The sequence below is a fragment of the Cavia porcellus genome, unplaced genomic scaffold (assembly GCF_034190915.1).
Source record: "Cavia porcellus strain 051 isolate PalLab524CR breed Dunkin Hartley unplaced genomic scaffold, mCavPor4.1 scaffold_30, whole genome shotgun sequence".
Classification (NCBI taxonomy): Eukaryota; Metazoa; Chordata; class Mammalia; order Rodentia; family Caviidae; genus Cavia; species Cavia porcellus.
Genome location: NW_026947513.1, coordinates 33332883 through 33477061, shown reverse-complemented (window position 1 = coordinate 33477061; position 144179 = coordinate 33332883). Strand labels below are relative to the sequence as shown.

The window sequence follows — 144179 nt, the reverse complement described above, 5'->3', positions numbered from 1 at the left end:
GTATGATACACCTGTCTACTCTTTCTCTCTGTCATCCTTCTGATTATTAGGAATCTATCAGAAGACCTTCCCCGAGTTCTTTCTCTGGATCTTCCCATTTCTATCAATTCCCAAGATCTACTTTTGTTTCATTTCTTTCTTGGAGATAGTTTGCAATGTTCTCAAGATCATGAATGCCACTCAAAGCTGTTTTTGTTAGACAGAATAAGAAGCCCACAGTTTTCTGTTTGAGAAAGCTTAGCTTTTTAAAGGTCTTTTGGAGCTTATAAATAATTACAGATCTATGTTCTTATTGAATCACTGCTACAGATCAGCTTGCATGCATGGTAGGCAAAGTCATTATTTCTTTACCATAAGCAACAAAGACTTTGCACTAAAAAGAAGAGAAAGAAACATTCTTTCTTCCATTGCCATCCAAGAGAAAATGAAAGACATGACAGCTAGTTGTCAACTTTGTACTCATTGCTTTATGGAACAGAATTGGTTAACACAATAGCACATTCTCAAGAAGCTTAGTCCAGTACCAAGGACAGACACAAGTAACTAGCCACAGTATGAGTGTTCTCTTAAAAATGCACACCATGGTAAAAGCACAGACTGGATGTGGTTATTATTGTCTGAAGATTTCTGAAAGACTTCATAGGTGACTGACGTTTCAACCAAGCCTCCAAGTGTGGGCTGGAGACACACACATGAAAAACAAGTGTGAGGGAGAAGCACACATTCAAAGCAAAAGGCTTGAAATCACAGGTGTGGAGAATCCTGTGCTGTCCCAAGTATGGGTCAGGGAGGACAACAACAGTATGCAAAGATGGCTGGGGCCAGGTGCCCCATAAAGCAAAGACATAATCATGACTCTATGCATAAACTTCTGATCTACTGCTACCCTATTAAAAACACACTGTGTCTTAATTGCTCTTCATTTTGTGTTTTTCTTATAAAAACCTATGGGCTTTTTCTTGCTGAACTGAAGAATATCTTCCCACCCTACTCTTTGTCTAACCCCCCTTAATCGGTGAATTTAAATTCCACATCCACATCCTTGTAAGAGGAGGTAGAAACAGGGCCTCTTGTTTTTTATTTTTTCCCCTCAATTTGCTAGTGATGAGATTGGCAGACACTGCACTGCGATAGGTATTGATGCCTCCTCTTCCTTTATATTCAGTTTCCAACAACTGCAGCCAAAAGCCAATCACCGAAGAGCAAGGACAGGAATAGACAAGCATCCAGGTGCATCAATGTTTACGCTGGTTCAATGTCTGATATCCTTCCTTTTCTTCCTGAAATAATGGTATTTTTGCCAAAATCAATAGGCTCTGGTGAAAGGAAACGGCTAAACACTACAGTTAGGTACCAATTGGAGGAGGCAAACTGATGTTGATTGCAAGGTTCTGTCCATAAAACAGACTGCTGTTCTTAGGAGATCTAATTACGGCTGTCTTCTTGAATGAGTATTTTAAATTTAGGATTAGAGAAATGATTTTTTTTCATTATTTTGTGTATCTCTTTTTGTTTTTTTCATTGTGTATCTCTTTCTTCAGGCATTCAATACTTCTCCATTGTGTCCTAATCTCTCTTTGAACTTCTGGAGGCGTTGTTAGGGAGTGAACCCCAGGAGAACCTGGTGAGGGTTATGGTACAGTACGTTGCTTTGGTAACTTGACCTTCCTGTTATTTCCATAGTGGATTTAACGTTGGACCAGTGGCATTGCAGCTGGCTTCTGTTTTAAACAGAATTCACTTAAGCAGGTTAGGAAGCACACTTTTTTTCCTTACACAGTAAGGAAAACCATTCACATAATAATGGAAATCATTTTCATCACGGAAACTAAGAAGCTCTGAGGAAAAGTAAATTAGAAGGTAGCATTCAAAAACTAAGATTTTAGGAGCTGTTGTTCTAATGTTAGCAAATAGCTACTAAACATCTCTTGGAATAAAGAGTTGGGGGAAAATTGGAGATGGCAAGAAAAAAAAAAAGCTTAAAAATGTGAAAGACTTTACCTGCTATAAAAATTACTGAACACAGAGTCTCCCTCTCTTGGCCCAGCTCAGCTAAATACATTTCCATTTTATCTATGAATGTTCCTTAAATGAATGTAAAAGTTTTCTGGGTTCCACTTTTTTTCTTGGTAGTTTGCTTTTGTATGAAATATCTCTCTGCCTATCTAAATACAAAATAACAATAGTAACAACAAAGAAGACACAGTTCCTCTCAACATGCTGGCTTTCTAAAATAGCAATGGACATAGCGGACTGTCAGCCAGCTCTCTGGACACATTAAGTTCCAACAGTGCTAAAATAGGCTGGAAACTGCTACCTTTCCAGCAATAATGCAGGACGCATTAGAGTGATGTAAAGTAAAAATCTTTGAGATGCAGAAAACAGTCTGTTTAATCATGAGCGATCCCTGTAAAACTGGGCAATTCTGAAGTCTCAAAATAGTCCATCATAAAAGGCTCGCTTGATCCAACAGTAGATGTATTGAGCTAAGAAGTAGCCTGGAACCACAAGATCTGCACTGCCTCCTCAGTCCTCACTGACAGTCTGAGCCTCGCTTGTATAATAAAATAATCACAAAATATTTCAACTCTGGAAACCACCAGGGAGATGATAATCCAAGCTCTCAATTTACAGGTGAGAAAACTGAGTCCCAGGGAGACTAGAAGCTTATCCCAAAACACAAGGAGCTAAATCCCCATTTATTCAGCTCCCTTTAATTAGTTACAGAGAAGACAGTCAGAAAGAATGCTGACATACTCCTGGTCCCTATTTATTCATTCAAGAAGTATTTATACTCTGCTATGTGCCAAATACAATGGTAAAAATTTATGTCTAACTGGAGAAAATAGATAATACAATAAATATCAATCTTCTTCATCTCCTTTGAAATAAAATGCTGAGAGGTTTGCTGTCAACATAATATATGCCATTGATAGAAATTTTTAAAAATGCCAAAAAGTTGAAGTGAGAAAAAACAATTATCAGCGACCAAAAGAAAACCATTTTCTACATTTGATGCCATTTCTTGCCTTTTTCTTTTTTTATTTTAGAGGGAATAAAACAAAAGAAAACAAAGCAAGACAGAACAAAGCAAATCAGAACAGAGCAATACAAGCAACATAGGACTTCACAAGACAACAAGACATCAACAGTAGCTACCATAATGTCTTTTTTTTCTTTGAAATAGTTGTCCATATCTTCACACACAATAATAGCAAACATAACAAAATAATATAAAATATTATAAAAAAATATATAATATTTTTATAATATAAAATATTATAAAATATTGAATATAAAAATATTCAAAAGAATGAAAACATTATAGGACTTCAAAACCAGATAACAGGAAATGAACAGTATCTACTATAACATCTTATTTTCCTCAAAAAAAATTGTCCACACTATCACACATAATAAAATCAAACAAAACAGAATAAAACCAATTAAATGAAAGTATTATAAGACTTCAAAACAACATAATAGGAAACCATAGCTACCATAACATAACCCATTATATTCAAAATAGCTGCCCCTACCATCTGACATAGTAAAATCTAACAAAACAAGACAGAACAAAGCTAAACCTAACAAAACTGTGAAAACAACACAAGAGCTCAAGACAACACAATAAGAAATTAACAGTAGTTTCTACCTTTCCCTCCCAGAGGTTTCCTCCTCTATCACTCTTATAATAACTATTTTGCTTTTGGATCCCATTAACTCCTTCTGTTTCTTATGCTAAAGTTCACATATATGAGTTCAAACTGTTTCACCCGTGAACATGATCTCCAGTTGCATCCATTTACCTACAAGAGCCTCGAAATTATTCTCCTTTATAGCTGGGTAACTTGCATTGAATGGAACTGTCATATCTTTCTTATCCATTCTGAAGTTGATGAGCAAGTACTCTTGCTTTTTTTCTGGTCGTCTGTCACATGGAGCAACTGTTTTCTCTCCTTTGATTTTCAGTCTATGAATTTCCTTTGAGTTAAATATGTTTCTTGTATACAGTATATCGATGGATCTTGTTTCTTGATCCACTTCCCCTGTGTTTCTTTTTATTGCTGAATTGAGGCCATCTACATTAATGGTTAAATCAGCATACATTGGGTCCTCTCTGCCATTTATCCTCCTGCTGTTGGCTCTCCATTTTTCCCCCTTCATTCAGTGGCCTGTCTTGTTCGGCAGTCCTCCTCTGCTGCTGTTCCTGGAACCATGGTCATCTTTATCTCTCTAGAATAACCTTTAGCATTCTCTGTAGGATTAGTTTGGTAGTCATGAATTCCTTTAGTTGTTCTTTATCATGGAAGTATCTTGCTTTTCCATCAATCATGAAAGATAATTTTGCAGGGTGCATCAGTCTGGGTTGGAACACTTCATTCCAAACTCTTCTTGACTTCATGGTTTGTGTTTATAAGTCTGTTGTGATTCTGATTAGTTTTCCTTTATAGGTGATCTGGTTTTTTTCTCTAATAGCTTTTAATATTCTGTTCTTATGCTGAATTTTTGGGATTTTGATTATTATATGTCTGGGTATAGATTTACTTTGGTTATGGCTATATGGAGTCTTATATGCCTCACTTATCTGCATGCCAGATCCATTTCCCATGTTTGAAAAGTTTCTGCTATTACTTCCATAAATAACCTTCTAATTTCATTTGGGCTAACCCCTGCTTCTTTACCAATACCTATCACTCTTAAATTATGCCTCTTTGTATCATCTTGCAGCCATTGATTTGTTGTTTCCTGATTCCTTGTTATTTTTAAGAGATCTTTCGTTTCACAATCACTAGCTGCAATCCTGTCTTCAAGGTTTGAAAGTCTATCTTCAGTGTCTTTCAAGGAGTTTTGCCAGCTTTCAATTGAATTTTTAACTTCCTAGATCTCTCTTTGAATCTGTTTCATGCATTATAATTCCTTTCTATATTCATTCAAGGTTTCCATCATTTTCCTATGTTTCTCTATTTTATCTATGTCTACTTTAGACATGCTGAGCAATTCTTTCAGGATGTTTGTGATTTCTTCTTTTACCTGAGACATTTTTTCTGATTTGATTACTTTTACAATCTCATGAAGTTGTTATTTACTTCAGTTCTTTACTTCAGTTTTTCTTTACTTCAGTTGCTATTCTCTTGAAAATTTCAGGTATATAACTTCCATTTTCTTCCATGACTGTATCTCCCAGACTTGCTCTGTGTGGACTGGAGGTCTGAGATTGCCTTTTTCTCCTTCATCTTGACATTCTCCTGGGTTCCTCCCAACAAGCTGGTTGTGGGGTCCCAGGTACTTCCCACGTTGGCTGCCCCTCCACAGGGTAGGCAAATGGGACAAGTACCTGGGTTCCTCTAATCCCACATTACAGGGAGGTAGTAGGGTGTAGAGCAGCTTCTCCAGACCTGTGAAGCTACACTGGGTCTTCCCTGATGATCAGGAGTACATGGAGGTGGGGAAGCTTCTCTCAGCCTGTGTGTCTACACTGGGACTCCTGAGATAGTGGCAGGTGCACAGGGATGTGTTTGCCTGAATCCAGTGGGTGTGTTGATGGCCTGAAGGAATCAAGGGCCTTCAATGGTGGCGTACAGGTGCACAGAGCTTACTGTGCTGTGTGTCCCTGCTTCTGCTGGCCACCCACAGGAAAGGGCCTTCTGGTGGCAGCAACCAGCGGGTGGAGGCAGATTTGCTGGCTCTCTCTACTTGTTCTGGCTGCCCGCTATCTGCCCTACTCAGTGAGCCGCTTCTGCCACTGTTTGGCTCACTAGTGGCTGTTGGAGTACACACAGGGGGAGGGCTGCCCTCTGCCTCCCTGTGGGAATCTACAATGATCATTGCCAGGGTGCACACGGTGGGCAGGACCGGAGCCCCCATCATGGCTGGCCACCACCTCCAGACCAAGCTGGTTCCTAGTGGGGAACCTCGGCAATGGCTCTTGGAATACACACAGGGACAGGGCTCAGTTCAAGCAGTTTCCACCAGACTGCTCCCAGCTAGGAGCTGCTGGAGGGAGCCCGCTCAGTTCTGGTTCTGGGCTTACCAGCCCGACTCCAAAATGACTCCTATCCAATTGTTCTCTCTCATGGGAGAGCTGAGCCCTCTGCACTCACCTCCAGCCCGTGCAGTCCTCTGTGTCTGCACTTCCCTCCACCGCTGCATCTCTTTGCAGGGGATTCTGGGCTTGTCAGCCACCACAGTCACCACAGTCACCGTGACCAAGAGTCCCGGTTCCAACAGCTCCTCTCACACAGCGGGGCCAGCTCCAGGTGAAGGCGCTACCAGCTACCACCTTCTTTACTCTTTCTGTGGCCTTCAGTTCTCACTTTATGTTCTTCCTGGGCCCAGAGGACCCGCTTCCTTCTTTCTTGTCTTCCCCACAATGCTATATTCTAGCACCTGGCGTGTTTCTCTCAGAGAGGCTGTTTACTCTGCTGCTTACTGCTCCACCATCTTTCTGAAAATCCCACCTATATTTTTCTTAAAAAGCATTCACTCATTCTTTGTCTTTATCCTTTCAAACAGTGGTGATTGCCCTGCGTATACAATTATCTATTCTACTGTGTAGTATACACATTTCTTCACATTATCAAAGAGTCTTTGCCATCACCATCCATCATACTTGCAAAATATTCAATGAAATGGATATAATTAACTATCTATTGTTATTTCCATCTTGGAGAGGGTACACATTTATACATTATGAGCATCTTTTTGAAACACATTTTAGGCCAGGGATTTAGCTCAGTGGCATAAGTGCCAGCCTAGCAAGTATGAGCTTGTGAATTCTATCCCCAGTATGAAAAAAAATTTTTTTAAACAGTTTATAATATTTTAATTGATGAATAATTGTTACTTCATATTATCCAAGGGGATTTAAGGTAACTATTTCCTAAATTTCTCAAAATGAAAGTACAAATTAGAGGCCCAACTCTTCTGGAAATACAGTATCTGACCTCTTGGCTTTTATTGCCATAAGAATATAAGAATTGTAAATTTTCATAGTCACGTTGACACACTGGCCTGCTGACTGACATTTCTTCTTTAATATTCTCAACTACTGATTAGAGCAGAGTGTTTTGTCCTACTTATGAAATCATTTATCTTTTATGTAGTAGAAAGTGCCCGCCTAGGATTACTCAACAAAATACCAGACACCCAGTTTAATTTGGAACTTCAGATAAACCATGGATAATTGGGGCATATCCATACTCAAATATTGTGGTGGTATTAAGAGGTGGGGCATTTTAGGAGTTGGTTAGCTCACACCAGCTTCTCCCTCAGGAATAAGGTGAAGGCCTTTACAGGAAAGAGTTTGTCTCTCTTGCTCTTCAGCTCTTCTCACACATGAGTACAGAATCCCTCCCCTTTGGCAGATGTGGCAGCAAGCACCATCTTGGAAGTAGAGAGAAACCCTCATCAGCCACCAACTTGTTCTTAGGCTTCTTGGTCTTCAGAACCATGAGAAATAAATGTCTCCTATTTAAGAATTACCATGTCTGTGGTATTCTGTTACGGCAGCACAAATAGACCAAGGCAGTCGTTTATTGAAAGTCAAACTTTAAACAAGTGTCTGGAATCCCGTTTCCCTAAATCTGACAGCCCTACCAACTCTGCCTCATGCTAATTATTGGAGCTGGTTAACTGTTCACATTTCTCAATCCAACAAATGAAAATGAAAGGATCTTGTTAATTTCATATGAGCAACGTTATCTCACAAAGAGATGCGGAAACACACCTACCACACAGTGTCCTTCCTTCCTCCTTCCTCCCTAACTTCATATTTGCTCCTCTTCCCTTCAGCCCTCGGGGTCACTCAGTCCATCCCCTCCTCCCTGCACTAGATGCAGAACTTTCAGCCCAGCCATCCAGCCACCACCACCCCTGCACCTTCTGAGTTTGAGCCTTGACTCTAGGAAGTGGTTTACTTCAAAATTTCCCTTCAGAGCAGCTGGAATATCACAACAATTCAGTGTGACAATGACTGCTCAGCAAGCACAGTATGGGGTACACATGGGAAAAGGGCGTGGAATTAGGGACAGCCTTCTAAAGAAAGCGGCACCTGAGTTAAGACTCCAAGGACTAAGATGAGTTGGCTGCGTAAGAGGAGACTGGGGTGTGTCAGCCACAAGGCAGAAAGGACAGCATGGGCAAAGAGTCAAAGGAACCAAAATTGTCATGGAACTGACAGAAGCTGGAGTAGACTGGAGCAAAGAATGGAAACAGACCCAATCTCCCCAGGTCTGTGGCGTTGTTGGACAGCTGGGTTTTATCCCAGGAACAATAGCATGCCACAAAAAATGAGCACAGATTAAAATTCCAGAAATGGTATGATCTATTTTCTAAATCCAAATAGTCCTTCTGGTTCGTGGGAAAGGAAAGATTGGAATAACTTGTCTACGATAGAGAAATTTTGAAGAAGTTACCACAGTCCAGTCAAAAGATGACAGTAGTTACAGATAACTTGCACTGCCCTCCTACTTTAATAAAGGGATGGAAGAGAGATTAAGAGGATCTTGGGCACCTGAAATGAAGTGAAACCCAAAGAGGACGTGAGGATATTTTGGACCATTTAAAATCCTGTTTCAGAATATTGTTAGAATCCTTTATTTACTTGTAATGTGAAATCCAACCTAAAATGGCTCGAGAAAAGAGCGAGGTTAGGTATAACAACTCCAGGAGAGCTGTGTGCCCACAAAATCCTAACCATGGGTAGTTACAGCAGACCTATTCACAGTTGCCAAAGCTTGGAAGCAGCTCAAATGTCCTCCAGTGGGTAACAGGATTCATAAACTGTGGTACATTCAACCAATGGAACATTATCTAGTGTAAAAAATGAGCCATTGAGTCTTGAAAAGACATGAAGGACTCTTAAATGCATACTGCTAAGTGAAAGAAGTCAATCTTGGTCACATAGTCTATGGTTCCAATTATGTAGCATTATGGAAAAGGCAGAACTATTATGGAGGTGGTAAAAAAATCAGTGGGTTCAGGGGTGACAATGGTGTGTAGTGTTATTTCCAGGCTGTAACAGAAATACGACCCTTTGTGATGGTTAGGTTGTGTATGAGCAGGGTCAGGGCATCTTTGGGAAATATTTGTTCTTTCTGTACAGTTTTTCTGTGAATATGTCACTGGTCTAAAAACAACCTGTTAATTAAATAAAAATCCTGGAGTAGAACTTTCTTAAATAAAGTTGAACACAAGGGTCCAGCTGACACCATAAGGGCCAGGCTTTTGCTCTGCACCTTCTGATTCTACTGCCTCTCTGTCCTGAGTGCACATTTAACATGGTGCCTACAGCAGCCTGGTCTCTCCACGCTCCTACCAGTAAAACCAATGGAAGTGAACATCTATGTTGAAGCCAGAGGTCCTAGGAAATAACTCAGGGTATCCTATGCATGACAATGACCCAGGATTAACAAAAATAGTTCTGGAACACAGGTCATGGGTCAAATCAGCTCTCCTGAAGAGATGATCGCCCAGCAAGATATGGGGACTACTGCAAAACTTAGCATCAACAGCCAATGGACAGCAAAAATAGCAACAGCCTACTACATCTTGTTCATCTTCTAACTTGGAAACCCAAAGTAGAACTAAAGAGAAAGTTTCAACAAGCACACTTGGATAGAAAAAAATTCAAATATGCAGTCAGCTCATATCACAAATGGCAAGGGAAGGATGGTAGTCAAATTTTTAACAACCCAGTACATACAGAGACTGACAATTCCAAATGGTTGTCAGCCGATATGTCTGTCAGAGCATATCAGCCCTGCCAAAGGAGGCTGCACAATTTGTCAGGCTAGGTGAATGAATCTGATACTTAGGAGTCTCCAAACCAAACAAAACAGAAAACTTTAGAGAAAAGGCTCGAAGAAGGAAAGAGGAAAGGACAGAAATCATCTTGCATAACTGATCCTTTTAAATGACTTTAAAATAATTCAAACTAAAGCTGAACACAGTCGCAATAATTTATTCTTATCATCCATTGGTAAATTCCATTCCTTTTTCCGTTCTTTCCTTTTCCTTACCAATCTGGAAATCATATAGGCCAGATGCAATTAATTAAATAAGAAACAAGATGAGAATTGACAAAGAGTGATGCCACCCTACACAATTCTAGTTTCTCAAGCAGACATTCATAGGAAACAAAGAGTGCAGAAATGGTCCCTTGTAGTATGTATTCCACATACCAACTCTGCCAAATGTTTACACAGGAAATAGTGTCAAAATTGAATTTTGCTAAGCCATATTTCAAAAGCAGCCCAAACACAGATCTCCTCTGTAAAGGCAAAATTTCACTTTGTAAAACAAATTGAAATCCTATGTTTTGGCCACCTAATTTACAGAGGGTCAGAGTCATGTATAAGGGTACAATAACTTCTTAAACAGGGCTAACCACATGCCTCCCGGTGTGTTAGTAAAGAGAAAGGACACCAAAAGAAGAAGAAAACCTGTTTCCTGCTCTATCAGGGACTGAAGTTCTTTAACCAGATGGAAGATTCGAAGAAGAAAAGAGAAACCTATGAGTAAGGTGGAGGCTAAGTGATGTGATAGAGCCCAGGAGGAAAAGGATTTCTGTTCATGCAATGCTTCAGCAGCCTTGATGAAAGCAGGTGATGAAGGCCTGGCCAGCATCCACTCAGAGGTCTGGGCTCTAAATTACCACCTGCGACTGGGGCTTTAATTTCAGGCCTGCCAGTGTCTCATCCATCCACCTTTGGCAAATCACTTCCTCTCACTGCTGCCCTACAAAATGGGAGTAGCAATCAAGCCCTGTTCTTCAGAGCTGGTAAAGAATAAATAATAAAGATATTGAAGACTCAGTACAGGATGAAGACCTAATAAATCCCGACTAGTTGGTAGCCAGCCCTGAAAGGAATCCTACGCGGAGCATATGGTGTATGAGGGTGGAGACGGTTATGTATCACCAGTTTGGGTGAATTTGTCAGGGAAGTGAAAGAGTCCACTTACACAGTGTGTTATTAATTACTGTGAAGGATCTGTGTGACATTGAAATGCAGATAATTTCTCAGATTAAGAGCAGACATCTGCCTCCTTTGTAATATGAGAGCATAATTGTGTCATCAGCAAAACCATGTTTCCCTTACACTGAAATGGAATAAGAAAGTACTGAAATTAAATATTTTGACCAACACAGTGATTAAAGTGATATTTATGCTGCAGGATGGATGATTATTCAATCAACCTCAGTGCTTTCATCTTATCATGTGAGTCATATGGAGGAGAGGTGAGTTGCTTTTTTAGACCAATTAATTTAGTTTTTTAAAAACAAGGACTTACTTCTTTGTTTTCTGGAAGCTATGTTCATATTGCTCTGATGCTCAGCCTTTCCTTTATTTTGTTGTTGCTGGTGATGATATCAAATATGTGTAACAGAGTGTTTTCCATGTGAAAGGACTGAAGAATGACAAAGCCATCCTCGGGAGCCGTCACCCAGCTTAAAGGACCTGAACTCGTCTCATGCTCTCTGAGTGCTTCTTAATCCCAATCTGCTCACCACTCTGTAGTACCCAGTAGTCAGTGTCTTGCTTGTCTTCATGGTTTCACATATATGTGCGTATTTCTAAGAAATACTATATGATTTTCCATGTTTTAGGACTTTGTACAAAGGAATTATATGCATTCTTCTGCAACTTGAATTTGTTTGGGATTTAGGGGTATCATTTTGTGTGTGTGTGTGTGTGTGTGTGTGTGTGTGTATTTCACTCAACTTCACATATTTGAGATGCATCCTTGTCTAAACAAACACCAGTAGTTTGTTCATTGTCATTGTTCATTGCCATTCATTGTCACTGATGTGCAGAATCTAGGCTGTGAGTATTCAATGGTACATACATTGCTGTGGATGGCATCTTTTCTGTGCCTCCCAAAGAAGGTATATTAGAGTTTCTTTACAATGTTGCTTTTTAGACAAGACCCAACCAACAGTGGGGCTGGTTTAATGAATCTCCACAACAGTTTAAACTTGAATACAAACTATCAGAATGTAATGCAAGTCACCTAGTAGATACTGTTTCATTAAACCTTTGTGTTGTGTTTCACCTTGCTACTACATTACATCATTAAATGTATTTCTCTGGCCTTCTAGCATGTCTGTGTCAAGAACACCTAAGAAACAGAGCCCGAGAGCCAGCCTGGGTTGTGCACAGGACTCACCTGCACATCCTGGTCAGTGCTCACTGCATTTCTAGCAAATATCCAGGTACTACCCCATCTCCTGGTGAGCAAAAGTGTCTAGGTTAAGGAATATATTTTCTGTGCACTTCTCTTGTACACGCTTACACTAATTTAATGCCTTGTGCATCTTTACTAAGCACTCACCATGCGCTGTGGATGTAACTTTTGCAGTTTAAGTTATTACAGCAAAACTAGCAAGATATTTTTTCTCCTTCACAACTTCATGAACAGAAGACTCATTCTTACCATACAAAGTAGCAACCTCTTGCCATGATTCCCTTCTTTCCTTAAACAGAGAACTGTCACCTCTTCACTTAAAGGGAGCACTTAACAGCTTCTTTTTGGTATCTCCAAATGGCCCACATTGCTACTTTTTGCTTGTTAGGGTCATTATTAAGGAAAACAGAGTTACTTACAGATGAACACTGTGATACCGCAGCTGTGAGTCTGATAACCAGCTGCAGTGGTTACTAATCTCTGTGCCATAGATGGTATCACTGACAATGTAAATACACTACACAGTGAGATGAAGCTGGCTTTATCATCATATGCAAAACAGCATGTGATATAAATCCTAGGAACTGGTGATTTCTGTCATTTTTCATGTAATACTTTGAGGTGATGGCTGGCCACTGGTAACTGAAGTAATAGAAAACAAACCACGGAAAAACAGAGACTTTGTCTCTTGACAAAGCTCAACTTGCTGACCTCATAAATGCAAAAGGGTATCTCTTTTTAATTCTAATTTACCTTTCCCACATCACTCTTGGGGCAGAACATAATTTTGTAAGATTATTAGATGTTCATGATTTTTTTTGAATAAATGCTTAGTCAAATCTTTTGCTGATTTTTCTATTTGACTTGCCTTTTTTGTATTGACTTAGAGGGGTTTTATAGCTTCTGGACACATCCTGTGACAGTTGTGTATACTGGAGATATATTTTCTTTACATGCTTTTGTCATTTTCTTAAAACAAAAAGAGCACCAAGCTATGGTCCCTTCCTTTCGACAGTAGCCTTACTGTGCACCCAGAGGTCACAAGGCAGAGGCAAGACAGTTTCTGACTGAGACGGGCAGCTTGCCTTCCAAGGGAAGGAACAAGCCATTTACTGCAATGTCCTGCGTAAGGAGGAAACTGAGAAAGACCCCAAAGCGAGGCGCCCCCAAGGAGCTGATGAAGCATTTTGCATACACAAGTGCCACCAACAGAGGCATCTGCAGAACCAAACACTCCGGACAATGCTTTTGGAAAGCTGCAGAGCTAAGTGTCCAGTGTTCTCTGTGGTGGGTGACCTGTACAGTCACACCGGGTCCCTCCCAAAGTTTCATGTCATGCTGTTACCACCTTCACTCGGACTGTATGGGCAAGGACCTGGGTTCAATTCCCAGCATTATTTTTTTTCTTAAAAAAACACAAAGAATATCAAAAACACACACTAAAAATGTTTTCACTACTTTTTTAAAAAAGAAGTCCTGTATTTCTATAGTACCAAGAGCCCCATAAATTACATAGTCAGCCCTGGTTTCAGTGGTCTGAGGAGTGGGATGCATACCATTGATTACAGGAAATGAAACAAGGTGGCCCAAAGAGAGACTTCAGAGAATAGACGCACTCCCAACACCACCGGATATGACATGTATCTTTTTTAAAAGAAATGATATCTATGATGAATAATTCATTCACAAGCCATGAAGAGTGACTCCCACTCTAATCAAGAATATGTGTATTCCCAAAGCTACCCATGTTTTCACTGATTGAAAGTGCTGGTTGATACACACTCTGCAAGTGAGCTGGAGAGATGCTAAATTCTGTATTGATCCAAAGCTTCTTCTGAATCCAGGAAAATGCTTTCCTCTCTCAATACCTTCTTAGGTGTGGATCAAACAGAGAGGTGACAATGGCGAGCAGGGGCTGCAGGAGTAACCAACTGGGTTCACAGCCTCTCTGTAATTGGCCAGTTTCAAGATCCTGGCTGAGCCCTAGTTTTTCTGTTCTTTGGGGGTTTTTTAATCTGTAAAGTGAAGCACAGCTGACCCCTTGAACCTGCCTTCAAGATCCCCTCTCTGGCTCACCGGAAGGTCTCTGTCCTTGTAATTGGCTCGTTCCTTGCGGACCTTACTGCCATCCCGCCTCCTCCGCCTCCCCCATATGCCCACCTAGATGTCTGTATCTTTAATGAAAGGGAAAGCACTTCACGCGGGGACAGGGACATCCCCACCTGGGCCTTTAACTGAAAGACTCAGAAACTGCAATGCAGAGGGTTGAGTCTCGGTACCTGAGTCTGCTCGTCTGTGTAATAAGCGTAATAAAAGAACCCCTTCCACACAGTTATTATGGGGTAAATGGGTGTTACGTTTTGCACATGGAAAATGGCATTCAAATATGTACTATCATTTTATATCCACAAGGGATAAGAATTAAAACAAACTTTGTTTTGTTTTTTAATTTGACCTCAGACTGTCAAAAAGCCTCTCAATTCACCTTTTAGCTAGTGTTCTGATACTAGCGTTTTGTTCTTATAGTCACAGTGGGATACAGATAAAATGTAACTTTGATTCATTAAATCCCCTAATTGAAACCTTGTCACTTAGGATGAATTCTTAGCTCCTTGTGCCTCATCCAATGCTCTTGCTGACCGGCCTCATCTTCCTCCGCAACGCATCTCTCCTCACTGCCAGCCTGGACCTTGACGCAGGGTACCAAACTTCCTGTAGGTCTTGGGAAATGCCATTATGTTTGTCACTGTTCTGAGTTCTTCCCATTTCTTCTACTGGAATTCTTCCCACCCCACGCTGGGTAATTCCAACTTAGCCATTATACCTCAGTTCTGGGATCACCAAGTGTAGAAAGCCCACAGCCAGGCTGCCCTTCTCTGAGTTTCCCCAAAGCCCTGCACTGTTCCCCAGCATTGTGTGGTAATGTGACATTAAGTGCCAGCACTCTGGAGATGAGACTACCTAGGTTTGGCTGTCACTTATCTGTGACGCGGCTCCAAGTAAGTCCCTTAGACTGCTATACCATTTCCTACCTACAAAAAGAAATGAAAAAGTGCCTACCTTATCCAGCTGGGATAAAGAGTAAATTAACTGAAGAGCATAGCACACAGTGTATGGAGGAGAGTGAACACTCAGTAACTGCTAATCCTATATTATATTTAATTTTGTTTACGTGTTCCCTGGACTCCTGACCCTAAGAAGTATTTCTTTTTCATTTTTGCTTATTGTCCAGTGCTTAACAAAATGTCTAGCGTTGTTTTTCCTGTTCTTTCTGAATATGCAACTAAAATACTTTTACATCCTCTATTGCATCTATTTGCTTGCTCTCAGTCTGGAAAATGGAAACAACAGAACTGGCTTCTATTCAGTGAAATGTGAGTGTGACACATCATACTATCGGGCCCAGCATACAACACCTCAAGGTTCCAAAGGCTTTCTCTGTGCATGTGGCTAAAGGCAAGGAACTGCTATCCTTGCATATGGATGTGTCACATAATAAAAACACCAAATTCTTGGATTGCCTATGGGGGGGAGGGTAAGCTGCCACATCAGCCACATTTGCACTGAGCTTAGGAGAGCAAGAAATAAGCCTTTGTTGTGCTAAACTACTGAGATTGTTATCATTATCATCTTGACTAATCTACATGTTAGCAATATATGTGTACCTATGTTTATAGCAGCAGAATTTGTAATAGCCTGATCTTGAAAACAACCTAAATGTACTTCCACTGAAGAACAGATTAAAAAGTCACGATATTTTTATGCAATGGAGTACTACTTAGCCATAAAGAAGGATAAACTAGAGACTTTTATAGGCAAATGGATGCAACTTGAAACCAAACTCATTAATGAAATAAGTAAGACACACATATGCAAACATCATATTGTCTCATTAGTGTGAGAAGCTGAAAAAACAACATACATATATGTATGTGTATATATGTGTATAAAAAATATAGTTAAGATAGTTATACTACTGATTTCTCTGAGTTCACTGAAGGGAAAGATTTGGGCCAGTATTGTTCAAATAATTGAAGGCAAGTGTCTTGTGCTCTGGGTGAACGATTTGAGGATGACAATGCACAGTGTATGTACCATTATTGCTCCCTGATTGACATGTTTTGAAATTTTGTTGTAGTTTTATTTTCTTCTTTCTTTCTTTTTCTTTTTCTATTTTAAATAAGATGGACTTGAAAAAAATAATATTCTGGATGTTCAATTAAATTCTTCTGGAGTAGTGATTGATTGAATAAGTGATTAGATTCAAGAAATAAATAAGAAATACTTAAATAAATTAGAACCCATGAGCAAGAAAGGTAAAGTTAGAAATTTTTAAAAAGATAGTTTTAAGAGGTAGGGAAGCCTAGAGACAAAGATGAAGAGGAAAACAAAAACTGTGAAACTTCCCCACTGCTTCTGCCTCTGCCCCACTCAGAAACAGAGTTTGCCTACTGTTCCCTGGCTTCTTTTTGTCCAACAGCCATTAAAAAATTATAAACACAGAGTTCAAGATGAAGCCTTTGCTGCTGATAGACAAGTTTCTGACTCCTGAGCTCGATCAATATAGCACTGAGGATACCAGGGTGAAATGATTGAGGGCCTGTAATAAAAATACATAGGCAGCTTCTCAAGGGGAAAAAATGCAGGCCTGGAGGTCCATCTCTCCTATTTTTGGACAATATTGGAGCCCAGCTAACTGGTAATGGACCATGACCACCTACTGTTCTCAAACGATAATATTAACTTACCTGTTTGCCATAAGGCAAGAAAAATCCAGAAAGGAAAAAAAAGACTTCTTCAGAAGGGAAATGAATCTCCACAGGGTGGGAGAGCATTGTTGAGTGTAACAGTCTATGAATGAATGAAATTCTAAGCTTGTCAAGGACTCATGGGAGAAAGGGAAGAGAGGAAGTCAGAATGGTAACTCAGCAGGGCCCCAGGGGGTCATTCCACACAAGCTGACATCAAAATGCCAACCCAGCTTGCTTTCTTATGCTTCTCCAGCCTCGCCTTTGTGGATTGTGCCAGAACAGTGGGCACCGTGCTGCAGGAAGTCCAGCCCACAAGGACTCCACGTGCTGGCCAGTGCTACCAAAGCCATGCTGGACTGATAAGAAGGGTTGGAAACAAAAAAGAAAGCAAAACATTTCTTAATCCTTCCCCGCTCTCTTTTGAGCTGTTTCAATAAAGAAAGAACATAGCGTCTATATCAGTAATAATTCAATTCATCTCAATGAAAACTCACATTAAAAGTTTGTCGTGGGCCTTGCATTGTGCTACATGGTGGAAATAATATTGGCAAATTCTGGCCTTCAGAGAGCTCATAATGCAGCAGTAAAAATAGGACTGTATAATTAATTGCAGTGAAATGCAACGTGGCTTTGATTCTTACATGGCTGGGGGTTTTGGGGCAGTACAGCAAGGAATAGGGCATCAAAAAGTACTAGGAGAAAACATTTGAACTGATGTTTAAAGCATACCATGATGGAGCTCAAGCCAGAAGAGGGTTGTCTCCTAGGCAACAGAAGCGAATGGAAAGAATCAGCAGACTGCCCCAGGTGCATGTGCAACCTGAGGTGTCTGTTGTGTGGCTGGAGCAGGATAAGTCAGAAGGGACTGACTGCGAAGACAGGCTGGGCCAGCTTGGTGAGCAGAAAACCTTAAATTCACGTTAACATTTGGGCTGTGTCTCGACTTGGTTTTCAAAGGGCAAGATCACTCTGACATGGTTCAGACAGACTTGAACAGAGTTGAAAAGGTGATAGATCAAAGGCAGAGAGCTGAGTTATGGACTCTTGCCTGGATTCTGGGAGTGAGAATGGGAATGAGCAGGAAGGGAACAGTATAAAAACTTGTTTTGTCTGTAGTATTTGAATTATTTGCTTATCCAAGTGGATACAAGAGGAGCCATTTCCAAGCCTGGGCAACTGAGTCAATTCTAATACTGTATTGTTTCTTGATACCAAATGATTTTACCTCTAGACTAGTAGTTAAGGGGCCACACGTTAATTTATTCTTCTTTCATGGGAAGAGAATTGCACCCGTGTTCTACCCTTTGCCATAGAAACTCAAGTGAATACAACAGTTATAAAAGTCCATCTGTAACTATTTTCCCATGAGTTTGTAAACCAAAGGGTTAAAGAAAAAAAAAAAAACAGCAAAGAAATTCAACAACAAAATCTCAGTTTTAAAGCTCTGGGATTCATTTAAACCAACAGTTGCCATGGTTTCAAGAGTCTGAAATCAACATTTCAAGGTAATCCTGAGATCCTAGGTATTGCTACCACGTTCAGGTATCAAGGAACAATCAAAGCACTGTGTGCCATTAGTGACAGAACTCTCTTCAGGCTATGCAAAGGCTTCAAATTGGTATTCAGTTAATCACTGGTGCCGTATTCCTAATTATAGCATGACACCATGCAAAAGTGAGACTTTTTAAAAGGCTGGCAAATGGCATTATTTTAATAAGTCATTAGGAAATTGCTTTTTGAGGATGCAATGAAAGTACAAGTTTCTCAATTAGGGGAATTATGTGGAATTGATGAGATATTTGAGCATGCATGATCTGCAACTAGCAGTCCATTTGAAGCCGACCAGGCCATTGGGAGGGCTGGCTAATGAGATCCAGGGTGATCTGATTCATCGCAGAAGAAAAATGATGATGGAGGCCATAAAGGGGAGACATTACAAAACTGCTCCTCTCCCAGCTGCACCCATCAAAGTCTAGTTGACCTTCACCTTGTGTTCGAGCTAAGATAAAGCCATCGAGACAGAGCGATCTTCAGAGGATTGAGCAACCTTACTTAATGATATATGCTAGCACAAAACATAAGTGGTTATTAATTGGGCAATCCAATAATACTGATACTGTGTTTGAAAATATTTGTAATTTGGAGACATTTGTAAGTTTGAAACAGAAGCGATCTGAGAGATGATTTAAAAAAATCTATGAATAAAATATCTTATAGTCCTTCCCATGCACTGATGAAAATGTTTTTGTTTAAAACTCCCACCCACAAGTAACTCATGCATACGTTTTGGAGAGCGCTGAGTAACTCTACATTCATGTGCATCATTCTGTGTGCAGGTAGTAGTGTGTGGGTGAAGGGACAGGGGAGAAAAAGAACATACATTTCTTACTTTATTTTCAGATTTGTTAGAGTGTTGATACCTCATCTGAGATTTCTAACACTACACTGTAGGAAAGGCTGAGGAATGTCTCTTAACCATTTTGGAAACTTCCTATGAGAAACTGCATTTCTCTAAGGTTCCAGTCATTTACCATTCTCAGAAATGGATCTGTACATTTAAGAGGCCAGTGCAGCCCTCTCGCATGAAAGTTTACAGGGAAATTGGTAGCCCTACTTGAGCTCTTCAAGGGAAAAGAGGCCCAGGATTTGCAATGACTCAGCAGGTCTGGAGACGCTCGCTCAACCCTAATGTTCAAATACTTCTTCCAAATCTCTTCATAGATCTTTGCTTTTGACTCCTGAAAGACCTTGAGTTTGACAGATGTGTTCTAAAGATTCCCAGTTTATCTGCTGTGGCCAAGATTAATTGAAGTCAAGCAGGAACAACAGTCAGTAACAAACCAGGGTCAGATAAACAGCTCAAAGTAAAAAGAATTTTATTCAGTACATGCCTATTAATAAATATATACACATGGATATACATACACAAAAAGCATTATTCTGAGGATTACCTATAAAGAAAAAGTCTGGTGACATGAATGGAAAATTATAAATGGTTCAGGGCCTGGAGACAAAACTTTCACTCCCTGAAATTTCAGGACAAATTTTATATTATCTACTTGAGTTGCCAAAGACATCAAGATTGACTCTATTCTATAGAGAATTAAACTATGAAATAAGATTCATAAAAGTAAAAAGACATTAATGCTGCCTAGCCGCTCTATAACATGTTTGACACAATTTGTTGTCTGCAAACATCATGACTTTGGTCTTATATCTGAGCAAAATTCCTGGAATGACTCAGTTTTTCCCAGCATGAGGGAGAACAGACACATTTTTCAAAAGAAGCAATTGACATGTTAAAGTTTTGACATATCACAAACACCTTGATTTTGTGGTCAGACTGGATGATGATTTTCTTATCCCCTGACTTAACTGTCAGGTAATTTCTAACTTTGCTTCTCAGCCAAGAACTGTTTTAACTCTTCAGAGCAATAGAGAATACAAAGAGAAAGGAAACTCAAAGATATTATAAAGCTGTTGTGCGGTTAAAACAACAGGAAAAACAAATGGGAATCATTTGATTTATATTGTACCTGTGAGAGAAGAAACCACAGCCCCTTTTTATACCCAAATCTCACAAGTCTATTTTGAGAGTTCAAAGATTTCCATGACATACCTCATGCCCGCCTCTCAAAGTTTTTACTTTCAGAGAATTCGGCTGTGAAATTTATAAAAATTATTAAAGACACTAAGAGGCAAGTTTAAACCTGTTTTATTCTTAACTGTTTCCTTACAGTCTTCTGGAATCCAGAGGCCCAGAGTGGTGCAGTATGACAAAGATATGCCAGCGCCTGGGTTGCTACAGTGCTTACAACCCTGGATTTAAAATGCATTTGTGTCTGAGAAGCAGAATCCTTTACCTGCCTCATGCTATTAACCTTCCCAAGAAGCAGAGCAGTGCGGCGATTGCTTTAGCTCCTTGGAACATTCTAAGATCTGAGGCACTAAGAAATGAAGTACTGTATTTGACTGAGGGATCCAGTTAGGAAAACAGCAGCAGGATCAGTTCTGATGGCTCCTGACCGGGCCTGTCAGGGTCTCATCAGAGGCCGTCTGCATCCTCCAAGGTGAGGCACTATTAGTTTATATCATACTATCAAAAAAGTTACCCCAAAACAACAGTTATACCTTATCTGCCATGTAGTGTTATGCTCTCCAGTAATAGTAATACATGCAATTGACTCATTTAACAAGTATCTCTTAAATATTATCTACATGTCAGTCACCATATTAGACACTGGGAACCCCAAACAGAGACCAAGGAGCTCAGTCTTGTTTAGGAAACAGAAAAAAAAACCACAATCCTTGAAAGGGCAGGAAGAGAAGCAGAAGAGTTTAGGGGCCTAGTAAAAGATACAGTAAATGTGCATTAACCACGACTTCATTCTTATATTCCCCTGCTCCTTTTCCCAGTGCAGTACTGGGTACATGAAAGCACGTGAAGAATATGTTTAGTTAGATGTTTAGACAGAGGGATGGATGATGGATGGGTGGATAGATGGGTGGAAGAATGAATGAGTTAATAAATTTAAAATGAATTAACAACTCAAGGGAAAAAAAATTTTTGATAGGTTGTATGTTCTTACTTCAGATAGAGGATATCTGACCAAGGGAACTAGAAAGTACAAATGAACTCATTCCCATGTCTGAATATTCAGAAAAGCTGAATAGAATGCTACAGATGATCAGACAAAAAGAAGACCAATCAGTTCCTTCCCTGTGTGTATAAAGATCCTGTTAACTTCAATTCATTTATTTATCTATTTGTTCTCAACCCCACTCCAGCCATACCTTTCTCAGGCATAACTTTTCAGGCTCCAAATCCCATATACAATTTAAGCCCAGGCCTCTGTTAGGCTCACAGAATCACATACTGATGCTTCATCACACTTGTATCAGCTTATTATACACACAAGAATTGCTGTGATTTATTTTTATACTCATGCCTGTCTCCCCTAGTAGGATATAAGGCCAATAGGAAGAGTAGGGGGCCCCATCTGCTTCTGCTTCCCAGAGACAGCTCCAACACCTAAGATGGTGCTTGGCACACAGAAGGTGCTAAATAAATATTTGCTGAGAGAGTGATGAGAAACACACCTGTCCCAGCTTCTGAAATACTGTGAATATGCAAGAAGCAAGATTTTTAAGAGTCCTGTAAATGTTTGCTTTTCAGAAAAAAAGAAGTCTTTTAATATTCATATTCAGACAATGAAGCAATGAGTATTTCTTTTAAGAAATATGTACATGACCTCACTTGAGTCATATGGATCTTGATCACACAGAGAGCTCCAGCTTAGGGTGGTGACTGGTGTCATGGATGGGATTCTAGGGAACCAATAAACAGCACCTCATTGTGCTTTCTCCTGGTTCAGCACCATAGATAAGTAAAGGTGAAGCATGAATAATTATGGCTTCAGGTGCTTCTCAATCTGTTACCCAGATAATTTGTGACCTTTCCTGCCCCTCACACCCATAAAGACCTTGGGAAAGATCATCTATATGAAGGTGGGATCTGTGGGACACATACATTTGCAACAAGGATTCCCCTCCTTTTACCTAGAATAATGCATTTAGCAAAGAAATGTACCCAAGAGCTAGGGGCCTTTTTCCCTTTGCAAATCATGGATCAGTTGCATAAACCTATGGTAATACCTCAGTTTACAAATTAAATTGATAGTGCCTCAGTTTACAAACCAAATTCTTTCCATGATTCTCATTGCAAACTGAACTGGACAAGAACTGAATCAAATTCAATGATTAGGCTCAGTGTTGGCCTAGTAGGAAAATTTGATTTGGTTCTTGTCTAATCCAGTTTGTGACCAGAGTCATAGAAAGAATTAAGTTCATGAGCCAAGAGACAACCATATAGTGAGGGACCTCAATACTCCACTACCACAAATGGATCAACTAGACAAAAAAAATCAATGAAGAATGTCAGAACCAAATGTTGAAACAAATGGACTCAATAGATATCTACAGAATATTTCACCAAATAATAAAAGAATACACATTCTTCACAGCAGCATGTGAAAATGTCTAGCTATTTATTAGCCAATAAGTATGTCTAAGGTAATTCAAAAAAAATTATATTACCCCTAGTATACTGTGAAATCATAGCACAGTGAAACTAGAAATCAGTGCCAAAGTCATTATTGACTTCCCCAGTGTCGGGTCTTGAAGACCTAAAAAGCCTTCATCATCCTTTAATGATTTGATTAGTTCTATAATGTTAGGTATATATTCAATGTGTGTAAAGATGGGGACAACTATTTGGAAGAAAACTAGAGACAATAAGATAGACAGTGAAGATCTCCAGTGGACTTGCTTTGAAATCTGTGTTTCTTTAAATTTTTTCCTTATGATCTGTTTTGTTATGTTTAATCTTACTCTCCTTAAAATATAAAATAAAGAAAAGAAATCAGTGCCAAAAGAAATTATGCAAATGCATGGAAATTAAATAATACATTTTTGAATAATCAGTAAGTCACAAAAGAAATCAAGAAAGGAATAAATGATAGGCATGGTGGTGCATTCCTATAATCCCAGCACTTAGAATGCTGAGGCAGGAGGATCACTGCAAGTTCAAGGTCAGCCTGGGCTATATAGTGAGTTTACATTAGCCTGAAGTAACAGTGAGACCCTGTCTCAAAAACAGAAAACTTAGAATCAAATGATATTGCCAGTACAATATATCAGAATTTATGCCTACATCAGAAAAACAGAGAGAGCCAAATGAATAGCTTAATGATGCACATCAAGGTCCTGGAAAAACAAGAATAATCCATCCAAAGGTAGCATAAGGAAGGAAATTATGTAGACAGAGAATAAATTAATGAAATTGAGACCAAAAAGAAAAGAATCAATGCATCTGTCTTTGAAAGAACAAACAAAATATACAACCCTTAGCCAATCTTACTCAAAAAAAATAAATAATAAAAAGAGTGGGCCCAAATCAATGAAGTTAGAAGTGAAAAAGGTACAATCACAGATTATTAACAACTACTTTGAAAATATGTACTACACTAAATTGAAGATTTTAGAAGAAATTAATAAATTCCTAGATATACATGAATTACCAAAACTGAACCAGAAGCTTTTAAAACCCTGAATAACTCAGTAACAGTCAATGGAATTGAAGTGGTAACTAAAAAAACAAACAAACAAACAAAACTACTAACCTGGAAAATCCCAGGCTCCATGGATTCACTACTAAATTTTACAAGAATTTCAGGGAAGATTTAATGCCAGCAATCCTCAAACTATTTAATGAAATATAAAGGGAAGGAATACTTCCAAAGTTATTTCTGGAAGCTACCATTACCCTGATTCCAAAACCAAGCAAAGATCCATCCAAAAACTAGGACAGGTCAATCTCTTTCATGAATATAGACACAAAAATTCTCAAAAGATACTGGAAAACAGAATGCAACAAATCATTAAAAAGTTCATACATCATCATGATCATCTGAGAAATGCAAGGATGACTGAATATACACAAATCAATAAATGTAATACATCAGATGAACAGAAACAAAGGATAAAAAATACATGACCATCTCAACAGATGCAGGAAAAGCCTTTGACAAAACTCAACATCCATTCATGGTAAAAATTCTGAAGACAATAGGCATAGAAGGATCTTATTTTCATCTGAAAAAAGCCATTTTTAATAAACCTACTGCCAATATCATATTATGGATGAAAACATGATAGGAGAAAAACTGAAAATTTTCCCTCTAAAAGACAAGGATATCTGCTCCTGTTGAATATAGTACTTGAACAAAAGAAAGAAGAAAAGGGATATGTCCAGGAAAGGAAGTCGAGTTATTATTCGCAGATGATGTGACCCTCTACATAGAAGACACAAAAAATTGCAACAAAAGACTCCTAGAGTTGGGCTTCCAGGAGAACATGGTGGATAGATAGCAGCAGCTACAGAGGCTCTCTGAGATACCCTGCTTAGAGTCCAGGAATGGTGCAGTGTGAGGAGTCCTAAGCAGGGGGAGATGTACCCTGCCGACGCAGGAATGAACTAAGCTAAGAGAAAACAACTGGAAACGCAATCCCAGTGCTATAACAGGGACTGATAAGGTCTCATCACAGAAGCTGGAGCCCGCACTGCCGGAAGCCATGATTTGAATTTCCTACTGCCACTGCTGCATCTGAATAGGCACAGCAGGGAGAGAGATGCGCAAAAACTCTGAGAGTGGGAACCGGTGAACGGGGAGTTGAGAGCAGGACTGGCAGGGAGCCCTGCATCAACCTGCAGTGAGTGAGTGGAACTGGGACCCTTCCACAGAGTAGGAGGCTTCAGCAAAGGACATATTGGGACCAGGCAGACTACCCGGAACAGGATGCTCCAGTGACTTCAGTCTCATATTCCCCTCTCAAGCAGGGTTGGTGGGGAGTGCCTTGCCTGGGTGAAGCCACTGACTAAGACCCAGTAAGCTAGCCCAAAGCAGGTCCCACAGCCTGGAGGTGTACCCTAGCAGTGAAGCCTTGGGTAGGTTGACCGGGAGGGGCAGGCCCAGCATAGGCTGCCCAGGTCTGTGTCTCCTTAGTACACTTCAGTGGGAAGGAACACCCAGCCAGCACAATTCAAACAAACTGTAACAGACAAAGAGAAAAAAAAACTGGGCCTCCTATACTCGCTTGTATGGAAGGAACAAAAAGTATGGAAAGAGGAAGCAACAAGAAAGGGTCCTCAGTCCCCAATCCTGAGAACACTGATCCAGGAAAAGTTAATGCAAAGGAGAATGAGGAAAGAAAACATGCAATATCAGACACGGCACCAATAGACATAAAGCGATATCTCCAGAGCCTCATAGACGAGTTCAAAAGAGAAGTATTTAATGAAATATAGCAAGATATAAGTAGAATAGTTAGATAAATGCTAAGCACCTCCCAAGAAAAAACTGATGGTGGAATGGAAGAACAGAAAAAAAGGGGAGAATTCTTTGATACAGAAAATATAGAATATGTGAAGCAGGTTCAAAGAGATTACCAGGAAACTAAAAACTATCAAAAGCTGGCATAACAGTTTGAAAGAAACTAAGTATAGATTATCTGAACTGGAGGGCAGATATATAATGTGGGAGCATGAAATGAAAAACTTCTTAAAAATAACAAGAAAACAAACAGCAATAACACAAAGGCTAGAAGATGATAAGAAGATCTATAACTTAGGAATTAAGAATATAAAAGAAGTAAGGACACAAACAAATGGACTACAAAAGCTATTCACAGAAATAATCCAAGAGAATTTCCCTAATTTAGCAAAAGGTAAAGATACTCAGATGTATGAGGCATACAGGACCCCAGCCACCTACAGCCCAAACAGAGCTACACCCAGGCATATAATAATCAAAATTATCAGAAATCCAATATAAGAACAGAATATTAAAAGCCATCAGAGACAAGAAACAGATCACTTACAAGGGAACACCCATCAGAATTACAGCAGATTTCTCAGCACAAACCATCAAATCACAAAGAGCGTGGGGGGAAATAATTCAAGCTTTGAAAGATAATAACCTCCAGCCAAGATTGATATATCCTGAACAACTATCCCTGGAAATTGATGGAAAACCAAGGTGCTTCCAGGATAAAGGGGAACTAGGGGAATTTGCAACCACCAATTCAACTCTACAGAGAATACTGCAGGATATTCTAAAAAAGGAAAATACCAAGATTCCAGAAACAGTGGCAGAGAGGCCACAATGAATGGAGCAGAAAGAAAAATAAAGAAGACAAACTAACAACAAATGACAGAAAAAGATCTCAACAGAAATGAGGCAGAGAAGATTGGATGGTAGGAACAGCTATTTGGGAGAAAACAAGACATCAAAATAGCTAATGCTGATTTAGTATCATCTTGTTTTGAAGTTCCATCAAGCTTTTATTCTTCTGTCTCCATCGGTCTTAACAGGTTGTATCTTATTGGATTTTATTATATGCGATGATATAAGCAAAAACTTTTATAGACAAGGAGATTATACAAAAACCATTGTTCATTTTCTGATAGTTGGTTCTAAACACCCTGTAATACTCTGTCATTCTCTTAAATGGTTTTACATTGTCTTGATATGTTTGATGCTATGATATACAAAGTTATACTCAAAGATTTCAAGGAAAGAGACACTATGGTAACTACTTTCACGTCAGGATATCTTGTGGTGAAACACTATTTTGCTTAAACGGTTATGCTTTGACCTGTGCTGTTTTGATGTTATGCCCTCTTTTATCTCAATCTCCTTTCTTTAATTATTTACTTTTTATTTGTATCTTTTTAATTAAGGGAAAAATAAAAAATAGCAGTATATATTATAGTAACCCACTTTGGTTTCATATTAACTTGATTTGAAAGCCTGCACTGCCCTCATCATCTTGTTTTGACTGATTTTCCCCTATTCTGCTTTGCGTTATAGTACCAAGTTCAAAAGTATAGGCAACAACTGTGAAGACAATTAAGATTCATTGTGACTCCCATTCTGGTTGACTATTATCTTCTTTTAAAGTCCTGTAATGTCTCCAATGCTTCGGTTTTATTCTTTACTGTTTTGTTCAATTTTATTATAACCGATGATATAGGCAATTCTTTTTAAGATAGCAAGAGGCAGTATGGTAACCATTGTTGATCACCTAGTATTTTGCTTTTACATTATCTATTATATCCATCCTTTTGATTTGACTGACTCTGTTCTGTTACGTCATATTTGATTTTACTCTCTTCAAAAAAAGTAGTAAGAACTGTGGGAGTAATAAAACCCAAAATGTGTAATTGTCATTGTACAAAAGAGAGGAAAAGAAAGTGCTCTAAAGGACATAACTGCACATATATTTAAGTGTATAAGACAGATAACCATATTACTGAGTTTTGTTGGATCATTGAACAAAACTGTTTCCAGTCTCACTGTTTGAAAGTCCACTTTATATGCTTTAATTTTGTAACTTGAACAACTATTTCTAAGATAACAATATGTAATCTATTAACCAGTGATTCCCTACTGTTTATTCTTTCTGAAATTCTGTGTAACTTGCACCCTTTTTCTGTTTTTTTTTTATTTTTCTCCTTAAGTAAAATTTAAAAAAAAAAAGACTCCTAGAGTTAAGAATCCAATTCATCAGTTTAGTAGGATACAAAATCAACACACAAGAATCAATAGCATTCCTGTACACCAACAATGAACTCACTGAGAAGGAAATGAAGAAAACATCAGAAAAATGAAATACTTAGGAATTAACCTAGCCAAAGTTAATTCCTTTACAATGAAAAAAAAGAGAACTCTGAAAAGGAGATCAAATAGGACATCAGTAATGGAAAGATATCCACGGTTCCTGGATAGGCATAACCAATATTGGCAAAATGGCCATATTCCCAAAACTGTTATACAGATTTAATGTAATTCCAATCAAAATTCCAACACTATTCCTCACAGAAATAGAAAAAATGATCCTAAAAGTCATATTGAACCAACAGAGATCCCGAACATCAAAAGCAATCCTAGGCAACAAAAGCAAAGTAGGAGGCATCATGGTCCCAGATTTCAAGTTATATTACAAAGCTACCATGTTAAAATCAGTATGGTATTGGCATAAAAACAGATATATGGTCAGTGGAACAGAACAGAGAATGTAAAAGCAACTAAATGTACATTCAATTTTCCAATCTTTGGCAAAAGGGCCAAAAACATACACTGGAGGGAAAGACAGCCTCTACTAAATGATGCTGAGAAAACTAGTTATCTACATGCAGAAGATTGAATCTAGACCCATATCTCTCAATATGTACTATGCTGAAATAAGCATGGATCAAGTGTCTAAATGTTAAAACAGAAACAATCTACCAAAAGATAAAATAACTAAAACACTTGAAGAAATAGGTTCAGGCAAAGATTTTCTGAAGAGACTTAAAATTGCACAAGATATAACACCAAGAATCAACAAATGAGATCATATAAAGTTAATAGGCTTTCCCACGGCAAAGCAACCAACCAACAGAGTGAAGAGACAACCTACAGAATGGTAAAAATCCTTACCAGTTATTCCCCAGAAAGGGGACTAATACTCAGAATATGTAAATAACTCCAAAAATGGGGCCCTCCAAAATAAAAGACAAAATCAAAAGTCAAGCAATTTCTTTTTTTTTTTTTATTTAAGAGGAAAAAGAGGAAAAACACAAAACAAAACAAAGCAGTGTAAGGTTACACATAATACAGAACTACAAAAAAAAATAACAGTAAGAAATCACCTGTTAATAGATTACATATTATCATCTTGGAAATAGTTGCTCAAATCACAGTATCAAAGAATACAAAGTAGACATTCAAACAGAGAGACTGCAAACAGCTGTGTTCAATGATCCAAAAACATTAATATAGTCAGCTATTTAACACCCCTAAACACACTTGCTGTTATATCCGTTAGAGCTTTTTTTTTTTTCCTTCCTTTCTTTTTTACAACAAAATTGACAAATCTTTTTAAGGAAACAAGAGACAACGTTGATAACCATTGTTGATAACCTTGTACTCTGTTTTACATCATGTGCTATGTCTATCCTTGATTTTGACTGACAGCTTTGTTTTGCCATATTTGACTTTATTCTCTCCCCCCCCCAAAAAGTAATAAGAACTAAGGAGTAATAAAATCCAAAATGTGTAAATTTTGTTGTAAAAAAAGCCAAGCAATTTCAATGAATAGGCACTTCTCAGAAAACCAAAAATGGTCAATGAATATAAGAAAAAACATACTCTATTTCTACCCATTTGAGAAATACAAATTAGAACAACACTGAGATTCTATCTTTCTCATTAAAGAATGGCTATCATTAAGAAATCAAATAATAACAAATGCTAGAGAGGCCATGGGGAAAGTGTAACCCTTACATGGTTGGTGGGAATCTAAGCTAGAATACCTATCATGGAAATCAGTATAGAGATTCCTCAAAAAACTAAAACTAGAAATTCCATTTTACTTCTCTTCAGAATTAACTTCCCTAAAAATAGAAGACATCATATAACAGTGATACATGCATACCCATGTTTATATCAACACAATTTATAATAGCTAAATCTTGGGAATGGTCTATATATACTTCAACATATGAACAGCTCAATAAAATGTGGTATTGAAGTGCTACTCTGCCATAAAGAAGGATAAATTTGAGTCATTTTTAGGAAAACGAATGCACCTTGAGACCATAATGTTAAGTAAAATAAATCAGAAACACAATCTTAAATACAGCATGGTTTCTCTTATGTAAGAAAAATAGGGTGCCTGCCTGGCAAGCTCAAGATCCTGAGTTTGAGTCCCAGTGACCAAAAAAAAAAAGAAAAAAAAAATCTGCAGTACAAGAAAAACATAATATAAATAATGAGAAAAATAAAGCGATAGCTAATAGGAAATAAGGAGGCAGACCTTTTGCAAGTGGGAAGGAGACCAAGAGATGGAGATAGTGGGCAAGGGAAGGGAAAGAAAAAAGAATTAAGATGTGTTATGTACACATGCCAGTTCCCCACAAGGAATGCAACCATATGTACTACAAATGTACCCGTTAAAAATAAAAATTAAATAGAAAGAGAATCATGGGTGGAACAAGAGGCCAATGAGTTTGTCTAAGGCTCTGCACATAGAAACAATGAGGCTGGAGAAAATAAGAAACCCTCATAGCACTGAGACACAGTACAGCCTGTGTCCAGTGATTGTTAAGAGACAAGAGACCATGAAGCACCCAAGTTTGCCTCTCCAGGTGACACAATTCACTAATATACTACTCTGCATTCCTAATAAGTACACAATAGCTAAGACCCAGTATTTTCTTTGCAGGACCTATGAAATTATTTAGAAGAATTCAAAGAGAACAAACACATATTCAAGAAGTTCTGATGTCATAATGTCCTGATGGAGACCAGAATCTGGCTATTTGTGTCCTTAGCTTGGTACCACCCACTCTCTTCAGGCTTCAGCCCCTTTCAGTACCTGAAGCAAACCTCACTGCATGGACATGAAATGGAGCAATAGTACCAGAGAAAGAAATGGAAGGCCATGTATTACAATGACATTTGCTTCTCATTGACAGACGATTAGTGTAGGAGATGTCCTACTGGCTGATTGTGACCTGCCAACATCCTATGACTGCTCAGCTCCTGATGTCTTCCTAGGACAGGGCAGCAGTGACCCCCAGCTTCTAATCACTCTTTACCAGCCATGCACTGGGCTGAGTACTTGGTGTGCATTATCTCACCTCTCATGATCCGCGTGCTAGGTTGGATGCTCCATCATGAAGAAAGGGAAACAAAGGTGTATAAGGACCGATCTCTCGCCCAGATTCACACAGCTGGTAAGGGAAAGAGCTGTAATCCCCACCCAAGACACTTGGCTCCAGAAATTTCCACCAGCTATCATAAACTGGGAGGAACATCTAGGAAAACCTTCCTAGGGAGAGTACAGCTGTTCACCTGTTGGTTCTGATTAACACAAAGGAAAACTGCTTGTTCTTGGAATAGCTTTCATCTCTAATCTGTTCCAAAGAGGCAACCCAGAACACTTAGCCCTCATTCCAACTGGTCACTCTTAGCACCAGGGAAGAAGGTCACAGAGAAAGACAGGCAGAGTTTTCCCAAGCACTTTAAATGTTTTTGGTCCCCAATCACCAAAAGTGGTGTAGCTCTTTGCATGCTTCCTGATGAAACCATGCTGATCCAGGGCTGCCCAGGGAAGCACTATGATTGCTACATTACGACAGGGGTGGTGGAATGGAATTGTTCCTCATCTCACTCTGCAGAACACTTTCTCCTGTACCCAGATAACATGCTCTAAGCACCCCAAAGCCCAGGTATGGTGGTGCATGCCTATAATCCCAATACTCTTGGAAGCCAGGGAAGCAGGATCACAAATTCAAGCCCAGCCTAGATAAGTTAGGGACTTGGAGAGACAGAAATAAAAATATTTAAAAGGGCTGAGGAGGTAGCTCAGTGCAGAGCCTCTGGGAATCCTCAATGCCAAAAAAAAAAAGAGGGGCTCCAGTGGGAAAACCAGCACCTCCAGAGAGCTCCCTGCAGATGGCCAGTTCCTGCTGCCCCCTGTATGTGCGCCAGCTTGGACTTTGCCACCCTGCCAGGCTCCCAGATGTCACAGCCCTGAGGACATTAAATGGAACAGGGGGAAAAAAACCCTGGCTGGGCTCAGCCAACCCACAAAGTTGTTACAGATAACAAAATGCTGGTTGCTTTGCACCATTAGGTTTGGCGCAGTTTGTCAGAGTGATGACTGGATCACAAGACTTTTCTGGTCCCTGGGTTTCTGGAACAGAATTGTCATTATTTACCATCCAGTGTGGAAGGTTTCACTTGCGGCATCCCCCAGCTTCAGTGAAGATTTAATTAAGCAATGTTTCCTTTGATCTGTCTTCTTGGCTGAAAAGACAAAACGGAAAAATTCTAAAACAAAACACAATTGTCATGTTGACTGACCATTATGCAAACAGCTTCTAGAGGAAGCTTATGTTTCACATAGAAGCTGTTCACAATTAGCCTCAACTGTTAGAGACCCTGAGCCTCCAAGGACTGGTGAATGGCAAGACTGGGAGGGTGACAGGTAATCAGGAATTTAGGGAAAGAAAATGTTTATCTTGTGGCCCTTGTCACAGCTTAACACCAATTTGGGCTAATGTCTGTAAGTGGAAAATAGCTATTAGCAAATCAATTAATTAGAGCCTTGTTGGCTTTTCTAATGTCAACTCTAATTATTTGTTTTATCTGAGGTATCCTTAAATTATTTATAATCACTCTTGCTTACTGGACCAACCAAAGATAATAAAGTTGAATGTCACAACTATGTGGGAATTAGAGGAAACCTTTTATCCTAACTGGGCCATCTCAGGCAGGATTTTCAAAGCTTGGGCCTTTCTTCCAGATGAAGTCTCTTATTGAAGTTAATAAATGACTAACAAAGAGTGATAATTAATTAATTTGCTTGGGGAAAAAATTTCTAGGTTCAAGGATACTTATTCAGAAAAAAGGGACAAACTGTTTCTTTATTGTTTTATTTTCTCTTTCCAGAAATTGTTTCCTTGCACAATATGGCTTTGGGATCCATCCTGGGAACTGAGGGAGCACACTTCTGTGTGTGTCTGTGTTCTGGGCGGGTCACGGGTGCCGTGGCCTTGGGGCTGTGTTTGGTCCCTCACTCTTTCTCTCTAACACTGTTCTCCTATCCTGCTTCCCAGCTGCCACGAACTAGGTGAGTTTCACTCATCACACACTTCTGTCATGGTGGTGTTGCCCTGAAGCCAGCCAACCATGGACTGAACCCCCTTAAAACATGAGCTGAATTAAACTTCTCTTCCTTTAAATTGGGAGTGTCCCAGCAGTGGGAAAGCTAGCTAATCTACACAGGGCCTGAGAAAAGTGCACACCTCTGCAGTAACCTGAGGCAGGCAACCACTCTGCTCAACAGCATGGATATACCTGGCAGTCACAATCTGTGGAAAAAATTAATTCTATCTTCATTGCTCAAAAAAACATAGTTGACCCTTATCAATATACAAGTCAAACTGATTTTTCTTGGTTCTACAGCTCAATCTCTGCCTAATTCTTTAGGTGTTCATTTCTATTCCACTTTATTATAAAAGAAAAGAATTCAGGTTCCATTTTCAGCTTGAGGAAAATGGACATCTCCCTTTCTCTAGCATGTGGGAAAGTGGCTCTTATAACAAAATAATTACCTAATTAAAGTGTTCAGTTGAATCAGTTACCACAAGCCCAATTAAATCAGGCTGCCAACAGGAATATATTATACCTGATAAGGAGAGTTATTGAATAGATGGACACAGAGCATGAAGATCACATTCTCCGCTAAGCTCCGGGCAGAGGCTATTTATTCCTCTTTAAAGGGTGCTCATCTTCCCAGTGAAATATTGTTTCCTAATATGCCAGTGAAGCAACATCTCTGGTAGTAAAAATACTAAATACCTATGCACTAATTCAGGAGCCCTAAGTCAGCTGTTTACCGTGTGAATGAACCCCTAGCTGTGACTTTATGACCATAAATGTAACGAATGACTAGTTTGTCATAAAATCTCCTTGTTCTTTTCCTTTGCGTGGGGTTGGAGGAATGCTGGTCACTTAGTGCAACTAAACATATTAACAATGAAACTTAACTGGGACAGAAATGATGATTCTCTTTGATCAGTGAACAATATCAGTCCATTTCCTAGCCGGCAGATCGCATTTCTTTGAGTTCTGAGACGTTTCCTCATCATGCTAGCAGAGTGAGTGTTTTATTCTCACCTCTTCCTTTTCATAAGGTAGAATCCAGGGGTCTTCTCCTCTTTTCTACGTTTGATTTCATCTATTGATATTTGTCTGAACACCAAGACATGCTGTATCCAAGACACCCACAATTACAGTCTTGTTCTATCATGGTTACTGTAAAAATGGAGGAAAAAGAAAAAAGAATACAAGTAATATAAATACAAGGAAACAATACAAGCAGTCCCCAACTTGTGATAGTTCACCTGATGATATTTTTTGGTGTTATATTATTGCAAACTTTGATCTTTCTTTGAGGTATCGATAAGCAGCCTAGTACTCCCTCATGATGCTGGGAGCCATAGCTCTCATGAGGGTGGGCAACTGTCTCTCCATAATGTAATGTGTTGCTACACTATTGTGTTCAGTAGGTTGAGTATAAGAAAGGCATTTTCACTCTACCTGTGTTTTAGTATCCATTAACGGACTCAATGTCCCTTCCCCAACCATCCTTTCCAGGCTCCAGTAATCGCTATTCTACATTCAGATTGACTAAGTTTCTACATGTGAGAGAGAACATGTATGCATTGGTTCTCATTCTGTGTCTGACTTATTTCAGTTAACATAATGTCCTCCATTTAAGGACAAGATTGTTTTCGTAACTTATTGTGGCTTACATCTAGGCATACCCTCAAAAGCCTCCTGCACTCATAGGTAGGGTTTTTTGGAGGTGACTGGATCCAGGGTGCATGAATTTGGATTAAGGGCATATGATAACTAAACTAGTCCACTGATTGGTTTAGTATAGTTCTGGATGTGGCTAATGGAGAGACCCACCCTGTATATAGGTGGCACCACCCAAAAGCCTTATAGTCTGAATGGGATAAAGGAAAGGAAGACTTGCTGCTTTGATGCATTATGACTCCTGCTTACCTTGCCATAGACTGTTTCTTCTCTGCAAGGCCCCTCTGCCATGCCACCCTGTCCTGGAGCCAGCCAACTATGGACTGAAATGGCTACAAACTGTGAACTAAAATAAAGCTTTCCTCTTGCAGGTATTTTAACTCAACAATGAGGAAAGTAACCAAGATATGGCTCAATATATATTTTCAAACATATATATATATACATATATATGTCCTTACTTTTCGATATCCTTTCATCATTTATGAACTTCTAGGTTGATTCCACATCTTAGCTATTTTGAAAAATGCAGAAATAAATATGAGTATGCAGGCATCTCTTTGATATGTTGATAACATTTCCTTTGGGCATACACAAAGTGGGATACCTGAATCATACAACAGATTTATTTTTTACTACTTTGAGGAAATTCCATACTATTCTCCATAATAGCTACACTAATTTATATTCCAACCAATCATGTGTAAATGTTTTCTTTCTTCCTCATCAGCATTTGTTCTTTGTCTTTTTGATAACAGCCATTCTAACTGGGGTAAGATAACAATTCATTCTGTCAATGTACCTTTGATTTTCATTTCACTGATGGCTAATGATCAACTACTGTGTCCTGTAGCGCAGTGAGCGACTAAAGTTCGTAACAACCTATTACATATCTTGTAAATAACCAGACAAGAAGAAATTTTGATCTTCTCAAAGTATCAGAAACAAAGTAATGGGGCCAGGGATATAGCTCAGTGGCACAACACCTGCCTGGCAAGTTCAAAGTCATGAGTTTGATTCCCGATATCAAAAATAAAAATAAAAGTAATGGCAAGGAGGTAGAAACACTAATAACACCTATGTGATCAGTGTATGAGGTATACATGTATTGAAATGCCACCCTGTATTTCATAAACATGTATAAATATTATGTTAATCATAAAGCTGCCTTCTAAAGTCAAAAAATTATGTGAATCACACTGATTTTAAAAATGTTTAAAGAGATGGAAAGGTTAACCATCTGATTAGCTCTTTACCCATTACAAAGATGTATTTCTATATCACCCAAAATACATTCAATAAAATTCATAACTCATAATGTTTATTGCTTTTAAACTAGAAGTTCAGCTTTTAGTGTTTTTAGTGTGACCAAGTTTACTAGGATGCATCCCCATCATAAGCCATCGAACGTGTATATTAAACTGTACATGTCAGGCATGGAGCCTATAACTGACCAGTTTGGATAATGGAGCAATAAATTGGAGAAAAGAGGCAAAAAATCGCTGAAGTTTTCACGGTCAATTAAAAATAAAAAAGCTACCTAGAATTCATTTCCAGAGTTTTGTTATTTCTATTTTCTGTTCCTGTCCCCCAGAAGGGAACCTGTTGTTCATTAAGAGTGTGATTAAAGGTGGGTAATTTCCTCAGTCTGTGAAACGACCTGAAATGCATCACTACTGTTCCTGAGATATTTGGGGGATTCCTAGAAAATGTCAGCCTTAAATCATAGGTACCATATATCTCTCTTAAATAACTTACAGTTTTGATATTCATGTTATAAAGATAATGTGATGCACACTTGCCTTCATCAAACAGGGATTTGGATTAACAGACTCCACCCTTTGGAAATCACAAAAGGGCCTAAAAATTTCTCCCCAGGACTGCATCCTAAGTATTACTGATTCAAGAGCTTTTATCTATTATCTAGAAAGTCTTTCTTGACTGACTGAATGATATCCCTAATATTCATTTTCAAGGATTACTATTACCTTTTAAAAATATTATCAGTGCTTTTTCATAGTTTTAAAATATCTTTAGGAAATTTCCGTGAGTCTACTGTCCATTTCCCCTCTGAGCCCTTTGAATCCCCTGCCCAAGCCAGCCTCGTGGAGTGAGGAGCCAGAGAAGCAGGGCTGATGGGAGAATGACCACACAGAGAGAGCGAGGCTTTTCTACCAGTGACGGGGGCCCAGAGGACTGAGCTCAGAAACTATTCTAATGAGAGAATTCTTTAAGGAAAAAAGAAAACAGTTGCAAAAAGCAGCTAAGAGCTAGTGAAAACAGAAGGGGAAAATCAGCAATTTCACATGAATGTTAATGTACACTAAATCCACATAAAGTTTATTGCAAAGAGACAGACTTAGCTCTGATTATAGTTAAAACACAAAGTTGCCCAGGAAGCATGGATTTTAAACTTCATAGGTCCTCTCATTTTTCTTCCCAAATCTCCATTTCCAACCTTGTCCCTGAACCTCCTTCCTACTAAGATTTTGCCATGTGCTGTCTCTTGCCCTGAGCTAGCCCACTCTCGGGACCTTCCTAGAAACCAAGTGTTGGGTTCTTGAGGAGCTCAGTGGTGTTGAGAAGAAGGAATAAAATGGAAGGAGAAGCATCCTACAGAGCAGACTGTGAGGAGCACAACAGAGTAACACACCCAACAGAGGCCGGAGGCCTATGCAGGTATTGTCACTCTCCCAAGGACAGACTGTCCTCCTCCTCCGGTCTTCCTCTGGGCACAGAGACACCATGGCGTAAGTCTACATGGGCACATTACCTCCTCTTCTTTGAGAACTACCAGAGTCCACTAATACCATAGCCTTGAGCCATGTGGCACCCTCCCTGGCCACTGACTAGGCCAGGAGTAGACAACTAACTGGCCCAAGCTAGACCAAGTTTTCTCCCAGAACTTGAGAAACAGATCTCTAATGGGTCCCTAAGTGATTGCAAACACCAAACAAACTTTGTTGGTCTTGTGAGCAAAGGACAGCAGACCCAGCGCTGGGAAGACCCAGCGCTGGGAAGACCCTGCTCCCAACCTCTGAACGTGGCAGCAGAAGAAAAATTAATCTATGGACAGAAATTAATAAAACAAACTCACCGAGAAACCTGAGACCCTGTGAGAGGGGTCATACGGCTGATGGCCTTAGATCCTGCCAGGGTCCGCTTCTGGCTTCACGTTCTTCTGACACTGTTTGCAGTTCTGGCCTTGAATTTCCTCAGCTCCCTTGTAATCAATCTCTTCTCTTCATTTAAACTTGAAAGGGTTATTTACTGCCTTTAAAACAAAGATGATTAGTACAGTAGTGACTTTGATGATGATGCTAACACTTACCGTTCCCTAAGCTCCACACACCTTAGAACACTGATGCGCATGTTCTTGTTAAAGTAGGAATTGCTGTTGTCCAAGTTTTCATGATTATAGAACACATAATAGCCAAGAACACACAGCTCATTTCAAGTGAAATATCTGACTTGGTGGGTCTTATGACTACCTTGGTCAAGAATCCAGTACATGCATTAAATGAGTGCAAGCCAACAATAATACATTTTACTAAATTATCTTAGTAAGATTTATCAAATACCATCCACTCTGAAATGGTTTACATGATAAGAATTCACTATAATGTTTTCATTTATTTCCTCAACTTTTTATTTTTAAAATTTCCAACATAAAGAAAAGTTGAAATTATAGTAAGATACACATTCTTATCCTTCATTTAAATTCATTTTAGGCCATTTCAATTATTAAAATGCTACCACATCTGTATGTACATATATATGTGTATGTTAGTATATATACAAATATACTTCTTTTGCTAAACTGAAAATAAGTTGCAGGTTGATGTCTTGATATCACTCCCAAATTGTAATAAAACACCAAAAAACAAAAACAAGTTCCTGCAGAAATATAATATATAGCTGAGTGGTACAGCACCTGCCTGGCAAGCATGAGGTCATGAGTTTGATTCCTGGTACCAAAAAAACAACAACCAAAAAGAAATATAATATCACTACTACACCTGAGAAATTCAATATTATATTACAGTTGCATTTAATGCTTAGTTTGCTATGAGCTAACTCATGTGTTTTCCTCCTTAAAACCATGATTTCCCGTGTTACTATCTTTGTAGGCTGGGCTTTTAGAAGGTAGTTAAGGTTAAATGGCATCCTGATCTGGTAGCATTTGTATTCTTTCATAGCAGACACCAGAGCTTTCTCCAGCTGCGTCTTTCTTGCTGACAACACTGCACACACACACACACACGCGCGCGCGCGCGTGCATACGAAGACGTTAGCTCAGTGGAGAGGCCATGGGAGGACACAGCAAAGAGGTAGCAGTGTGCAAGCCAAAGAAAGACCCCAACTCAAAACCAAACCTTGCAGAACCTTGAAGTTGGGCTTTGCAGCCTCCAGGACTACGACAATAGACTTCCATGGTCTAAGCCACAGGTCTGCAGTACAGTATTTTATTTTGGCAATGAGCCAGCCTGAACAGACTAATGCAGAGTTAGACTATATTCATGGTCCCTCCTAGTTACTAAAAAAAAAATGCTTTTTTCTTTTATTGCTATTGTTTGCTTTTCTTTTTTTCCCAATTCTGGGATCTCATCCAAAAAAAAAGAAAGAAAACCACATATTGCATTTGGTGGTTGTCTTTTAGTCTCCTTTATTCTGATTCTTCCTGCCTTTCTGATCATTTAATAGATATCTTCACTTTGATGACTACTTTTTTTAAAAAGTGCTGCCACTGATAATGGTAAGATGTTATCAATTGTGAGGTGAATTCTGCTAAGTGTTGAAATGTAGTGTGTTAAAATATGAGAGGAAAAAGTGAACCTCAAAATTGATAGAATATGGTAAATCTAGCTGGGTTTGTTAGAGAAAGTTGGAGACTATAGAAAAAGTTAGAAAATACATCCACTAGGAACATAATTTTTTTTAAAAGTAGTTGACTTAGGAAGTAGATAACAGGCTTCAAGTTTATAAAGCTCTCATCATTACGTGAAAAATGATGACAGCCTTTCTAACATAGCTAACAAAACAGAAGAAGAAAAGAGAAAAAAAGCAAGTGGGTTGAAACTTTAAAGTTGTTTTTCATTTTAAAATAAAGATTTTTTTCAGCTAGAAATATTTTTTAAAATTATTAACAATGTTTTGTGTTTCTCTTTCCCCAGAGATGTGATCAGAATATCTAAACAGAGGCTGGAGGAGTAGCTTAGCAGTAGAATCCATAGTGTTCAATCCTCAGCACTGACTGCTCCAAAAATAAACAAATAAGTAAAAATTTAAACAAAATTTTATTGAGCAAAGGCCCATGGCCTGTGATGGGACAGGGAACAGAAAGTATTTTGGAAGTGAGAAATCATCATAAGCTAGTCTGAGATGGGGCAACAATTTGACTGTAAAGTCCTGGGGATTATGAGAAATATGATCCTCAGAAATAAAGCTGAAGTTATCAGAAGATGCTGATAGACTAACAGAGAATTCAGGTGTGGGTAGAGGACTATAGCAGAGAAATGTGACAGTACGTAAGGGGAACTACATCCTTGATTAGGGAATTGTGACAAAACCATAGTAAATGAAGGTTTTGTTGCTTTGTTTGCTTGGTCTATTGGTTGGTGCAGAGTTGGTTGTTGTTTTGTTTTGTTTTGTTTTTCTTAGCATAACTTGCAACAAGAAAAGACAATGGTAAGACCAGCTAGAGTCACAGCAGTGAATCAGTCTGACCCCAGACGGTGTGTCACCCAGATGATGTGTCACCATCTACCTCCCAAATCCTCACATACATAGAAGAAGCCTAAAATTCACTTACAGTTCTCTCCAAATTCCTGTAAATCCATTATATTATTTCTCTCAATCTATTTCAAAGTGAAATAACATAGACCGTGTGGCTTAAACAACAGAAATTGATTCTCCTCCCATTCCAGAGACTGGAACATCCAAGATCAAAGACCCACCTACTTGGCTTGAGGGTGACTGTCTTCTCCTGAGTCCTCATGTGGGCTTCCCTCTGGGTGTGTCTATGTCTTCTAATCCCATTTTCATGAAACACTAGGCACTTTGGATTAGAGCTCACTCTAACTTAATCTGCTTTAGCCGTTTGAGATGCTGCCTCCAAACACACAATCACATTTTGAGGTGCTGGGGGGTTAGAATTTTAGGAAAAGATTATACGTATGTTGGTAAATATATGTGTGTGTGTGTGTGTGTGTGTTTGTATGCAAGACAGAAAACTATAACATCAACCTCTGTTAGTTCATAAAAAGAAAAGCTTGTGCTATCATTGATTGATTATTTTTGTGCCTACATCTTGTAACCTGAACAACTACTTCTAAGATAACAATATGCAATATGTTAACTAGTGTTAATTTCCTTTTTTTGAAATTCTGTATCATTTCTATCCTTTTTTTCTGTTTTACTTTTTAAAATAAAAAAAGAATGTGAGGGGACATAATTGAATCCATAAAACTTCTATTAGTCACCTTTTCATCACTAGGACAAAATACTTGACACCTACAGCTTACGGAGAGATTCATTTCGGCTCACCATCACAGAGGTTGCAGTCCATGGGCAGTGAAGAAATGTCATGGCAGAGAGCCTGGCAGAGGCAAGCTGTTCACTGTGTAGCAGCAGAAAGCACAGAGAAAGCAAGAGAGACAGAGACACGGGAAGGGGACTCAGCCATGAACTCGCCAAAGGATGAGTTCACTGAACGGCCCCATGATCCGGTCACCTCCCTGAGGTCCCACCTCTGAACACTTGTGGGACATTTTAGATCTAAACCATAACAACATCCATTAAAGTACTGTCAGTTCTTTGAACTAGTGATGAAAAAGCACATACAGACATACGGAGTCCAAGGAGCCTGGAGGCTGTGGACTCTAAGCCTTGCTTTGCCTCCATAACAGATTTGGCTGCCCCCACAATGGAAATAAAAACACAGAAGGATTTTCTTGCTTTCCGGAGACAAGGTATTACAACTAGGATTCCATGCCCACTAGAAGCTTTATTAATTATAAGCTCAGGCCAACCTTAACAATAGGAAGCATGTTCCAAAATCTATTATGTAAAACATAATTCAAATCACGGCTCCACGCTCCTTTAATTTTTGATAATGAACATTTAGTGTTCAAGAGTATATAACATTGGAAATTGAGGCAGCTAATAATTAGCTCTTTTCAAATCAGTGACAAGAGTAATTCGTGGGAGTTTTTCCCCCCTCCTGACTTTGACCTTCCACAACTGCAAATATTGCTGAGACATTTACTTTCCTAGATGATAGTTCTCCTTTAAGTGATTCCAAGAACAAATGTCTGTCTCAAGAAACTGCCTCTTGAATTCACAGTTTCATGAATTCCCTAGATTCACTGGAATCTTTCTACCCCTGACCCCAGAACCTAGATTTGCCCACAGAGTGATAGTGAAGGGGGCAGCGCAGGGAGCCTCCATCCTGCAGTTAAATGTGTCTTACAGAAGTTCCCTATCCGGAAGTCCTTTCATTGGTCAGCTCTTTCCAGGCAAACTGGAGCTTTCTGGGCTTTTTACTTGTGGGGCCCTTCCCCTCCTGGAGTCACTCAGTGATATGTAGTGGCTTGAAGATAATCTGCTCAGTAACGAGGGATGTCACTGCAGAGTCCTGAGAAAGTATAATCTAAAGCAAAGTCAGTGCCCACAGCCGCTTCTCACTGATGGAGCCGGAAGAGGCTGCCAAGGGCCCCTGGAGGTCTACTCCAGTGCAGAGAGGGCCTGCCATGCCCCAGCACATTGGAAGCCCTGAAGACCACCTGCAGAGCTCCTTGGAGTTCTTCTCCAGGGAACAGCATGTCATCTGCTGATGGAAAACACACTAGCTTCATTCCAAATAGGCAAGTGAAATGCATCCTCCAGGTTCACTCTTTGGGTCCCTCCTTATGCCCCTGAAGTAATTTTGAAGCATTCTATTTAATTTCCATGATAGCAGATTTATGAATATTTACTGAAATTACTGATAGAAAGCAATGGCTATAGGGTAGCCCCGGGAGAGAGCTCAACTGCACTGCATTAGTTTTAACAATAATGAAAGTTTCACAGGAGCCCATGTGCCTTGCTTAGCTCATTACGAATAGCAAGCCACAGCTTGAAGACCTCAAAGCGAATGGCTAAAACAATAAAATGGAATAAAACAGAAAACGGGGATGTCGTCTTCCCCTAGAAAAAAAAAAAAATAATGAGTCCCAGCCGTTATCAAATTGCCTGTAGGTCAGAAAGTGACTTGGGAGAGAAGCTGAGATTGCCCGCTGCTTGCTTTCTCCTCCAAGGCCCCCTTTCCTCCTTTGATCTGGGTCTTTAATGTGTTTTTCATTTATATGTAGATTTCTTTTGGTATGTAGATTTCCACTTTCCATTGGCTTTACAGCAAGCCCCAAATTTTGGAATCCCAAGTAGACTTTTGCTGCTCTCTGGATATTTTAAAACTTGCTTTTCAATAACTGATGCAAAAAAAGTGTCTGAGATACTTAAGTCCTCCAGGATATTATTTTTGTTGTTCTATCTAAACACCCGAGTGGAACTTAACAAACTAAAAACTAAATAACCCGGCCATGATCACACGCAATTCAGCGCATGAGCTCTGGGTGCCCAGTGCATGCCAAGCACGTTTCCAGGCCCTGAAGGTTCAGCGGTGAACAACTTGGAGAACAATTTGTGCTCTCAAAGAGCTTACCTTGACCGAAGAAAGGAGAGAAATGTAAAATCTGATTAAGCCAGAAAAGAATGAGCTGGCCAGGAGTACAAAAAATGACGAAGACAGGAAGGCGTTGAGGAACACCGTAATTGGGCAGGGGGACAGGAAGGGAGAGACCACCAGCCAGCAGAGGCTCTGAGAGGACCCTGTCCAGAGCACCTCCTCACGGTAGGGGCAGCAGAGGTCTCTGAGCAGGCATCAGCACTGACCCAGGCAACACACCCGACTTTCAGAGCCCTCTCCCACCTCTTAACCCTGGGATGCTGATGTCACTACAGAAGGTGGCACTATTAGAAGAAGGTGGGCGTGAACCGGCCCTCTTCCTAACTTCTAAGGACTCTGCATCATTTTGAAACACAAAGTTTGCAGCGAACTTGCAATTCTAGCTTTCATGTAGCTGTTCTGATCCCTCTGTATTTTCCTGCTAATAACTCAGACCATCCTAAAGCAGTTACTATTAGTAACTATTCAGCTTTGTGAATTCTTAAAAAAACAAAAAACAACCAAAAAAAACACTAGTCCCTTAAAAACAGGACTGTTTCAAGTCCTTTTCACTCTTTTCTGCAGAGAGAGTGGTTTTTATTACGTTTCAGAGGACACACCAGGGAAAACCAGTTCTACAATTTGATTTTCAAACAGGTTTAGCTGCAATGGAAAAGAGGGTATCTCAGGCCTACTGCACATATACTCTTTTCTGGCTGGAAGGTAGATGGATGAGATGCTCCATAAATGCTGATAGAAAACACATTAGTTGAATCACATTCGATTAGCCAAGTCGTGTTATCAAGGGCATGAGAAAAACCTCAAGTGCGAACGTCTGTGGACTATGCATTAAATAGAGGTAAGATACTAAGACCAGGAAGGACAGGTGGAGTTTTTTTCATTATTTAAAATAAATTTATCGTATTTCTGAACAACCACCCATTCTTTTGATCATAGACAGGAAACTTCTTATCTGCCAGTAGGAAGCAGTGACCACAGGTGAAGACGCAGGTAGGTATTTGATGATCTGTTGCACAAGCCCCTGGCTGAAATGAGCCTCACTTGAGTATATCATGTGCTGAGAATTAGGAATTGCTTGGGGCTGAGTCATTATCTCTCCAAGAGGCCTCTGCAAGGCTAATGGCTCAGCTTAGCACATTAAGTGCCTGGGCCTCTGCCTGCACACGAGCCAGCTGAAACCTTGGCCAAGGAGTCCAACAGGGAAGCAATGAAAGCAGGCTCTGGCCCAGCAACAAGACTCTTTGTAATTTTATTAACAATACCATGCATTGAGCTCTTACTTTGTGCCAGTTCCTAATCTTAGAACAGCCCAGAGGTAGCTATTATTCTTCTCATTAAAGAGGTTGAATAAATCCCCCAAGATCCAGAGCTCTAAGCAGTGAGTCTGGAATTCAAACCCAGCATTTAGCACAGTGCTTGGCAAAGTAAGTGCTCAGTAAACAATCCACAAATGAATGCCTGCTTCCAGGCTCAGTTTCACAACCGCGTGCATTACACAGTTCTTTATAGATTTAAAGCACTTTCCCATCCGCTGTGGTGACTTCAGACTAGAAATAGCTATTTATCCACATGAAGGTCACTCTTGTAGGGCCCAGTTTCTTCCTTCCCCAACTTCTTCTGTGTGACACAAAGCAACCTGGAGAGAATGTGAAAGGCATGGCATTCCAAGATGGGCACTGCCTGTGGGACAGAGAAAGGAGATGGAAGAGGGGCCAGGAGGCCACACCAGGAAATGGCAGGAGGGCTCTGCAGACCAAGGATAAGGGGGCGCAGAGGGGTCCCCAGAGCTAGCGGCTCAGTCATTCAGAGCCAGTGCATAGCTCAGTGCTAAACTCAAGCTTAGTATGTGCAAGGCCCTGGTTCACTGATCATCAGTACCTTTTAAAAAAAGAGTCATTCAGACATGGATAGGTATGCCAGTCCTTCTCTACTCCTGCCTATGTTCCCTTTCTTGCCTTACGTTCTGTACCCACAAAGAAGAGATCACTGTGCCTAACTACTTCATCAGGCAGACGTGTTGGTCCATTTCTGTTACTATACTTAAAGCTGGGTGACTTTGTAAAGAAAAGAGGTCCTCTCTAAACAACCTCACCATTCTAGAGGTTTGAGGACATGTCTGGCATTTGCCCAGAGTGGATGAGATCCTTTCAGTGGGTAGCATCACAATGATGAGCTGTGTGTGACCGGGAGAGGCCAAACTGAGGTGCCATGGGACCAATTTCCTACAAACCAATGACCCACAGACCTCCCACTAGACCTGCCCCCTTAAAAGTCTCACCATGTCAACACAATCACCTTGATGACCAAGCCTGCAATAAGCCAGCCACGCATGTGAGGGACTACACATGTAAACAATAGCAGTATTTACCAAAATATGTGAAATCTGAATAAATCACAGTTGCCTGGCACATAGTAGGCGTTCAGTAAAATTCAGTTGCTGTCAGTATTAAAGTGTGAGATGGCTGCTCTCATGGTCTTCGGTGAAAGCATAACCATTAGCGTTCTCAACCTTGATCTTCTCCACAAAATAAGAAAACCTGTAATCCCAGGACTTGGGAGGCTGAGGCAAAAGGATCACCATAAGTTCAGGGCTAAGCTGAGGATCGATAGTGAGTCAAGGCCAGCCTGGAATATGTACCAAGACCTTGTCTCAAAAAGAGAAAAGGAAAGAAAAGAAAATCTATTTGACTTAAAGGATTTGAAAACGTTCACAGTGCTATAAGCCAGAGCCAGAGCAGGTGACCGAGACCTTCCTCCACCCTCCCGTGCTGAGATGTCCCGGTCTCCAGGTCCTGCAGAAGGGAAGCGGAAAGGAGCCTTCCTTCAGCACTTTCTCCTTTTAGAAATTCTGTTTCGTGCCAGCGTTAATTTCACATGCTTAGTGTTCTTTCTATTATTCATGAGTTCTCTGCAATTCAATTTTACAAAGCAAAGGAGGGAAACCACGGATATGTTTTCCCCTTTGGAAGCAAAACAGTTTTAGCCCCCATGGAACCGAATGCCTGCGGATCAGATGCATCTCATGTAGCCGTAGCAATTGGATTTCAGTGCATTTCTTGAAGACAGCCCAAAGACAAACGCCACGCTCTGCGTTTACATTTGGGGGCCATTTTACATTGCATGTCTCTTTGTGCGAGTACAACACTTCCCTGAAACTTACTCCACCTTTCTTGGTAAAGTGGTTTCCTGGCTTCAGGAGGCAACCAGAAGATTTGCATACAAAAGAAAGGGCAGAGCAGAGCAGTGCCAGGTCTGTGTCTGTGTCGCTGAGCCCTCCTGGGTGCAGTCACATTCCTTCACCTGCCAGCTTGTCAAATTCCATGGTGCTAATGCAATGAGCTGACCACAGGGACTGCCATGAACCTTCCCTGCAGCCTCAAGCCAGCCAACACAATGTGCAGAGGGACTCATGGCGTGCTGGGTACACAAAGATCTCGACATACCCAGCATGTGTGGACAAAAAGGAAAAAGGCATCCCTGGCAGAGTTGGGCAGAGCATCATTTTTCAAATTAAAAATAGATAGGGGAAAAGGGGAAAAGGCACCCTGTCCTCACGGTTGGCACCACCTTCAGGCATAGGCTGGCATTCAACCCCCACTCTTTCCTCTGGAGCTGTGCAGTGACCCTATGCTCCCACCCAGGAGATGACAACTGCATTCTGCCACCTTTCTGAAGCATCTGCTCACCTAGAGCTGATCTCAGAACCCACACGCTGGTCCTCATCTCATTCTGGAAATGACACACCTATTAAGCCTACTTCGTTTGGATAGAAGTTGATTAGCTCAAGCTAAAAGATACATACAGGGTGTGAGTTAGGCCCGAGCATCACTACACTATGGCAGGTGTATGCTGCTGCAACACAATGTGTAACCATTCAGTCCCTTGTCCTGTTTCTTGGGGTACAGGTGGTAAAGAGATGCTGAGAATTTAACTGTCCCAATCAAATACATATGTAGGTCAGGGGGGTCTGATGGCGTCACCTGGGATCCACTGCATCCAGTTGATCACGTCTCACTTTAGAATCCAGACCAGCCATCAGGGATGATCTTCACAGAGAAAGCTGGTAGTAGTAAAAGAAGCTTCTGTGTTCCTTCATCATAGTGAAAAGCTTCAAAAATCAAAGAACTAGCCGTGGTGAACACACATGTAATGAGTCTTTACAAGATGTGGTGAACACACCTGCCGCATGCCATGTAATGGAAAGACAGCTCACAAAAACACCACAGGGAGTCCTCGTCCACCTCATTCACCAGATCTGGCACCACGTGACTCCTGCCTCTTCCCCAAAGTCAAAATGGTGATGAAAGGTAAACATTTTGATCAGATCGGGACACTGAGACAGCCACAACAGTACAACTAAAAATATCCATGAAAGAGGACGTCAAGAACTGCTTAAGCAAGTGGCGAGAATGGTCGGGTAACTGTATTCAAAGAGGGAGAGTATCCTGAGGGAGATTAATGCACTGTGTCTTTTACTATAATCATTTTTTTAACTTAAACATTCAACGTTATGTTTTGATCACACAGCGTACACTCAGTCGGCCAGTGAACACGAAAGTGGTATTCAAGTTCTTTGTCTCCCAGTCAGGGAAAACGGGTTACTAACACAAAATGCATTTGCAGATCTAGTCCTGTCCTAGAGAAACAAATGCTCCTGCCAGAAATATACCCTGTAATTCCCGCAGCATTACCATTGGATAAATGAGAGGTTGTGATTTCACTTCTCCCTCTGATTGTTCCATAAAGTGGTTCCCTACTGCTGATCTGCTACCCTGTTATTCTCCAACTGTTCACACCACCCCCCTTGTGCCCCTTCTTTGGAAATGGCCATTGAGATGCAAACAAAATAACTGTAAAACTTGACATTCCAAAATACGGTTGTTGTGCTTTGTGGAAATTAACTGCCTCTTCATGTGGGGAAAAACAAAACAAACAGAACCAAAAAAGCATGTGTAATTAAGACATCCATTTCCACTTGGATCTGAAAGGCTTCCACAAAATCTCTCAAGCTCTTTGTCCCCCCTGCTCACTCACTCTCCACTGGGAGCCCCCAACAGCACCTTCCAGGTCAGCAGCACTCACACACCTCTCAGAGGGAGGAAATGAGCCTGACTTCCTCACCTTCTGCCCAGCAGGAAAGCACAAGCTGTTCCTAGAGCTGACATCACTCTGCTGGAATCACTAACCGGTCAAGCCAGGACACGGTTATGACGGGGGCCCCAAATCACATCCAAGACCAACTTGGGAATTGAAATGTAGCTGCGAGAAGATAAGGAAGCTAACAATGGCTCCTGAGGACAGACAATTCAGGGACCCTAGAATCAGGACAGAGGGTGCACAGGGTGAAAAGCAAAAGCACGGCTCTGAAACGCGGGTGGCATTGCTTCCCACTATGCTGGAGCCCTGCCAACCCTTCCTCCTGGAGACCCAGTGCCCTGGATCCTGCAAGCTGAGCTCTGGACCATGGAAACCCCAGAAGTTCTCTGTGTCAACTGTCACATACAGTGTGCTCCGTTAATTGCCTTGTTGAAGTCTGAAAACAACCACCACCTTTCATTCTCACAGCAACACTGTCCACTAGTAGACTATGAAGGTCTTATAACCCAGAAGCTCCAGCCCTAGGGAAGGCTGCTCTGGGACCCTTTCAGCCCACTTCCTGTGCGGGGTGCATGTGAAGCTAGACACGTCTCTGAGGCCAGGTGCCCCTGCCCCTCCACGCCCCCTGGGCCAGGCGGCATCACAGGAGCCATGAAGCCGGCAGTGAAGGAGTTCTGTGATCACAGTGCAAATTCCCAGGTTCAGCCTGGGTCCCTGCCGAGAAGAGAAAAGCCACGCACCTTCTATTCCTTGCTCTCCTCCACCAACTGCTCTCTAACGGGAAGTCAGTCCTCTAATCATCCTCAGAAGACACAAAACAGGCAAGCGAGTGACAAAATGCATTCTCTTGTTTAGACAGGAGCACACGGAGAATCTAGACCTGTGGTTGGTGTCCCCAGCCCCTGAGCCCCTCGAACTGTTACTGGTTCTTTCAAGCTCATGCAGAGAGAGGTTTCAGCGCCCAGAGGTAATTTTCAGATATCTTATGAATCCCAAAAAGAAATTTAAAAACATTGGGGGAAATTAAGCCCAGATTCCCAAGTTCTTTTCCTGCACAATTGAGATACAGAACTAAAGTGTTGGGGAGAAAGAGCTGAGGAGAAGAGAAAAACTGTGGAAATTAAAGCTGTTCTTCTGCCAAGATAAGAAATCTTTTTAAGTTGCCCCCCGGCTTAGGTTTAAACAGTATGGCTTGCTCAAAAATGTGCTCGAACCCCATCACCTTCTTTCAGGCTCTGACTAAAACTTTAAATGAGTTATTATACACATTAAATTGCCATTTAATCGTACCCAAGCACTGTCATAAAAGCAAATGAAGCAAGCCAAGCAGCACTGAAATAAAAAATACTACACTGGTTACATTTTGAAAGCACAAGCTGAAAAATGCTTACTGTCACCTCCTACCCGGGGAGGGAAGCCTCCTGTCAGCACAAGGGACAAATGGCCGAGAAGCACTGGCTCCTCAGTGCTTGGGAGCTGACATCTGCCAGCCAGTCCCAAGGCCAGTTTTCCTCTACCTGACCATGCTGCACCTTCCTCACTTTGAGACTGTTTGAGGGGCCCCACTCCCGGGGGAGACTGCAAGCCACCAACCCAGAGCAAGCATCACTCACATGTGCCTTTTCCGTGAAGAAGTGATGGCAGTCTTGTCTCAGAAATCTGTCATTAAACCCCATTTGGGGCTGGTCTGATGGTGAGCGTAGCAGCCTCTGTCTGTGAGGAAGGGGGCCGCCTGCAGACTCCCAGCTCGCGCCCACCCTGAGGAATCCTGGCTTACCAGGCTCCATCAGCTCTTGCGCTTTGGTGAAGCTGATAGGGAGAGGATGAGAGGGAAACTGAGGAAGCTGGGATCCTGGCTCCACTCGTGTTGGCAAGAACAGAGAGAAGGAGCTGGGGCCCTGGGGCCCGCGAGACTCCGGAACCAGCCGGGATCAGGGTGCTCAGGGTGCTCAGAGATCAGGGTGCACTGGGTGCCCAGTGTGGGCAGAGAAGGCCTAGGAGGCATTTGTAGAGAGGAAGATGAGAAAAGATGGTTTTAAGAAACTGTCTACACATTATGAATGTAGATTCTTTTTTGTTTAATTTTGTCTTTGCATTTCATTTGATGTCTTTGATATATTTTTCAGAGACTGCTTCCTTAAAAATTAAATTTGCTTTTTTCCAGTGTTTTTGGAATTCCAAACAGGTAAGTTTCGGTGGGTTTTTTTTTTTTCTTTTCTAATGTTATAGTCTGTTGAAATGAGCCTATCCAGTGACTCCATTTTTCATGAGCATGTTTAGATGTTTGTATCTAGTATTTCTTGAGAGCAATTTATTCTATTTATTTAATACCCATTGAATTCAAAACACTCAGCCTCGCCTGTGGATAATTCAAAAAGATAACAGACAAGGACACTGTTTCCAAGGAGCTTAGCCCGATGTAATTACCATTTAATGGCTATGATAATTATATTCGATTTAAAAGCAGACACCGGCTGAAAGAGAAGCACAAATCAAGTTCTATAGAAGCTTAAAGGAGGGAGAGAGTAGCTCCAGCTGGGAGGACATGGGAGCTGGAGAGCCACCCTGAATTAAGGAATGCTTCCCAGAGGAGGCAGCTATAGGTGGAGCTTAATGATGGTGAAGCCATGGCTACAGTCAGCTGGGAGTAAAGAGTCTTCTAGGAAAAGAGAAGGGAATTCCAAAATAAGGGAAAACCTAAGCAAAGACAAAAAGAAGAAAATACAGGCAGTGTGCAAGCAAATATCGAGAGGTTTCGTTTGACCAAAGAAAGCATCTATGAACAGAGGATGTAATAATAAACTGCATAGAGTTAGTTCCATTGTGGGAGCTGCTGGTGGAGGCTGGAAAAGTTGAACAGAATATTCCTGACTGTTCAGGCCCAGGCTAATCCCACCCATGCTCATGTTTTTCTTTAATTCTTTTTTCAAAACACTAAGTTTTCCATCAGGTACATGCAGAAGCTTTGGACAAAAGTTGGACTACCTCTGTTAATTGGACAAGCAAATTGCCTGGATTCACCCTGGTTTCCCACAATCCTTCCAGTACGTAGGAGACACTCCGGGAATATTTGTGAAATGAATGCCTGGGTGTATTAGTTGGTGCAGCTGGTGAACATCTTTCCCTAGATCATATTGGGAGGACTTCTGCCAAAGCAGAGCACTAAGATTCCCAGCACTCATTCCCAGCACTAAGATTCCCAGCATTCTACATACTGAAATTCATTCAAAGTTTATCAAACACTTATGCATACCACACAGTGCACTAAGCACTCAAAAAGCCCAGATGAATGAAGAAGAGCCCTTTCCTTAGGAGGATCATGGCTAACATGATAGTGGGTGCCTTAGCAATACCCTTCCCCAGAGGGATGAGAAAGTCCAGAGACCTCTGAATTATCCACCGGGTTGCTTCCTGAACCTTTTAAGTGTTAATATGTGTATTTAGCAGTCACCACTTCCCGGGACAATAAGATTCTGAAATTCCCATCCTACAGAGAAGGTGAGCAAGGATGTTAAAGCTCAGTTTCAAAACTGCTTCCCCGAGATTGCCCTGCACAGTGGCATTTTAATCCAGTGGCTTATCTTCCTCTGCCTCCTGTGTATTCTTTTATTGAAGTTCATGAAAGAATCATAGGATTCTGAGGCTGGAGGGGAACTGAGAGCTCATCTAGTACAACACCCGTAGGAAACTGAAGCCCGTGGAGCCAAATAGCTTCCAGTTAGTGACACAAGACTTAAACTGTGTCCCTGCCCTCGCAGCCAGCATTCTCTACACCGTGCCAAATCGGCATGCTTTTTAACCATGGCAAACTGACGATATGCTCTGTGTATCTGTCTTATAGCTTATAAGGCCTTATTTCCATAATCCAAAAAGATGTAATGAAATGCTTGCCTTGCTTTAATTCACTGAAGGAAATTTACAGAGGCTGCTCAGTGTAATGGAAAAAATCTTCGGGACTAGATCCATAAAACTCAGGTTCTAGACTGATCTCAACAAACAATTTTATGGAAACCTTCCAACTTCAATTCCCTTAGTTCTCTAAATTCAGCTGCACCTTAGTTGAACAAGAAACTGGTGTCATAAAGTCCAGCGCCTAATAAAATCCAGAAGGCCAACCCAAGAATCCAGGCAGGGATAGACAACTGTGCAGCTCACGTTCCTTTAAAGTCATTTATTTGAATATGGCTTTAAATAATAAACTTTGTAGATCCCAGAAAGACAGGTTTGGAGTCAAATGTAACCCACAATTATGACATTATATTTCTGAAATAAATGCTTCTTTGATGATATCTTAAATACAGAAATATCATGATAAGAATTCAATGTTTTCTTCAAAGTTGGATGTATTCTGATTGTTTTCAAGTAAATCCAAAAGTAGCTAATAATTCCCCCTCTAAGTTGCTGCGCATCTTTCAAAGGCTTGCATGACTTCTCTGTGCCACAGTTTGTCATTAACCAAATGAAAAATAAATTTGCTGACCATTTTTCTCGGGTATGGTATGAATTAATTAGTAAATGCTTTAGCATAAATATTGAGTCTTCATTAATAAAATATATCTGGTGGGCATATATTCTTCATGATCACTTGCTTCAATAGTTCTTTTGTTGGCATGAACTTTTATTGACTGTTCTACATAATTAAAAACCCAGGAAATTGATTTAAAAAGACCAGGAAGGGTGTGTAATACAGGACTGCCAACACTAATGAAATAATTTAAGTCGGAATCAGACAAAGGGACAAATTAAACTCTGCAAATTACTCAAGGACTAAGAAAGGCTGATTGTTCAAGTGTAATTAAAATATACAGCTGGAATAGTAACTGCTAACATAGTGATCTGATCAATGAACACAGGAGCTATAAAAATTTAATGCAGTGTGAGCAGCCTATTTTTCAAAATGCAAATAATCAACCCAAAATGCAGCTGTTATGAGACAAACATGCAAAAACTAACAAGCCCAGGGAAACTGTACTGATGACTCAGGAGAAACAGGCAAGAGCAAGATATTAAGAACATTGCTCTCGATATCAACACTACCATTTAATCATAAAGATTAATTTCTCTAAAAGGGGGGGTAGAGCTCCTCTCCAGAAGCATAAGAATATTTATTTCCTGCAGCTGATTCTGTGTTTAGTGGCCAGGCTCGTGGTGATGAATGTCACATCTGCTAGCTCCCCCACACTCCTCCTTGTCACATCCTGCTGTCTAGTCTGTCAGATTTAACTCTCTGAGTTAGTCTGCCCACAGGATACAGCTAGACTTGCTCAAAGTTGTAGGCACATCTGAGAAAAACCCAGAAGGAAGCAAGTGACTAGAAGGGATAGAATTTTAGGGTCTTTTTTTTTTTTTTACTATTTCTATTATTTTTATTCTAAATTGTCTAATCAATATGCAAAACTCAGCTGTCGCCAGCCCTCACCAGGGTGTGGGCATGCACAAGGTCACATTGATGTTAACTGCATGCATTTGATCAACTCCCAAACCCAGCCTGCTAATGCAGGAACATCAGACAGCAGTGAGCTCCTGCCCCACCATCCTCAGAATCCCCTGTGGCTCTAGGAGCTGTGGTGGACACAGAGATGTGCCACCCACGTGTCCTTCGGGGAGGATTTGTCTCAGTATTGGTCCCTCCAGAGTCTTCCCGGAGTCACTACATCACCCAAGACACCCTTTCCTAGCATGGCCCACCCAAGTCTGGAAAAGCCCTGCATTCCAGCCTGCTCAGGACATCCTGTGGCCACATGACATACCGAGCTCCAAAGAGGCTGGCTTAAGCTGGGCAGGGCTGGCACCAACACTTAGCTTCTCTGTCTGCCCCTACTTTACTTCCTGCTCCTTCCACAGTGTCAGTTCCTAAGAAATATCCTAAAAACCATTTCCATCTTGGCATCTGCTTCGAACAGCCCTAACAGGGTCTTCTGCCCATGCCGCCTCAGACCCGTGCCTCGCCAGTCACTCCACAAGCCAGCTGCTCTGTGCTCAGTGCTCTGGGGTCCTCAGCAGTCCCTGTGATGCATGAGGGGCCTTCCCTCCTCTGTGTGCTCCATCTAGGATGGTAACACAGGACTTCGCAGACTCTGAGGTGTCTCTGTCTTGGGTCACTGTTTCTCCCTAAACAGGAAGATATTGCCACAATAGTGGACAGGACAGGCTTGCTCACCAGCCACCACCCTGCACCTGGATGTCCTCCTCTCTACACCTAAGAAATCTGTTTTCCTGGTGAAGCTGGACTCTGGCTTCTTTGTGGTGAATTCTCTCCACCTCTGCACCCAGCCACAAAGCCTTTTCTTTTTTTTTTTTTTTTTTTTTTTTTTGTCTTTTTGAGACAGGATCTCACTATGTGGTTCAGGCTGGACTTGGGCTCACTTTGTGGCCCAAACTGGCCTCAGACTCACAGCAATCCTCTTGCCTCAGCCTCCCAAGTGCTGGAATTACAGGCATGCACTACCACGCCTGGTTTAGCACAAAGCCCTTCTTTGAGATCTGGCTTTGATCCAAACACAGAAACACATCCAACCCACCAACCTGGTAGTTATGGTCCCGGCTGTGGTAACTGCTGAGAAATATCTCCATTGGTGTAGTAAGTCTTCCCCTCGAGCACAGCAAGGAGATAAGGGAAAGGTTTCCTCAGGACCATATATGTGAATATTACTAACACACACTTGATCACCATTAGTACAAGTTCCACAGAAGGAAACTAAAGCACAGAGCAAGTTGCTAATGTGAAGCTATGCAATGTGTAAGTTATGAATCTGCAACCAACTGCATAGGAGAAACTTGTGTAATCCGTGTGTGCAGTGAGGGGTTCAGATCAAAATATAGAAGAAACTCATATGATTTTAAAATGGTCTAACCACCTGAATAAGTCTTTTTCCAAAGAAGAGATACAAACAGTCAATAAGTACATGGGAAGAGTTCAACATTACTAATTATCTGGGATTTGCAACTCTAAACCATCATAAGATATCCCCTCACACCTGTTAAAATGGTTATTACCAAAAAGACAAATGTTGGCAAGGATATGGAGGAGAGCGGACCCTGGTCCACCTCTGGTAGGGAGGTAAATTAGTACATAAATATGCAAAACCATGTGGAACAACCAAAAGTTTAAGCTGGAACCACCATGTGATCTAATCATTCTAGTTCTGGGTGTATATAGCTGGAAAAAGGAAATCTATGTCAGAAACACTTCCACTCCCAAATTTACTGTCACACTAGGGACAAAAAACAAAACATAGAAACAACCTAAGTGTCTTCTGATGGACAGAAAGATAAGGAAAATTTGACATATCCGTACAGTGGGATATGACTGAATCTTGAAAAAGAAGGAAATCTTGGAGTCATGTTCAACAACATTAATGAAACAAGATATTATATTATTAGCCAAACAGAAAGATAAACACTGTATGATCTCAACATGTGAAATCTTTGAAAAGTCAAATTCACAGAAAGGAAGACTAGACTGGTGGCTACCAGGAGCAGAGCACAAGGGGAATGGAAACAAGTTATGGAACAAACCTTCAGTCAGTGTGAATAAATTATAGACACCTAACATACTGCATAGTTGCCATAGTTAACTGCAATATACTACACGCTTGCAATGTATTAAGAAAATAGATTGTAGCTAGGTGTGGTAGCACATGCCTGAAATCTCAGCTGCATAAGAGAGTAGATTTTAGGTGTACACACACACACACACACACACACACAAAAGTAACTATATGAAGTGATGGACTTGTCAACTAGCTTGACTGTGGTAACCATTTCACAATGTATACACATTTATCTAAACATCACATGGTGCATTTAAATACAAATTTTTTTGTCAATTACACCTCAAAACTAAACAAATGGTTATGAGGATGCCATTCACACCATGTAGTCTGACTCCAAAGTCCCACACAGCTCTTACCCCAGGTCATATCCCCTGTAACTGGGGGGACTTGGAAATGTAAGGTCTTCTCCCCCGCCCCTTCTCCCAGCAGGTGGTCATGGCCAGCATGCTACCTTCCAGTGTGCCAGGTGCAGGTAGCAGAATAAATCTAGATGAGGTGGAATCCTCTGTGACATTTTCAGCCACATTTGAGGCCAGTCTCGTGGAACTCAGGCTCCCCAACTGTCGATGTCCGCTCCCGGCCGGCAGGAAGGACACACGACAAAGTCTGGTAGTGGACAACCTTTTCTTTTTATTTTCCTTCTCCGTACAGCCTGCCCTGGGTTCTCCCAGCTGAAGCCTCCTCTGGTCCGCTCCCCGCGGCTCCTTTTGTGCTTCAGTCTGCCCCAAAGCCTCTACCGGTCCGCTCTCCGCGGCTCCTTTTGGGCTTCTACTTCCGGGCTTCTATCTGGCTTCTACTTCCGCCCAGGGGTGGCACCGGTATATATACGGGTACAGTGTCCAATCATGTTAAAGTAAGCAAGGCAAGCTGATTGGCTAACATCATCAGTTGCCAGGCAGACTATATTGTTGAGCGGGTTGTTTACGCGGTAAGCAGGAAACTAACATATTCGATGGGAGGGGTAATCTACCTCAGGCCTCACTCTTTACTACAGGCCTCACGTCCGCCAAGTGAGGCGACCGGGCTCGGGGCTGCGGCTCCCAACATCTCCCCCTTTTTTATTTTTTATGAATGTGCGCATCGTAGCCCTTCCTGGACTGGGTGCAGAGGCTTATGCCCTATGCGTAGGCCCACCGTAGGTCCTTGGCTTAGACCCTGGTCGGCCGTCCCATGGTCTGCCAAGGCCCTGAGGCCCTCGTCCTTTTTCTAGGGCCAGGCACAAACTGGACGGAACCTGGATGCACACAAGCTTGCACTCATTCTCTCTCCGTAAAGAAATCCCCTCGGAGAGAAATTTAGACCTGGGCAGCATCTAACAGTCCAGCGGCTTACGTGCAGGATGGGGTAGGGCCTGGCTTAGGTTGAGTCGCACCGGAGGAGTACGCTCTTACCCGTCATTGACTCATCTACCCTGCTATATCATAATTTTTTAGAGGAGGAGTGTGGGAAGCTCACCGTCCCTAGACTCGGTCGTAGGCTAGGCGAGCGAGCCATGCATATGCCTGAGGATCTTCTTGTCCATTTCGGGCTACCGCTATTTCTATTCATCTTGTTGGTTGGTCTGTGATGGATCTCCAGTAGGGCAGGTCTGATCTTTAGTCGAGGGCTTTGTTGTCCGTGTCAGTCTCTCCGGTATCCACAGTGGTTCTCGTCCCGGTTCCTGTGGGAAAACACAAACCGCGCCTCGGTTCCAGCTGATTACCGGATCCGGGCCCATCCATTGTCCTGTCAGGACATCTTTCCACTTCACCCACCCTTTATGGTTGGGGGAAGGGTTGCAGTGCTCCACAGCTGGGGAGCGATTATCATTATTTAAATTTAAAAAATTGTGTGTGAATAGTGCCATGGATAATCGTGCCTTTGGGGCCAGGCCTTGGCCTACTCCCCCTTTTTGTTTTTGTAAAATTTCTTTGAGGCTTCTATGAGCCCTCTCAATGATTCCTTGACCTTGGGGATTGTATGGGATACCATGTTTTAATTGAACCTCCATCATTTTGCAGAACTCATTGAAGGCTTTGCCTATATAGGCTGGTCTATTATCAGTTTTTAATATTTTTGGTTTGCCCCATGCGGCCCAAGCTGCCAGGCAATGATTGATCACATTAGACACTTTTTTACCTGTTTCTGCTGTTGCAAATATGACGCGAGAACAGGTGTCTGTGGAAACATGAACATATTTAAGAGTCCCAAACTCCTGTATATGTGTGATGTCCATCTGCCAAACATCACCAGGGATCAAACCTCGAGGGTTTACTCCCATCGGTATGGCAGGTTTGTATGTGGCACAGGAGTCACATAGTCGCACGATATCTCGTGCATCTGCTCTAGAAACATGGAAATGGTTTGCTAGTGTCCTGGCATTAACATGAAATTTATCATGGAAGGCACGGGCTCGCTCGATTGGTGTTAGTAAGGTAAAAATCCATAACGGGCGAGTGGCAGTGTCAGCAGCCGCATTCCCCTGTGCCATGGGCCCTGGCAGGGATGTATGTGCTCTTATGTGGGTGGTGAAGACCTTATGGTGTCTGTTCTGAAGCAATGTCTGGATAGACAGGAACAGCCCAGCCACTGTGGAAGTGGATCTAATTAAACCGGCAGTCTCAAGCACTTGCATAGCATTGACCACATACCTAGAATCGGAGACAATGTTAATGGCCTCTGAGAACCGTTCAAGAATCATTTTAACGATCTGCAGTTCCACCACCTGAGGCTGATCTGGTTCAAATTGTATGGTAACCGGGGGCTTGCCTAGGATCACATAGGCGCCTATCCCCGTCTTGGAGCCATCTGTGTATATTGTAGTTGCTGGGACTAATGGCTCAGAGGCAGTAACCTTTGGAAAAATTATAGGGTGCTGAGTGACAAATGACAAGATAGGGTCTTTAGGGTATTGATTGTTTATATCCCCATGGAAAACACATCTCAGAATGGCCCAAGTATCTATGCAGGCAGCCAGGGTCTTGATCTGGCTGGCGGTATAGGGTACTCGGATGGCTTGTGGTCCTGAGCCAAAATGTTGGACAGCTCTATCATGCGCTTCAAGGGCCAATGAAGCGACTGCCTCCGGGTAATGCTCTATGACTTTTGCAGGTGAGACCTTAGGGTGTATCCACAGTAGTGGTCCTTTCTGCCAAATCACCGCTGTAGGCTGTAGACTAGTCTGTAGCAAACAGACATCAAAGGGTCGCCCTGGTTCAATTCTGTGTAAGGTAGCCCCACCTAAGGCTTTTTCCACTCTCTGTAAGGCAGCTCTTGCCTCAGGAGTGAGCCTCCTGTGGGAGGCTATATCTGGGTCTCCCTTTAGAAGGTCGAACAGGGGTTTGAGATCTGAATTTGGTATATGTAAATATGGCCTAATCCAATTAATGTCTCCCAATAGCTTTTGCATGTCATTTAGGGTCCTAACGCCACCCATCCTAATGGTGACCTTCTGTATAAGTCTGGAGGCGACACTGAGGTCCACACCTGCTGACCCAGGGGTGGCCCTTGTTGAAGGCTGCCATCCTGAGCTGTCCTGTCTCTGGGGCGGGGGCCTGCCTGTGAAGGGGGCCCCCTCTGGCCGTTTTTTGGCCCTCTAGCATCTCGTCCACAAATACGGTTGCCCTGAGCATCAAAGACCGACCTACACTCCTCAGCTTTGTGTGATCCCTTTTTGCATCGCCCACAAACATATGGTTCTTCATTCCTAGGGCGAGGCCTAGCATCTGCATTGTTTGGGCAATGACGTTTAATGTGTCCTGGCTCCCCGCAGGCAAAACACCCTTTAGCCTTACATTCCCCTTCTAACCCGCGAGGTCCCCTCTGCTGTACAGCCGCGGCCAGGAGAGCAGCCACTCCCGAGTTGGAGAGCGGCCCCCCTATCTCTCTGCATATCCTAATCCAGGCATTGAGGTCCTTGTTCTTATGAGGAGCTATCGCTGCCTTGCACTCCTTTGTACACTGTTCGAAAATCAGCTGCCTTACCAGCGGTCGAGCCACTCCCGGATCAGAAAATATCTTATCGGCAGCATTCTTGCATTCGGGCCACAAAGTCAACAAATGGCTCTGTGGTACCCTGAATTATTTTTGAAAGACACAAGGAGGCTGTTCCGGCACCACTTACCTGTTTCCAGGCGCGGAGCCCTATGGCATTGATTTGTTCATAGACAGCGCCGGGGAACTGGGTCTGGTCATCAGCGTGCCGACCTTTTCCCATAAGCATTTCCTTGTTCCACCCCCGGTTTCCTCGATTGGCGTTTTTCTCAGCCTGCTCGGCAGAGAACTCTGCATACCAGGCTCGCCAATCCAGGTAACTGCCCGAGGGCAGACAGGCCTTTGCCAGCTGAATCCAGTCCGCGGGGGTGAGGGGCCCAGAAGACAGATTCTCCAGCATGGCAATGGTGTAAGGCGCAGTCGGCCCAAAGGTTGTAACTGCATTTTTAAGTTCTCTAATCTGCTTTATCTCAAAAGGCTCCCATACATTGCGTCCCTGGCCCATAGCTACTTGTACAGGAAATATCTCGTAGGGGCCACTATCTATCCCAGGTGGATGTACCTCATGAGACAAGCGTCCCCCCTGCCAAAGCCGCCTGTAAAAATACCGACCCGCCGGCGGCGGAGCATAAGACGGCGGCCGTGATTGGGCGGAAAATGGGGGCCCGTGCATCACTTCTTGTTCTGGCGAAAGGGGAGGGAGCTCCCAGGCGGCCGCCTCGTGGCGAGGAATCGCCTCCGGAAACGGCCCCCAAGGTAAAGAACCCTGCGACTCCTTATCGAGCGACTTAGGCTCCTGACAGCTGGTCTCTTTGGCCTCCTTGCCATTCAACTTTCCCTCGTCCTCGGAGTCAGACGACTCCGAGGCTAGAGCCCCGTCCTTCTCCTTAGCATCTTTGTTCCCCTTGACGGGCCCCTCTCGGGAGCTCCCTGACTGGGCCTGCTCAGATACCCTGCATACTTTTGTAAGCTCTTGAGAGCTTTCTCCACAACCACCCTCGCTCTTAGTGTTGCTACCTAACATGTTTCCCATCTTTTAATATGTTACTCACCGCGTGAGGCCCAAGGAATCCGCCACTTACGCGTGAGCCTGAGGGGAGTCTAAAAGCCCTGTAGGTGCGCGCCACCCAGAGCCCAGGCTTATCCCCAACTCACCTGTCTCGCAGCTCTGTACTGGAGCGTTGTCCACTTCCACGTCGCGGGGGTGATCAGTCCCCGGGCGGGCCTCCAAATGTCGATGTCCGCTCCCGGCCGGCAGGAAGGACACACGACAAAGTCTGGTAGTGGACAACCTTTTCTTTTTATTTTCCTTCTCCGTACAGCCTGCCCTGGGTTCTCCCAGCTGAAGCCTCCTCTGGTCCGCTCCCCGCGGCTCCTTTTGTGCTTCAGTCTGCCCCAAAGCCTCTACCGGTCCGCTCTCCGCGGCTCCTTTTGGGCTTCTACTTCCGGGCTTCTATCTGGCTTCTACTTCCGCCCAGGGGTGGCACCGGTATATATACGGGTACAGTGTCCAATCATGTTAAAGTAAGCAAGGCAAGCTGATTGGCTAACATCATCAGTTGCCAGGCAGACTATATTGTTGAGCGGGTTGTTTACGCGGTAAGCAGGAAACTAACATATTCGATGGGAGGGGTAATCTACCTCAGGCCTCACTCTTTACTACAGGCCTCACGTCCGCCAAGTGAGGCGACCGGGCTCGGGGCTGCGGCTCCCAACACCCAACTCTTTTCACTCTAGTGCCCAGCAGCTTTTGAAGGAGGCTGAAGTAGGTCACTTGGGGACAGCCTGGCTTGAGCCCTGCTTTATGCCTCCAGCCTTATCTGCAGTGAGGCAGCTGCTGCCTGGTCTAAAGTAATTCTCAGAGGTTGTCTGAGGAGCTGCAAGCTTGGCTGAAGCTCACAGAGTTTGTTAAGCGGGGCTGAGTCCCCCAGAGCTAGTGCATGCCTGCACAGCCACGATACTGATGCCATTCCAAGTGGCTCCTCTGCATTGGGTTCTGCTGCCCACGCTCTATTCCAGGCGTTTACACTCTGGACTTGTGCCTCTGCTGTTATGAGGGCGCGGAACTCAGAGCTCAATTCAGGCACGTTTAAAAAAAAAACACTAAAGAGGGAAAATCACTGTGGAAGAGGCAAAAAGACAACATAAGCATTTAGTGAGAACCTAGTATACACAGATCCTACTGGGTAATTTTAAGTGCTACGAATGGTTCACCTCCACGACACTCTGTAGATTACCACAGTCCTTAAAATGAGGGAAAGGAGAAGGAGAGAATGACTTGATCAGAGTCTCATAACCTAAAAATAGTGAAGCCGATTTGAACCCAGGCCATTATGATTATGAACATCTGCTTTCTCCTGGGGCATGCTGGGGGCTTAGAGATGAGTAAGTAGAGCCAAGGTATGAAAAGGCAACCAGTGCATAAGTTGAATTGATTACTGGGTCTAACAGGTTCCAACTGCAAGTAGAGGAAGGAAAAAGTTAGTACAACTGGTTGTCTGGGACCAGGAGCCTGCTTTTGAGCTGAATCTTCAAACCTAAGTATGCTAGTAAAGCTGATAAGCAAAAGGATAGAGTCCTAGAAGCATATGAGGCTGTCTCTGTCTGTTTTCTGTTGCTATCACAGAATGTCAGAGACTGGGTAATTCATAAAGACTAGAAGTTTCTTTTGATGCACCGTTACGAAACCTGGAAGTCCAAGATGGGAACCAGGCCCTTTGCTGCATCAGAAAATGACAGAAAAATAAAAGGTATGGGTGTTCCTGCAAGGGAAGGAAAAGATGAGGGTCACCTTAACTTACAACACCCTATTCTCAGAGTAAGTGATTCAGTTCTATTAGAGGAAGAGTTCATTCCCTGCCTTGAGCTCTGGAGCCCAGAAAGCTCCACCACGGACCTGCTGAGTCCCCCACCCTCTCACTAGCTGGAAAAGGACACCTGGGGCAACTCTGGGGACTGCAGTGGCACAGCCTGCATCAGTTTGATTCTCTGACCTTGGGGAACAGAGCTTTCCTATCCATCAGAACCCCTGACCTTGCACAGCTCTGTGTATAAGAAATGGCACTAAGGTCAAATGAATGTGCATTTTGGGTCTACTTGTTACGGGAGTTTGTGTTTCCCAAACTGACACAGAGTACACTTTGGTAAAGGTAAATAAAGAAGAGTGAAGGGAATGTAATGGATGTGGCCTGGAAACCGACGTGCAGCTCCAACTGAGCTAAGCCACATTGAGAAATTGAGATTTCTTTTGTTAGCAGCAAGTTAGGAAAATCCACACTCTGACAAAATTAAATTAGAGTCGGCCACACCATGCTCTGAAGGCAACCTTTACAATCATCTAACATTCAAAACAATATAGGGGGCATTACTGTGAGTACCACCTTACACATCACTCCTTTATTGTACAGAGAAGTCTGCTTCTAGGAGGATGCCTAGGCTGCAAGTTCTGCAAGCACTGCCCTGTTAAGACACACTCACTGATTTGCTTCCATGTGTGAGTTTTAGTACACCTACACATGCATGCTGTAACAGGCATCTGGCCATGGAAGAGGACACTCAAGTTAGAAATGCGCAAATGCCCCTACTTTAAGGACAACTGCAGAACACACAAAAACAAAGATCGCAGCTGGCTTTATGCTGTCAGGGAAAACAGAATGCCATAAAAGATATTTTTATGTTCTTTCAGGCATGCTTCTCTCAAGGCCAGAAATGTGGCACACAGCCCGAGGCAGACTAGAAATAGGTATGTAAAAACAATACCACAGACAGCAACAATGGATGAATTAATTTGAGGAAGAAGGCATGCGTAGTGGTGTGACCTTACTTTTGTGAATCAAGAGTTTCCCCCTAATGCAGCCTGTGAGATGAATGCTGGGCATAGGTGGAATATTGTGATAAGGTTAGGGAGAGCAGGGAAAATGGTTTCTCCGCGCAGAGCAGGCGTGAAGTCGATTCCGAGAGCACCAATTCCTGCAGACTCAAGGGAAGTCAGGCTGGGTGAGGAAGGAAGTAAAAAAATACAAAACAGAGTGGCAAACAATGCAGAGGCTGGCAAGCAGATTTGAAGGTTTATTGATCTAATAGAATGAATCAAAGAACTCAGGCGTGTGCCCACAGCTGCCCGCAGGGAAGACTTGGAAATGTAACCCAGCCGTATGCTCCAGATGAAGAGAGCACGGATACTCATGAATGAGTGGCAGGCTCCGTACTGTGCTGTGCTACTCAAAGTTCTTCCCCCTTGCTCACACGGCTGTCTTTAAATAAGAGAACCTGCCTGCCTCCATTCCATCTTGGTGTGGCTACACTGCCCAACTAGAAAGAAGATATAAGGCTCGGTCCCAGGCAGAAGGACCTCGGTGCATGCTGGGCCATAGATAATAAACTGAAGAAACAAGATGAAGAAATTCCAAAGTTTTAGTTTACACTTCAGCAGCCTTGTTGTATTAATTGAGATTCTATAACAAAGGAAAAAAGTACAGGGACTTGACTAAGACATTTCAGAGTTGGATATGGCTGTGCATATCTGTAATCCCTAAACTTGAAAGGCGGAGGCAAGAGGACTGCCAAGAGTTTGAGACTCTGTCTCAAAAAAGTAAAGAAAAAGTTTCTCTATTTAATGATAGGCTGCATCACTGTTGGTATAGTTATAGTGAGTAGTAGGTAGGAGAGAAATAAAAGTGTAAGTATATTTCTTTCCTTTTAAAGGCACAATCCAAATTTACATGTACTACTTCTTCTCACATTCTATTGGCCAGGACCAAGTCACATGGTCCAATCAAAGGAGGATGGGAGGTGTGGCCTTTTGATGATTAGCCAAAAAATGTCTATTACAATTACATTATGTGTTGACTTTCCCCAAAAAAGTATTCATGTATGAACAGTAATAATTTACTCATCAAGGGGAAAATCATGGAAATTTTATGGTGTGACATTTTCACAGAGAATAAGAACCTCAAATTGAGCTTAGGGAATATGGACTCTGGAAATAACACCATGGAGGAATGTATACTATTCAGAGCCAGGATTCTCAGTCACTGAACATCACAGTTCATAGTTTACCTACGAACACCAATGTCTGGGGCCTGGGCCTTCTGACCCAGGAAAGCCAAGTGATGGGCTGGGTGCCTCAGTCTGTTTGCTTGCCTATACATTTTGTCCCCAAGAGTGAAAAAGATACATTACCAAGACTTAGGATGAGGCCAAACAGGAATTGGAGAGAGAAAAGGGGATCTGGTGATGGGGGAGATGGGATAAGAGAAAGGAAGGGGGAACATAAAAAAGGCTCAAGATGTGATACTGACAGGTGCTGATTCCCCATAATGAGTGCACTTACTGTGTATTGCAAACATGTTCTAATACAAGGGAGGAAATACATAAAACTTTTTTTTAAAAGCCTTCATGTTCAAATCATCCTGAAAGGTTAAAGGAGAAGATTGGTTTTAAATAATCAAGCATTGTTAGACTGTTCTGAGCAACCGTAATCAGAAGGATTTAAGATTATAAATGATTAATTAGGAAAGGACTGTGGTTCAAAGGAGGTGGTTTGCCTCCTGGCTCTGCCACTGTTAGGCCTCAGCAGCTGTCAAAGCCCTGTGCTTGTCCTCCTGGGTGAAATGAGTGGATGACAACACAATCACCTACAGAGGTGTGCAGGGGACCTTGGGTGCTGGCCCATCCTCTTCACTCAATACCATATTTTAAGTAACATAAATAAAATAATATTTAATGGTCAACAAAAAGATATAGAGCTCTTTCTTCACATTAGACTGTGTGGGGAATACAAAGGGAGAAAGATATGCATGGGCCAGCCTTTGAGGGGCTTTGACTCCACGGACTGCAAAACATCCTAGTGGGTACCATACAGAGTTGACCAGAGCATGCTGGGAGCCAGCTTCCTGTGGGAAAAACAGTCAGTGTCTCTCTGCCTCTGTCTTAGTCCTCTCTCTCTCTTTCTTTCTCTCTCTCTGTCTCTCTCTCTCTCTCTCTTTCTCTCTCTCTGCCTCTCTCTCTCTCTTTCTCTCTCTCTGTCTCTCTCTCACAAACACACCCCTAAGCCACCACTCACTTCCTTTCCCTGACTTTCTACTCCCTTCTGTTTAAATTCAAATTTTTCTGAGGTTGGTACAGAATACTGCCATCGCAGAGGAAAATGATCCTATTTAAAAGGAAATTCTGAAAGATCCTTTTAAAGTCTTGCTCTTCGGTAGCCAAGCTATCAAGAATGTGCTCTGTATCAACATATTTGACAGGAAGGTCCCCACCTCGAGCACGCAGGATCTGGGAAGGAGAGGGCCCTCTGCCATCTCCCTGGGTTGCTGGACAGGAAATGTGGATTCTGTGCGTGCGCACACTGGTGTGTGCTGGGAGAACATACACACACATATATGTGTTCATCAGAGGAAAGTCATGCCAAGAAGTGAGTACAGATGATGAAGAAGGAACAATAAAAGCAGGAAAAATAGTGTCCCTCAGAAAACAGTTGCAGGGTCTGCTAGTCAAATAGCCTTGATAATTGGGGTTTTACAGGCAAGTGCTCCAGTATTTTGCTCAGCTTCCTCCAGTAACCTTCACCGTGCTGCGGCTATTAAATGCTGAGAGGCTAACCACTGCTTGTTCCCGGATACGGAAGGCATTCTGTTCTCTCTGAAGGGCCCTGTGCTTCCCCTGAGGCCAGCAAAGGCCCTCCCGCTGACCAGCTTTCAACGGCTTTGTGTGGAGGAGATCATGACCGAGCTCACTGGAAATGCCAGCATCCAAGAGCTTGGGAATGCCTTGCTTGATTATTATTATTATTTTCCTAGTAGCTTTGTTCTCCTCTATTTTGTTTTGTGTAGGGTAAAGCACTCTGCATTTTCCAGCCCATGTTATTTGGAAGGAGTGAAGAGAACCCTACCAAGAATGCAGCAAGGAACTGGGGTGGGCCGACAGGAGGCTGAGTTCTGTTGAAAATGCTGTTCCCAGGCACTCATCTGATCTCCCCGACCCGAGCAGTCCTGATACAGAATGAGTCTTATTTATTAATACATTGTAAAGTTCATCACAGGACTTACTATTGAAGCATTCCTCTTTAATCAGCAACTAAGAAGACACACTAGTTTCATCACTGTGTGGCTTGTGTTAGCCGTAGAGTATCTCATGCAAGTCCATATCAAAAAGCTGATAGGTTTGTGACAAAAGGCTAAAGAGTCTATGATGGAAGTTTGAAGGATTCAAGGTAGAAGCTGAACAGTGTGCACCTGAGCCAGAAGACAGCGTCCAAACTGAAGGCAAAGATCATCCAGTCACCAAGCTGCCCTAGGGTGGGTCCTCTACACCCTAGACAGCCACCTTAGAGCAGGTGCTCTATGTCCTAGGATGTAGAATTGCTGAGCTGGCTTAGTTAAGCTTCAAAACTTCTCAACTTGACCTAATAAATCCTTCTAGCAGACTCCTCATCAAGTAATGAGAAGGGAAGAAATAGGGTGCTTCTTCAATCACTCTGTTGAGTAGTACTTTATGGTACTTTAATGACTATTGTAAAATAAAGTCAAACTGGGGGCTGGGGATTTAGCTTAATGGCATAAGCACCTGCCTTGCAAGTGTGTGGTCATGAGTTCGATCCCCGGTACCAATAAAAAAAGAAAAAGACAAAAAAAAAAAAAAAAACACAAAATAAAGTCAAACTACATAGAGAGATGATGTTAATATAAGTAGGAATATTATTAAATGCTTTAACATTATCATATGTAAAATCAAAAATGTTTGGCCCTTTCACAAAAATAATGATGTAAATACATGAAAATATTAAAAGCATAGATTCTCAAACGGTACCTAGAAACACTTTTGATGGTTGCAACTGAGGTGAGGGAGGCAATTTTGCCATTCAATATATGCAGATCAGTTATTCTATAAACAACCCATGACACACAAAGCAGCTCCCAACAACACAGATCCATCTGGGCCCAACGTCAGTCATGCTGAAGTTGAGACACGCTCTCAAGGCACCTTAGCATAGGGCAGCAAGATGTAAGGAAATGTTTTTTCTGATCTCTTGTGTTGCTTCTGTACTTTGACCATCCACTACCCTCACACAGCCTCCCCCATTCCACACCAGAGTCTGCATTCTTTGGTCATAACAAGCCAGCTTCAAAGTGGAGCAAGAGTCCCATCCCATATAGAGCTTGTTGCTCTCCAACAAGGATTCGCATGTCTGGGAGTGGGAGGAAACGAGCCAGGAGGAAACGTCCCATGAGCTTTTTCATGACATCACTCTCCCAAGAATCCTGATGCTTCCCATTGCTAATGTGTCGGCACACAAGTTACCCAGGCAAGAGCAATGAGATCGTCAGTGTGACCCCTCCCTAGGCCCCTCTCCTCCCTGCTGCAGCTGCAGCCTGGTGTTCCATGACCCAGCAGCTGAGTTCTGCGAATGCTCAGCAGAGCAGGCTTCTTTGTTATCCTATCAGGCATCCATCCTCCTGATCTCAGGTTAAATATCTTCAATTCTATCCCCAGAAAGCAAATGCAAGAAAAAACACTTGCCCAGCTGGTTCTGCTGTCCATGACTGTACCAGGGGGACATATGAGCTTCTGTGAGGGGGCTTCACCAAGAATGAAAGAGAAGCTTCTTACTGCAAGTTCCCTTTCGATAATCAGCAAATATAAAAGAAGGAGCACGATTCTTCTCACCTGGGGAACTAAGCTCCAAACAAGTGCTAAAATCTCCTGGTCATCTTGCTTCCAGCAGATAAGGAGACTTTTTTTAAAAAGAAAATCATAGTTTGTAACACAATTTAGTGAGATAAATAGTTCTTTTAAATGAAATTGGCATGAGAAAGAACACCAACACACATCCCACCAACACCATGCAATATAAATACAAAATAGCATCTGCAGGAAAAGACAATCACAAAGAAGCCAGATATAATTATAACACTCCAGGAGGGTGAGGCAAGAGGATCACAGATTTGCGCATAGCCTAGGCATCTGAGCAACTTAGCGACACCCTATCTCAAAATAAAAATTTTTTAAAAGCCCTGGGTTCAGTCACTAGTAATAGACACACACACACACACACACACACACACACACACACACACACACGAAGAAGGCGGAGAAAGCAGTGTGAATGAGTTCCTCCTCTCAAGCACTCAGCATTTCCCCGAGCTGACAGAGCCCACGTCCACAGCAGGGGACCAGCAGAGAACACCCATGCTCACAATATTCTGTACTCTTGCAGTGAGTTTCCACGGCCCAGCAGGGCTGCATGCCTGACAAAATAGCAGGTACACTCAATGCACATCTTGTTTATTTTTATTTGCTTTATTTTTTTGACAGAGTATTTCAGTATAAGCCAGGTTGGCCTCAGACTTACAATAATCCTCCTGCCTCAGCCTCCAAAACACTGGAATTACAGCCAGCTCCCATATGCTTATATACAGGAAAATCTAAATAGATCTGTAAAAATGTATGACAGCATTAGCACATAACCAGCTTAGAAATTTTCCACAAAACAAACCAGCAAGCAAGAGAGTCGTGGCTGGGGTTCTCACACTGATTAGGACCGGGAGCATCTCTTAAGTCAAAGGCTTTCTAAGCAAAATGATGCTTCACCAGAGACCCTCTTGGCTTCTGCCTTTCCTAAATGAGTTCTTGCAGATACCACACGCTAGGCCACATGTCAGGGGACAGGCATCAACTGACCATTGTGCAATAGATTCGGTACAAGCAGCAACCCCAGAATATCATTTCCACCAAACAAACATATGAAGCTAGGGAAGGTAATGTGATTTATTCAAGGCATATGGTTGGGGAGGAAATGCTACAGCAGGAAAGAAAGCCAAGTTAGTCTGAAACTAGGCACCTTCCCCCGTGCTGGAGGTCCAAGCTGGGCACGGGCAGCAGCAGAGATCTTTAGCTTCCACACCTGCAGAGGAGAGAAGCAAGTATTTGAGACATGGCCTTGTAAAGCTGTCTGGCTTGCCGGCAAGAGGACCAGAGCTCTATATCACGTTCTCCCCCTTAGAGTCCAGCTGTTCTGGAGTACGATCTTATCTGAAGTGGCTTTCTTCTGCTGAGCACAATGCCCAGAGAAGGATTCAGCTTCGTAACACAGCTGCCAGCTCTCCCAGGAGTTTGTGAAATAAGGGTCCCTGTCACTCCGGGAGATCTGGGCAAAGTCCTGCAGCATCCATACAACAACACAAGGTCATCCCTAGAAATCTATTCCAAGTTTACCATGCCAGCTCTCCTGAGAAAGATCGACACTGAACTTGGGGTAAAATGTTACTGATTCAGCTCCACCACTTACTATGTGACCTTGAATTGGTAATTTAATCTCTCAATGCTTTAGTTTCTTCATCTGAAAAAATAAAAATAATAACATATCATGAAATATTTTCAAGATTAATGTAGTTTCCAGCACATAAACACGTGCCAAATGTGTCTTGTAAGTGGTTGTGATTATTGTTGTTTTTATACTTTTGCTTCACTCTCTAGTTAACCAGCCTCTTAGAAAACTACTTTGAGTTAGAGACCATTGAGCATAGATGATAGAGCTGAACTCAAGGCCACCGGTCTACCAGAATCCTCTAAGCTCTGGACTTTGGCCCAACTCTTCAAGCACACTGCCCCTTCACTCTCTTACTATTCCGAAGAGTATTCTTATCTACTGTAGTTTGGATATAACATGTCCCCCGCAAAAGTCCCATGTGTTTGGAAGGCGATTACCTGTTGGGATACATTGTACTCATCAGGGACTCATTCACTGATGAGCTCAGTAGCTGAATGTGATGTTGGGAAGTGGGCTTGGCTGGAAGAGGAACTCTAAAGGCTGTACTCTAGTCCCCAGCTCCTCCTCCTTCTGCTTCCTGAATACCACCTGTGAGCAGCTTTCCTCAAGCCATGCCATTCCGCCATCCGACTGCTGTCTTGAGGCCACCCAACCATGAGCCACAATAAGCTCTTCCTCATTTAAATTGTGGGTGTTGGGTATTTTGCCCCAGCAATAGGAAAGTGACTAACCTAAACATGCTTTCTTAAGGGAAGCTTTGAGAGCCTTCTTTAGGAATACTTAAAGCAATACAGGGCTTACTCAAGGATAGTAGATGTTTAAATAATTCATGAGAATTATGCCTGCAATTGGCAAGGATGAGGCAAATTGCCTGAGAACTACTTACTCCTTATGTGTCATTATGTGACCTCCGATTACACAGGCAGCTGGCAGTGAGTTCAATAACACAAAATGAAAACCCTCTAAAAAGATCCAAGACAAATATTTAAAGGATAGTACAGTCCAAAAGGGTTGTGAAGATGATTAGCCACCAAGACGATAAAAATAAAGAAGTACTACATTTTTTTAGCCTGGTTTGGAAAAGGTACCTTTGAGAATGAGACCATTTTCAAACAGATATACTAAAGAGCATGATTTTCTCCACACAGAGGCCTTGAAGATGTTTCAGTGCTGCTCACAACATGAATGCTGGATGGTGCTTGATGTTATTGGATAGTGAAAATTTTAGACATTCCTCTAATGCAGCAAGAAAACATTGCATTACACGGAGAAAGGTCTCACTGTTACACTGGGTCAATGCAGAAGACAGGATTCTAGGTTATGGCTCGTGTATCCTTAAAATGCATCCCATTGGCTTGAGGATGAAAGCAAGTTTGTAGCAGAGGTCCAGTAATCAGCATTAGAGAGAATGTCTAGTCATACAACCCGGCAGCAGTGTCATCACCTTGCACTTGATAAGTCACAAGTCTATTGCCTGCTTTCACATCATACTCACCCACTGTCCAGACAAATGAAACTATTCTCTATCCCCAAGGCACACATTTTCCCCTCTCCAAGCTGTCACTTATCCATCTTCCTCCATTCATTCCCTCCTTCTCATCAAGGAAACTCCTCTCCATCCTTTAAGGTCAACTTTTAAAGAAAGCTTTCCTGGTCTCAGCCTCTGCAAACTAGATACCATCACTCTGTGTAAACTTTAATAACACCTGGTCTAACTCTTCTTTGCAGCAATAATCATACCTGTCTTGCCCGAGGTTGTTTTATTTCTTTATCAACTCTTATTTTCCTCCATCCTACGAGCCTTTTTAAGGCAGAAACTATGTTTTAATCCTCTTCACCTTCCCTGAGGTACCTGGCAAAGCAACCTGCACTTAAAGACACTCAATAAAGGTGGCTAAATTTATCAATAACACCTTCCCTCTGCAAGTTTGGGACTCCACTGTTCATCTTTTTATCATCCCTGTGCTTTTTCTCTTCTCTGCACACAGGAGTCAACACAAAGTGACCTCAGACATCCCTTGAAAATACCAAAAGATCAGAGGTTAGAAACTTGACGCTCTATTTGTAAAAGGCTACCACCTCACTGTCTCCCTAGGAGTTATGTGAGTGCATATCTCAGACGTTGGAGTCTGAGGTTAAATGAACTTCCCAAGGTCACGTATCAAGTTAAGAGCAAACAAAGGAATAAAATCTAATATAAGGATAAAATCTATTGTTCAGGTCTGTTTACAGGTAGTGGTAGAGTTTTTCTCTATTAGAGTCTTGAGCTGACATGTTCCAGGAGTGTTAATTTAAAAAAAAAAAATACTAATCTGTCAAAATGATAACTGTAAAGAATCTTGGATTTACTTCTAAAATTACTTCAGAGCCAGAGTGCTCTACTCTGAAAGTTTCCATGATGAGCCTATCAGATTTCAATATACTTAAGCCCACATTTGCTTGGGACAAAAACTCTCCAGGTTTTGTTGGTCCTATCAAGAACATCCAAAGAAAAATGAAGCTCAAGGAGAAACACTTTGGCAATTTTATTCTCAGTAGAGCTTAACCACAGACCAAAGTCATAGATAAATAACGCTTCAAATTCAGTGAAAATAATGAACCAATAACACGACAGCAAGTCCTGGGGAAGGGATCAGGGTTTTGAAAAATCTTCACAGAAGATTTTCTTCCAGAGAATTCTCAGCGCATCTGAATGCATTGATTATTGGCTCACTGCGATTTCCGTGGGGTGGGAACCTGCCAAGATCCTTGCTGCTGGCTTCCATTTTTCATGTGGCTGGCTGCACCTGCATATTCCCTAGTTCAAGCAAAGCTGAAACTCTGTCTGAATCAGGCTAAACTAAGAGATTTTTATACCCTACAATCTGGCAGCTTTACGGCAACCTTAAACTCCAAAGTTAAGCCAACCTTATGCCCTGGGACTTTTTGTGAGGTGTTTATCAAAGTTTGGTGTCTTTGTGATGTCTGTGTGTCATTGTCATTCAGGTCATTATCATGAGGTTGCGCTGCCACAGCTCAGTACAACACTCAGCGCCAAAACCCTGCAGTTGTTCTGGATTATGATAGAAGCCCTGGCTGGAACTACTTAACACACTCCCACCGGCCTGCCCAGCCAAAGAAGAGTGAATATCTGTGTTATTATTTGGTGAATTTAGAAACCTGAGCACACAAAGCCGAGGAAATTTACACAAAGACAGGCTTATCTTTTTAAATCTCACTAGGTAACAATTTTTTTCTCATCGAAAAAAATTCTTCCCGTTTTGAAATAGATTAAATTTGATGATGAAAAAAATATAACTGGCCTCAAACAGTGTAAAATGTAAATTCTGATTAAAACAAGTATTGTCCCCTCCACATGGTCATCCTGTGAGATTACACATATTCTAACAAAGTTGCTTTTGTCCTAAAAATATCATCTTTTACAATTGGTTTCAGGAGCATGTTCTGTCCAAGGCTTGATCCTTTTAAGAGGGGATTGATTTTTGGAAACTGCCTATGTCAGACAGCAGCTGAGGACACTCCAGGACCTCCATCAAAGCTGTTTTTGGGCCCTGCCCTAGAGTGTGGTGAGAGAACTCAGCAAAGACAGTGGGACACGGTGTCAGTGTGTACATGGTTAGGTTGCAAAGGATTGCACCCCATTTCTCTGGGAGACTTGTCCTTGCTGGCTTTGAGGAAATGAGCAGCCTCCCCGGGAACTGAGGGCAGCCTGTACCTGGGGCCCCTCAAGAAACACAAGCCATGAATCAGCAGCCCACGGAGACTTGAATGCTGCCAGCCACTCCGTGAGCCCTGCAGCAAATCCTTTCCCAGCCACGCATTCAGAAGAGACCTCAACCCCAACCTTGCAGCCTTGTAGAGGACAGAGGACAAACAAACATGTAGCCTCCCAAAGACAGAAACTGGGAGATAAGAAATGTGAGTTGTTTTTAGGTGCTAAGTGTGTGGTCAGATTATTACATGCCTGTAGAGAGCTGATAGCAAGCTTTAGTCATTCTAACCCAGATTTGGTCAATATAATTTGCAATATTCTATATAATACTTTTACCCAAGACATTGTTCTTAAATATTGTTCTCTTAATTATCTTTTCTTTAGTTTGTTTCTCATCTGTTCACCCAAGAGTTCTCTCCAGAGGGAACCACAATGGACCTTAAAGTACTACAGTGAGTACGATTTCCAAGACGTTCACCATGCGTCAGACACTTCCAAGCACTTTATAAATCATGTTTTATTAACTTGCACAACCGTAGAAGGTGGTAATGCTTACCTTTTGTGTTCAGCAGTTTTCTATCACTGCAACAAATACCGGAGACCAAAAAGACAGAGAGAGAGAGAGAGAGACAGAGAGAGAGAGAAAGAGAGAGAGCAAGTTCATTTTGGTCCAGAGCTTCAGAAATTTCAGCCCTGTTGAGTTAGCCCTGTTGCTTCGGGTGACACCACACATCACAGTGGCACTGTGTGGTGACACCAAATCACTTACCTTATGGCCATAGAGGAGAGAGAGGAGGAGAAGAAGATACTGCCCTCCCACAATCCCCTTCTTGGTCATGTGTCCAGCAAACCAGAGACCTTCCAGTAAGGCCATGCCTCCCTATAGCGCAAGCTGAAGGACACCCCTGTAACACATTAGCTTTCGAGTACGCTCAAGATCCAAAGCACAACACATTCCCACTCTAAAAGTAAATTAACTACAATAATTTTCTCTTTGGACATAGTAGCACACACCTATAATCCCAGCACTCTGGAGGCTGAGGCAGGAAGATCGCTACAATTTAAAACCACGCTGGGCTACGTAGCAAGTTTAAGGCCAGCCTAAACTACATAAGGAAATTTTGTCTCAAAAAATTATAATAATAATAATAATTTTCTCAAGGTATAAAAGCTAATAAAGCAGAGTTGAAAGCCAAACATTTCAGTTCCAGAGACTACCCAACTAGCAGGTCTCCTATAAAGGGTGTCCATATGCATTATCTTATTTAATCCTATGACTCCAACAGGGACCTAATCTAATGACCAAGATAAAAACATACTAAGAGTTTAAAAAATCCAGCTGGGCACAGGGGCACATGCTTGTAATCTTAGCTATTCAAGAGGCTGAATCAGGAGAACCACAAATTTGAGGCCAGCCTTGACAACTTAGTGAGACACTGTCTCAAAATAAAATAACACAGGGCTGGAGAAGTAGTTCAACGTTCAATGGTACCGCACTGGTCTAGCAAGCAAGAGGCACTGGGTTCAATCCCCAGTACTGTAAAAAAAAAAAAAATGTCATTTAACTTGGTGCTCAGTAAAGACTAACAGAGCCTAAGTGTTACCTAATCTAAAGCTGCTTCTGCCACAAAAGCAGTCCTTTGTCACTCTGCAGACCTCAGGTGATGGGGTTGTACAGCAGGGCTGGCAACCTGAGGGAGGAAATATACCAACAGCTGTGAGATGCTTTGAGAAGAGGCGTTATTGAGACACTCCAGGGAAACACACTTCAGGTCACAGAGGTAACATTCATCTCCAAGCAATATCTCTGTGTTTGTAAACATATAATTGTATTACTTTACAGTCACACTCATAGGCAGACACAAGAATAACATATTGAATGGAAAGTACATAAAGTCTGCGAAACTCGATTTCTTAAACTATAAAGTAAAAAGGGTTGGAGCGGATCGATAGTTCCTAAAGTGTCTTCCAGAGAACAATGCTCTCACAAGATGTCTAAAAGTGTTTAGGTAGAGGGTATATAAATCCTGGGGGAGAGGGATTGCACATTCACATAATGTTGTGCCGTCCCAGAAAGCTCATAGTCCACACCCACACCTTAGAGACCAGGAGGCGTCCAGCAATGGAGAAGTTTTTAAAACTCAACGAACAAAGCACAGTCACAACTTCTAAACTCTACAGTGTATGCAATCATTTTCTTCTGGGAACGTTTTTTTAACATGTGCTAGGATTCTAATCTCTACTGGAGAAATTCTGTGCATTCATCTCAAGGTTAATCTTCACTTCAAAGGAAGTCAAAAATTAAGTTTAATCTATAGTGAGTTAGAAGTAGTTTGTCTAAATTATACAGAACAAAGAAAGCAAACGTCCCCAAAAGCACACATTTTCCCCAGGCTTCTAAGCCATCACTTTTAGCTGCCCATTACCTATTAATTCTTTTCAAGGCACCTTGAGTGATTATTTTGATGAATCTTAGAATGTGAAATAACATTTACAGATAATAAACTCGTTTCCAGAATACAACTTCATGGTTATTCCCTGTTTCCTACCAACTTGCTTCGTGGAATCGCACATTCACTAAAAAGGAAGAGAAAAAGGCCAAATGCATCACATTTCTATTACACAAGTAGTCCGGGAAGCTTCTCCTGTGTTATTCCTTACTTCAGTTAAAATAAATGTTTTCCAAGCTTTGATTAATCCCTTTGACCTTTTTAGAACTTTTCAAAGGGAATTTTCCTTTTTCACTTTTTTTTCCTATATTTAAATTTTTGGTGGAATTTTCCTACCCAAGTTGGTTTTGTAGCCTGTAAAGTGCAGACGATCAAATGGAAACTAAATGATTCGGTTCTTTTATAAGTCACTACCTACACAGCCAGCTCATTAGCAGCAAATACAACAGGAAAAGTGTTCAAGAAGATGGTGGGCACCGCTTTCATGCAGTGCTTTTGGCCTGTGAGTCATCTCGGTTTCAGCTCCAACTTTAAGCACTGAACTTTCCTCCAGCTTTCTCTCTGAAGCCCATTTCTTCCTCTATGAAGTGGGTTTGGGATGGCACGCCACTCACAGAGCTGTGGGAGGACTCTGAGACAATGCGTGCAATCTCATTTTTCCCACACCGATTCTGCGTATTCAAGAAATGCTCTCTGTGCCTAGAACTCTGCTTTTAGGTGTGTTCTACACTTAACTGCTGAACTAAAATTTACGCAGTATCTTCTGCCATTTAAATTTCTATACATGACGAAACAGAAAAGTTAATTGCCCAAGATCACCCCGTAATAAATGGGAACCATGGTTCTGAACTCTTTCAGATTTGACTCTTGGTTTTTCCCTTTCACCACACTGATATAGCACACATTGGCCAAAATAGTGCAGCAAACACAAACACACACACACACACACACACACACACACAAACACACACACACACACACACACACACACACACACACACACACACATTTTTTTAAAGCAGACCTCAAGTCAAGCCCTGTCTTTAGCTACAGTTGTGCAAGAAGGCAGATTTGAGCTTCTCTGTGGTTTGTCTCCGTGACCAGGAGCAGAGGCTCCTTGCTGCCCTGTTGCCGGAGGCTCTCCTCACGGTGTCCTCCCATGACTGCCTGCCACAGTCTGGCCCATTTTCCAGACCAGTGCAGGAAGTGTGACACATCCAGCCCTTGAGCTGCCTGCCACGGACAGTCATCCAACATAAGGAGCTTGCACTGAGAAGGAAATCAGAAGGTCGCTTCCTTCAACAAGAAAGTCTTAATGAAAAATAATGTTTTTACCTTAACTAAGAGGTAACCCTGAAGCTATTTATCTTGCACAGGGTCAGAAGCCATCCCTAAATCACCCTTTAAGTAGCGGTGTCTAGAACACTGTAAGTCTTCTCTCCTCTGTCCTTCCCCAATGCAGCTGTTTTATGCCAATTTCCCTCCCATATGTTCTGTTTTTTTCTAACACTGACCTGAAAGAGTAATATGATGCAAAGGTATTGGTGTCACTAGTAGAAAATGTTTGCAGTCTCTGGGTGAAAGATTTATCATTTAAAATGGGTCTATGATAGATGCTCCATACCCCAGAGAATCATCCCAACGCTGGGCATTGTAGGTACCAGGCACAGCTTTAAGAAATGAGTATTTGGAAAATAGAACAAAGAGTAAGTGCTATTTTAAACCACTTCAAACTGGTCCCCAAGTGTGTGTGTGAGTGTGCATTCACACTCAAGTGCTCTTGTTTTGTGCCAGGCACTTGTCCTGGGTACAAACCAGAAAAAAGGGTTCCCTCCTGGTGCGAGAGTAGGAAGGAAGGAGACTTAAAAGAGTTCAAGTTGGGGCTGGGGATTTAGCTCAGCGGCATAAGCACCTGCCTTGTAAGCAGACAGTCGTGAGTTCGATCCCCGGTACCGATAAAAAGGAAAAAGATAAAAAAAAAAAAAAGAGTTCAAGTCGGGGCAAGAGGAAGAATAAACAAGAAGTGTGGTTCTGCACTGTGTTCTCTTCTCGCCATGTCCAGAATGTTCCAGAACCATGACAGTTCTTTGGCAGGCCTGAGATTGAGTATTAAAATTGTTCCCAGAGGGAGCTAGATTACATTTAAACAAACCCCCTTACTGAGGTAGAATACCACGGGCAGGCAAAATCCCATGCCCTGAGCTTTCAAATGCAAAACACAGATGATTAAACTCCAATCGTTAGAGGAACCTGCACTGTAGGAAGAATTCTGGATGGGAAATCCAAGTCCCAGCTACGGGACCCCTGACAAGCTAAGGACCTTCCAGCTCAGCCCCCAGGAAGCCACGGCGTGCAGCAGGGAAAGAGAAGGGAGTGCCGGGCAGGATGGGCTGCTGGTGCCTTCCAAACCTGTGATTTCAGTGACACTGAATACTTTTGTCCTTTCAAGTCCTTTAGACACAAAACAGAAGTATGTTGATTTAGTACAGATTTTTACTCAAAAAGAACAGAGTTCAAAGAGAAAAAAAAATTGAGTGTATCACATCTAATAGAAGAGGCTTACCTGCAAGATTTTTCAAAAATTATAACCCAGTACTGGGATTGCAATGGCTTGAAGTCTAAAGAGAGGAGAGGTGGACAGGGGGAATGGGGAGGGGAAGGAGAGATGGAAGGAGGGGTGAGGGGTGCCTTTAACACAGCATCTGCGTGTAGATAGGAAATGTGCAATGCTTTCTTACTACACGTGGAACATCTCCATTGTAGTCATCACACAGGTGTTTACCAAGCTTCATGCACACCATCCTGCTGAAACACAGTATGTAAACCTGATTTTGCTCATTTAGGGCATATCACAAGTACGCTGTAGGAATTGTTAACTAAAGAGAAGCCTTTAGGCTCGGCAAGCTGCAGTAGCCCCAGGGCAAGAACCACCAGCATCTCCTGAGATCCATGCCATGTTGGAACTTAGGGCACTGGGAAACCAAGCAACCAGCTTGCCTCCCTGCTAAGCAACTGTGGTGTGGCAGGCTGTGGCCACCCCAGGGGGAGAACCACCAGCATCTCCTGAGATCCTAGCCATGTTGGAATTTAGGGTGCTGGGAAACCAAGAAACCAGCTTGCCTCCCTGCTAAGCCATAGTGAGCCTACCCACGCAAGGGCTGAGAATCAAACATCCCACCCCTACCCCACCCCCTGTTAGCAAATGGGAGCCAGAGATCTGAGCATCTCTTGCGAGGTTGGCCATATGCAATACAGCACATAAGGGGGATTTCCTTCTACCATCTCTTCTAAGGCAAATATTTTTACTACTGTTCTACTTTATTCTGATTAATGGTATTGCTCTATTCAATATTCTGTTTTGATAAGTTCTATAATGTTCTGTATTTCATTTTATTTTGCTATATCTGACTGAAAGAACAACTATTGTGAAGATAATGAGATATACTGTGGTACCTATTACTGTTATCCCAGTAATCTGCTGTGAAGTTCTGTACAAATTTCACTACACTGTCTAAACTGGTTTTGCTCCATCTTGTTCTGTTGTATTTTACGACCTTCAAAATAATTTTTAAAAACAGAAAAAATAATAAAGAGAAGCCTTTAATAACCTTTGAAATGCAAATGAACACCTCATATTTCGTGTTTGTGACAATCTAGTTTTACATGAATTTATATTTCAAAATGATAGCTAATATGTACCAAGGGCCCACTCTGTGTAAGGCTCCAGGCTAAAAGGTTTGCATAAGTATTGCATCTAATAATGACCTCATAAAATTAATACTTAATTATCACCAATTCATGGCTGAGAAAAATGCAGCTCACCGAGACTGAGTGATTTGCCCAAAGTCACACAGATGATAGGAAGCAGAACAAGCAAGCAAACCCAAATGTGTCCAATCCAAGAGCCCAAGTTCTTAACCACTGCGCCACACTGCCCTTGAAAATTGAAGCAAGATGCACCTCTGACTTCTGGGGCTCACTTTGTCTTGTGTCTTGTTTCCTTCATCCCAGAGGCCCTAGACCTTCTAAGTTACTGAACTTTGATTCCTGGCCTGAAAAATAGCAAGGAATTTCCAGGCCTGGATGCTGCTCTCAGAAGCCCAGAATAGCAAGAAAAGACCAGAGACATGGGCCAGGTCAGAGGATGAGCTCAATCCTCTGAGAAAGGTGCAGACTGGGGAGGAGAAGAATCCAGGAAAAGAGTTGTGATCTTTTTGCAGGTCAAGCACCTCCTTTGAAGTCCATTCATCCTCCTGGGCACTCTGCTTACAAAGCATATCGCTAAAAAAAACGTCAAATTATATTACTCCCCAGACCAGCATCCTCCAGTGACTCCCAGCTCATTCAGAGTAAAAATCCAGTGCTCCCTGGTGGCACCACTCTTGTGAAGTCTCCTACCTTGTATCTCACCGTGTTCCCCTCTGCACCTGCAACTCCAACTACTGTGGCACAGGGACTTCAGCTTATTTGTTCATATAATTTCCCCAAAACTTTAGAAATATTTGGAATGAAGTAGGCGTTCAATAAAAGTGCTTGAACTGATTTCTGTTCAGCTTATGAAACTTCCTTCCTACAGAGTTGTCTGCAGGTGAAACGAGACACCAAAAATACAGTGCATGTTTCAGTCCTGGAGTGATTGAGACACAGGCCCAGTGACATTTTGGTAGAGATACGGAAGAGAAGACTCAATCACTAGATATTTAAGTGGACTTGCTATTAACCCAAGCTCCCATCAACCCTGAAATGACACAATTCTGTGAATCAGGACAAAGATGTTAGGACAAAATGCTAAGACTCTTTACACTCACGGAGGTCAGCAAATGCTTAAGAAACCAGCACCGTATGCCTAATCTCTCATGTCTAGTGAATTCAACATTGGTAGCTGGTGTTTGGAGGGAGTATTTTTGTTTGATTTTAATTTCTAATGTGAATCTTTTAAACCCCATAAGCCTATTTGGAAACATTTCCTTCTGAATACAGAAAAGCAGCATACATCTAATTGCAAATGAGAAATTTCAGGACAAGGAGTGTTATCAAATAACTATTATCTGGAAAAAAATTCCATCATCTCACATAATTTAAATTCTTGCCCTTTGTTCCCTTGTGTATATTTTTGCATTGAAAAGTCTGCTTAAAATTAGTTTTAATTCTTCCCTTTGGGGTAGATTTTAAAACAAAAACATGGAAAGATTACAAAAAGGAGAAGACTGACTGATAGTTGTGATTTCTTCTATGGAGTATCTTGGTTTATATATGATAAGAAGACTAAAAGAGAATTTGTGCCAACACCAAAAAGAAAATAATGTGTGTTCTAGGTTCTGCACAAATTAGTACTGCCACTGCCCTCCAGGGAACAAGATAGTTTACTAAGGTTTTGTTTCTCTTTTTTGTTGCTGTTCTTATTATTATTTACAGTAATAAGCAAGTGGAAGACTCCAGGAGAGAGAGCCTGTCTGTACTCTCTAATAGATCAAATATTCATAGGAAAGTCCAGATATTTCCTCCACTGTCCTGTCCTTCCCTGACTGGAAGGTGACATTTTTATTTACATGCATAGTCTGGGAACCTATAAGTCACTGGATGCTAGGCACCAAGAGTGGTTGTGTCATTTGTATCTAGATATTCTCCCCCCACACCCGGGAAAGCCTCATGTGCTCACATTTGGGGCTTTTGAGAGTGACTTGGTCATTGGTGTGTGATTCATGTCTACTGAATGTTCTGGCTGTAGATGATGGACTTAACTAAAGAAGGAAGATCCACCCTGCGCGTGATTGGCATCAACCAATAGGCTTGCATCCTGTGTAGAATGAAAAGGGAAAGCAGAAGGACACCTCACTGCCTTCCACCTGCCCTGCCACAGACTGGCTCTCCACTGCCACGCTCTCCTCTTATGCCTCTCTGCTTTGGAGCCAACTGACCATGGACTGAACCATCTACAAACTGTGAACTGAAATAAAACCCTCCTCCTTTAACTAGTGGGTGACAGGTATTTTATCCCAGCAACAAGAAGTCACCAAGACACGTGCCCAGTCCTCAGTTACTTGGAGCTAAAATTTCATGGCAGAGGAAGTGATCCATCCCATTCCAGGGATAGGAACCTGTGGGATTTCCAAATACAACATTTTTATTCAAAAGGCAGGTTTCTTTCTCTGTTTTTACATAAATCTGTCTTTTTTAAACAAAGGAGAGGTTTTAAGCTTTGGGTTTTTTAGGTATTCCAGAAAGAAGCCCGCAGCTGAAGCACAACTAAGAATACTGGGTGCCATTCTTGCCATCTGTCCATCCCATCCCCTCCCATGTGGGGACATCTTAAGGGACTTTTTTAACAGAATTCCCCAACATTGGGCTGAATAATGGTCCCAAAGGCCACTGATCCTCTTCCTGATATTTTCTCTTTTGTGCTCCCTGACCCACTTCATCATCTCCAACAATGGACCGGTTCTTCATTCTATAAAATGTATGCTTTATTATATAACAGCACAATAAAAGAAAGTTTTTTTAAGAAAGACTTTCATGGCCTTTCAATAGTGTACTCTGAGCACCTCCGCATGCCTGGCATTGTATCTGTACCAAAGTGAAGATGGGTGCAGGGAAGGCTGGCATAGGAAAGGGACATTGCAGGTACCCACAGGAGCCACCGGAGTCTATAGGTAGATAGGATTATTATTGCAGAATAAGATAAAGAGTAACAAAATACAGTGCTTCATGCCATAAAAACAATGAGTATAATTAGCATCAAAGAAGATGAGATTCTTGTGGTTTAACCTGTACCGAGTCTTGAATCATAGGAGGAACGAAAGCAGAAAGTGAGGAAGGGAGAGAAAATAAACCCAGCAGAGTCGGTCTCGCTGTGGCCTGGCCAGAGTCAGCCCAGGCTGTCTGCTCCGCAGACCTCGCTTTCATGCTGTGCAATGGGGCTAAGGAGCTAAGGAAGCCTAATGCTGTGGTCCCACTGTGCTGCCCCCACCCCACTCCACTGGATTGTTTAACACCTGGAAAGTAATTCTCAGAAAATTCCACACCGTTCACATGCTACAACCAAGTCAGCAAATCTCCCCTTTCTACAGAGAGTCAGCATTCTACACCCACATTTCTACACAGCTTTCTCACAGGGAAAATGTTAGGCAGAAAATAATTAGCACGAGATCTGGGAAGCAGCTCTCAGATCAGGACCAAAAGGTCCAGGGCCAGGAAAGCAGAGAGGGTCAATCTGACATCCCAGATAGAGGAATGAACCCTCCAGGTCTGTCCAGCCCCATCTTGGGGTGGCACTGAGGCCGTCCTCTATTACCAGCCCTTCACCCACCTGCAGCATGCTGACCTCTAGATCCCAGAGATCAGGCCGTGGTTACACAAAGGGAGGAGCTGTACATGTCATGAGCTGTTCAGTTCATGTCGCTGTTCAGATCTGCTTTGCATGTGTCCTTCAAGTGCCCCTGTGTTGAAAATTAATCCTCATGGTGAAGTCATTAGAAAGTGCAAATGTAAGCCACCTGAGATGTTTAGAATGGCCCCTTTGTGAGGTCATTAGGATTAGATCAGGGAAGGAGATCCAGCCTGTTAGAACCTGGAGGGCTGGACAAGAAAAGAAACAAGTCCTTCCTCCTGGTAAGCAGGAGCTCAAGCAAACAGCGGGCACACCAGGAAGAGAACAGGTCAGCGTCTCCCGTGAGCCTAACGACTGAGAATCAAAGGGTCCATCTCCCATCCCCACTTAGCAACTGGATGGTTTCCAGGTCAGCTGGAGTTGATAGCAACTAAGGCACATAAAGCAACTAACTGCTTGTATCGTTGGGTTGATTATGCTGACCTGTTGAGGTTGGAGCATCTCGGGAGGATGAGGATGTGGGGGATTTCCTTCTATCTTGTCTTTGAAGGCAAATATTGTTTTCACTGTTTTGCTTTGTTCTGATCAATTGTCTTGCCCTATTCAATATTCTGTTTTGGTAGATTTTATAGTGTTCTGTTTTTGGTTAGATTTTGCTATACCTGATTGAATGGGCAACTATTGTAAAGATAACCAGATATACTATGAAACCTATTACTGTTATCCCAGTATCCTGCCCTGAAGTTCTGTACAAATTTCACTGCATTATTTTGATTGGCTTTGTTCTGTCTGGTTTTATTGTATTTTACTACCTTCAAAATAAAAAGAAAAGAGGTCATCAGGGAAGATTTCTTGCTGTGGGACCCTGGCAACAAGACCACTGTCACAGGGCCAGGAATATAGCTCAGCAGTGTGATGCCTGCCTGGCAAGTGCAAAGTCTTGAGTTTGATTCTTGGTACCCACAAAAAAAAAAAAAAAAAAGATCACTATCACCAGATACAATGGCACCTTGAATCTGCACCTTCAGAACTACTGTGAGCTGAATAACCCTCCTCTCTTCATAACTCAACCAGTCTGTGGTATTGTGTTATTAGCAACAGAAAAGAGAATAATTCATCTCCTGTCGTGAACAGAGCAGTCCTACCTGCTCTGAAGAGTGTAAGTGTTAGAGATAATAAAATAAGAGTTCAGTACAGACTTTGAGTCAGAAATTACTCAAATGGCATCTCTTATTACCATAATAATAATAATAATAATAATAATAATAATAATTTTAATATCGTCCTTCCTCTGTATCAAAATCCATTCTTTCTTACTTGTTTTTCCCCCCATATTCCAATAACTAAGAAATTACGTATTCAGATCCCCATAGAGTTTTCTTCTCCTGTTAGTGCTATGGGTCATTCTAGTTTAATCAGTCCTTTTAAAAATCACCAGCCATTCTTCTGGCTGACATTTTAATCAGGTTTTTCCAAGAATCCCAAAGGAGGGGGGAAATGGAACTGCAACGAAAAAAATCCACTTTTCTCTACATGCCAGTAAATTATAACTTCACAGCTGCCTTAGAAAAAGAACAAAAGACGCATAGTGGAACATTTTTCTGGCCCAGAAAATTGACAGAGCAGTAGAAGCAAATTCTTTGCAGTGTTGCCGGGGGAGTGGGGCGGGCAGGGAGGGCGCAGAGCGGCTCTGGGGATGGACCCAGAGAGGCTCTGCAGATTCTGTCCCTGGGGTTACTGTCACCACATAACCAGGAGTCACAGGACCCCTGCCTCTGATCATATCCCCTCACAAAGACAGAACAGGAGAACACCTTTAGCACCCCCCAAATGGAAGCTAATATTGAAATAATACATTTAGGGCTCCAGGGCTCTGTGATCTGATGGCATGTAATATTCTGCACAAAATTGCTCCTTCTAAATTCTTTCTGGTCCTGTGGTCAGGGCTCTCTCTTCCCCGTTTATCTATTCCATGTCCTCAGGGAAGTTACTCAGCCTCTCTGGGTCCATCCCCAGCCACATCATCTATCTGAGAAGAGCACTTTTAGCTCAGGCTTCATGGAATGAAGAACGGCTTTGGATGTACAAAGCTCCAGCCACCACCTGGAGCACAGAATCTGTTTTTAAATGATTAGGGGCGAGAAGCAGGAGGAGAGTGGGAGGAGACAGCAGGAATGAAGCAAGACTGACTGACATCCTCATGGTGTCTGTCCACTCTGGTCCTCCTCGTCCACTCCACGATAGGTCCGCTGCACCCATAGACTGAAGATGGGCATTTTATCCCACAAGGAGCAAGCACTACACACACCTATCTGTTAGGGCCTCTGCATAGAGCACCACACCTGGGTGTGGCGGCAGCAGCAATGTATAATCTCATAGTTCTGGGAGTTAGAAATCAAAGCTCAAGGCATCCAAAGGCTGCTTCCTGCTGAAAGCTGGGAGAGAATCTGTTATTAGGCACCTTCAGGGTGATGTGTCCTGTGGATGCCTGCCCTGATCCCTGCCTCGCTGTCTCATGGTGATCTTCCTGTGTGCATGTATCTAGGTCTAAATTTCCCTTTCATAAGGACAAGACTCAGATTGGATTCAGATCAACCTAAATGGCTTCCTTTTAACTAAGTATGTCTACAACAACCCCATTTCCAGAGAAAATCAAATTCAGAGGTATTTGAGGTTAGGGCTTCAGCCTGAGAGGTGGGACACAAGGGGTCACTCTTCAATCCATAACACGTCTTCTGTCCTTGTGACCCTGGGCAAGTTGCCTGCTCTCTCAGGCTTATCAGGGCTGGAGGAGGGACAATGGCCGAGCTGCATGGACACTCTGCACATGCCTTTGGCTTCATGTCTGTGGTCCTAGAGGTCCAAACCTCAACAGCCTGAGGGATGTGTGCAGCCAGGTCACTGTGCCTGCCCCATGCAGGTGAGAGTTCCAGTGTGGTTACGGAGAGAAGGCTTCTCCAGCAGTGCCACGAGCAGAGGGCAATAACTCTCAGGTGCACACCCCGCTCTAGCTGCTGGATCCTCCATCCTCCCTGGCCCTTCTGCCCACCCTTATCTCACTTCTCTACTCCCCTTGGGGGCTTCATCTCCTCCTACTCCCTACACCACAGCTATTAATTAAGTCCCATGTACAGTGTGAGTTTCTGGGGACCCAACCTAACACTGACATTTGCTGCCATGAGGACCAAATGATTCGTGTTTAGAGAGCTTAGAGCATCATTCATGCTGTGTAAGCATGGGCTATTGTTACCCTTGTCATCCGTAACATTGAGTTTAGTCAGCAGAACTGGTGCACGGAATCCCAGCATGTCCTAGGAGGGGCCGATGGGCTCCCAAGCAGGTGAGTGAAGAGGCAGCCAGTACTTGTGCAGGCTGTATCTGGGGGTGACTGTCCTCTTACTGTGGGGACAGAGCTACCAGCAAACTCTCAGGGTCTCAAATCCCTCAAGCTTTCAATTGCCTCAAATCAGCCTTGCTAGCCAGCTGCCTGCCTGATCTCGGACAGGCAGCAAAGGGTGGTATGGAAGATCACAGGCCCAAAACCCAAGCCTGGATGCCCGTTGTGGTCTGGCCTTTCCTGGAAGGAGGGCACCTTGCTTGATCTGTCAAGTCTCGGTTTCCCCCTCCGGAAAATGGGCATAAAAATCATTGCTCTCTGAGAATTGACTAAGATAAAGCATGTGCAGGCAATACAAAGAACTAAATAAAAGGCATCTATGAGTTTCTTCTTTAGTTCCTACTCTCCATACGATGGAGGTGGGTATGATCATCCCTTTCTCTTCCCAAAGCTTCTCTGTTGGCTCTCATTTCCTACTATACACCTAGCATGCTGTAAGCACTCCATAAATGCTCCAGATAGTCAATGCATAAGTAAGTAGCGTGGAGAAGATTTAAACTATTAGTATTAGCTTGGTAGACTTCTTCGCTGTTTGGAAAACGGTTTGTGAAGGTAGAGGAATTACACCTGTCAGAGTTTATGCATTCTCACCATCACCACAGAAAGCAGCACATACAAGCAAGGGTTTCAGATGGCAGCACTCGTTAATTAATGCTAACTCTCCTTGCCTGAGCAGAGACCTTGCACTAATTCCATCCTGGAATTATTTAAAAGCAGGTAGCGCCACAAAGCCAACACCAGGCATCTTCTGGGAGCCTTAAGAACTTTACACCAGAGCGTTAGCGTCAGAAGAGCACTCCAGAGACCATTCCCAGCCCCGGTAACATGGGGAAAAGCCTCCTTCAGCAAATAGCACGCCATTAAGTTGGTGTGTATAGATGGTACGCAGGGAGCCAGTGATTGAGTCAATAAAAATCAGCGTGGATAAACAGCCAGAATGGGGCCAGGAACATGCGACACAGGCCACTCCCGAGGAAAATCAGAGTGAAACCAGTCAGAATGCGGAGTGTACTTTACACTAAGTTGAAGTCAATACATATTGAGTTAATGGTAACAGTATTAGTAAAATGAGGTGATGGAGTGAGAGTCATCTAATAAAAATGCTACCTGCCAGGCATGGTGGCACAGGTCCGCAATCCTAGCATTCTAGGAGGCTGAGGCAGGAGGACGACAAGTTCAACCAAGCCAGGGTAACCCAGCAACTCAGCAAGACCCTGTCTCAAAATAAAAACAGTCCTGGGGATGTAGCTTGGGGTTCAACCCCTAGTTTCTCAAGAAGAAAAGCACCATAGAGTGTGTTGTGTTTACTCAGCCCCATGTCCTAAGCGCCTCGCCTGGGTTAGTCCGCATTGGGTCCTCACTACAGCCCTGCACAGCAGGGGGCACCGTCATCCCCACTTTACATTTTAAGGAAACAGAGGCACAGAGAGAAAGGAAGGTTTTATTCGCTCAATCCTCACCACTATGCTTAGAAGAAATTAGCAGTTCTTGTTCACATGCTATAAATAAGAAAACCAAAAAACGGAGATTCAGGGTGTGGTCCAGGGCTCTCATCTAGTGAGTCCTGACCAGCGCTCTGAGCCAGCCAGCCAGAGGCAGTACTGACGTGCTGGCTGCCACCTGTCTCCTCAGTCCACCGCACAGAACAGCTTGCATGAGACCTGGCTGGTGTGTTAACAATAAGCAGAGCTCCGAGTGGGCCGGGAAGCGTCTGCAGAAGCTCAGTAATCACCACCCTTGCCACCGCCTGAGGCAGGCAGTGTCATTGCATTTTACAGAACGTGCAAACAGTAGAGAAAAAGAGCCCGGCCAGTGGCACAAAAAATACCACAGGCAGAGCAAGCAGATGTGGGCCAAGCCTCTGTGAGGCCTTGGGGTCGTCGTTATTGTTGTTTGGGGTTTGTTGGTTTCTTTGTTTTAGGGTACTGGGCATTGAACCTAGGGCCTTCACACTGAACTTCAGCCCCAGCCTTTTGTTTTGTTTTGTTTTGATTTCTGATACAGGGTTTTTCTAAATTGCTAAATTACCCAGCCGCAAGGCCGGGAGCTTCCTTGCAGCTGCCTCTGACCTCAGAGCTCTCTCTTCTGGTCACTGTGTCTCACTGCCAGTCATTTCTGTCACAATCATCAGTCTAAATGGAGGCAAAAATCCTCTTGCTGCCAAGCAATAGGAAACATACAAATGAGGGCTTAATCCTGTACTTCTGTCCAAAACAAGAGCCAAGCAAGGATGTGTGGCATTGGCCTCTGTCATCTCTGCCCCAGACATCACCACCACCACCCTCTGCCATCTGTGGGCACAGGGCTGTCAGGATTGCAGACCCATGAGGACGAGGAGAGGAACTGCAGACCTGGGCCGGCATCTTGGCTTTTGAGAACAGCTCTTACCACGTGTTTCTATTCCCTGCAGTTCCTTTCCTGCAAACAGTACTGTGAGAAGAGACCCGGGGAGATGCCTCCGGACAACACTGGCCTTGGAAAAGGCCTTTTGAAGCTCTGCACAATGTGTGGATGTGGTCACCACTGCTCATATGCTGATGGGAGACCTCTGAGCTGAGTACTGCCCGCCCTACTGACGCTGCTAAAACACATCTGTCTACAGTGCACAGATCAAAATGGTTGGGAAAAGTGACTTTTCTTTTTTTTTTTTTATTAATGTTCTGAATTCCAGAAAGGCCAGCATGCTCCAGCAGCGGGTTTTATCCACAAAGCAAGGCATTTGACCAGTTTGGGAGAAAGACACATTTTTTAGACCATCCTGTGCAGCGACTCTTTCCACAGACTTGGTGAGATGGAAGCATGCTGTGTGATGCGTCTGGGGTGTGCAAGCGAAAAGAGGGGCGCCAGGTCTAGACCGGAGTGCATTGATTAGACTCTGTCTCTTCCATTCCACCTGCAGTTACCCGGTCTCCGTGCACATCTGCCGCACTGGGGACTTGATGGCATGTCTCACCTGCTCACATCATTTTTGATTCTGCAGAACTCAGCACCTACCTAAGAAAACAATTCAGAAAACAGTTGATGATTTGGGCCAAGGACCCAGGAAGTGGCATGTCCAGCTAACATTAAAACAAAGTGGGGCTTGTTTTCATCATCACTAAATACTGCCTTCACTGAGCCACACGTTTTGATATAGACTGTCTCCTTTGTACACACAGCCGACCCCATTACACAAAGTAACGCACCTCTCATTCTAAGGACAGGAACATGAAGCCTGAAAAGAGTTAAGTAATGTGCCCAAGACCACAGAGTTCATCTGATCTCAACTGAGGTTTGAAATGTCTTGTTTCAGCTTCCGTGAGATTAAACACACATCCTTCCACACTCTTAGGGGGCAAGTTCCATGTTGTCACTGCAGAATTTCTTCCCTCCTTGTCTCAGTCCTCCCTTGCTGATGGTATCCGTTTTGGTTAGCGTCACCTAGATGAATTTGTTAGAAAGTACAGCCTGTGGTATCTGGAATCCTGCCAATGAGCCTGGACCCTGGTCTTCATCCCAGACCAGACAGGGTGGGCCCAAATTGGACAGGTGAGCAAGGTGTCTCTGGCTGGGTGTGTGCTCTAAATCCAACCTCAACAATGCACTGGCCCATGCCCGGCTGACCTTGGACCACCTTCCAACCTTCAGAGACTTATGCTTAAAAACATGAAGTTAATCATACGTTCCCCGAATTTCTCCAGGTTCATTTCTATGAAGCTCAATAAACACACACACTGGTGAGAGAGCTTTGATTTTTACGAAACACGTTGGTCAGTGTGAGAAGGTGCTGGGCAGGATTCCTTGATTCTTCGGGCAGCAGGCCTAGCTTGCTTTTATTTACTTTTAATCCAGTAAAGAGTGAGAAAGAAAAGTCTCCTTCCTCTCAGAGAGACACACACCAAAAGAAGAAAAAGACAGAGAGAATGAGAGACAGAAGCAAACAAAAGACAGCATAGAGGGAATACAAGCAGCCAGGGAGAAGGGGAAACAGACTGAGAGGAAGAGATGGGGAGCAAGATGGACAGAGAACAGAGCGGAGTAGGAGAAGAACCCAAAGTCAAGCTGTTATGGATTACGAACTGGTGGTCAACTTAATGCCAGCTGGATTACATCAGCACAGCATTGAGCAAAGATGCTCCACCTGAGGAAAGTTGCCAGGATAAATAGGCGTTGAGGCATTGTAGCATTGTGGGTTCTCCTACGAGTTGCTGTCTGAGCTGTTGATTCTCCTCAAGAAGTTTTGGTCCTCACATCGAGCACTGCTTCCTGGCTCCGGAGGAGAAGTCATGTGCTGCTGGATCTCCAAGATGAACTCGTCACGCTGTTTCCTGGCACGTACCCGACTGTGCTTATCGTCGGAGGAGCTTGGGGCCTCAGTATCACTGAGAATGGCTGTGGTGCCTTTCAGGATAGCCTGGTCTTTGTTGTGAGTGTGACTTCTTGGCTCCAGTGTAGAACCCTCATCCCACTAGCACAGCTCCTTCATCCTGCTGGCATAGACTTTCTGGCTTCCACCGCTGACCCTTGGGTCTTCCCGGCACGGATCCATGAAGGAGACTGGAGTGAGTCCTTCTTGTGGGCTCTGGATCTCCAGTTGGACTCGTGGGAGGCATTGTCCTGAGCTCTGGGTTTTTATCTGGACTCATGTGGGACATTGCTGTGGGGTTTCGGCTCTTAACTAAATAATCTATGTCTTTGGTGTTGCGGATAGATTTCCTGCATTTTCCTGTGTTAACTCCCGGTGACCATTATAAAAAATATAAACTCCATGTCTTGATCCTAATTGTTCTCTGTGTACAACCCCTGACTACAGCCCAAGCCTAAATCCACCCCTATTTCTGTCAGAAGCAACAAGCAGACAGTTCCAAGACTGGCAGCAAATTAAGTTGAATGTCTCAAATTCTTCCTGCCTCTGACCTTCAACTTCCTCCCCCTAGGCAGCCCTTATCTTGTCCTGCACCACACTTTTCATTCCTCAGCACACGTCACTAATCACTTAAGTGTATGCCTGCGGGAAAGGCCTCTGGTTTGCACAGCCTTGCTGCTGGCCCCCAGTTCGTGGCTGGCCACTTCCCATGCACGGCCTCCTGGAGTGCCGCCTGCTGAGCACCTCACCCTCACAGCTGCCACCAGCCCCACACAGAGAGGCGCTGGCTGTGCTGCCACTTGCTGCATGGGCTCAGTGCATGACATCCAGCCACCTAGGCCTGGCTGCTGTGCAGTTTGTCTCGGAGAATGCTTACTTGGGAACCCCCTTCACACCCGCTTCAGACAGCCTTGTTAGACCCAGATGGATGCTGAAGCCACCTGCCTTCTATTTGTCTTTTGTAATTCCGGGCATCTAGTGCTGCCAGCACTCTTGCCAGGCTGATGAGAGTGACTCAGAGGGGTCCACCGGTTGCTAATTAATATTCAGGGAGCATCTACTCTCCATGAGGTACTGTCTATGGCTCATCCATACACCATCCATTCAGCCTCTTGTTCTGGCTGCAAGTAGTTATTACTTTCTTCCAATTTAGAAATGTGGAAGGTGAGAGCCAATAGGCTTACTCCTTCGGGTATGGTCCCATGAAAGGAGAAAGCCAAAGCCAGATTGAGACTTGGACTCCACATTCAGGCACAGCAGGCAGCTCTTCCTACATTCACCCATCAAGGTGTCCAGATGGAGACATTCTAGTAAAGAGAAACATGTTCACAGGCGGCAGGGAAGGTTTGTGTTGTCTGCTTGAAAACCAAAATTCTGAAGCCTTCCATTCATCTACAGTGAACGATTCCTTTGATTTACCACCTTCTCTCTGTGACCACCATAAAATACCAAGTGCTGGCTGCTTGCAGCAAAAGTTTCTAAGAGATCTAAATCTACTTGTATGAGTATCTTTACTACAAGTGTCCTGAACAACGAAAATTGCTTTCCTAAGTGAAACTGGACTCCAGTGATTTGTTCTGAGTTGTTATAGTCATCCAGTTAGTGGTTTGCGTAATTTTTTCAAAGTTTCAAAAATGACCCGAGGAGATAATAAAATACCATCCTCTTTATTGAAGTCTGAGATTCCCTGAAGCTAAAGACAGCAGATTGTGGTGTTTGATTGCCCTAAATGAAAATGTTGGAAGATAAAGAATCCCCTTGGCTCTCACCTTCAAGGAGCAAACCATGCCCAGAAGCAAGGAGACGCAGTCAGCCTCATAGATTCTCCCCCTGCTAAACTCCACATCCGGCAAAAATTCATTCTTCTCCCTAACTACGTTAATGAAGAGAGCAATCAATATGAAAATGCCAGATTTACCCTAAAGGGATCTCGATTACTGAAGAGAAACTCCAAGCAGCTCAGCTCACAAACTTAAATGGTTGACCCCTCATCCTGTGTGTAGTGCCCCCCTGAGCCACTCATGCATCTTGATATTCAAAGTAAAAGCTTGTTCTAGCAAACCACATGGTACTCTGTTGGCCTGACACCAGGCCTGTGACGTCCACCTCCAGTCGGAAAGCCTTCCTTTTGGCTGGGATCCTCAGGTCTGCAGCACCCTCTAGTAAGACCATCAGCTCCCCACACATTTAAATACACTTGTGATTCCTCAAGTCCCCCACCTTCCTGAGTCACTGCCATGTTTTGCTTTGGTTACAAAATGTTCCATTTTTCTCCAAAGCTTACCATATTCTTGTGTGTGTCCAAGAGCCAAATAAACAGAATTCCTCATTAACCGCATTTCCCTTCCCATCACTGATGCAGGATATCCTGAGAAAATAGGTAAATGGGAAAAGTTTGCTTAATGTGCCTCCATTTTCTATTGGGAAAAGTCATGGGCATGGAAGGTTTTATTAGAACTGCTTAGAAAAATAAAAGCGTGATTAAGGCAGTATCTCCCAAATTCTAACTCCCTGCTGATTTTAGAATTTACAACCTCAGATTAGAGTCATAGATCGAGATAGGCAAATATTTAGCATCCATGATAATAAACTCATAATTAATAACAAGTACTGATGAGGTTTGAAATAACTGCTCTGGGGGGCTGGAGATTTAGCTCAGCAACATAAGCGCCTGCCTTGCAAGCAGGCGGTCGGTCATGAGTTCGATCCCTAGTACTAACAAAAATGAAAAAGACAAAAAAAAAAAAAAAAAGAAAGAACTGCTCTGGAAGGCTCAGGACGCACAGTGTATCAGGAACTTTACATGTATTGTCTCATACAATCTTTGTAATAACCCCATGAGATAGGTGTAATTATTTCCGTTTCTCAGATGTTAAAATGAATTACAGAAGCTCCATTGGTGATGTGCTAGGAACAGGACTGAACTCAAGTGGAACCACACAGCCCCACCACTCAGGGCTATGCCCATCTCTACCCTGCAGGATGGAATGACCAAATCAAGCCTGGCTGTGGATGTTGTCTCTCTGGAGCAGATAAACATGGCAAGGGTCCATCTCCAGCCCTAGCAAAGAACCTTCAGTTATAGGAAAAGCCAAAGGCCAGGCAACAACTAGCTTCACAGGCAGACACTGCAGACTTCTGCAAATGCCGACACGCATCCTGTTCTCTCCGCTCACCCCCTCTTGGGCTTTCCGAGTAACTAATTTCAACGTCTTTCTTCCTGATTAATCACAGCACATTTTTTCCCTTGGTAAAGTTATTGCTCCTATGTTATCCGAAAATTACACAAAATGAGGATTTAATCCATTTTTAAACAGTGTTTAGAACACCATATTCAAAAGGCAAGCTAAAAAAGAACTCAGATGAGTTATGTGCACGTCCCAACTCCCCACGATGGATGTAATCACACTCTGCAAGCCTGTACTAATAAAAACAAAAATTTTAAGCAATAAAGTAAATTAAAGATAACAAGAGTCTTGCCTACTAAAGATGATTGCTGCAGACTCAAAACAGTTTATAGACATTATCAGACTCACAATAAAAGTAGCATTAATCTTCCACGTTTTTCTCATGGAGAAACTAAAATAAGAATATTATGAACCACCTCTGACCCTGTTCAGAAGAGCTCTGTTACCTCCGTGCAGGAGCTGCTTGGGGAGGTCAGGTGAGGGAGATTGGCTGTGGTCTAGACCAGTTTTCAAACTGATGACTTCAAATATGCTTTAATATCTTCAGATAAAAGCATAGCCAGATGCTCCTGGCCCTCTTTGGCAAAAGAGGTCATTGGCTCTGTATTGATTTTATCTGCTTTTTTGATTTGGATTTTGTAAAAGTTCCTTTTGACAGAAGGATCAACTTCTAAAAACTAAAAAATCAGATAAAACTACAACTGGAGGTATTTAGTGCTACCTGTAAATACTACCTAGTAATAATGTATGACTATTCTAAAATCCAAAGTAGCCATGAAAGGTAAATTCTAAACTTCACTGTCCTAAGCATGGCATAGACATTAACTTATATGATAAGCTGCCATTTTGCCAAGGAGGCAACTGAAGCTCAAAGAGGTTTTGTAACTTGCCAAAAACCATCGAACTAGTAAGTGGTGAAACCAGGGTAAACCCAAGCAACCTAACTCTACATCTATGTTGTTATACTGCATCTCTAAGCCAAATGACAACCTCAGTTCAGTCTTAAATTCCCTGATAAAAATAGCTAAAATTAGCAAGCTTGTTAGTTATACTCTTGGCAAACTACAGAACAGACAAACACCAAAGCAACATGCTATATATACTAAAGAAGCTCACTGGCTTTTGTCTCTGGTTCTTGGAAGGAAGCCTCTAAATTCTTAGAATTTCCAGAGGGATAGGACTGACTTTGTTACTCATACTGTACCCTAGTTTATGCTCAAGAGAGACTCCTGGTTGTTCCCTAAATCATTTAAACAAATGAAATGACTCCACAGAGGGGCTGGTTATTTCTGAAAGACCAAGCATGTGATTCAGAGGGTTGAGGATTTGAATGTCTGAGGAAGGGCCCTAAAGACTGCTCAACCTTTTAGCCAAAAAGTCAATCAAGTACATGTAAGTAATAATCCCCAGTAAAACCCATGCACAAGAAACCTGGATGGGTGTCCTTATAGTCGGTATTAATCTGGGTGCATCATGATACCTCTAAAGCGTGGGAGAAGAATAAATCCTGATTCTCTGGAAGAAGGGACACCAGATGCTTTGTGTTTTAAGTGTCCTCACATCCTGTATATTTCCTGTTGGTTGGTTCTGAGTTATATCCTTTTTGCTCTAATCAAACTGTAATCCTAAGTACAGCATTTTCCTATTTCTGTGAATCATTGTAGTAATCCATTGACCTGAAAAACCACCAAAATGGAGATAAGTGAGCAAGTCCTTAGCATCCCAAGCCCAGGCTGGTGTCTGAAACAAGGTCACTCTCATGGAGGTCCAGAGCTATGACATCTGACTGGGTCTGGGTGGCCAGCGTCAGAAGCTGATCAAAGGAAAGAAACTCCCAATCTGCTAGATGTCTGATATGAGTTTGTGCTTTCTAAAATCAAAGAACAAATTCTAGGAACAATGGAGATTAAAAGCAGAATATATTTACTGGGGAAAGAAAGTGTCTGTCTGAAAGAGAAATAGAAGGGTTCCCCAATAGGTTGCTCAGGACCGCAGGGTTCTAGGGATTTTAGAGAGCAAAACCATCCAAAGTGGAGAAAAATGGGAAATCACTAGGTGGGAATGAGGTGGGACAAAACTGTGGGTAACAAAGCCACTGAAGAAGGCTCTGTGGAAAAACCTAAATCCATCTCTACCTGGCTGAGAGCCACTTTCAGGGTTCAGAGCTGGCCTTCGGATGACTTTCATGAATAATATAGTACTGCTCTAAAGAGTTTTTCTAGTTTGAGCTACAACAGAATACCAGAGAGGGAATGGCTGGTACACAACAGAAATTTACAGTTCATTGTTCTGGTAACTGGAAAGTCCAAGATGAAGATGCAGACTGAATGCAAGGCAGAAATATTTTCTTCAAAGTGGGAGCTTCCTTTATATATACATGTGGCCAGTGGGGCACAGAGAGGAAGCTCTGCGAACTGGCCCTGTGAGTTCTTCACCTTTGTACTTCACTCCTTTACAGTAGCATAATCTCAATTGTGTCTTCTCATTAAAACATTTTTTAAAAAAGAAAAATGAATGTAGCTACACCTGCCATTTCTTTGCACTATTCTTCAGACCTCCTGCTAACTACATGTCTGGACGTGGGCTCCAGAAACATTACATGTTTATGAAACTCAGAGGTGAAGTACAGAAGAGATTAGTCTGTGATTTAGTGTCAGATTGGAGTTAAGCAAAGGAAAGAGGAGAAAAAATCTCAGATCATAGGATTTATGTTACGCCTATAAAGAACCAAGCAGCAAATTTGGGAGGCTTCGGAGAGGAGCCAAAAAGCCCCATATATTATCTAAATCAAATCCTACATGTTGCAGGTAAGGATATCAAAGCCCAGAAAGGTTAAAGGGAAATGCCTTCTCTTAAATTAAAAGCTAGGGAATCTAAAGGCAGACTATTCTTGGAATATATTTTATTTTTAGAAATCAAACATATTAAAATTGTTCTTTCCAAAGCAGAAAACTCAAGCCATCAATGTGATATGTTACTCACAATGTGATATGTTACTCTCAAGACTTAATGAGGGCCTCTTCCAGGATCTAGGAAGAGGGGTCTGTGGTGGTGGATTGAAAACTGATGAGAACTTAAACACCAGCTAAACTGAATAGGCGGGGCTGAATGTAAATAGTCCACCTGAGGACTGTTGCCAGCATACAAAGAAGTGGCAAGGAAGACAGTAGCATTGTGGGGTCCCCTAAGTGAGTGCTGCTGTTTGGAGCTGCTGGTCCTCCTGGAGGAGCTTGTCCTGCTGGCTCCCCTGATATGAACTTGGCTGCTATCATCAGAGGAGTTTGGGGCCTTGTCCTTGAGAATGGCTGTGATTCACTTTGGGGGAGCTCTGGTCCTTTCTTTAAGCATTGCTTTCTGGCTCTGGAGGGGAAGATGTGAGCTGTTCAGTCTCCAGGAGAAGCTTGTCACAGCGGCTTCCTGATATGAACTCGGCCATTATCATCGGAGCTCAGGACCTGGTCGTTGCTGAGGATGGCTGTGGTACTTTTCAGGAGTCCCCCGTCCTTATTTTCAGTATTGCTTCTTGGCTCCAGTGCAGAACTTCCAACCTGCTGGCACAGGCCTTCACCCCACTGGCATAGACTTTCCAGCTTCTACCACTGCCTTTGGGCCTTCCCAGCCCAGATCTGTGAGACAGACATATGAGTGATTGTTGTGGGTTCTCAGCCTCTAGTTGGACTCATGGGAGGCATCGTCATGGACTCTAGGTTTTCAGCTGAACTTATGCAAACTATTGCCATGGGATCCAGGCCGTAAGCTGGCTTCCCTAGGTCTTTAGTATGTGGACAGATTTCCTGCACTTCATGTATTTAACTCTTGGGTGACTATTACAAAATAATACTATAGATTATATGTCCTGTATATGATTGTTCTCCTTGCAAACACTGACTACAACAGGGCTTCAGTTTTTATTGCTTTGGGAGCTATATTCTGTCTCAAAGAGTAAGTAGTTCTGCTTCTGAATCCTCTTCTTAGATTCACACAAAGTTTCTCAGTGACTTTTTTCTGAATGACTCTGTGCTTCAGTTATAAAATTGGATGACATACAACTCAGCTCATTTTGAGTAGCAGATGTATTTCTGAAAATTTCAATCATATTTTCATGCAGTAAGATACTTTACCATTTGAAGAAATCCTAATGTGAATTCTTTTATGAACCCAAAAATGAAAGTCCTTTGCTAATGTAACTAACCTCTCCACACTTTTCCTGTCTCGTAAGTTCAGATTTTTGTGTGTAGACTTTCTTTGAAATGAGGTTCCCCTATGTTATACACCTTCACCTACTCCAAAATGGCCTGAGAAAAAGACTAATGAATGTGGAGGATCCATAAATATTCTCAGAAAAAAATAAAAGATCCTCTCGATATGGGTAGAGCAGCCCCAAACACGAAAGCTGTATTTCCTTTATCTTGAATGAACAAGGCTGTTTTTCAAGATCCAGGCAGAAGGCACAGCCACAAATAGCTCACAAATGTTTAATACATGATCAAGTGTGCCTCACGCTTCCACCCAAACACCTAATGTATTATTCCAGCAGGCACTGAGAGACAAGCATCCATCAGCATTCAAGCTCCCACATCCTTCGTCAAGGTGAAGAAGCTAAAACAACCGCGTTATCAGGCCGATGATCTCTTCTGTTTTATTTGGAGCCGCGTTCCTCTCTCACCATCGGAGAAGCAATGACATAGTTTTACTGCTGCTCTTATTAAGTATTATTACCATGGTGCAAGCTTGACGGTCGAGAGAGGAAAAAGCAGGCAGCTTCATTGCTCAGAGGAGATCCAGTAATCAGATGGCCTGCAGCCTGACAAGGACATCAATCTTCTGAAACTCATTCTGAAGCTCACTATCACAGTGACTCCCGAGTCTCCACGTAAGATGGTAACAGTATTAGGGCAATTGTGAAGCTGAGAAGTATGCACTTAAGAAGGGACAAAAGAAAAGGCTGTAGAGTTTGAGAACCATGTTAAGAATACTAACAGGCTGGGCGTGCTGGTGCATGACTATAATCCAGCACTCTGGGCACCCGAGGCAGGAAGATCAGCAGGAGTTGGAGATCAGCCTGGGCTACATGGGTGGATTCAGGGCCAGCCTGCACTACAGGTGATATCCACAGCTCCCCACAGGCTCCACAGAGGGGCCCCTGAGCCTCGGCCCTTCTCGCCTCCCCTCTGGCCCCAATGGGCTGTGTTGGGGCGCAGGCAAGGCCAGCCGGCAGTGCTCCCACTTACTTGAACTTTGAGCAAATGAAACAGACACAAAGGACTGGTTAAAGGCACTCACTGCAGCACCATGACCACCACCATGGCAGGGTCAAAATCTTGTACCTCTCAGCTCTGGCTCACACTTGTTTTGTAGGTGTGACCTCCAGCCTGCCCTGGATCCGCCCCCTCTTGCCTGACAGTCGGAGTTGGCCACTGTTACTTGCAAACCAAGACTCCGTGACTGAGATCCACCTTTATGAGACTTTCGTAAATATGAGCCTGAGATCCAGGAAGGGGAGCATCCTGAGAGACTAAAGTGCATTCCCCCCAAAACTCTTTAACATTCAGACTTCTTATTTTATATCTTATAAAAATATCAGAAATGAAGAGAATGTGGTAGCACAGGCCTGTAATCCCAGGGCACTGGGAGGCTGAGTCAGGCTGAGCCTGGGTAACTGTCCGACTTAATGAGGGCCTATCTAAAGATAAAAAATAAAAAGGGGCTGGGGATTTAGCTCAGCGGCATAAGCGCCTGCCTTGCAGGCAGGCAGTCGTGAGTTCGATTCCCGGGACCGATAAAAAAAAAAAAGGAAAAAGGCCCAAAAAAAAATTTTTTTAAATAAATAAAAGGACTGAGGATGTAGCTCGGCACAATTCCTAGGTTTAATATTAAGGGAGAAAGACAGAGAAAGGAGAGAGAGAGACAAAGAACAAATGTTGTTTTGTAGGTTTACTGTTTTCTCCTTCGGTTCTCTGTTCCCCTGGCTGGATGGATCTCCATATAGTAACTAGTGAAGCAGAATGATTCAGATACTTTAGAGTTCTTCAATAATCTTAGCCCTACAAAGGAGTACAAAGGCGCCCCTTGATAGCAGGGAGAACAGGGAAAAATCCAGAAGGACACGCAACGCTTGAAACTAGAAAAAAACTGGGCTTTTGCTTACAATGGCAGAAAGCAGAACTGGGGTGAAGAAACTCCCAGCACAGAAGCTTCGACTTTTGAGGCTTCAGGGCCTTGGCAGAAGAGGCATGCACATCCCTTGCCCCCACCAGGCAGTGCGTGAGAAAGTCCCTGGAGCTGCCGCGGAGGCCACCCAGCAAAGGGAAGCTCAGACTGAACCATCCGAGGAGGGGCAGGAAGCTGCGGAGATGTCGCCTTCTGTGCTCTGCGCAGGCTGTTGGGAGGGCCTGTGGGTGCAGAGGCTGACCCGGCGCGGCATATGCCTGCAGCTGCTGTCCAGAAAGGAGGCTCCCACGTTTCCACGTTCCCACAGTGCCAACAGTGTATGGTGAGCCTCGCTTGGGAGGTCAACCTGGGCTCAGAAAATTTGCCTTCATCTACCCAGCATGTTTTCTTCACACGCATGTGTTTCGATGCTCAGCAATGGATGGGGCTTGCTTTTTGCTCTGTCTTCTCAGGTTACCCTTGCCTTTGCTAAATTGAGAGGAAACAATCTCTGAGGGTGCCACTGTACTTGACTTGACCTTGGTATAAAAGTCTAACAAGACTTTCAAAAAGAACAAAAGGATCCCTCGCTCATCAGTAACTGCTGACTCACCAAGCCAGAGACATGCAGAGATACAGGCACACACTCGCACACTCACATGCACACACACGTGCACACACAGACATCAGAAGGTCTGGGGCCAAATCAGTACTCACTGAGGTCAAAGTGGGCATGGGATGATGGAGCTTTCAGGATGCCTGTCATGACCACCAATTCCTAGGAAGTAAACAGAAGCTGTGAATGCAGGTGGCCCTTCAGTGACCCAGCCTGAGGGAGACTTACTGTCAGGGCCACAGAATAAGTTTGACTCTGCAAGACACAGGCCCTGGAATCAGCCAGACCTAAGGGGATCTCAGCACAGTATTAAACTAGCTGTCAGTTCGTATAGGTAAAGCACCCACGTGGAGGGCTGTTTTGAGCTTAAATGAGATATCATATATCTGATTTTTTTTGCACAGTCCCTACTGTGTAGTAAACACTCAGAAAAATACATAGATAAGAATGTAAGTAAACAAAAGTAAGTAAATAAAGACATAAGCAACCCTGCGTTGCACCAATGTTCAAAAAGGAGCTCACTTTCACTACCAACCTAACACCCCCGGGAAGGCCACTGGGGGATTGACACGCTCTTTGGACATCCTTCTTTGCAGTTTTTACTTTAGAGAAGCAGAAGCAGCTGCTGCCCCCACCCCCAAGCCAAAGGAGGCAGGTGACAGGCACTGGAGAACTTCAGCTGGCTCCTGCCAGGGGACCAGGGACTTTCCAGCCAGCTTCATGTGGGAAATCAGGAAACAGATTTTCTTAAGCAATTTTCTCATTCCTTCTGGTTTCTGCTTGGCTAGAAAGAGTACTTACACTGTTTGTCTCAAATGAACGCTCCAGTAGATAAAACACCAAAAGGGGTTTGGAGAAACAACTGAACCAAAAGTCTGACAATCATACTCAGAGATCTTTTGTAGGAAAGAAGTGCAGATCCCTCTATGACCATGACCTCACAAGCTTAGAACTTCTAAATGTCATTAAGTTCCCATTACAGTGCTGTCAGCTACAGCTTCCCTCAAACCCTCCTTAAGTGCATGCATCGTAGCATATTCAGCTTATATTATATTTAGGGCAATGAGTTTCTTTATTTGATCTATTTTAATTTCTATGTGTTTGTTCCTCTTGGCAGCAACCTTGATTGTATGTAAAACCTAGAGCAAGTCTCCAAACTAGCTCTGCCTTAATATTTCCATCTATAAAATGAGAACATACTAGCAGCTCCTTAGTGGATCTGTACACAAAGGAGATTGCTAGAGGTATGCGTTTCACTGCTGCGTGATCTACAGTGCAAGAATGGGGCTTAAAACCAAACACTTGAGTTGCATTTTCTGTACTAATTCCCACAAGAACATCCCGCAAGAACAAAATGATGGACTAATGGAAGAGGGAACTGTAAGAAGGAAAGAGAAGAAGCCAAACCATGACTTCCAGTGAGCCAGGGGCCGCCGTGGGAACGGGAAGAGACTCAGCAAGGCCTTCCCAGCCAGTGCGAGGACTGGGAAACCGGAAGAGCATCCCTTCCTGCCCAACCCCCTCCCCACCCCCATAAGCAGCTGACTGATTCAGAGGACTCAGGGTAGGATGATAGCAGCTGAGGTGAAAGGAATAGACTGATGCTTGTGTTGTTTGACTGAGCTTGCGGGCCTGGGGCTGAAGGTCTAAGCTCTGTTTGGAGGATGGCAGTGGGCATTATGGTGTCTGCGGGGATTTCCTTCTGTCTTGTTTTTGAAATCCAATGTTTTGTTCCATTTTACTGTTTTGTTTTATTCCTGTGTCTGAGCAACTATTTTGAAGATAACAGTATGCAGTATAGCAGCCATTTTTAAATTCCTGTCATCTTGTTTTGAAAACTATAGAGCTATTGTTTTGTTATTGTTGTTATTGTGATTGTTTTGCCTTTGTTTTTTGGTTTTTTTGTTTTGTTTTGTTTTGGTTTGGTTTGTTTGCTTCTTGGTTTTTCTGTTGTTTCTTTTTTCTCTTTTGTTGTTGGCATAACTGACTCCATCTCGAGCCCTGCATTTAACTAGTGCCCTGTATTTGACCCAGGAAAATGGAAAATTGCTCAGGGTGTAAGTCCCATGAGAAAAGCAGAATGAGTTGCACCCACAAAAGAAAAACTAACCTGCTCAACAAAAGAAGCAGGATACGGTGTCAATCAAAAATTAATGTAAGATTCTAGCTAAATTTAAGAAACAATTTAGCTAGAATCTTACATTAATTTGTCTTTTGTGGTTCTCTATTTTGAAAGCTCTGTAATTCCCAGTTTGGGGCCATTTGTTTGGACCTTGAAATGAGAGGATCTGTATACAAGTGGTCCTGAGATCAATTAATTACATTTCAAACATATCAGTTTGGCTGCCTGGATTCCTGTATTCTTGTTCATGAACCCACCTCATCTTTAAAATAAAATTTAAAAATTAAAAAAAGAAGGAAGGGAAAGAGGAAACAGATTGAATCCTAAACTACTGAACCAGTAAAAGAAAATCTCTGCCCATCTGTAATCACAAGGTATTACCACCAGATTACTCACCTGGATGAAAACACTACACAACATGTGACTTCTACCAAATAGTCACTTATAAATAAAAGGACTGGTAGGGTTCAAGTGCAAGCAGCATTTTCTTCACCTTTTGAGCAAGAGAAAACCCACAGATAAACAATGACCAATTATCAAAGTTGAGTAAATCAGTAAGAGACTGTGTACATAACTGAATCACCCCCAACCGTGTTTAGAATTTGACAAGAAGTTTTTAGGGTTAAGTATCAAGTTGGTTATAGAGATGAGTTACTTTAATGACTCTCTTGTGCCAAGTAGGAGTAATAATTGCAGGAACTATGGAACTTGTAGGCCACTTTGCATCTCCTTGGCCTTCCTGGGGTGCATTCTAATGTTCCATCTTCTGTGTCTGTTGTGTTACAGAAAACTTTCAGTTTACTAATTATGAAACTGAGTTCCATGGGGATGAAGTGACTTTGGAAAGCCACACACTAAATAGTCACCCTGATCCTTCAGGCCCTGTATGGTACCTTGAAACAGGGCTTATTCCTGTGTTCACTCTCATCTGATGACAGTCCATTGGGCAACTAGAGTGGCTTGGGGGTTCAGATAAAAGGACTGACTTGATATCAATAAAGAATACCACTCAGTCTTAAAAAAGAAGCCCCTGTTGTTGGTGACAACACTGATGAATCCAGAAGATATAATGTTAAATGAAATTAATCCAGACACACAAAGGCAAATACTGCATGATGTGACTTTTTGTGGATCTAAAGGAGCTGATGTCATGGAAGCAGAGCACAAAGGTGACCTTCAGGGCCCCGGGCAGGTTACGCAAGCCTGGGAGTGTGTATGAAAAGGTTTCAGGGTCAGGGAAATAGACAGGTGAGTTCTGCAGATCTGTCCAACAGCGTGGTGACTACAGTTTACTTACCTCTTATAGACTGGAAAATTGATGAGCAAATAGAAGTTAAGTGTTCTCTCCACTAAAATTGTTAAATATGTAAGGTGATGGATGTGTTAATTAGCTTGATTAGTCATTTCACAATGTATACATATGTCAAGACATCACTGTATGCCTGAATATATAACTTTTATTTGTCAGTGTCTATTAAGGGTGTGGGGTGGGGGAGAGAGAGAGAGGCAGCTTGTGCTCGGGCCACAGGCATACTCTGTCTTTCATAATGCTGGCTACAACAGAGATCTAATTAGCTGATTAATCCACACTGCAGTCTCTTGATACAAGGTCACACGGCTCCGGTCTTTAAGATGGACAGACTCAGAAAGCTTGCATTTTCCTTCATTTAATACTTAAAACCTCTTTATGAGGAAAGTGGACCCAAAGAATTCTATTTGCACTCATATTAATATCACTTCATTAAAACATTTTTCAGCATCACAACAAACAGAACTACCTTAGCAGTAATATATGTTCTCCTAACAGTGAAATTTTGCCTCTTTACACAGTCAACAAATGTGAGCATTGTAAGATCATAATAAATTATTTAGAGGATATTTACTTTTAATTATAATTTTCTCCATAAATTATACAGCTTAATACCAACGAAATTAAAGTGACATAGTTCCACATAAACGGGTCACATTACACTCTTTTTTGCTTCCTGGAAATGATGACCAAAGTCTTCTTTGGTTGCTTAGTTCCTCGTGCTGTTCTGCCTCACTTTACACAAGTGAGCCTTCCCCTCCTCCGCACTGATCCACCTCATTTTTCCCCAGCACTGGAGCATAAAAAGCCCAAGAACACAACGTCGTGATACAGAGGCAGACACCTCGGTCTCCAGCAAACCGGGTCTCCATGCCTGCGTCTCCCTATGGCCCCCTCGACTCCCTGTCCGGCTGCTCTTGCTGATAATCGAGTGCCCCTTTGGGTTCAGAATATTTGCAAAGCACTCACTCTTTTTCATGTACTCATATGACACACTAGGTTACTCATATTCCATCTTTCTTACGCCTTCACTCCTGAACCATAATTTCTTGAGCACCTTCTATCGGCAGCTGTCTTAGAGAGGCCTTGATTTCCTGTAACTGAAATGCTGTGTACAGCAAAGCCAGTGGGTTGGTTTGTGGGGAACACTGATGTTTTTCCTAGAGTCACATTGCTCTGCTGATTGCTGTTTTGTCTTGAACAAGTATCTTATTTTCTCTACATTTCAGTTTTCTCAACTGTTTTTTTAATTTTATTTTAGAGAAAACAAAACATAATAAAGCCAATCAAAACAAAACAGTGTAAGTGACACAGAATTTCAAAACAAGATAATAGGAAATCAACAGTAGTTACCATCATACCTCTTGTTGTCTTCAAAATAGATCCCATACTTTCAGCCATAGTAAAATCAAACAAAACAGAACAGAATGGAACCAAGAAAAACAAAACAATGAATGCAATACAGGACTTCAAAACAAGCTAATAGCAAATCCAAAATGGCTACCATATTATATCTTGTTATCTTCAAAATAGCTGCCCATGCCATCAAATACAACAAAACACAACCAAACAAAACAATAGAATGATACAGGATTTCAAAATAAGATAATAGAGAATTAACCATGGCTACCACCTTCAGAAGGAGAGCTCCCATAGATGCTACATTACATATTGTTATCCTCTGAATAGATGACCAGAGTACCAGCTTTAGACCTAGAAAGTCAGTGAAATCTAAACATTAAAAGCATTAAGTTGTATTTTACCTCATTAGATACCATCACAGCCTGTGTTTCTCTAGCTCAGCAGGTCACTTACAAGGGTGGGGGAAGGAACGTTGGGTTTTCTTGTCTCTCTGCCCACACACCGGAAGGGGCTGGTGGCTGGCTCTCCCCCAGTCAGCTCACACATGGTGCCAACCCACAAGAGGTCTAAGCTTCATGTTGACTTCTTGTTCTACACACACACACACAACACACACACACACAGAGTCTGCAAATGGTACCAGCTCACAGGAAAGGGCTGGAATCTGGTTCTCCACCAGTTTTCCCAATTGTAAAATAAATTTAAAATAGTAACCCCCTCAACCACACATGTGGTGGTGCACACTTGTGATCTCAGCACTCTGGGAGGCTGAGGCTGGATGATCACAAGTTCAAGCCCAATCTGGGCAATTTACTGACTTAGAACCTGTCTCAAAATAAAAACAATAGCAATAATAACTAGCTCAGTTTCAATCAGTATTAAGTTATTTGATAAACTATAAGAAGCACTTAATAAAAATTAATTCTTATTATTATCCCCAAAATATCACAATCGTTCTGAGATCATCAGCTCCATGGCTGAGATATTGGTGACATTTGACACAGTGCCTTCTATTTCAAACATGATATTTCATGGCAATGGAGTTGTTTGTCCACTTCAAAGGGTCATGAGGGAATGGAGTTGAGAGGCATTTGTCACTGACAAAGATTAGTGAAGCAAGCAGATTAGCTACCTCCAAGAGCTCAGGGGCAATGACAGCTACTTTGTCCAAACCTGAGCACAGCCACAGTCCAGAGAAAAGACCAGATGAGAGCCTTTGTGGGGCAGCCCAAGACATCTGAGTATCTGCTCCAGCCTGGTCTTCCCGAAAGCAGAGTCCACATGCATATGAACCACCATGGAAGCATTCACCACGCCTAGATGCTAACAGTAGTGCTAGAGGATTGTTCCAGGAGCGGTACAGTAACAGCGGTGATGGTAGCTGTTAAACATATGTGATCGATGGTGATAGCAGTAAGAGTCATTGTGACACTGGTGGCAAATACGTACAGCAACGGAACAGCAGCGACCAGAGCTGCCTTGCTATCCGGGGTGTAGGGATAATCAGAGCAGCAGCAGGAGTGATGGCGCAGTGTGAATCAAAGCAGAGGCAGCAGTGGGAATCACAGCAGTGGTCAGAGCAACAGCGTTCAGCAGGAGAAAGCAGAGCCGGATAATAGCAGGATCATTAGCAGCAGAAGTACCGGCCGGGGAGCAGTGGAGAAGCAACTGTGCATCTACGCCACTTGTCAAAGCGCACTGTGAAACGGAGTTTTACCACTGCACCTATAACACTGAGTGATGTCAGCTCCAACTGACACCAACCTGGTCAAACTGGTAGCTCCTGGAGCATCTCACTAAGTGCTTGGTCCTCTCATCAGCCTCCCTTCTCGCCCGCTTCACCCCTCCTCATCGCAGAAGCTGAGTAGCCCCACTGCCTCTGCAACCTCCTTCTTGTTTCTGGAGGGAAAGACATTCGTCACTCAATGGGAAACTGCATGGTGGGGCATGCCTGTAATCCCAGCACTCAGGAGGCTGAGGCAGGAGACTCGCCATGAGTTCAAGGCCAAGTTGGGCTATATAGTGAGTTCAAGGCCAATCTAAACCACATGGCTAGTCCCTGTCTCAAAAAAAAGTGAACTTTTGATTTGAAGTGTCGGGGAACTGTGTAATACTCTGCTCCTCAAAGATACTGTGAGTGTGAGTTTGCCACTGCTGCTATGATAAATCAACACAAATTTAGCGACTTAGAACAACACTAAGAATATGAATCATCCTACAAGTCTAAAGTGGTCATCAGGAGACCCTAGAGAAAAGGTTGTTTCCTGGCTGTCTGCATTCCTAGGCTCATTGCTCTGAACAATTCCGGTCCGTGCAGCCACCATCACATCTCGAGGCTCTCCTACCTCCACCCCTCCCAGGGAGGAGCTTACTGACTACACTGGGCACATCCAGATAGCCCAGGCTAACTGGAAGATCCTGAATCACATCCACAGAGTCCCTTCTGCTGTTAGATCACAGGGTCCTGGGAATTAGGCTGGCTCCATCTTTGGGAACAACTGTTCTGCTTCCACAGATGCCATGAAGAACTAGCGGTGATGAAGACTGAGTTCGGCATTGATACATCCACTTCTGAGCATCCACCCTCCCCTGATTCTGTGTTATTGAACTTCTCTGAGCATCGGTTCCCACGTGTATCACACAGGAAAGGCCACACCACATCTATCAAGTTGTTTGGGGAATCACTAGTGCACTTGGATTGTAAAAGCAAGTCTTAGAATAAAATGCCACATAATAATGAATGAGTAATAATGTAGCCCTCTCGCAAGTCAATTAATAGACTCATACTGCTTTGAGATCTTTGGATAAAAGACATTCGTCTGATGCCAAGAGTATGTTAGTGTTTTGCCTTTGTCCTCACTTCTAACTGTATATCAAATGCACACTTAGCTCATTTTTTCTTTTTTTAGATAAACTAGCTAGTGTTCTGCTCCTGCAGTTTTCCTGAATGTCTCTCCTCCCCACAAGCCTTGCAGTGGGAGAAGCGTAGCTCGATCTCTTCCTGGGGTTTTCTGTAGGTGGGTAGCTATGGCCTCTTCTAGTCTTTCTCTTTCCCTTTGTTCTCAAGCTGCAGCTCTCACCGCCTCTGACTTGGCTTTGCCATGTAATAGCTCACCATCTCTGTCCGCAGCTGCATCAAGGGCTGCTCTGACCTGACGCAAAGGTTTCTTTCTAGTTCCGCAGTCTCGGGAGAGAATGAAGTCGATGTGGTTGTTCACCTGCAGAGTTAGAAGCGTGCCCTTTATATGCACACATAATCTTTTATTCTAGTAACTGGGAGCACACCATGAATGCACTTCTTGGACTCCCACATGAAAACACAGAAGGAGCCACAAGTCTCCCAGAATCTCTTATGATCATCTGCGCTGCCTGCCACACCTTCCCCGCCACACCTAAGGAAGACAGCACAGATGATGCTACCGTTTGAAGCTGACCTCTTCCCAGAAACCAAGACCTGCACGGGGGCAAACCTTCATTCATTTTCTTCAGTTGCACTTCATTTTTTAAATGCATAAAAGGAACAACTGCACTTGGAATACTGAAATGTTGTGGGGTAGGAGAAATAACCTTTAATGTTCTAAAGCACGGAATGGTAACTATGGTTGAAAACAATTGTATATTTAAAAATAGATACTGGAATTAATTTTGAACAGTCTCAACACAAAGAAATGGTAAACACTTGAGCTTATGAATATGCCAATTATCCAGACATTATTATTACATTTTGGGCACACATATTGATGTGTGACTATTCAAATATTTCAGGTAGAGGGGATATAGCATAGGAAAATAGTACAAACGCATTGCTTATCAGAAACCCAACTGTCCATCAATGGTGCTGTAACAACCTTGGTACGTGCACCTCAGCGACACCAGCTGCAGCTCCTGTCTCAGCCAGATGACTGCCTTTCCTACCCACTACTCTCTGGCCCTCTTTCAGCCCTCCCACTGGCACATACCAACTGAAGGCCATGTGCCACAGGAGCTGGAAATGCATTTCCCACAGTTACAGCAGCTTACAGTCTGAGGAGAGGAAGTGGAAGGGAAGGACCAACCTCAGGAAGAGCAGGCACAAGGAGGGAGTGCTCGGTCAGCTCTGCACCTCCCACTTGAACTCTCCCTTTGACCCCTACCATCCTGCTCCTTCTAGTCACTGTGCCCAGTGTTTCCACCTCTACACAGAGGGCCCCTTGCATTCGTGGCTCCATGTTCTCATCCCTTCCTGTCTCTGCCTTTCACTTCCCTCAAAGCCCAGCTGTCTTATATTCCCTGCCCTTGTCTTCCTGGGACTCTTATCTTTGCCCACTAGCACCAGATGACAATGCGAATCCCTTTACATCGATTCAGTTCAACAAAGTCTTTGCACAGATGCTCTGCTCGGACCTTATGCTCGGTGCCAGGGAGGGAGAGATCGAAAAGAAATAGTTCCTGCCCTTGAAGAGACAGCAGTTCTGTCAGGGACACAGACGTCTATCACACGCAGTGACAAGTGCTCCCATACAGGCCAGTTCTGACAGAGTGACTGACGAGCCACGCGGATCTGTCTTCAGCTGGCTGCAGGATATCTGCACTGTTGGTTCTCACTGGGGAGAAAAATGCAACCTTGAACTCTCAGCCATACACACCTTATCAAACATACTATAAATAATGTAAGGAGGTCCTGAAAGAAAAACAGCCCATCTCTTGCTTTAGATGTCTTCAAATTTATTCTTTGTTTACACAGAAGCACCATGTAGACTTTTTTAATCTGTAAAAAACTGAAACAACATGATGTACCACCTGGTTTACATGCCTCAATCAAACTGCATGTACTCAGCTGCTTCGGGACATCCCATCACATGCCTATACTGACTGACATTTAAAAGCCGCTGCATGGAATGAGGGGAGGAATGTTAATGGCAATTTTTGATACACCACAAGTGCTCATATTATAATGTGTGTGTGTGTGTTTGTGTTTGTGTGTGTGTGTGTGAAAGAGAGAGAAAAAGAGACAGACAGACAGACAGACAGATAGAGGGTTTCCCTATTCAGTTCAGGCTGGACTTGAACTTACTTTGTAGCCCAGGCTGACCTCATACTCACAGGAATCCTCTTGCCTCAGCCTCCCAAGTGCTGGGATTATAAGTGCACAAGTGCTAGTATTCTAAGAACACCATGAAACAGTTCCTGTGAGATCTCTGGCTTGGGAAGTACTTTCTCAGAACAGCTTCTTTGTCTATCTTATTGTACACCAAAATCTCACCATTCACTGCATTTCCATTTTAGCTTTAGCTGCCAAAACTTAGAATGAAATTTATGGCCCTCCTCTTACAAATGTACAAGATTAGGTGATGGATTTTACTCCAAGCTCTCTTTTATGCTTCTGTAGGTATGTTGGTAAGATACGTCCAGTTCTCAGTAGAAAAAGGAAATTTATGCTAATTACAAACAACGTATAAACATGGATATATCCTGCTCAAGGCTCAAGAAGGTCATAAGAAGAAACGGTATTTGCTATAAACCTTGGAAAATGGCCTTTATCCAGTCCAAGAAGGTCTTTCATAAATCAGCAAAGACTTGGAAACCAACAAATGCATGTGAGTTTATGTAAGCAGGTAAAGGAAAAGAGATAACAACTCATCCTTTTACCTTCTTATCAATGCATTATCCCTCCGAGTGCAAAGAGCACTTCACCTGTTAAAAGCATCTTTAACTTGATGAGCCCTGAGGAGCTCTAATTATAGCAATTTCCGGCAGGAAAACTTTTTGATCAAGTAAACATTTAGGGTTATTCCTATTATACAGACTCTCCACTCTGCTCTAGGCTGGCTAACCTAGACATTTGGCTTCCTTCAAGAATGACAGTACCAACTAAGCATAGTAATTCCAGCACTCGGGAGGCTAAGGCAGGAGAATCACCAGAAGTTCAAGGCCAAACTGGGCTACATAATGAGTTCAAGATGACCCTGTCTCAAAGAAAAAAAAAAAAAAAGAATGAAACACCTAAATGTCTGTCATCACCAGGCATGGTGGCACATGCCTATAATTCCAGCACTTGAGAGGATCAGCATCAATTTGAGGTCTCCCTGGGCTACAAAGTGAGTTCAAGTCCAGCCTTGAATAGGGAAACTCTCTTAAAAAAAGACCAAAAAAAATTTTTTTAATTAATAAACAAACATCTATCATGTGGCTCTTGCAGTGTGGGAATAGCCAGGGACCGAACAAAGGCCAGCTCACCGTCCTCTGCTCTCTCAAAGCCTAGTGATGACCTGGCTTCAGGGAAGGAAAGAGAAGCACAAAGCTCACACACAGTGCACAGACACTGGTTCTTCTGTTTCCTGCCCACAAGATTTAAACCATTTATTTCCCTCTCTCTAGTCCCCATTTTGCTCTTACTATTTTGATTCTGAGAGCTGCTGCTTTTAGCTGATCTCATTATTCTACAATCACACCTGCTATTTTGACAATCTGTGATATTCATTGATTTTTGCAATCTACACGCCATCTATATACATCACCATAAACTCTCAGTAGCTAGAGATGACTTAAAAATGAGCAATTCACCATGCTTCAGGCAGGAAATTAAGGCTTATAATGCTGAGATATGAATAATTTTAGGGACCTTTTGTTACTTTGATTTCTTTTTTTCTGGTAAATATTACAATTATTCTGGCAGCTCAAAATGTCATGTGAAAATGTCAGTAAATACAGTAACAAATCTCGTTCTTAAGTAAGTCCCCACCAAGGCATCATGCAAACAGCAATTTGCTGGAATCAACATGTGAAAAACACCAGGCTATTCGAGGATCTACGCTGATTTCCAGTGTGAAAAGTGGCCTATTTGAGAAGAAAGAATCATCACCAGGAAGAAATTAATGAGGCCACAGCTTTTGTTGTTAGTGAAGTAAATTTCAAGGATTTTAAGTGTTGCTTTTTAAAAATACCAAAGGGGGAAAATTAGGTTAATTCTGGTGGTGCTTTTACCATTAGCTTTAATGGAGACCTATAGACCAGCTTGCGGCCCAAATACTGTATGGGGACCACATGGAGTATTGACAAGAAATCCACCTCTTATCCCCACAAGCATGTGGCTTGATCAAGCCTTTTCCCAAGTGGGAGCCAGGAACCAGCCTGGAGATGCTGGCGGCAGAGCAAAGCCACTGGACGGGCTGCTCTCTAGCTCTCCAGGCAGAGCAAGAAACAGGGAAACAAAAATGGCTGCCCTGCAGCTGAAACTCAGATGAACCTGTAAACGCCCTGCTTGACACAGCATTCTCCAAATCCCACCCGAGACCCAGCACGGAGTTTCCAGCTCCACGCATTCACCCAGCCACTTTCGGCCACCACCTGTGTCTGCAGCACATCCCACTGAGCGCCTAATCTAATCATCTCGCGAGACCCTAATCTAAGCATCTCGCGAGACCCTAATCTAAGCATCTCTCGAGACCCTAATCTAATCATCTCGCGAGACCCTAATCTAAGCGTCTCGTGAGACCCTAATCTAATCATCTCGCGAGACCCTAATCTAAGCATCTCGCGAGACCCTAATCTAATCATCTCGCCAGACCCTAAAGCTGCATCTTCCTTCACAGATTTCCACAGGCCTGCAGGAGTGGCCAGGCTGCCCCAGTGCCTAAGAGTCGTGGGACCTGACCTTAGGTGCACCAGCTACACCTGCTGCCCAGGATGGCACTGTGAATATTCTGAGTGCAAGCCGATCATTGATTTTTATTTAAACCAACCTTCATGGGACAGAAGTCTAAATTGTTTAGTATGTAAAGAGTTTATTTAAAGTCAATCCAAAAAAATGCCAACAATTTTTTGAAGGAAAGTATATGAAGAAAGATTTCACCAAAAAATAAATACAACTGTCTTTAAAACATATGAAAAGATGTTCAAAGCCTCCCAACAGGAAAGAAAACCAAGTTGGAACAATGAAACACTATTTTTTTCCTGTATCAGACTGAGAAAGATTAGAAATCGTATAATATGTAGTAAAGCAAAGGGAAACATTGCAGTTTCATGAATTGTTGGTGGGTGTAGAAATCGTTATAACCTCATTTTAGGGAACTTCGGTAATGACTATTGAAATTTTAAATCCACTTATATTTCTGCATTTTGATTTCCCATGATGGAACTTGTACTTCAAAAAAACACTGTGAAAGCAAAAATGGGTTGCTAAGATATTGATGCAGTACCATAACATAAATGGGTTATAACATAAACAACAACCGCTATTTGAAGCCTTCCAAATGCCCAGGATTCTACAGTTATCAAAGAAGTGAGGTATCTCTCTGTGAAATGGTGTCCCAGAAAGATTGAATGGAAAAAAAAAAAAAGGTTTGACTGTGTCATGAGCATCTTACTATTTGCTCCCATTCCAAGGTAAAGCCAGCTGTAAGGCCCAGAATTCTTTACAGAATCAGGAAGCTCACTTTCAGGCAACAGGTCAAGGCAGTATAACCAACACGAGGATATTGGTAAGGATCAAAGTGAAAGTCAAACTCCTCAGGCAAGTATCTGCCTCTTAGTGGTCTAAAGTTTCCATCTCATCATGCTACTATACCAAGCTGTGTAATAGACCTTTCAAGGGTTGACACTGCCGACATTCGACAGGCCCTAGAACAATGTCATGTTTTCATAATAAAAACTAAAGCTCAACTCCAATTACATGAAATAAAGGCCTGTCCTATTAATTGCTTGATATAAACACAGAACAAAACATGTATTTCCAATTATGTCTAAATAAATTCAACTAAGATACAATTGAAAATAACCAACCTTTTTTTCACAAAATCTCACCTATCTTCTCTCATTATCTAGTATGATCTCTTCCTGCTTTAAGAAAATGCCTTAACTTGCCTTCACTAAAGTGCAGATATCAAATAGCTTGTGCACAGCTCCGTGGATGCTAGCTTAGGGCAGCAGCTATCAGAGTGCATTGATTTGCTACTAGCAAATTGGAAGATTTAACCGTGTGACTTCCATGTGTTGCTAGTTGATCAGGTCTCGGTGAGGTCTCTCGAAACAGGAAAAAAATTGCTTCCTGCTAATCTCCAGCAGCAGCACCATGTCCACACCCATTTCCTCACTGACCTCCAACAGAAAGACGATGGAGAAAGATTATGTCTCATTCTCCCACTGCGTCTACATAAAACCCAACTGCTGTCCCTTTCTGATCAGCAAGATGTTACCTTGACAACTACTTTGTCCAGCTCCTCTCCAGCCCGCCACTGAAACTCATCATTTATGTAAGCATTATTTTGCCTCCTAATGACTAAGAGGAGCCAGCCTGAGTGCTTCCCTAGTCTCCCAAAGAAAGGGCACAAACCTGGAGCTGTAGGAGCCAAACTCAACACTCCAGCACATTTGACCTACAAGATAGTTTTGGTTTTGCCAACTTCTTCATTTAATGTAAGCCAACATTTACCAAGAAGATATGATATGAAAATGCAGATTTCTAGGGAAATGGCGAGGCCTGAAATTACTGGGCCCACATCTCAACAATCAGCTGTAGCTTTGGTTTGCCCTCCACTCTGCCCATTTCCATTAGTTAGATTACCTGGTAAACTTGTAAGTGGGGATCTCTATTTTAAGATCGATGTCCTTTTAAAAATGAAAATAATGCCAGGCATGGTGGTGCATGCCTGTAATCCCAGCACTCAGGAGGCGAAGAAAGGAGGATTGTCATGAGTTCTAGGCCAACCTGTATGACACAGAGGGTTTAAGACCAACCTGTACTATGCATGGAGACCCTCTCAAAAAACAAATTCCTCATAAAAATTTTCCAGTTACTCTATCTTGGTATGTAACTGAAGCAAATCTCTCTACAGGATTTATTATTTCCTTGGGGATATTTATGATCATCATATATATTTAAAGAACAAGATTTGCTCTTCTCTAGTTAATTGGTAGGAAAAAATGAACCAGTCACATTTTGAATGTTTTTATTAAAGCTTACCAGGACCAAGTATCGTATCAGATTTGTTGCTAGATTGGTTCCTTTTCCCTCATGGCTGAGACAAAATAAGTAACACCCAAAATGAAGGAAGGAAAGGTTTGTTTAGCTTACAGTTCATGGAGCTCTCAAACCATATGCAGCTGGCTCCAAGGCAAGGTGACATGTCTAAGGAGCAGCCATTCATAGTGGCCACAAGCGAGCAAGTCACTTTCCCTCCCTTACATTGTATGTTAGCCCCCAGGCAAGTGCAGCACTCACACTGCCAATCCCAGTGCTAGACAACAAACCAATCACAAATGCTAGATTCAGCCACCTCCAGGACTGCATGAGGCTTTGGGGAGACACCCAAACACAAACCACAACATTCCACCCCTGGCCTCCAAAGACCCATGCACACCCTTTATGCAAAATACATTTAGTCTATATCCAAGAATTGCCAAAGTCCTAACAGTTTCAGCATTGCTGAAAAGCCCAAGTCCCAAGTCTCCTCTGAAATCTAAGGCAAACTCTTGGCTGTAAGCCCCTGTACAAATAAAAAGTTAAAGACTTCCAGCAGTCAATGGCACAAGATAAACATTACCATTCCAAAAGGTATAAACAGAAGGATACAAAGGAATGGGACCAAAGAAAGTCCAAAATCCAGCAGGGCAAATATGAAGTCCTGTAGTTGCATGTTCAGCATCTAAAGCAATCTGGTTGTGAGCTCCAAAAGGCTTGAGTGACTCCATCCCTATTGTACTTCTGGTGGTTGTAGCTTCCAAGGCTTCTCTCTTGGACTGGCTTTGCTCCATCCTTGTAGGATTACTTAGACAATCCACACCCCTGGTTTTTCCAAGCTTAAGGGTTCTCCGTTGAACCTCTGGCTTCACAGTCACAACTTCACACTTTCCCTCTCAGGGGCACACTGCTTGGCTTCCCAGGCCTTCTAAAATTGGGATGGAAGCCCTTTAAACTTCAGAAGTCATGCATTATGCATGCACCTAAAACCAACACCATGTGGATGCTGCCAGCTGGAGCAGTAGCCAAGCTTTCCTCTCTCTTGGCTGTAGGGGTTGAGGACCTGGATCACTGAACTCTCTGAACTTGATTGTGAGGGAAAGATTCTCTATGCTGCTGCCATTCTGAAATCTGGTGCAGCTGCTACCATTTTGGAACCTTGTGTGGCCTCCACTGCTGTTCTAGAACATGGCACTCTGTGACTTTCTCCTAGGGAGTAAAGTCTTTCACTTCTGCACTTTTGAGGCTGCAAGGGTAGAGACCCACCACTTCCTGTGGTAACCCCAGGCCATCTTTTCTATTCTCCTTCCTTCTCAGCTATATATTTATAGTCCACAAGCTGGAGTTTTTTCCTGTCCAAACTTTCAATGTTTTTTTTTTTTTTGCACTGGTATTCTAAAGAGAAAAACTTGCAATGTTTTAAATCATCCTTCTGGGCTCTTTGCTCTTGATTTGCAACATAAATCTGGCTGAAAGCTCCCCAACGATGGCCATACCACTGCCTCAACATTTGACTGCCTTGAAATTTCTTTTGCCAGATTAATTAGTCTGCCATCCTTAATCTAAGTCTTAGCCAAAGTCTCTGGACATGAACAAAATACAGACAAACTTTCTGCCAACCCATTGTCTGGAGTCCAGAAACCAGTGCAGTCTTTCTTCCCAGAAGATGCCTCTCAAGCTTGATCTTTACTGGCCGGATTTCTGTCTGCCTTCTAGTCTTTTGAGCTCTGGCCAGAATCTCCCATACAGAGCAGCCTAAGGTATTCCATCACCACTCTTTCAGGCAACATCTCTGAACCTTCGAAGCTCTTCCCATAAGCCATTTCCAAAGGCTCTTGGACCACTTGGTCAGGTATAGTCATAGTAATGACCCCACTCCACTGGTACCAAATTCTGTGTTGGTTACTTTTTTCTCATTGTTGAGACAAAATACTTGATGCCCAAAATGAAGGAAGGAAAAGTTTATTCAGCTTACAGTTTGTGAAAGTCTCAGTCCATGCTCAGCTGGCTTCAAGGAAGGGTGGCATGGCTAAGAGGCAACAGTTCATGGTGACCACAAGCAACAAGAGTATAAGGGAAAAAGAGGAGGAGCAAGCAACTTTCCCTCCCTTATATGGTATGCCAGCTACCCAACCCTGGGTGAGTGCAACATTCACACTGCCAATCCCAGTGCTGTACAATGAACCAATCACAAATGCTAGATACAACCACATTTAAACGCTCACTCCCCATGACCACATGAGGCTTTGAGGGGACTTCCAAGCACAAACCGTAACAGTTGCCAAAACTAACAAACGCATATAAAAAGAAGAAATGAAAGGTATCTAAAACAATATCTCAACCTCATCATCTACTCTTCTGGCAAAGAATTAATATTTTCTTAAGTCATCGTTTACTCCTGAGCTCTAAAGTGAGTTACAGCAGTCATTTATGAGCATCTAAAATTAATTAAAACTAACAATGTGAAAATAATATGAAGAGTGATGTGTTTACCATTGAAAGTAAAATAGCAGAAAACTAACCCAAACTCACCTAGGCAAAAAAAGAAATTTATTGTTTTACTCAAGTTGAAAAGTCTAAAGGCAGAATTAGCTCCCAGCCTGGATGAATCCTACTGAACTCACCCAGTGTTTCCTGAGTATTTTTCTGTAACTCTAATCTTCATGTATTAACAGGATGGCAGCAACAGTTCTAACTGCTAAAACTTCTTTTTTGTTTGGTAAATAAAATCAATAGCTGCACTATGACAGAAACTTCCCTTCCAGTCATTGGATCTCACTGAGTTACATATTTATCCCCATACTAATTATTGAAGTCAGAAAGAACTGGTTGTGAGTCTCATGCATGGAGTCAAACTGATTCTATGTGGGAAGAAGTAACTGCTAAAGAGGAATTGGGATATGGTTACTGCTGCCTTGCACAAGTGTCCTGCAAATGTCCAGGTGTTAAAGGCTTGGTACCAGGGACACCACAGGAGGTTTAGAACCTGTGGGAGATAGGAACCAGTGGTAAACTAGCTCTTTGGAGCCCTGCCCTCAAAAGAGACAGTGGGACCCAGCCTTTTCCCTCTTCTGCTTGGCCTTCTACCTACGCAGTGAGAGTGCTCCCACCATGGTGTGCTGGCCTCAAAACAGGCCCAAAGCCAACAAGCCATGTTATCTTGAACTAGAACCTACAGAATAATGAGCCTACAGAATAACTTTGTAAGTTAAATGCCTCAAGTATTGCATTATAGTGTTGCAAGCTGACTGACATAATTACTATGGGAGTTTGAGAAGAATTAATGCCCCACCCTAGTTGATTCAGTTGAGAGAATGACCCAGGAACCAAGTAGAGGGGGATAAAAATGCCAGCTTTATTATATGGCTCTAGGTCTGTTAACCAAGCTTGCCAATTCCTAAGTTAGATAGACCTGCCCTATGAGAGACACAGCCTTGCATAGGAACCTGACATGGAGAAACTGAATGCTCACTGCAGACCATTAAGCAAAAAAGAGAAAATAGAAAAGAACTAAGTTTAGTATGTTCAGTTTAATATGCACCCAAACTCACTCACAGGAAAGCAGTCTCCCCTCTTCTCTCTTCTCCCATAGACAAAAAAAGGGGAGTGACGGGAAATATGCGCTAGGAGTGTTGCTTTTGATGAAGTTCTACACACAAAAACAGAAGAACGGAGAACACAGCTCAGTGTTTAACTGGAAACTAAATGAATGATGATAGCAACAACAAAGATTCACAGAGCAGAAGGTGGGACTTGCTTTTAAATGCATAGAACAAAGCATGTGCATCTAAATGGTTAGAACCTTGACCTTCTAAGTTATAAAAGAATACTAATCCCATCTGCTCTGGAGATGCCATAATACATTTTAGATATGGTACTCCACAGTAGTCACACTTTCTGATATAGTGTTTCTCTAGAGATGAAAGATACCCAAAAAAGACCACATGCAAAAGAAATTCATTTTAACAGTTCTGCAGCTGAAAGTCTGGGATCACGGTGCCAGCCTGCTTGGGTGGCAAGGACTTCCTGGTTGCTGACTGCAAACTTCTCATATCTTCAAATGGAAAAAGAGGCCATGCTAGCTCTCTGGCCTTCTTCTAAGGGTACTAATTAATCTCATGCCTTAGAGCTCTACCCTCACCACCTAATTCCTCCCAAAGCCTCACCTCCAAATACTATCACATTACAGGTTAGAATCTCAATGTATGAACTGGAGTTGATACTGAAACAGTCCTAAACACCAAGTAGAAAACTAGACTTCGATGCCTTGGGTTGTGTGGGAGACAACTTAAGTGACTCCCCTTGAATGCAGAACAATTGCTGCAACTTTGATTACAGGGAGACTGATTTCCTTATACCGATAAATGCAGAGCTGACTATGGTATTTCTTTCTCTCTTCAATTGGCTCTAAGCATTGCAAATAAAGCTAGCTGAGGTACTGGTATGTAATCTCTAAAGCCATCAGACAGTCTCCTATTTCCTCACATAGTGCTCTCTATAAAAGATATGAGCCCCATAGGATGGCAGAGCCAGTCAGCTCTAGGACTGTCAATTGGGTATGAGCCTCAAGGCAAAAAGGCTATGACTCCCCAGGGCACAAAAGGTTACATATCAGAAACCAAGCAATAGCCTCCTAAAACAATTCAGTTGCTACCTTAATTGAATTATGCAAATTGATCCTTCTGCATATCCTTATCTCTGTATTTTGCAGAGATGCTTTTCTCCCTACCTAGATAGCCAAGTTACTCACATAGTTCCCACCATCCTCACTGTCACATCCTCAAGCCACCCCTTCTTCACAGGATGATAAATTCTAGGAGAGACCTAAGATCAGGGCCTCTGTCCACACATCTCATGGAGATTGGACTTAGTAAATTGGCTTCCCTTAACTTGGAATATGTCCTGGTGTCTTTACTCTCGCTGTGGATTGCATTGGAGGTGGTGGATTGGAATTAACTTGCTGTGATTCCAATAACATCTCAATAGAATTATAAATGTAACTTTTTGGATTGTGAGGAAGACTAGAAAATACTTGGATGACTGTACACAATGTTGTACTGTAACTAAAAATCACCGCCATACTGTTCTGTATGTGCCATCACCCTGGTAACCTGTTTGCTGTATTAACCTTTGTTCCTTTTGAGAGGGACAATTGTTCCTAGAATCAACCTTGAGTTACCTATATTCGTCTCAACTTTTGTCCCCTCTTTGTGAAAGATAGTTGTTCCTGGAATTAGTAGACCAAAGGCTGTAAATTCTTGTAAAGAAAGAAATGGCTGAACACCAACTGTGAAATTTCCCGTAAATTCTCTGTCCTCAAGCAAGGGGGAACAAAGGTCTTCCTCATTTTTGTCCCCCCTCCCATCACTGGTTTTGTGGTTTTCTCCTATAAAAGTCTGCCAAAATTTTAACCCAGTTACACAGCTTTGCAAACTCCAACTGCACTGTGTCGCTGGTGCCAGCTTAAATAAAGCACTCCTTTTTCTTTTAAAAGACATCTTGCCCTGTTTTTTGGACAACATCTTGGGGTCTCATTTTTGGGATACAATACACAAATATTTGGGATTTCAATAGGGTTGAAGTAGAAATGAATAGCAAGAAGAATTCCGTTGAAAATTTAGGAAAGAGATTCAAACAAGTTAGAGATTAGCATTGATCTGGACCTGATTCTAGACTACATACTCCTTAAGAGCAGGCTCCTCATATTGCTGACCATTGTATTTTTCTCCAGGCCCTATACAAGGTCTCTGACACATAGCTGATGCTCAGTATGCATTTGTAGAAAGAATTAGGAGAAGGAATCTTTTGAATCAGAAAATAAAACTTTGTTTAAGGTTATAGAGACCACAAAAGTACAGTGTTAGCTGAGATCTAAGATTGTAACTTGACCTTTACTCAAGTAATCCTTCTTTATGCTGGCTAAAGAGTAGACAGCTGATCTAGCTCAAAAATTAGAGAACTGATAATTATCAAAAATAACAGAAGTCTTACAAGTAAAGTAATCTAATAATTCCCAACTACAGATGCACAACAGCAATAGCAGGGGAGATTTTTAAACCTCCTCATTCACAGACCCCACTTCCAAATATTCTAACCAGGAATCCATAATTAACAGTGAAGTGGTCAACTTTGCATAACTATGACCAAACATCTGAAGCAATTAACTTTGTAAAGAGGAAAGGTTACTTCGCTGTGGTTTGAAGGTTTCAAAGTTCAAACATGATAATACGGTTTTGTCAAGGATTATCCCTTGACTGTACCACCTCATGGTACAGGTTGGCAATGCAGCACACACCCACCAAGCAGAGAGAGATTGCTGGGATAGCCACAGTCCCCTCCCAGGTCACACCTCCCGGTGACCTGAGGACCTACCACTAGCTCCTTTCTGGTTAGTAGGCACTTTCTGGTTACTTGAGTTAGGCCCAAGGTCCCATAGGACCCCAGGATAACCAAGGGGAGGTAGCAGGGTGATGTTTTCAACTGGTCACATCCAAACCTGATTTATTACCATGCTTTCAAAAAGGCATATGCTAGATGACACAAGTTCCCCACCTCAAACAAGATTCCCTCAAAAATGGTTTGCAAATCGTCTATCAACCAAGACAGTGAACATTCCATTTCCAGAAACTCTGTTCTTTGACCCAACGGCCCCTCCGAATGCCTGAGCATCTTAGCAAGTGCTGCTGGGTATTTATAAACATAGATATACACACTGCACCTTTTCTACACAGCAGCAGAAATCACTGCATAGTGGAATCATCAGGCTGAAAAACCCTGCGTTAATCGGGCCTTCTAACAGCACTGGGAGAGAGGCCTGGAGGTCCAGGCAATTAACCCGAAAGCCCTGTCTGGGGGCCCCTGGCTCCTGTAGGTGCAGAGTTAGGAAGAGAGGATGCAGCTCTCCACAGCCCCCTTCTGGGTCTTAACCCAGGCTCCCTAAATGCCTCAGGTAATGGTCTTTCACAAATTCCCTTAGGAGGCAAAGCCACGGGCTAATAGCCATGGCTGTCAGGAAGGTTTTGATGCCGCAGTGCGCCTAGGTTTTCTTTTCCGCAGCTTCAGCTCCTTGCTCCTAATTACTTCCCCTTGGACTACCCCACGCATAGCATCACAGCCTGGCTGTCTCAGCACCTCTCTGCCTGAGTCCAAGCATCAGAAAAGCCGCAGAAAACCCACCCCCTGTGTCCTGACATTCCTAACATGAAGCCGCTTTGAAGGCCCAGTCTGGCCCGAAACCCTGGGTTTGGCGTCCGTCCCTATGGGTCATCCTGGGAGCTCCAGCCACTCAACACACAGCACCATCTGTATCTCCCCTCTCTGCTGCCTGAGCTCCAAAACATTGCACTGTTCCTCCCAGACTGGGGGCCCTGCTCCAAAAGCCATGCATGTCCCACACCGTGGAGCCACAGTATTAATTATTCCCTTTTCTGCAAGGGAAAGGGTGCAGCCAGGCACATGGAACTGGAGCGTAGTCAGCACTAGGTCTCCAGACTGCAAACTGGAGGGAGCCCATATTCAATCCCCTCTCTCCTCCTGTGGTTTTTAACTAACTTTGAAATTCCTCTGGCTGCTGCAGGTGCCTCCATGCTGTTCTGAAGGCTGGAGCCCCCACAGGTTTATTTGGTAACCATTGCAGGAATTCCAGAAAATGAGAGCCAGTGAAGGAAGCAGACCTAGAGTAATTAAGATGATTTGTTACACACACTTCAGATGGGCACAAAGGGGTACCTGCACACAGAGGGAATATAAGATCAAAGAGAGGCAGCCCCCAAAGCAGGAGCTGTGCCAGCCAGGAAAGCAGGCTGGCTGACGGCGCCCAGATAACTGCCAAATTAAAACACCTCTCCCTATTTTTATCTTCTCCTCAAGATAAAACAGAGGGAGGTGACATTTTTTTTTCAAGTTTTGCTTTCAGCTCTTAGCTTCCATAATAAAAATTCAAGTGAGCATGCCATATTCACGAGTTCACAGATGCCCCCACCCAAAAGCATTCGTCAGTGCAAGCAGCGTGCTATTTAAGCCTCGGGAATGGGGCTGCAAGAGTGTAGTCCTCAGGAGGCACCTCCTCTTCACAAACTTGTTGGTGGCTCCTGCAAACCCTCTCTGTGACCGAGCTGGTGCTCACTGTGTGTGCAGGCTGTGGACACAGCAGGACAGGCTAGGAATGGAGAGGTCAGAGCCAGAGTGGGGCTAAACGAGTGTGATTCCCTGAGCACATTTCAAAGCCCCACCTAGCAGTAACTGTTTCGCTGTATTTCTCCTTCCTGGTAATGTTGATCACCAAGATCAAACCATCAAGTTTTCTTCCAACCCTAATGGTGTCTCAGGTCTCCTGCACCCATCTGTCTTCCTTACTAACTTTGAGCCCCAGAACTCAATCTTTTGTAATCCAAAGTGCCTCAGAGTCTTAGGTCACTCCTTCTGGACCCTGGTAATTCTAGGACAGATCTAGAATTCAGACCCAGACCTCTGGCAACAGGACGGGAGCCTTTTTCATCTCCTTTCTCACTCTCTTTCCCCTAGGTGAGTTCAGGAAGCCTTCACCTTCTCATACAGAGTTCTCTCCTCCTAGAAAGAGGACTTGAAGTCTGAGTGATACAGAGTGAGCATCACTCAGTGAGTACTAAGTTGGCATTTACAGCACACCTGAAAGATTGGCACAGGGTGGCGGTGGGCTAGTGAGAAGAGCTCACCGCTGTAACAGGGGCAGGCACTGGGTCACTCAAGATCCTGGGATCCTGCAAGAGTCTGTAGCTGGGGACTGGCAGGAGTCATGGCCCAGCAGAGCTCCTGACTGGCTCACCGATCGGGAGAGAATGCTTTTGACTGTACAAGATTTTTAGAGGAAGTGTCAAAGTGTCCCAAGCCCACGAAACTGGGCAAAACTGCAGTGCAAATGAGGCTGGACTGGGGCCAGGACCTGCCTCTTGGATTTCTGCATGCCTGAGGTGCTGGGAGACAAGATGGCCGTTATTTATTGGTTTTCTGATATTCTGACATAGTTATCCTTGCTCTGTCTGCTTTCTCAATATTTGTCCCACCTCTTTCTGTCATGTACTTATCCTTCCTACTTGGAACCATTCTAATAATCAGTTTTACAACAGAGGAGCTAAGGGTTGGAGAAGGTAAAAACCTTGCCTCTCTTTTCATGGAGCTAACGAATGGGGCAGACAGAGAGCGATCTCTGACATCAATGCATAAATACCTGCTCCCCTTAAGTGTCTAGGACAGCATGTGCCTAAGGCTGCAGAGGTGCCATGGAGACTAAGCAGGCAAGTACCCACTAGATGCTCTCAGTGGGTGGACTTGGGGCAGAATTGATTGGCCCAGGTGAGGGTTGCACTGTCCAGGAGGCCTCTCTCATGTTTTAAGGACTTTTCTCCCTCAGAGGCTGCCTCTTGAGTGCTGATCTTGTTCTGGGCCCTGAGAGGTCTGCAGCTTCCAGGCAGAAGAATGGCAGAGATGCTGGCCTTGACTTTGGGTATTAGCAAGTTAACTTGTTGGGAGCCGCGTTTGTGATAGCTCGCCTTGCGCGGCGGACGTGCGGCCTGTGGTAAAGAGCAAAGCCTGAGGTAGATTACCCCTCCCATCGAATATGTTAGTTTCTTGCTTACCGCGTAAACAACCCGCTCAACAATATAGTCTGCCTGGCAACTGATGATGTTAGCCAATCAGCTTGTCTTGCTTACTTTAACATGATTGGACACTGTACCCGTATATATACCGGTGCCACCCCTGGGCGGAAGAAGAAGCCAGGTAAAAGCCCAAAAGTAAAAGCCCAAAAAGAGCCGCGGAGAGCGGACCGGTAGAGGCTTTGGGGCAGACTAAAGCACAAAAAGAGCCGCGGGGAGCGGACCAGAGGAGGCTTCAGCTGGGAAAACCCAGGGCAGGCTGTACGGAAAAGGAAAATAAAAAGAAAAGGTTGTCCACTACCAGACTTTGTCGTGTGTCCTTCCTGCCGGCCGGGAGCGGACATCGACATTTGGTGGCCCGTACGGGGACTGATCACCCCCGAGACGTGGAAGTGGACAACGCTCCAGTACAGAGCTGCGAGACAGGTGAGTTGGGGATAAGCCTGGGCTCTGGGTGGCGCACACCTACAGGGCTTTTAGACTCCCCTCAGGCTCACGCGTAAGTGGCGGATTCCTTGGGCCTCACGCGGTGAGTAACATATTAAAAGATGGGAAACATGTTAGGTAGCAACATTAAGAGCGAGGGTGGTTGTGGAGAAAGCTCTCAAGAGCTTACAAAAGTACGCAGGGTATCTGAGCAGGCCCAGTCAGGGAGCTCCCGAGAGGGGTCCGTCAAGGGGAACAAGGATGCTAAGGAGGAGGACGGGGCTCTAGCCTCGGAGTCGTCTGACTCCGAGGACGAGAGAAAGTTAAATGGCAAGGAGGCCAAAGAGACCAGCTGTCAGGAGCCTAAATCGCTCAATAAGGAGTCGCAGGGTTCTTTTCCAGCGTTGCCCCGCGAATTGCGCTCTGCTCAACCTGGTCTGCGGAGGAGTAGAGAGCTCCTGAGCGCTCCCCGGCGCGAGAGGGAGGCGAAGCCTTCCGCCCCACCTTGGGGGCCGTTTCCGGAGGCGATTCCTCGCCACGAGGCGGCCGCCTGGGAGCTCTCTCCCCTTTCGCCAGAACAGGAAGTGATGCACGGGCCCCCATTTTCCGCCCAATCACGGCCGCTGTCTTATGCTCCGCCGCCGGCGGGTCGGTATTTTTACAGGCGGCTTTGGCAGGGGGGACGCTTGTCTCATGAGGTACATCCACCTGGGATAGATAGTGGCCCCTACGGGATATTTCCTGTACAAGTAGCTATGGGCCAGGGACGCAATGTATGGGAGCCTTTTGAGATAAAGCAGATTAGAAAACTTAAAAATACAGTTACAACCTTTGGGCCGACTGCTCCTTACACCATTGCCATGCTGGAGAACCTGTCTTCTGGGCCCCTCACCCCCGCGGACTGGATTCAGCTGGCAAAGGCGTGTCTGCCCTCGGGCAGTTACCTAGATTGGCGAGCCTGGTACACAGAGTTCTCTGCCGAGCAGGCTGAGAAAAACGCCGGTCGAGGAAATGGGGGCTGGGGATTTAGCTTAGCGGCATAAGCGCCTGCCTTGTAAGCAGGCAATCGCCAGTTCGATCCCTGGTACCAATAAAAATAAAAAAAAAAAAGATAAAAATAAAAAATAAAAAACAAAAAGGGGGAGTAGGCCAAGGCCTGGCCCCAAAGGCACGATTATCCATGGCACTATTCACACACAATTTTTTAAATTTAAATAATGATAATCGCTCTCCAGCTGTAGAGCACTGCAACCCTTCCCCCAACCATAAAGGGTGGGTGAAGTGGAAAGATGTCCTGACAGGACAATGGATGGGCCCGGATCCAGTGGTCAGCTGGAACCGAGGCGCGGTTTGTGTTTTCCCACAGGAACCGGGACGAGAACCACTGTGGATACCGGAGAGACTGACACGGGCAACAAAGCCCTCGACTGAAGATCAGACCTGCCCTACCGGAGATCCATCACAGACCAACCAATAAGATGAATAGAAATAGCGATAGCCCAAAATAGACAAAAAGATCCTCAGACATATACATGGCTTGCTCAATCGGCCCACGACCGAGTCTAGATATGGCGGGCATCCCTCATTCTCCTCCATAAGGTGACAATACACAGCAGGGTAGGTGAGTCAATGACGGGTAAGAGCGTGCCTCCCCAGCACGACTCGACCTAAGCCAGGCCCTACCCCATCCTGCACGTAAGCCGCTGGACTGTTAGATGCTGCCCAGGTCTAAATTTCTCTCCGAGGGGATTTCTTTACGGAGAGGAAATGAGTGCAAGCTTGTGTACATCCAGGTTCCGTCCAGTTTGTGCCTGGCCCTAAAAAAAGGACGAGGGCCTCAGGGCCTTGGCAGACCATGGCATGGCCAACCAGGGTCTAAGCCAAGGACCTACGGTGGGCCTACACATAGGACATAAGCCTCTACACCCAGTCCAGGAAGGGCTACAATACACACGTTCATAAAAAATAAAATAGGGGGAGATGTTGGGAGCCGCGTCTGTGATAGCTCGCCTTGCGCGGCGGACGTGCGGCCTGTGGTAAAGAGCAAAGCCTGAGGTAGATTACCCCTCCCATCGAATATGTTAGTTTCCTGCTTACCGCGTAAACAACCCGCTCAACAATATAGTCTGCCTGGCAACTGATGATGTTAGCCAATCAGCTTGCCTTGCTTACTTTAACATGATTGGACACTGTACCCGTATATATACCGGTGCCACCCCTGGGCGGAAGAAGAAGCCAGGTAAAAGCCCAAAAGTAAAAGCCCAAAAAGAGCCGCGGAGAGCGGACCGGTAGAGGCTTTGGGGCAGACTAAAGCACAAAAAGAGCCGCGGGGAGCGGACCAGAGGAGGCTTCAGCTGGGAAAACCCAGGGCAGGCTGTACGGAAAAGGAAAATAAAAAGAAAAGGTTGTCCACTACCAGACTTTGTCGTGTGTCCTTCCTGCCGGCCGGGAGCGGACATCGACATTAACTTGTGCTACAACTCATGACATGGTCTGGTTATGGCTTTGCTTCCATGGAAAGATCCTTCACGGACTTCCTCTTTTCCACCATTTCAGAAATTCAAGCCGCACAAATGCCTGAGTTCCCAGCCACTCTGCCATGCTCTAGAAAACCCTGCAAAGCCCCTATAAATGGTAAACCCAATGGCAACATCATAGGACCTCCGCTGAGCCCTGCCCCGCCCCAGCTAGGCTGGGCCCAGTGGTTTCCCTGGTGGGGCAAGGCAGTGTAGAAAAAAACGACTGCCTCTGTGCTGGCTCCTTGCTTCTTGGGCTGGGCTACTGTATGCACAGCTCTGAGGAGTTCAGGAAGTGCACGCTCTGCTTCAGCAGGGCCAGGTTCACGCTTGCTTCTGACAATTTCCAGACGATGCCCATACTGCTTGTCCAACACTGAGTGGCCAGGGGTCTCTGTTTCACTGCCAAAGCCTTACTGAAAGATTTAGACCAGAAATTCTATGGATACTGAGGCTCTGGTCTTACCCACTACCATGAATAGAAGAGTATTCTGCTGAAGCAGTCAGTCACCCAGGAAAGGAGTCTTCAGGGGTTCAGACAGAAAGAGCTCACCCACCGCACAGCCAGATCCCTGGGGGTTGCAGAAGCGTCTCTGGCCCAGGGCCTGTAGCTGCAAGCACAGCGGAGGAATCAGGCTACCCAACATGTGGGACCATGTGGGACAGAAGAGTGGCGTGCAGCTCCTTGCATAGCCAGCCTGACTCAGCTGTGAATCCAAGGGTTTAGAAAAGAAGGCTCAAGCATCCTCTTTAGAACTAGCAAGCAAGGGACATGGAGGTCTGTACAGCATTAGTAATGAAACAAAAGGGGCTGCCGAAACCAGCTAGAGACTTCTGGGGAAGTCTTGAGGAGTGAGAGTCGGAACTTTAAAGTCCAGCTGCAACCTCTTACAGGGAGGCTTCCCCTCTACTGAAATACAGTGTGGAGGCTCTAGTTGAACTCTTAAGAGACAGAAGTTTCTGGTGTGTGGTGTGAGCATGAAGCTTTAAAGAAGAAGAGGGGAAAGGGAGACAAGGAGAGGGAGAGAGGCGTAAGGCTCAGAAACTCGGTTCTTCAATGCTGCTAGTAGACAAGAGGTCGCCAATTGGCTAAAGACTGGGACCGGCTTTAAAAAGGACAGACACGGGCACAGTCAAGCAGCCTGGCTTGCCATCCCTAATAAAGGGTGGCAATGACCTCACCCCCACCTCAGAGTAGCTAAAGGACAGAGCCCTCGGGTCCTCAAAATGTTCTTCTCTAAACAGGAGTCAACTCAAGCTCAACTCTTCTCTAATAGCATAACTACTTAGTGCACCTTTAGCCAACTATTAATTAACGCTGCTTCCTCAGAGAAAGAGGCCATGGGCAGACCAGCCCTTAATGAGCATCCTAAGGCCTGGCCAGACTTTGAGATAATGCACATACTGAGATATTAGCTGATTCTCACAAACAATAGGTGCCTGCACCCTCTAAGTAGCTCATGTGTTACAGATCTGACAAGTCTCATTGATTTAAATGGCTAGAGCACTGCTTGGATTTTAATCTCCTTCACCCTTATACCAAGGAGGTCGCTGTTTAAACGCTTTTACTTAATAATGTAAACACCTGTCACACGCCAGGGGCAAAGCTATTAAGGAGAAGGATTATTTAAAGCAAAGCTCTTGAATACAACATTGCTGTTATTGTCTTAGCCTCAGTTTCAGGTTCTGAGCAAGTCTTGCCTTCTTAAAACCAGAGAAGTAAGCTAGTCACCCAGCGCTCTGTTCCCCTCAGAGTCTGCAGAGCACCCACTAATATGCCAACAAAATGCCATCTGTCATTCAAGCACCTCCAAGTATCTGACCTGCCAGACTATTATCACCAAAACAGGTGCCTACTAATGTTATCAGTTAAAATGGACAGTGCTTCCATGAAGGAGTAGCCCGCCAGGGCATTACCCTGGTAGCTCCAAGACCAAGAGCTAACCTCTTTACAAACTGTCTCTTTTAGACCTATAATAACCCTACAGTTTAGCACTGTTAACCCATAACTTGAAGCACAGAATGGTTAAGTAACCTTCACAAGGACATACATAATTTAATAACAGAGAATGCCTCATACTCAGGGCATAGACTTTCAAGCCCCATACCCTATTTGCGATATTGTCTCTCACTGTGCATGCATAGCATAAGGACTCATGAGTTCACCACATAACCTGTCACCTGGCAAGGTGAAAGCCCAGAGGAATGGCACGGAATAGAATAGAAGACCTAGAGGACCACTCGGCAGGAAAGGGTTAGGGCTGGGCTGTGTGCTCGGCCTTTGGAACAGACCGTGGGCAGCAGCAGGCCCCAGGGTTAGGCCCAGAGGGCCAGGTGTGCGGACACCATGGCGTTCTCCACCCCTACTCACTCCCTTTACTCAAGCTGTATCCTGTGGGTTGAGAGGGGAGACAAAAACCAAAGCAAAGCCCCTCCTACACCTCACCACTGCCTTTTCAGTGTTTATTGTAGCTGCTGGTCACGGCCACGTGGGTCCCACCAGTGGCACCTAAAGCCCTGCTATCATTTAACCAACTAGAGATTAATGACTGTCCATGAAGAGGAAGTCACAGTCACAGGACAACATGGACCCCACAGTGGTGGTCTTTGTCCAACCTGCTGGGCAGGAAGAACCTCTCAGAAATAGTGATATTTGAGATAAAATGTCAAAGATGAATAAGACAACCAAAGGGGTAGAGTAGCCAACTACAGACCATAATATTAAGTGAAATAACTCAGACACACAAACTTAATATAGCATGATTTCATTCATGCTATATTTATGTGTGAATATTTCTCACTATATACATAAAATATACATATGGAGATAGAAAACAAAATACATAAATAGGAAATAGGGTGATCTTTTTTCAAAATGGATGGAGGAACAAAAGATGGAGGGAGAAACAGAAAGAGGCTAGAAAAAGTTGAATTGGAAAATGATGAAAATAGAGATTTTGCAAATGGAAAGGGAACCAAGAGTCGGAAGGATCAGGGAAGGCTAGAAGGGATGAGGGGTCTTTTAAAAAGAAAAAAAAGAATTAAGATGTATTGTGCACATGCACAAATTCCCCACGATGAGTGTAATCACTATATATGGTAATCATGTACTAATAAAAAAAATTTTAAAGCCCCAAGACAGGAAAGAGCATGACACTATCAGGGAAATTGTAAAAGATTTGAAATAGGAGAAATGACTCCTGCATGTTCTAATACATGTTTTCGGGCTTTCTGTGACTTTCATTGTCTTTGATTTTACAACTATTGCAAGTTGTAAAAAACAAAAAGTAATGAAAATGATTCTTGTCCACAGAAATACAAGCTAATTTTACCCAGTAGAATGCAATTGACTGTTGCCCTGAGACTATATCTAGATCTACATCTATTAACAAATTCAATTCAGTGTTTCTTAACTGCCCACCTATAGAAGTCTGTGCATATATCAGAACCAGTCATGATAAGTAAAACAATCTTGGGCATGTGCTCATTTTATATTGATATGAAACTTAGGATTTTACCATTTTAAAAATCTTTCCTACAAACATATACAAGAAATTACAGAAGGCCAGGAGGAGAAGAGTTTGCCAAATATAACACTCCAGTTAACCTTGAATTCAGATAAGACAACTTTTGTGTAAATGTCCCAAACATCACAAAGGACATGCTCAAATTACAAACGTATCCCTCGTTCATCAGAATGGCAAACCCACCGGGCAGACTGCATTTCCATTTGCTGAATCTACGGTACTGGAGCAGGATCACTGCAGGCTGTACCCCCAGTACGTTCCCTGTCTGCTCCCGGGCCCCACAGGGACACTTCATTTAACCTATGACCTCCCAGAGACCACATCAACATGTTCTCTGCAAATCCCAATGCAAAAATATTTCCCCTCATGCTTTTAATTTAAAAAAAGAAAATCGCTCACCTCAAAAGAGGGGCTGGTGCCGTCAGGTTTCTCCTAGTAGGACCCCTTCCGCCCTCTGCTCTTGCACCACAGGGACTTAGAAGTCTCCACCAGGCCCACACCCAAGACACTGTTGATGCAGTAGCATGAGCTGCTTCACTGCCTCTAACAAGCTGAGTTGGAGGAAGGGAAGCAACCAATCTGACGCAGTTTTTAACTCCATGGACTGGCTGCCCTGCTGCATACCAGCACGCCTGGAAAAACTGCTGTTTTGTTCCCTATCTGCTCATGTCTACCCCACAGAGAGTGTGAGGCACCACATACTCTTTAGTTTGGAACAAAAGAAACAGTGGAGCAATGAGGACAAGTTCCATGGAACACACAGCGTGAGATTTGAGGACCCCAGACCCCACAACCATTCCCACCCTCTCGGCCCCTCACAACTACCAAAACTGTCTTTTTGTCAGTGACTCTTTGCTTCTTCTGCCCCCAAACAAAATTCTTTATTTGCTCATTTCTTGCATTTGAAGTAGTCTTCAGGGGCACCCTTGTCCTGAGATTCTTTGCACTAGTCCTCAGGTACTACACAACTGCGGCCAACCACTGCGCAGGGTTTCCTCTTTGTTAGTTTACACAGTCCCCTAGTTTCTTGTCATCAGCCTTATTCAGGTAGGTATAATGCTCAGCAAGAGTCTCCAGCACTTGGATACAAACACATGGAGATGGGCTCGGCACTTGTATAAGCTTCAGTAACTTTATGATTGCAGGGGCTGGGCTAGGATGGACAAGGTGGCCTTTGGTGCCTCCTGTAAATCAAGAATAGCATCCACGCCTTCCTCAGCATTGCTGGTGGGCTAATGGTGAAGGAGAATGTTGAACATGCCAGCCTCACTCTGCAGTAGTGAAGTTTTTCCATATTCAAACCACCTATTAAAATGCAAACATCAGGCATGGTGACACATGCCTATAACCCCAGCATTCTGAGAGACTGAGGCAGTAAGATCCCAAGTTCAATCCAGCCTGGGAATATAGTGATTCAGGAAGATCTTGTCTTGCTGGGTGTTATGGTTTGTGCCTAGATGTCCCCCCAAAGCCTCATACAGTCATGGGGGAAGGTTTCTAGATTTGTGAGTAATTCATGGTTCAGTCCTAAGATTATGGATGTGTGTGACATCCGCCCTGGGGTAGATAGCCTGCACACAATATAAAGGGATAAAGAGGTTTGCTCTCACACTCCTCCCTTCTTTATGTTGATGCTTTTTCTGTCTTCTATCACCATGAACGGTTGCCTCGTGCCATGCTACCCAGCCTTGGATCCAAGTGAGTATAGACTGAAACCTCCACAAACTGTAAGCTAAATAAACCTTCCCTTCCTTCACGTTAGGCATCAGGTATTTTATCTCAGCAAGGAGAGAAAAATAACCAAGACCTTGGGGATCTAACTCAGCATGAAGATCCCAAGCTCAGTCTCCAGTACAATCAACCAATATAAGAGCAAATATTCCCCCATGGAAATATTCAATGTCAGCTAAAGTTTTAGCAGGAGTCCACTGCCAGGACCTGAAATAAATAAGCCAAGGACTTGAGGGGAGGCAGAATAAGAGCTTGATAGTGAGAGATGAGGGCAGGAAGGAAAGATCCAATCTTGTAGCTGAAGTCTCTGATATAAAATCTAGGGAAGGGTCACTTGCAACTGCTGACTGCTCCTGTTCCTTCATTTTCCTTGGATCTGATATGTGACGACAGATCTCTGACAGGACATCGGCAGTGGTGTGTACATCCCTCTGAAATGGCAGTAGGGAGGTGCCTGCAAAATGGGGCCAGGCTCCTTCCTCCCCAGGCAGTTCTGATCACCAAACTTTCCCACCCTCTCCAGCCCCACTGGCTCTTGAAGGAGCTAATGTCCCTTTCCAAGTGCAGAAGACAATGAACAGCCCTGCTTTTCCTGTAAGGTGGGAGCAGGTGCCTGTTAGACAGATTCCCTCCAGATTGATTAATGCTGGGGGGTCCAGGCTAGAAGATCGCTGTCCCCAGGAAGCATCCTCCCCTCTTTAAGCGATGCCTGTGCGTACCAACTTTGGCTCTCAGCTGCTGCGATATTTCTCTCATAAAGTGGCAGGCACAGCATGCACTCAAGGAGCCATTACCAGCCCTCTCGAACGAGACTTTTGTTTTCTAGAGACTTAATTTCTTAAAATGTTGGAGTGATTGGTCCCTCTGAAAGCAGGACAGACTCTCTTTGAGCTTGACAGACAAAAACACAACAAACCCCAAACACAAAAAGTCTGAAAGGCAAACTTCTTCCCAAAACTGCTGGCCCCTCCTCCAGCTCTGGCTGCTCTGTCTCTCTAATGAGAGCAGATGGCGCTGTCAGAACCTGGGCTTACTGTGAGATGGCTCCTGTGCTTTCCTTCCAAAACCGGGTGTTAGCAGATCTTTTCCCAGCGAGTCAACCAGTTGTTTAAGTGATGGCCTAGACGCATACCAGGAAAGTGGAGTTTCCATCCACATGCATACATCCGCTACAACCTTTTGGAGAGACTGAGCACAAAGCGCTTCCTAACACAGTAAGTTTCCCAAGGACCCCTCTGGACAGTGGGAGACAGGTCACTGAGGCCGCCTCCAGAAAGGAAGTCACTCCAGCCCCTGCTAGGTCATGAGTTTGAGGCCCTAAAACCAACATACAGAGCTGTCCCAGTGCACCTTCCAGAAGGCCAAATATTCCAGAAGGTCAGGGGAGCTGGGCTGGACCTGACTATGGAAACATCAGTGCCCCTCCACCCCCGGCAGGGAAGGTGGCTACCTCTGTGGCAGAGGTTTCTCATCTTGTAGAGCTGGACAGCCAGCCTGGGCTGACTCGGATCCACCCTGTACTCCATCCACACAGTACGAAAATTCCATTTCCACAGCAGCGTACTTCTGAATTCTGAGCTCCATGTCCCACAAAAACCGTTTCACTGCCATCGTGATTAGTGAATTTAAATAACAGCTATTTTTGTGTGTCAAGAAGCTGTAGGAAAAAAAAGGGAGACATCCACTGTGAGGAACAAGACATGACAGAGGAAGAGGGTGGAGAGGCGCTCAGGGAAAGCACTTCTGAGACCGCTACAGAGGAGTCTGCAGACCGAAGGCGACAGGGGCCTGGGTGCCCATGAGTGGCACCTACTGGGGGCAGGGAGGGCACCGATGTTCCATAGTTCCAGAAAGAGCACCGGGACAGCTCTGTAGGTCGGTTTTAGGGCCTCGAACTCACGACATAGGGTGGAGTTTGGGCAGTGAGCTTGTGTCCCATCACAGGTGAGGCATGAGAGAAGCTCGGAAGGAATTTTTACAGTGTTCAGGTGTGAGCTCCTAAACCTGAGCACAGAAACTGAAATCACGCCTCGTGTACCCAGGAGCAGGGCTCAAGAGCACGGTCTGAACATTCAGTATTCGGGATTTCTTCTGTGTCTTTAAAATGGAATAATAGTACAAAACAGGAGTTGTAGAAGAAAAGACGATCACAACCAACCCATGCTTCCTGGCCTCCTCCCCAGGGCACGGCTGTCTACACAGGCTGAGACACGGTCCCCTTGCTTGTTCCTATGCTGGCTCACAGAGAGAAAGACAAGATAAAAGGGAGAACAAGCATTTCTCAACCATTTTTAAAGGCTTTTTTTTTTGTCTGCGGAGAAGTGGACGCCACCTTGGTTTTTAAGCATATAACCTGTCTAAATAATATCCAGAAACTACCACATGTATAGCTGGCATCAGTCTCTGAAAAAGTGTCTGCATCTTAGGCACAGTGCCTGCAGTGTCACTTCATTACAAGCCTCAGCACGTGCAGCATTCTGTTTATTAATAAAGAAACTAAGGCTCTGAAATAGTAAATAAATTTCTCTAAAATAGTAAATAGACAATTTATGGAAGATTACTGTAATGAACTGTTTGTGTACCCCCACCTAAAAAAGTCATACATTGAAGCCCTAACTAGCAATGTGATACTATGTGGAGACGGGTGATTTAGCAGGTGACTGGAGCATGAGGGTGGTGTCCTTGTAAGTGGGATTAGTGCCCTGAGAAAAGACACGACAGAGATGGTCTCTTTCCTCCTCTGTATGAAGATTTAGCAGGAAGGAGCCTCTGTAAGTCAAGAAGTGGGGACTCCCTCGGAAGTGAGTCAGCAACTTCACCTTTGACCTCCGGATCCTGAGACTCTGTGCAAAGCAAATTTCTGTTGCTTAAGTCAGCCAGTCTAGGGCGTTTTTGTTATGGCAGCGAGAACTACAACAAGTACACACCTACCGAGTAATGGATCAGTCTGTTCTCTAGGGCACCAGCTGCATCTCAGCTGCCACCCGCACAGAACCCCCATCCGGTGCAGCAGCACGGTCACCTTCGCCTGCTTGGGGCTCACTGTAGCTGACAGGGAACCTTCCCATCTGTCACTTAGCTTAGGGGGTGTCGTGAGAAGTGCGTCTGGGAGGTTAATGGACACGAAGCTAGTGGTCGCCTCTTAGGAAGAGGATGAATCGGGGGAAAGAGGCACAGGTTAGGTAACGTTCAATATAAGGCTTATCCATTATGAAATAAATAATCGAAACACAATATATCACAGAAGGCAATGTGTCATAAACCACGGGTTATAATTACTCTGCCTCTGTGACCCGAGACCATAAATATTTTCAAAGAAAAACAAAAGATTGTTCTTATCTGAATTTCCTCTCCGTCAAGCCGTCTGTTCTCCAATTAGTAGCTTAATCCACTGAATTTACACTGAAGTTGCAATACATGTGACCTTTGTTTTTAAAGTGGGGTCTGGAATTTCTGACCTCAAATCCTGGATCTGGATATGATGTCCACTGTGAGGCTCCTGGTTGCATATTATTTCTACCAATAAAAAAAAAAAAAAAACCTAGTAAAATAATCTTGAAAATAATAACTGGCGGGGCTGGAGGTTTAGCTCAGCGGCATAAGCACCTGCCTTGCAAGCAGGCAGTCGTGAGTTCGATCCCTGGTACCGATAAAAAGGAAAAAGACAAAAAAAACAAAAAGAAAAGAAAATAATAACTGGCAGTGCTGATAAAGATGTGGAGACATTAGCATTCTCGCTATAAAAAGTGTCACATGATATAAACCTGCTAAAGAATGCAGTGATAAGTTATTTTTTTAATTCCACAATATTTGACCCAGAAATTCCCTTTCTGGTACTCAATTTTAAGAAAAAAGTGAGAAATGCATAGGAAGACTAATAAAATTAATATTTTATAGGATGATATATAAATTAAAGATTTGGAAATAAGCTATAAGTCTAGAAAATCATTAACTGACTGAATACAATAAATTATAATAAAATCCCATACACCATTCTACATCATGTTATCAAAGAATATTAAAATATATGTGGAATGTTCCTGAAACAGTGTAAGTTTCAAAAACTGAGTCCCAAAACAGTATATCAAGTATGATGTCCATCTTGCTTTTAAGATGTGCCTACATATAAACTGAACAAGCAAAAATACATTTGGTTTTCACAATGATTATCTCCAAATTAAAGAATTGTAGGTGATCTTTAGTTTTCTATACATTTCTCTAAGCCATCAATACTGACTATGCACTTTCTAATCGTAAAATATGACTTTTAGCTGGGCATGGTAGTGCATGCCTGTGATCCCAGAACTTAGGAGGCTGAGGCAGGAGGATCACCACAAGTTTGAGGCCAACCTGGGCTACACAGTGAGTTCAGGCCAGCCTGTACTACAAAGCAAGACCCTTTCTCAAAAAAACTCAAAACAAAAACATATATATATATATATATATATATATATATATATTTCTGATATCTGTGTGGAAGTCTCTTTGCTAAGTCATTCATTTTCAGAGAGTCCCAACACTCCTAGTCACACTCACTCCTCAGTCTCAAACCCACATGAGAGCTCAGGCCCCACTTTTGTGGTCAAAACCATCATTCCCATCATTCCTAAAAAATTAAGTCCTCTTGAGGGCTCTTAAATCTTCCTGGGGTTTTCAAAGGTAGGCGCCATGCCTGAGTGAGTCATTTCCAGACCCCTGGCACCAAGCAGGGTAACAGACCCAGCATCTGCTCAATAATGTCAGTGAATGGACAAATAAACGGCCAGCTTGCCATTCCCCATGCCAGATGATTTCATTCATCACTTAGCTCCTCCTGTGTCACTGGGGTGAGAGGGACATCACAGCAGTGATATACTATAAAGCTTTGTTTTAATTCCTGCCTTTCAGAAGCCCCACGTGCTGCACATCACCCCCTGCCCTGCGTCATTCGGGGGAGGCCGACGGCCAAGTTCTAGAGTCCTGAGCCACAGAGAGGCCTGCGCCTGGCGGGTGCGAGGCTGGGACCCGTGTCCGTTCTCTTGACTACCCTGCCGCCTCGGCCTCGGCCCCACAGTGACCGCGGGTTCTGCGAGAGGTGTCAGCCCAGCCTTCTGTCCCCTGCACACTGTGCTTTTCAGAAAGCAGCAACTCAGACTCCCACTCGGGACCCAGGAGGCCGTGATCACAGAGAGCCAGGCCCTGGGAAGACAAAGAGGAACGCTCTCTGCCACGAAGCCCCGCCAGCTGCTGGCCGTGTGGAGGACAGGATGACGGCGAGACACCAACAGCTGCTACCAGGTGAGCCAACGAGGAAAAGTGCGATCAGCCGGAGCCCACCTGCTACCATAAAATCCTAGACCATCAGCTCCAGTAAAGCTGCATCAAGAAGAGTCCACAGAAATGCTTCTGCACATCTACATGTATACTGAGCACAACCGATTCTGGCAAAAATAAAATCACAGTTTAAGGGACAAGTAAGGAGACTGGACCTACTGTGGAATAGTGTCCCTGCATAGAAACAATAGCCAACCCTCAGGTAGCACGTATGTCATGCTTCATTCTAATTCATTTAGTTCTCCTGCTTCCTGTGAGGTTAACATTATCAACCTACTTTACAGATGAGGAAAACTGAGGCACAGAATAGTTAAGTCAGTTTCCCAGGATCACTCAGTCAGTACATGGTAGATACCAAATTCAGAACTGGGGTGACATGGCTGAAAGTCCACACCAATAACAGCATGTCACACCACACCCAAAAGGTGAGCAAGCCCCAAAGTCAGACAGACAGACAGCCCGGCACAAGTCCACCAGCAAAAATGAGATCACTTTTAATATACCAATGTAGAAAAATAAATGCATGGTACAGTTAAATTAAATAAACAAGTTACAGGACAATCCACACATTGCCCTTTTTCTTTTTTAAAAAATCCAGGCATAAACAAATGCATACACACACAAGAAAAATCCAGAGTTAGCAGGCTGCTAACAGTGGTTACCTCTGGGAAAACGACTGTAGAGAGAGTCCAGGGAGCTGAGGAACCGGCAGAGTTTACCCCAGACCCGTCTATCTTACTTAGATTTTATAAGCATGGATCCTTTTGGTAACTTGAAAAAAGAAGAAAATTAGTTTTGTTTGTTTTTTTAATGGCTCAGAGACTGCCTCTGAGAAGCTGAATGTAGCCAGATTCAGTGGTGAGTGCCTATAATCCCTGCAACATGGGATGCCGAGACAGTAAGATTGCAAGTTTAACTCCCGACAGTTTAAAGAGACCTTGTCTATCCACCCATCAATCGAGAAGTGCTGGGATGGAGCTCAGTGGTAAAGCATCCTTATACTGGATTTCCCAGTACAGAGGGTAGGAGGTTGCACCATGTCGGACACAGTGGTGGTGGCTTTTTCTGACCTTAGAGAACAGTGGATAAGCAAACATAGGATACCCTGGTCCCACAGCACCTCAAGAAGCAGATGCCACCACCGCAGGCTACCTGCTGGCTCAGCCTTCTAAGAGACGGAAACTTAATGCTCATTTTTTTTTTTTTTTACTAAATCCACTATTATTTTGTTCATCGTTACAACATGTGAACCAATATCTTAATTACTGCAGCATCATTTGAACACAGAAGTAGACTTGGTACTGTACTGTGGCAAATCACAACCGCTGTCTTGATGTGCAGCCCAGCTCTTCACGCTGCAGTGACCGTCTTACTCAGAGGACCGCAGTTCCTGCTTCTGTGCAAGACGTGGCTACGCAGCCGCACACGGAGATGTCTCATCTTCGCACGAGGTGAGCTGCAGGAGTTGATCCCAGCACCCCTCTGACATCGTTTTCTCTGCATCTACACTGCAAGCCCCTGGTAGCTGACTTTCTTGAAAACTGAAGCCAGTTGAGCGTCTGAAAGCTCAGCAAACCCAGGTCAAAGTGCCCATGATAACCAGCATCCTTGCCTTGGAGCATGCAGAGAGATTGTTCCCTTGCCTTCAAACAGCCTCTGTCCAGGCCAACACGACACTGAACATTGACTGAGGTTTGTTGGGCCTTTGTTTGGTTTTTCAGGGGTTAAGAGTGATCCCTGCTGTACCTGCTTTGCAGGAGGGTCACATGAGAAATAGCAGGGGCAGTAAGTAGGAGGCCAACCCCGACTCGTGTCACAGCAGACCACACCCGGTACGGCCAGCAACCTCCTCACACCCATCTCATTCCATGTGACACACCACCCCACAGGCCCTGGCATTTGCATGCCTTCCACCCCTCTTACCCACCTGTCTGCCACCCCACATCTTCTGGGTCTCAGCCTGTCTTGGTTACATTTCTTTCGTTGCTAGGACAAAATACCAGACACCCAACATGAAGGAGGAAGGTTTATTTAGCTCACTGTTTGTGGAGGTTTCAGTCCATAATCAGCTGGCTCCAAGGCAGGGTGGCATGGCGCAGGGCAACGCTTCAAGACAACAGAAGACAGCAAGAGTAAAACGGGGCACAGCAAGCCTCTTTACTCCTTTGTGTTGTACATAGGCCACCCCTGCTCCTCCAGGGGTGCAGCGCTTTTGTGTGCAGCGCTCACAAAATCTCCTTGCCCTTCTCTTTCACAGGATTCGGGATGTTTACAAAGTAAGAACCCTGAGTCTCTGGGGCTGGGGATTTAGCTCAGCAGCATAAGCGCCTGCCTGGCAAGCGTGAGGTCATGAGTTTGATCCCCAGTACCACAAAACGAAAAAAAAGAACCCTGAGTCTCTTAGTTAAACTCCTAAATTGCTCAGGTTGACACAATATATCAACCATAACACAGCCAGGAACGCCCTGAACGCCCACCTCGCCTCTAGAAGGGCCATCCTAACTCTCCAAAGTGGATTAAGAAGGCTCCATCTCCCCTCATGACCTCTTTTACTACTTTATTTATAACTATGTCTTTGTTTGTGTATGTCTCCATCTGCAGGACAGGTGACCACACAGTGGGGGCTGCATCTCACCCACGCTGTTGTCTCTGGCATCTAGTGGGGTGTCTGGGAGGGCACACGCACACAGTTCACATCTACTAAATGGGTGGAGGTGTCCTGCCTGCCACAAAGGCCCTAACACTTCATGCCCCACAGAGCTGGTGAATATAGTGGCCCGCAACAGGACCACACTGCGTCTCTCATGATGTGTCCCGCGGACACAGAGGCACCAGTGTGGCTCTGGCTGGAGGCCCTAAACCTTTAAGAGCAAAGCTGCTGAGTGGGATACTCAGGACCAGAAAACCCTTCCAGGCTGAGCCACCTGGTTCAGGATCTACATCCATCAGAGTATATATATATATATATATATATATATATTTTTTTTTTTTTTTTTTTTTTAATTTAAGAGGAAAACGAGAAAAACACAAAACAAAACAAAGCGGTGTAAGGGTACACGTAATACAGAACTACAAAAAAAAAAATAACAGTAAGGAATCACCTGTTAATAGATTACATATTATCATCTTGAAAATAGTTGCTCAAATCACAGTATCAAAGAATACAAGGTGGACATTCAAACAGGGAGACTGCAAACAGCTGTGTTCAATGATCCAAAAACATTGATATAGTCAGCTATTTAACACCCCAAACACACTTGCTGTTATATCCGTTAGAGCTCTTTTTCTTTTTTTTTTTTCCCTCTCTTTTTTACACCACAATTTACACATTTTGGATTTTATTACTCCTTAGTGCTTATTACTTTTTTGGGGGGGAGAGAATACAGTCAAATATGGCAAAACAGAGCTGTCAGTCAAAACCAAGGATAGACATAGCACATGGTGTAGAACAGAGTACAAGGTTATCAACAATGGTTATCAACGTTGTCTCTTGTTTCCTTAAAAAGAATTGTCTATCTCATTAGATATTATAAAGTTGGACAAAACAGTAGAGAACAAGACCAATAAAACTTAGGCATTGTAAACATTACAGGACTTCCAAAGGAGACAATAGTCAAACCAGAATGGGCATATTAGTGAATCTTATTGCCTTCAAAGTAGTTGCCTAGATCCTCAAACTTGATACTATCATACAGAATGGAACAGAGTCTAATCAGTCAAAACAAGATCGTGGGAGTGTTACAGGACTTCAAAACAAGTTAATAGAAAATCAAAAAGAGTTACTATTTATCAGAGTATATTTTAAAAGGTATTGGTTGCTGGGCATGGTGGCACATGCGCATAATCCCAGCACTCAGGAGGCTGAGGCAAGACGATTGATGTGAGTTTGAGGCCAGCCTGGGCTACAAAGTGAATTCAAGGCCAGCTGAACTGCATAGCAAAAACCCTGTCTCAAAAAAGACAAAAAGAGAAAAAAAGGGGGATTTTTTTCCCTTTATAGCAAAGTACCATCTAGCACCCCAGGGTAGCAGTGGCCCTACTAGAGATTCACTCAGATGCCTTAAGATCCGCAGAGCAGCTTTTTGCTGATGAGAACACTCTTTGCTGGATGGTGCGATGCATTTAGCAAGCCTGTTCCAGTGGACTCTGCTTTTGCCAGTGTGATGCTTTAGTGGCCGTTCACACTAGCGCTGCACTCAAAGGTCCCAGGCTCTGTCTCTGTCTCTGTCTCTGTCCAGCCTGGTGATTTTTTATTGCTCAGCAGTAGGAGTAATGAGCTCCTTAGCTTTGCAGCAGATTGGCAGATTGTTCTTTAAACACCAGACTCACCAGCACTCTGCCTTTGGGTTTTTGCTAAGCAGAGCAGATTCCCAGGGAGGAGCTCCTCCGCCCCTCAGGAGCCGGGGATGTAAAATCAGAGGTTGGTGGCAGCATAAACGAATCCGAAAATAGCTGCAGTGAACACTCCTCTGCTCTGCAGGATGGAACCCCTTTGTGCTGGAGCCTCCCACTGAGGCTGGCAGGAGGCCGGAAGCAGGCGGGTTTAGCATTTGCAGCTGGCTTGCAAACACCAACTTTGGATACAACTAACCCTTGTGTTTGGTTTAATCCCACGGTCTGATT

General features: G+C 43.3%; 1 long non-coding RNA gene across 1 annotated transcript; it reads right to left on the bottom strand.

Moving 5' to 3' along the window:
* Positions 1–90048: 90048 nt before the first annotated feature.
* Positions 90049–133081, bottom strand: LOC134474090 (uncharacterized). Its single transcript, XR_010044693.1, has 3 exons — positions 132912–133081; positions 94012–94095; positions 90049–90376 (listed from the first exon to the last, which is right to left on the bottom strand). It is a non-coding gene; the product is annotated as an uncharacterized LOC134474090 (long non-coding RNA).
* Positions 133082–144179: the final 11098 nt, after the last annotated feature.